This window comes from Perna viridis, chromosome 11 (assembly GCF_037379345.1).
Source record: "Perna viridis isolate PV_CMFRI_1.1 ecotype Kerala chromosome 11, ASM3737934v1, whole genome shotgun sequence".
NCBI lineage: Eukaryota > Metazoa > Mollusca > Bivalvia > Mytilida > Mytilidae > Perna > Perna viridis.
In genome coordinates, this window is record NC_142455.1 from 313,607 (window position 1) to 435,502 (window position 121,896).

The window sequence follows — 121,896 nt, forward strand, 5'->3', positions numbered from 1 at the left end:
ATTGTTAAGTAATGGTACATCCGTCATAACCAGTACGGGGTATAGTAAAATCAATGTAAGTAATGATACAGCCGTCATTAGCAGTACTGGGTACAGTAAAATCATTTGTAAATAATCATACAGCCGCCATAAACAGAAAAGGGTATGGTAAAATTATTGGAAAGTAATGATACAGTCGTCATTACTAGTAAGCTGTTTCATGAAAGTATTGGTAGGTAGTGAAACAGCCGTCATAACCAGCAAGTAATGATAGAGTCACAAATTTACCAGTAAGTTATCCTGTGGTCACAGAATTATTAGCAAGCAACTAGTATAGGGTATAGTTAAATCATTGGTAAGTAATGATACATTTTAATTTCAATTCTATAATGTATATGTTTCTGTCCTAATCCTTGGTAAGCAATCACATTAATGATAGTGTTATGGAATTGCTAATAAATTATTATAGCGTTAGTAAATTTCCAGTAGGTAAGTATTACAATTCGTTATCATAATGTTACTAAAATATCAATACGTAAATGTAACGTTATAGAACAGTCAGTACAGATAGAGTTTCAGTAAAAATAATGGCGTCATGGAAATATCAGAATGTAAAGATAGAGTTTAATTATCAGTATTTATAATATACAATTCAGTCGCTATCACCAGTATGTTTGGTATTTGAAATTTGTTTTAATATTCTTGATTTATTTGTACACTCCCTGAATCAATCAACGCTCCCAATCACACCGAACACGGTGCACGGAACACGGTTTACACTACACGATAAATAGAATGAACACGGTTTACAGTACAAAGTACACCGAACGCACGCGGTACACGGGATGGACATGGTACACGGGAAGCCCAGCTTCGAATTTGATTAGTTGAATATCTTTCACAAAATACTGTGGATGCTTGTCTGTTATTTTATTTAATTAAAAATAGAAGTTCAATGAACGGTACTTACACTTTAACCTTCTCCATATTCTTTAAACGATTTATAGGGAGGATCCAGTCGAAGAGGGTCTTTCAGGCTCTTATTTGCTCATGTTTGCCCTGCCCAAATGTACAAAATTTGCTACAAAAAAGGTGTGTTTCAACCAACGAAAAACCCCTGAATCCGCCACTGATTTACTCACAACATAAAATCTCAAGGCGTGTACCAACGGTGCATGCATTAATATGACACAGTCTGCAGTATTTCATCTATAATTTATTGTAATTTTGAATTATCACCTACTTTTGAGGCTAAATATTTCTGTAAATGTACATATTAAACAAGTGAATCACGTAACAAATACAGGTGTTAATCAAACAAGATGCTATATTTACTTCGTATACCGGAATTACATCCGTTGAACACGATTGGGATTATTACATGTGCATGATGTAGTTGCTACTCATAGTAGCAACCTTTTCTATCTTTACGGGGACAAAATACATGTAATAGTGCAGAGGACGGCTAAGGATTGTTCTAATTTTAATGGGCCTAGATGGTATACGACTATATTATAAATGAACCTTAATGGAAAGATAAATTAATGTAGTTTTTGAATATCATTCTTTTCTAACCGAAAAGTGGTAAAAATTTCCGCTCTTTTACATTAATTAGAGGAGGCGTCAAAGATCAATCGACCCAAATACACTTTGATAAGTAATTTAAATGAAATCGTTCATTGCAGGTTTCGAAAAAACAAGTAACATGTAGAGATCACATGCATAGAATTTCAAAACTGTAAAAAGAAGTCTTTCCCACAAAAGTTGAATTGTATGCAATTAAATGCATTTTCAATGATTAAGAGATGATAAGACACCCTAGCAAAATTATTATGTATATCTTTATATTTTGTTCTGAATAACAAATAAAATAAACACGTTCTCGATTCAATTTGCAACACGAGCTTTGCAAAATAAGTTAGCCGTTGCATAAACTATAATCAGAACTACTCGGCCATTTCCGCTACATTGAAAACAACCTCGGATGCAGAAAAGAGAGTTTCTTTAAAAAAATGCCCGAACTGTATTCATACGCGAGTCGATGTAGTTCTATCCACCAGGTGGCGCTACAAAATTTGAATAGATATCACTAGAAATACAGAACAATAACTTTGTCGAGAATTTTGGCGCGAAGCGTGGAGCTAAGAAAAAAGTAATGGTAAAAATTTAAACCAGTACAACTATAATTTTAGAATAAGATCGGTCGAATTCCGGACAGATACTTCAGCCTAGTGGCTCCGAGGTTTTTTCTTCTGTGTAAATAGAAAGACGGAGGAGTTCGGTTTAATTAAAACTAGTATTTTTACTAAAATTGTACAACGCAGAATCGTTTCCGGACAATTTGTCTAGTTTGCGGGTGGTTTTATTAACAGAGACACATATAAAGTATCGCACCAATCTTACGTTTTGGCTAGAAGACTAACGATTTTGAGATATATTTTTGTACATACAAAAATCATACATATTTTTTTGCATTTGTCTTTATATGCTTGGACTTCAAATACAAGTTAAAGATTTAACTATGAATCAAGGATTCTTTAACAAAAAAAAAATACGACTCAAGAGTTCATAACTAGGCTGGATTTCGTAATAAATTTGGCAATACATAATTTGTGAACTTTGAACTTTGCATGGAAGCATGTGCAAACATGTAGATGTATGTTGTCACAGTATTTATGTCTGATGATTTTAACTGTGCGCCAGGCTGATGGTTGTAATGCAATATCCTCTGCAGGGGCAGATCCGTACTTTGAAAAGGAAAGGTGTCAGCCGGGGTTCCTCAGAAAAAGTGGGTGTTTTAGGACATCATTTACTATTTTTGGGTCAATGAAAATGACAAATTTTCCAATAAAAATGGGGTGCCATTCCCATGCACCCCCTCTGGATCCGCCGGATAAAAAAACAAACTCGATTCCTTGTAAAAATTCCATCGCAAAAATCTGTCGTTAAGGAAGTTCAGACGCATTAGATCTTCTAAGCATTTTTTTACCTCTCAAAAAGACTAGTTTTAGTAGCCGTATGAATAGGACACAATGGTAACATAGTTGTTATAGAATATTATTTCGAAGGAAACATCATTGTTCTGGGTAGGAACGGATCAAGAAGATTTGAAAAGAGAGGGGCTCTGATCAAGACGTATTTAAACAGGGGATATAATTTATCATTTGCTATAAACTTACTTTTTACGGCGTAAACATACATGTTTCAGAGCGGTTGTAGTTAGTGGTGTGTGCATTGAATTGATTGATATAAGAAAGTATCGTTACTTCTGTTGTCATATTGACATGAGAGAAAAAAGTTGTTTTGAACATTTACAAAGTCATAATTTCAATTTTCGGGCAGTCAATCACGTCTGTCTGTTTCGGATAAAGAATGAATACATGGAATAATTAAGCCACTTTATCCTTCACTACTCGAATTCTGATTTGTTTTAAACTAAATACTACCAAAAATTAAACTGAATCTGGGATTATCACACATGTGAAAGCATCTGCGTAAGCCAAGGGTTACGGTCCTGTCCCCTCCCTTCACGCAACGGGAGGGCAGATCTGTAATCCTTGTCTAGCAAAGATTCTGTAAAAAGCTATGAACATGTAAATGTAACTTTTGGAAACTTTTGATCGGTCTTTATGATAGTAAAGGTCGATTTTATTTGAAATAATCTACTTACAATAAATCTTTATAACGTACTTTTTCACGTCAAAAACTGAATTACTTTTAAACAGTACCGGAGTTTCCCTCCATCATTTAAATCCTGAATGACATCGTACCAATTTCCTCAAAACGGACATTGTTGAGCGGTCAATTATTGAATAAGAGAAATAGTATGTCAAACTATTATCTATATGCCTAAAAACGCACTTGAAATATTGATCCTGTAAAGAAAAGTTTCTTTGGATAATATTCATGCTTTTCTGTTTTACCAACAATTCGGACAGAATATGTTGTCCGGGAATTGATTTCCTATTTTATAATTTTAGTATAATTAGTTGTTAAAATATGTGAGTATTTGTAACTTCAAATTCATTTTGCACAGCTCATGCTGCAGATCGAATCGAAAATGTTGTGTTTATTTTATTTGTAACAATTATTCAGTACATATATCTAGATATACATTGTAATATTCTACGATGTCTTATTATCTCTTAATCATTGAAAATGCAGTAAAGTTCAACCATTTTTAGAGGCAATTTTGTTCTGTGATTAAATAGTCAACTTTTGTTGGAAAAGTTCTGTTTTCACATTTTTGAAATTCTATACATACGATCTTTCCATGTAACTTGCGTTTCGATACCTACAATAAACGATTTCACTTAATATTATCAAAGTGTATTAGGGTCGATTGATTTTTGACCCCTCCTCTAATTAATGCAAAATAGCAGAAAAAAATTACCGTTTTTGACTTTTATAAGTACGATTTTCAAAAAATACATTGATTCATCTTTCCATTGACAAATGATATAGCCGTGTACCTTATAGGCCGCCATTAAACTCCAAAACTAAACCACTTTTAATAACTGTCCGCAGGGCTATAAGTGATGTAAGGTATATTTGTCCCCTCGTGTAACTAACATTGTCTATCCCAAGATGATATGTATTACAAGTAATATACTCAGTCAGAATCAGAGCCACAACAAAAAAAAACACATTAATATCAAATAATAGCAGTACAAAATTTATATATCAAGGCATGTTCTTCTAAGACAGAAGAGTTACTAGTAAATTTACCTATTTTCTCCACACGTTATTAATAGACAAATTTTCTTGTGTTGACAGCCAGAAAAATAAACTGAAAGTTCATCTAATTTATTAAGTTCTGACAAGTACTAAAAATATACTGAAAGAGTTCCTTCCTCAAATTATTATAGACTGATCATTCGATTAAGAAATTAGGCTCATCCTCAATGTTAATATTTGTACGATATATTGCCATATGAATGGAACAAGTCGTTTGATTTTTATAGCTTAAAATGTGTACATTTTTTGCAATGCATTAAATATTATACTAAAATATACCTTTTGACATTACACAAGATAGCTTTTTGTCATAATCCCGAATAACCCGCCAGCTTTTAACCCGCAATATAGGTTTAAATGGTATGTGTAAACACCACTCAGAAGATCTCAGAAGATCAGTAGATCTTTATGAAATATTGCATACATACCATACACTAAATGAAAACTGAGATTTCGAGAAGAAATTGTCTTACAGGTTAGGTGTTGGAATGAATATGCTCATTTTAAAGGCGACCCTCATGAAAGTAGCTATGATTTAAGTTGAATCTTTGTATAAGTAATTTAGATGGAGGATAATATTGTGTTTTTCAATTTTCAAAAATTGAAAATAAATTATTTTACGCATATAACAAAATATTTGTCCAAATAAACACTTCCCTTTATTGTATGACAAAGCGAGAGATTGAAGTTACCGGAAATTGACGTTGTTGCTCCGGAAACTGGTTCCGGAAGTATACAACTATGATTAATCTATGTCTGCAAAATACCCTCATTTCATATTTAAAGCATGTTGACGGTTTATGCAGTGCATTGTATCTTTTCAAATGTTTTTTTTTGTAATACATGTAAGTAACATTGAATGAATATTTATATCCATGTTGTTATTTTACAAGTTTATTTATAGAATACCATAAATACATCGATATCGGTGGGGGGGGGGGGGTCACTGACCTTGAAATACCTGTATATCTGTGTCAGCGTTTAAATGTACAAAGCATGATAAGACCACGTGGATAAGACCTCTTCATTTCGTATGTGAATAAGTTTTCAAATCCATTCATGCGGATGACACCATATTTAATAAAACAAAATAAGATAAGCAAGTGCATTGAACCAAAACCACAGGTACAAAGTACGACCAAATACCAAATTACCATTTGCGAAAACATAACCTACAAACACAACTTAAATAAAACAAAAACGTTTAACCATATTTATTTATGACAAATTAAGCACTAAAATTGTATAATAAACATGTTCATAAAAATTGTCATGGCTGAATTAATTGTTCATAAAAGTCACTAAATTCGGCACTATCATTATAAAATAAACATGTTCACAAAATTAATCATGATTTGACATAAAGTTAAATTGTTCAACAAAGTCTAGAACGGACACCTGTTTCTTCTTCAAACATCTCTGCAGAATTGCTGTTTCACTTCTAGAGTTCAAATCTTGTGCTACATCAAGAAAGTTATCGTTCTTTACCACGGCAAATTTCTTCAAACGTTTGCTGGATGCAAGTATTTTGTTCTAATGTTAAATCGGGTTCACTATCGGAAAGTTCATTGGTTTGATCATCATCGGAGTCGCTTGCATCACCGGTCGCTGTTTCGGCTGTGGCTGAGTGTGTTTCGATAAGAGCTTGTTCCCAATCGTCGCTGTCATCTTCAATCGACACATGCTGATCAAATGTGGCTAATGTCTCGGGATCGATTTGCGCGACACTGTTGATTTTAGCGAGTTGGTTTAGTGGGATTTTGTCATCATCGGAATCGCTCTCAGTTGAATTGTCATCTGATGAAACGGGAAATCCACATAAATTATAACACTTGGAAATTGTCTCAACACGAGTTTCTGCTCACGATTTGTTAATCCAGTGTACGGCGTCTAGCACATTAATTTCTTTGCAAAGTTCAGTTACGTTGTTTACTTGATCGATTTTTGCAACAAGTCTTCATCATTCTTTTTCTGTAGCGAGCTTTAAAAGCTTTAATTATGCCTTGATCAAGAGATTGTAAGTGCGACGTCGTATTTGCTGGAAAAAGTTTGAGAGTTACATTATCCAACTTTAAATCTTTAGCATGAGAAGAGGCATTGTCCAAAAACAGAAGAATTTTACGATTTCTCAGGTAAAAGATTTTGTCGGCCGGTTTTAAGAGGGCAATATTGTATGAAAACATATGTTTCGTACCAGAATGTACGGCCAGAATTCGGAATTTAGAAGGGCCGGTATTCAGAGGACTTTTTACTTGAATATATAGGCGTTAATTCCGGACCAAAAATGAATGTACGGTTTCCAAAGGGTCGGTTTATGGGGGTTCCACTGCTATATGCTTAAAACGACACTAAGATAAATTTATGTAAACGTATAGATAGAATTAGATTTTGACAAGTTCAAGATAACTGAAACCGTTCCAAGTGTGGGTGTACGGGCTACTCCATTATCATAATACTCCTGCGTAAGATGGAAAAGCTGTCAGGACCTGACCCGTCCGACATATAGTATATACGATTCATACTCTGAAGAGTCGGTATGGTACATGCAATATCTATGGGGTTGTGTTGAACCCTAGGCAGTCTTGTGTTGAAGTTTTGCAAATATGTATTGAACTCAAACCGAATAAAGACACAAAACTTCAAGACCTAATGGTATTGAACGTTGAAACTTCTCGAAATTGACTCCAATTTCTTTTATAAAAGCTTAGTTAATTATAGTTAAAACATATTTTATTGTTTAAATAGGGACAAATGATAAGACACTAGTTTCATAACTTAATAAATATATATATAAAAAAGAAAAAAAAAAGAAAAAAGAAAGTATCTGAAAAGGGAATGTGTATATTTGTTTCTTTGAATTAAATGGAAACGTACTAGGTATGATGTTTGATACGCCTCGATGTAACTCATATAAATATATATATATATGTCATATAAATATGATATGTCATCATTCCTTGAGCACTTCATTGAAGAAGCTTTCATTCCGGACAAGAGACTCTGGTCAAAAGTCGTAAGTCAAACAATAACTATTTATGAAGAAAACAAATGGAAATTGTTGGTACAACAACGACCCGACCTTTGGCGATATTTCAAAATCCACCGTTCTTTAACCGAACACAGATTGATTAGACTTTGTTCCAAGCACCATTGCAAGCGCAATGAACTTATGGCATTAACTTATCTACGGTCGCTAGTTATTATAAGTGGACAATGCTCTCTTTGTGACCGATTTACTGACGACATAGTCAAACATTCCACACTTCATTGTGAATCGCTTATGTATGATAGAAACTCAATTTTGTAGCCCAATGTCTCAACTTTAAAATGGTACTATGAAACTTGCAGTAACACTTAGAGTTATTGGTTAAAATGGAAAAAATATAACCCAACCCCGCCGAAAAATCGCTTCAATTGACATATTTTCAATGTCAAAACCCCTAGAGTATTAATGCTTCTGTAAAAAATGGCTTATTTGGTATTTTCTGTTTAGTATTACATTGTATTATAATTTATACTTCTGGGATTCTTTTGGTGATTTTTGGCTATTTTCGTAGTCAGAATTGATCAAAAAATGCGAAAAATGGGATTTTCGATTTTTCAGTCAAAAGTCACATAAATTCGACTCCAGAAGTTATTACGCGACTAAAACGTCTCAAATTTGGTATCACTCGATACAAAATTTAATTTTCTACAGAAATAAATAAAAAGTACTTTTCAAGAAAAGATGTTTAATAAAAAATGTTGAAAATATTACCCCTACCCCTAGAAAACTGGTCTTAGTATGACATTGAAAAATATGTCATTTAAGCGATTTACGGCGGATAGGGGTACATATTTAAGCGATTTACGGCGGGATAGGGTACATATTTAAGCGATTTACGGCGGGATAGGGGTACATATTTAAGCGATTTACGGCGGGATAGGGGTACATATTTAAGCGATTTACGGCGGGATAGGGGTACATATTTTTGTCATTTAACCGTGACTTACACCGTTATCTTAAAATTATATGTGCAGTCCTTAATTTAGTACTAAGACAATTGATTCCTCACTTCATGTGCATGATTTTAAAATTGGATAGATTACATGTTTCTACAGGTTAATAATGAAAGACAATAGACTATATGTAACAACAATCAAGTAAGTAACCGAATGTAGGTCAGATCAACCGAAACACTTAAATAAACTTAATTTTATTATTCGAAATGCATCAAAGAATTCTTAATGAAGCTCTAAAAATAATTATTCCCCATCAATTAAGAACGTCTTGAGTCGTTAAAAAACATACTAAATGTAGAACTATTCTAGTGAATTACACATATAACTTTTCATTTGATTTTATCTTCTTCTCTGTATACCTCTTTTCTAGTTCTATTATTATTTATGAAAACAGCTTAAACAATAAGGAGAGGTCAGAATATGAACAAATATATTTTTTGGAGTGAAATTCTGAATAATTCTGCATAGTACAGCGTGTCCATTCTCCGTATTTAATAAGCCACACCCCTTAATTACGGAAGTACTTCAATGGGGTATCCCAATACCTTAAAAACATGCATGTACAATCGATTGACACTGGACAGCATTGATCCGACGCATTACTTTTGCGCCAATTAGTATTCCATTTTCGCCAAAAATAAATCATTTCATGTGCGCCAATTACAGGTGAATTTAATATAATTATTATAGTAATACTTTTTATACATGTATCAGACTTGGTACGGTAAGATACGAATATAAACTCTATTATTTTATCCATGGTTGTCTAAAGAGAGAAACAAGATTCATTAAAAAAATATTTTAATGAAAATTTGTGTACTCAATTAATACATGTACCACACACTTTTTCAAGTCTTTGTGTACTTGTATTATAGTATGTTAAATTCTGTGTCTACTGTATGGTATATACGTTTATTTACTATAAACGCTTGCAATAGTCCAAAACGTCATTAAAATGCATGAATTTTCAAAGAAAACAGCATTGACATCCCCCCTCCGACCCTCTGTCCACTATTGTTGTGCTCTCAATCTACGTGAAAATAAGCTTAATCTTTGGATCTGATTGACTAAGCCCTGAGTCTTTGTGTCAAATTAGCCGTAAGTACAGGAGCCGATTAAACCAAGTGCTGTAATAGTTTCTGAAAAATGGAAGAAATGAACAAACACAATTACATTTTTGACTGAGAATGTCAGCAGATATACATCACCGTATTAATCACTTATTCCCGCCTCACATGCGAATACTCAAAAGCTAACCATGGGCAACCAGTCCCACACCATGGGTAACAGTTGAAAAAAAATAACGGTTGCTAATTGGTCAAGTGGCTGATTTGGCTAAAATGTGGATATCCACATTGGGTACGGGATGGCGGCTCTTAAATTAGGCAAAACCTGAACGATAGAAAAAGAAAAGAAGATAGAAATCTTTTACTTTACTAAGAGGGGAACTTGTGTATCTTCAAGGTTAACAAATTTTATTACATGCATTTAAGTGTGAGATGAATTCAAGGTCTATCTTGTTACTATGCAATACTTGGCATAGATCGCGGAAAAGACGCAATCTGCATCTGGGAATTATTTAGCGGATCTTAATATATCTAGTCATATTAAGTGCTATATTAAAGGCCTCTTATATATGTTTTACAGTACATGTAGAATGCCTATATACATGTATATACGATACAAATGTTAATTATTTTAAAATTAATAAGAATTGCAATACTGCATTAGTATCGTCTGCTTTACAAATACTCATGATTGAACAATGGTATCTCATAACAAATAATTTAGTTTCATATGTACTGTACGACTGTAATTATTTTAGATCGTGTGTACAATAATATATATAATTATATATATATACAATATATAAGTATATACAATAATTAAAAATTATCACACAATGTAAGTACATGTGTCATTCTATAAATAATTATGGGAGACTATTAAACATAAATTAGTTGAATAAGACATAATATAAAACACACATGTAAAAAGTAACTAAGCTTAAAAGATAAAATGTTGTCGTGAGTACAGAAAACTATTTCTTCCATTTAAAATAATAAAACAGGTTTTGGCAACTATATCAAAGCATTCAACACTTTGAAACATAAAAACAAATTTATCATCATCAGATAAATTATCAAGCTCTCTATTTACACCTTTGACTTTATAAAATAATTGTTCTCGCAAATCTACATATAGAGCTAATAACACATGTTTCTCACCCTCAATCTGATCATTACATATAAAACATAGCCGTTTATCGACCTCTTTATGTTCATAACGAGCTGTTTTAATATGTAAGGGGCCTACGCCACACCTAAATTTTGCAAATGCACTTCTATATCTGTGAGTAATAGTTTTATTCAAATATAATTCTGTTTCAAATGTAGTTCTTATTTTTTACCAACACATTGGATAAAATTCTCCGTTGCCATTCAATTCGTATACTTATGAAACATCTCCTCAAATTGAGGGATTAAATTCTTATAGAATATTATTATGTAAATCTATATATAGATCTAAGTCACATTCTCTGAATTTTTCCATAGTTCTAAAACACCAGTTTTTCTCATTACGATAGCATTTCAATGGCACCATATGAAAACTCTGTGATTAATTCTATCCATGGGCATAACATTAACTCTAGCCCAGTGTCTAAAACACAGCTCCATTGTTTAACACTCGGAAGTCTCCACCCCATATCACCATTAATGGCATCATTAGGAGCATATTTACCTCGACCCATAAAATACCTAATAGCTCTGTGCTGGGCAGCGTTTATAGATGAAAAATCTCTGGTGCCCCAGATTGCTGCGCCATAGCTAACTACTGACCAGACTAAGCTATCGTATATTTCGGTGAAAGTTTTATACTGGAAACCTCCGTGTGTTTTACTCTTTGCAATTAATAAACTAAGAGCTCTACTGGCTGACCTTGTAGCAGCTTTTTCCATTTCGTTATAATCAAGGTGCTCAGTCAATAACATACCAAGATAAGTATAGCTATCAACAACACATATTTGTTTGTCACCCTATGAAAAAATTCTACTTGTTCTATTCATAGAAGGAGTTCCAAAATGTTAAAAGTTAGTTTTATCTAAGTTAACATTAAGTAGCTTTTTATTACAGCATGCGTTAAGCACATCTAATAACAACTGAAGATCATTTTCAGACTCAGCAATGAGTAATATATCATCTGTATATAAAAAATGTTAATCTTTTCACCATCAATGTCAATACCTATATCTAATGCCTTTACATCATGCAGTAACAAGACTATTAATATAAATGTTAAACAGTACAGGAGATAACGCACAACCCTGTTTTAAACCTGAATTGACAATAAACTATTCGGTCATATTGCTGTTCATTTTAATCGCACATTCAACAAGCATATGAGAATATGTATTTTTAACAGTATTCAAAACATGTGTACTAATATCCAGTTGATTTAAATCAGTGAATAATAAATTTCTATTAACTGTATCATACGCCTTTTTAAAATCAACAAACACAGTAAATGTAGATAATTTGCTCAGTTTTCTGGTCTCAATAATAAACGTAATTGCACTTAAATGATAAAAAAATATTGTACTTCTACTACTACGGAAACAATTTTGCTCATCATGTAAAATATTTCTTGATTCTAACCAAGATATATATATAAGTCTGTTATTCAGAATACTGCAATATAATTTATATGAACAAGGTGCTACAGTAATTCCTCTGTATGACCGAGGATCTCTCAGGTCTGATGTTGAACAGTTTGGTATAGGTGTTATAATTCCTTTACTCCACATAGTGGGAATTTTATCATATTTTTAACAAACATTAAGTAACCTTTGTAGTATACCGACAAAAACATTATTTTTATACAATTCTACAGGTATCATATCAATCCGTGGTGCTTTAAAGAATTTGGACTGACTTGTTGTTGGTTGCATATCTAGACACCGGTATGATACAGATTACCTATATATATTGACATTTTGAACAGTTTATACAGAAAATTAGACCTTTATGGAACTTTAAAGTTTTCACACGCATACAATTTGAAAGAATAGGACATTTTGAAGAATTTTGACCGAAGTATATTAGTCGCGGTCACCCACATGGTAGTTATATTACAAAATAGCATTTAAGTCAATGATTTTAGACTCTTATGGAAATCAAAAGTGCTCGCACTCATACATTTTGCAAGAATAATATTTTTTAAAAGGATTTTGACTCAAACAAATGTGTCAAAGCCACCCCCATGATAATTATGGTGATAAATTTAGCATTTCATTATTTTTAGACCCCCAAGCAAATTAAATGTGTCCGCACTCATACATTTTGCAAGATAATGATATTTTTAAAGAATTTTGACTCAACATAATATGTCGCAGCCCCTATATGATAGTTATATTGAAAAAAAAACAAATAGCATGTTAGTCAATAATTTTAGACCCTCGTGGAAATTTAAAGTGCTCGCACTCATACATTTTGCAAGATTATGACATTTGTAAAGAATTTTGACTTACTAAAAAATATATTGCCGCCCCCACTGAAAATGACATAAACATTTCCAGTGGAATTCCAGTGAAAGATCATTTTCCGGTGAAATTCCATTGGAATTCATTTATAGAAGAAAATATTCCAGTGGTTTTCAGTGGAGTAAAAGTATATTTCATTGAAATACAAATATTTCAGAGGAATTTTAGAGAAGTCATGTTTTTTTCCAAAGAAATATTTCAGAATGAGTTATAAAATTGTTTCTCCTAATTTAAAAAAAAAATAAATCAAAGTTTGAGATTCATGTCTTATAATTTACAAAAGATATTTAAAAGTAATTATATTTCGTTATGCTCCTTAATAGCAATGCCAGTTTACAATTGCCAGTTATATTAAAAATTTTAGCATTTTAGTCATTAATTTTAGACCCTTATGGAAATTTAAAAGTGTGCGCACTCATACATTTTGCAAGAATATGACATTTTTGAAGAATTTTGAATCAGATTAATTTGTCACTGCCACTATATCATAGTTATATTGATAAATTTAGAATTTTAATCACTAATTTTAGACTCTTATGGAAATTACAAGTTTGGGCACTCATACATTTTGCAAGAATATGACATTTTTAAAGAATTTTGACTGATACAAATGTGTCACAGCAACCCACATGATAATTATAGTGATAGATTTAGCATTTCAGTCATTATTTTTAGACCCTCAAGCAAATTAAAAGTGCTCGCACTCATACATTTTGCAAGATTATGACATTTTTAAAGAATTTTGACTCAAAATAATATGTCGCAGCCCCTATATGATAGTTATATTGAAATGATTTGCATTTTAGTCAACAATCATGATAATTTTATACCCTCAATCAAATTAAAAGTTTGCGCACTCATACATTTTGAAAGAATATGACATTTAAAAAAAAATTGACTCCAAATAATATGTCGCATCCACCATATGATAGTTATATTGAAATAATTTGCATTTTAGTCAACAATCATGATAATTTTATACTCTCAAACAAAATAAAAGTGTGCGCACTCATACATTTTGAAAGAATATGACATTTTAAAAGAATTGTTACTCAAAATAATATGTCGCATCCACCACATGATAGTTATATTGAAAAATTAAGTATTTCAGTCATTGTTTTTAGACCCTCATGGAAATTAAAAGTGCTCGCGCTCAGGCATTTTGCGACATTTTTAAAGAATTTTGACTCAAATAAATGTGTCAGAGCCACTATATGATAGCTATATTGAAAAAAATAGCATTTTAGTCATCAATTTTAGATCCTCACACTTACGTAATAGTTGTATTTAAAAAAAAAACATTTTAGTCAATAGTTTTGGACTCTCATGAAAAAGAAAACTGCTTTCACTCATACATTTTGTAGAATTTTTACTGAAATAATGGTGTCACAGTCACTAATATAAAACTAACATTTTTAGTTTCTACATTTTCTACATATAAGACTATGTAGGGAAATTGGAAGTGTTATCACTCGTATTCGTTTCTAAAAGTGGCATTTTGAAGAATTTTGACCGAAATATTTAGGTATCAGTCACCCATTTAATGCCAAATTGTCAATTTAACATCTTTTAGAATGATTTGTGACCTTATGTTATTAAAAGTAACCTTCACAGAAAAAGTACTTTGTCGATCTTGAACTTCGTGAGAATTAATTACCAAACATCTAAAAGTTATCTGTTACGATTTTACACTTGGAACAGAGACATAGACCTTTAATTTTATAATTAAATAATTTGATTTAATTAATATCACAGGTGTATAACAGAATTCAAATAAAACTATACACGTAAACAAAGATAACTTTTGAACGATGAGTGACTGGACCGTGATCGACGAAAATTGGAACATGAGCAAAGATCGAGTGATTGGTCATTGTTATTATATTTGTTCCAGGCTAAAAACCACTAATTCCACTTTCCATAGGCTTCTATGCTAATTTCACAATATTCAATGGCTTCTCTGGACTTTACCTTAACTTTAACCTGCAGAGGACTATATATCAGCATGATTCTACATATATCAGCTCACAATCCTCAGAATGGCATGTGGGGTTAGCAGACTTGCAGTGCAGTACTGGTCACCGGAAGTGAAGGGTCTATAAATAGCATGGGAAATCCCAGTGTTTTCACAAGATAGGGGTATATTTAAAAATCATTATGGAGATTAGGCGTCACATCATAAGAAGCAAAATGCACCTATAAAATGTACAGAAATGTTTTTCCTTTCAGATACTGTTTAAATTTTTTAAATAAGATGAGAACTTTTTTCACAGCACTATGAGGAACAGGGGTAATTTCTGTGTAGGACTATTTTTGCGTACGTTCCGAATGCTCATTGGTTGAATTGGTGGTCTGTAACCTAAACAGTCACTTTTTGTCTTAGAAAAAATAAATAACTATACAGGTATCTTCCTACACACATACTGAATGCATTTGCAAAGTTTCAGTGAAATGTGACAAGCACTTTTTTAAATATTTGATTTTTAAATATAGGGTAACCAAGTTGCGCGAGCAAAAAAGTGACAATATTCTACCATACTTAAATGCATTAAATATTTGCAAAGAACTTTTTCTGACTTTTCAAATAAAAAATATCAATCACAACTTGTTTTTTAACAATATTAATGAAGAAATAGTTTTAAAAGTAATCATTTTCTGAGAAATTGGTCTATTTTTAAAAAAATATTTCTGACATGCCTCCCCCTTTTTCTTGATCACATGTCAAAAATCCTAAATCTTTAAATTTTCACAAAAGGTGATATATTTGGCTTTAAATTTGTAAATACAGTGTTTTCACATTAAAACATGACCAGTAAAGGGCACCTAAAGCAAAAAAAGGACTCAATAATGGATTTTCCATGTTGCCATAGGGGAATGTTGATATGGCCTTAACCGCAGTAATGAAAGTGAGTTTTTCCTCATTTCTAACCTAATTTTTGCTCAAATCTACACAAAACTTGATTTCAAGTGCTTATTACCACCATATTTAGGTAAATATAGCCCTCAAAGTTTAATATTTGATATTTTTACTAACTTTTCTACACTTTTTACAAGATAGGACATAAAAATCAGCCAAAAAGACCAATTTTCCATAATTTGGACCTATAACTTAAAAAATGCATATTTTGAAGGATTTTTGTAGTGTATTCCTCTCATGGCAAAGTTAACAAGATCTTCAAGTAGTTTAAAGCTATTTCAAGAAACTTTTCATTTTGCCATGGCTTCAGCTTAAGGCTAAAAACCACTAATTCCACTTTCCATAGGCTTCTATGCTAATTTCACAATATTCAATGGCTTCTCTGGACTTTACCTTAACTTTAACCTGCAGAGGACTATATATCAGCATGATTCTACATATGTCAGCTCACAATCCTCAGAATGGCATGTGGGGTTAGCAGACTTGCAGTGCAGTACTGGTCACCGGAAGTGAAGGGTCTATAAATAGCATGGGAAATCCCAGTGTTTTCACAAGATAGGGGTATATTTAAAAATCATTATGGAGATTAGGCTTCACATCATAAGAAGCAAAATGCACCTATAAAATGTACAGAAATGTTTTTCCTTTCAGAAACTGTTTAAATTTTTTAAATAAGATGAGAACTTTTTTCACAGCACTATGAGGAACAGGGGTAATTTCTGTGTAGGACTATTTTTGCGTACGTTCCGAATGCTCATTGGTTGAATTGGTGGTCTGTAACCTAAATCCAGTTCCGTTCTGCTACACACTTTTCGTTCCAGAATTCCGTAAGCCTGTCGGTCCACCACGGTTTCATCATCCTGCGCTTGTTACTCCCGCCGTACACACATTTAACTGTGCGCTTTTAGTTTAGAGTTCATTTTATTATGGATTATCGTCACAAGATCATCGTATTTATTGTCTAATTCCAATTGAATTACTTCAGTCGTGTGACAACCTCAGCATCCGTCATCCTGTCATTTGAGTGTCAAATTTAACGTACGTGTTAACCGGTTCCTTCCTGTGCACATATCTGAATGGTGTTTAGAGACGTCAACGTCAAATGTCCAACATAAAAAAGAGTGGCCTGGGACATGCCTAGGATAAAACTCGCCGACGTTATAGATACCCTCAATCACATGTTGAGCACGAACGACTTCAAAATTGCCAAAAAGTTTTAATTGTTCATATGGTACAATGCAGTAGTCAACAATAGACCTCCCTCTCATTGATATATACGTAAAATCATTATGTAAAGAGTTACAGTTAATATTACTAAACAAATCGCTAAATATTTCACCAAAGCTGTTACGAGTAACGTCAACCACATTACGATCAGGTAATTTCTCAATTCCTACAAAACAGTCTTCTGTATCAGCTACTCGGCTGTTTAGATCACAGCATAAGTAAAACGGAACCATTTGGAATTGTGTAGATGTTTGACGAGAGCGAGTAAAAAAAGTCATGGATATTTACTGAATTTTCAGGCGACTTATTGGGCGTGGTATTGGGCATGGCTTGTGTGTTTGTAAATTTACTATTCAATATAATCATGTAAATAAACACACGTCCATGTAACATTCCAATGTGCATGAACTGCTTTCATTCATTTTAGTAGCGTAAATGAAAATCGAATTCATATACTTTTTCTTTAATAAAATGGTAATTAATTTATAACCCAATACAAAAAACTTATTTTATGTTTTAACGGATGACAGTGTTTAAGACAGTCTATAGACATACCATGTTTTCGGACATTGACCTTTAATTGAGTCATACATGTACGGTCTTCAACTTTTTTCGGTTTATGTTTAGTTGACAAAAAATATGTGCACTTGTATTACTTATGATATATGTAATAGAAACCTGGGGATAAATATGCCTTTTACATATTGTTATTTGTCTTCTGAAAATCTATTAATGAGCGAAAATCACACAGAAAAGACACGGTACACCGAATGGATACAGTACACGGTACACGGAATGCAAGCGGAACACGGTTCACAGACATTTGCACACGGTACAAGGAACACCGAGTACGGTAAACGGTTCACAGAATACTGGAAATGTTGATAGATTCAGGGAGTGTAAGATATTCATGTGTCGTCATAATTCTATAGGTTAAGTTTTATTTTTGAAGTGAAAAGTAATAAACAAGACATAGGAAAGTCACTGTAAATATTTTAAGTTGCGTATCTCACAATGTCAAAATCATGGGCGCTTGGCCTTTCACATACAGAAAATGTTGTAGATATGAATGCTAATACATGGGAATCAATAACAATGTCAAGATTTACAGTATAAAGGGGTCGAACTGCTTACCGTTTTGAATATATATTTTAAACTTGTATTAGCTGAACAATTGTTCATAAAAGGTCAACAATATTCTTCACTAACTATTGATTCAAACATCATGAAAGCATGAGGAAAACAATATTAGTTCAAGTAAGGTTTTCATTCTATTTAGGACAGACACTGTCCAGGATCAGACTGTTACTGCTTTGGTCAACTCTGCTATGACGAACAAACAGTTCTGGAAATGAATAACTGTTGGTTGAGGGTTCCTATTGACAGAGTCAAAAACGATGCTCATGATCTTGAGATTACAGTTTACAACGCAGCCATGTTATCAACGTCACGTATTCTAAAGGTGCGTAAGTTCAGTTACAGTAGTTGAACCACATATCGTAACTCAACAGAAAGAAAAAATATTTTATGTTTGATTGAAAATAAAATAGATTTCTTGAAGAGCAGTTTTATCAAAAAATAATTATCTGCAATGCAGAAAGAGTTTTTATAATGGATGAACCAACTTTTTACAGTTCTTATTATTGTAATGATTTGGTGCGCTACAATTCTAAAGTACAAAATAATACCATACCAGTGTGACTAAATAAAATGTACACCAGTATATTCAAAATGACTATTCGTTTAAATAAATACTACTGATGCAGCCTGATTTTAAATTTTCAGATGAACACAATTAATTCTTAGAATACAAATGTACTGACGGCGTTTGTTTTGTGAAAATATTTACAATAACGTCTTAAATTGTATATCATTTGTCTGAAAGTAGGCAATGATGAAAGAGAACGGTTGCAATATTCGAGTCAAAAGAAAGAACAACCTATATTAACATTAAATAATTATCATAGATTATTATTAAATTGATTGGTTGGTCATTAATTAAGGTTACAGATCACCAGTTCAACCAATGAGCATTTGGAACGTACGCAAAAATAGTCCTACACAGAAATTACCCCTGTTCCTCATAGTGCTGTGAAAAAAGTTCTCATCTTATTTAAAAAATTTAAACAGTTTCTGAAAGGAAAAAAATTCTGTACATTTTATAGGTGCATTTTGCTTCTTGTGATGTGAAGCCTAATCTCCATAATGATTTTTAAATATACCCCTATCTTGTGAAAACACTGGGATTTCCCATGCTATTTATAGACCCTTCACTTCCGGTGACCAGTACTGCACTGCAAGTCTGCTAACCCCACATGCCATTCTGAGGATAGTCCTCTGCAGGTTAAAGTTGAGGTAAAGTCCAGAGAAGCCATTGAATATTGTGAAATTAGCATAGAAGCCTATGGGAAGTGGAATTAGTGGTTTTTAGCCTTAAGCTGAAGCCATGGCAAAATGAAAAGTTTCTTGAAATAGCTTTAAACTACTTGAAGATCTTGTTAACTTTGCCATGAGAGGAATACACTACAAAAATCCATCAAAATATGCATTTTTTGAAGTTATAGGTCCAAATTATGGAAAATTGGTCTTTTTGGCTGATTTTTATGTCCTATCTTGTAAAAAGTGTAGAAACTTTAGTAAAAATATCAAATATTAAACTTTGAGGGCTATATTTACCTAAATATGGTGGTAATAAGCACTTGAAATCAAGTTTTGTGTAGATTTGAGCAAAAATTAGGTTAGAAATGAGGAAAAACTCACTTTCATTACTGCGGTTAAGGCCATATAAGCATTCCCCTATGGCAACATGGAAAATCCATTATTGAGTACTTTTTTTGCTTTAGGTGCCCTTTACTGGTCATGTTTTAATGTGAAAACACTGTATTTACAAATTTAAAGCCAAATATATCACCTTTTGTGAAAATTTAAAGATTTAGGATTTTTGACATGTGATCAAGAAAAAGGGGGAGGCATGTCAGAAATATTTTTTTAAAAATTGACCAATTTCTCAGAAAATGATTACTTTTAAAACTATTTCTTCATTAATATTGTTAAAAAACAAGTTGTGATTGATATTTTTTATTTGAAAAGTCAGAAAAAGTTCTTTGCAAATATTTAATGCATTTAAGTATGGTAGAATATTGTCACTTTTTTGCTCGCGCAACTTGGTTACCCTATATTTAAAAATCAAATATTTAAAAAAGTGCTTGTCACATTTCACTGAAACTTTGCAAATGCATTCAGTATGTGTGTAGGAAGATACCTGTATAGTTATTTATTTTTTCTAAGACAAAAAGTGACTGTTTAGGTTACAGACCACCAATTCAACCAATGAGCATTTGGAACGTACGCAAAAATAGTCCTACGCAGAAATTACCCCTGTTCCTCATAGTGCTGTGAAAAAAGTTCTCATCTTATTTAAAAAATTTAAACAGTTTCTGAAAGGAAAAACATTTTTGTACATTTTATAGGTGCATTTTGCTTCTTGTGATGTGAAGCCTAATCTCCATAATGATTTTTAAATATACCGCTATCTTGTGAAAACACTGGGATTTCCCATGCTATTTATAGACCCTTCACTTCTGGTGACCAGTACTGCACTGCAAGTCTGCTAACCCCACATGCCATTCTGAGGATTGTGAGCTGACATATGTAGAATCATGCTGATATATAGTCCTCTGCAGGTTAAAGTTAAGGTAAAGTCCAGAGAAGCCATTGAATATTGTGAAATTAGCATAGAAGCCTAAGGGAAGTGGAATTAGTGGTTTTTAGCCTTAAGGGCCACCACTTTTACGTGTACCGTATCCGGTTTAATAAAAAAAAATCCCCATTGACATTTTCCTCAGATCCTTGCTTAAATCAAATTTTGACCAATCAGATCTCTAGAATTGAAGATTTGATGAAACCTATGGATTTAAGGAAACCATTGAATTAAACCCAGACCCAGGTATACATTGTCCCTATATAATACAAATCTCGACGTGGCTTGTGGTACTTTAATTGCGCAATGCAAGGCACATTTATGTATGCTAATCTAGTAACGTCTTCGACTCTATGTATTAACTAAATATATCTTATATGAATTTAGCTTGGAACAGTTGATGCTTTTGATGGAATTCAAGAATGTAAGTTTTATCAATTTTAATTTTAAATATGTTCAGGATCCGTATTATTGTTTACTTGCTTAGAGTGTATGAAGTAATTATAGTTACAGGCTATAAGTTGACTTTGTATGGAAAGTATTTAAACTAGGTAGTACATGTAATCCACAGTTTATCTTAAACTTAAATACTGATCCTTATTATGCTTTCAATCAAAATAGATAATCTACCTACAAAGCAAATTGTAAACTTCAAAACTGTAAGAGGAAACAATATGAGATGAAATGGCTCTGTTACGTATTTTTTATACTGGCGTTCGCGTTTTAAATCTCAAGAGCACCGTAAGTACTTTAATTCCATCAACACATCTTATACAAGGGAGAAGATGTAGTAAAAGCATGGAACAAACGAGGACAAATCCATTAACCAGGCAACGCTAGAGATACTACATGTTACAGGACAACAAATAAAGAATAATTCGTACAAAACAAAAGAACTAAAAACAAACCCATAGATTAACTAACCCAATACAAAAAGATGAACATCCTGTTCTTAGTCATGTAAGCTTAAGATACATAACGTGCTGTCTTATAAATATGAAAGAGGAAGATGCATTAACAGTTTGATTTTGCATGTAGTACTGAAAATGCAACCAACATTTAAGTTCATTGGGTCATAGAAACGACCGACCGTACATGTAGAACATTTGCAATGACGTCTTTAATGAATTTGCAATATTACCAGGCCTCACGAGCTGTTGTAGTCCATGAACACCGAAAAAACGCTGTTTTGGTCACAGTTTCTATGACGTTTAAGGTTTTATGAACAAACATAGATGATAATGGGAATACCACGGTCGTTGCGTGTGACTCAGAGTTGAAAGATGTTTTTATTTGCAAATATCGAGATAAAACCAAAGAAAAGAACCAAAAGTGTGTCTGTTGTGATCTCATGGGTTGTGGAGACATACATATTCATCCCCATTGTGCGTCCCTAAAAATGGAAAATGTTTTGTATGAAGCATGCTTCATAAGAGTATAAAAATATTATTTAGTAAATATGACTTGTCGGAATGAATATCGACTTATCCTTCATCCCTTTTATTTTTTTCCTAGGCCTATTCCAAGCTTATTAAGGCACGTACGTCTGTGTTTCAAGTACTTTAAAATGCAGCGTTTAATATTAAATGTGGGTAATGCATTGAACACCATATTAATAAACTAATAATATAGTAATGGTGGAATGAGTTTAAGCATTTCACTATTACATATGCAAGGGTTGATTAAGTGAAGCAGTCTGATCTGGATAATCGAACTTATCATATGACATGCTATTATTATCTTCAGATTACAGTCCATCAAACATCACAGTACATGAAACTACGGACACATCACTAAGTATCAGTTGGATCCAGGCACCTACTTGCTATGAACGTGCTGGAATTTTGATTCGACTCTTTCGACCAGACAACACTTCACAGGACTTTAAGGTTCACAAAGACGCTACATCTTTTGATCTGACAGGACTGTCGGCGACGACTCATTACTGGTTTGAACTATACACGAAGTATGGCAACGATACAAACTTTCTTATGAGTGGTTCACCAGCTATTCTAAAGTTTACAACAACTGAACCATGTAAGTTTAGCTTATCACCATACGAACATGATGTAAACACACATACGTGTACCTGTATCAATACTATTTACAGTTACATGAAATGACGTATAAATCAAAGTACAAACCCAATACAACATGTTGGCAAGGTAGTAATACAAACAATTTTTGTACAAACCAAAAAGGATAAACAAAGTTGAAACTTGACAGGAAGAACAACACTACTTCTATAGAATATAACTCAGGTTGAGATAAAGCACATATAATATATTGTCTATTAATCTAAATGTTTAAATTATACAAATTAATATGGAGTTTTCGAATACAATTGAGAATGAAGATTTATACATCACAGAATAAGGATTCATACATTTACATGTAATATGATGTAGTTTTTCTTGATTTTCGTGAATCAGCAATTTCTGTGGAGACATACATTACAGCACCACAACCGAAGGTATAAACAAGGGAAGATCCTTAGTAACGATATTTTTTTAACACAAAAGAGACAAAAATAAAACAAATTGTATAATACAAAGGGAATTAAAAAAAAACACAAAGTAAAACTAATTGATGGTCATGCAATTCAAAATATTGCGACTTTTCACTCTTATCATATAAAATAAATTCTACAAAATGTCTGCATTCTATCTTGAATAGTGTAAATGTTCTAAGCTCACGAGAGATCGAATTCACCATTCAATGTATTTTTATGTTGTCATCTGGTAATGAAAGGATGGATTATTGAATTTGATTACAAAAATATCAAAATGTGAATGCATGTAACTGATTCTATACTTTATATGTGTCGTTGGTATTGCTGTTTAATCAAAATTGACATTAATTTAAATACAGTGACTAGTGGTTTATCCCCTGGTGGAGTTGGTGGATTATCTGGAGGTAAGTATCTGCTCATTGATAAACTAGCGAAGTCGAAGGAGTTAAGTATAATATATATGCATGAACGTCAAACCAGAAGTGCCAGATCATTTTGCTGATGATGGCCTTTTTACAAACTGAAAAAAAAATAACTATTTTTTTGTGCTGAGAACATTTCTCAAAAAAGGTCTTGCAATTTTCACATTTGATTTTGCTTTGGTGCATTTTGTTTCCCGACGTATTGCTCAGATTTAAGTTTATCAAGTTTCTACAATTACAAACTAAATACCAACATTTAAAATTATATGTTCGATTATTTGTTGAAGAATCGCAAATCATTTCACTGATTTATTCATGCAAGTCAATAACAACTTTAACTTTTACTGTACCGGTACACCCGGTCCATGTTCCCAGTTGTTAGTGGAGTCCGATTTGCTCATTTGCTTTGTTATTTTGTACAAATGTATGTATTATTTTAGTTACTTTATATTCTTTGTGGTGAATGTCTTTTCTCCATGTCTGTTCTTTGTCTCTGGGTTACATTCCTTTGATTAACGCATAACCTTGGTTCCCTTTATTACTCTTGAAAACAAGAAAGCACTTAGTAATCAGTTTTCAATTACAGATTTAGATTTTATTTGCTTTTATTAGTCTGTGTTTGATGTACATGTTTTCAGGTTTTATTAGTCTGTGTTTGATATACATGTTTTCAGGTTTTATTAGTCTGTGTTTGATGTTTTCAGGTTTTATTAGTCTGTGTTTGATGTTTTCAGGTTTTATTAGTCTGTGTTTGATGTTTTCAGGTTTTATTATTATCATCATTGTTGTTGTTATCGTCTTGATTTTGCTTGGAAGAACTGGTCGACTGCAGCCTGCAAAGGCAAGAGTCACACAGGGAATACGTACCATTCGTAACACAGTTCGAGTACGGAATAATGCAGGTCACACCGGAGGTATCAATGTAAATAAAATTGAGTTACAAGAGTTCAAAGATAACCCTTCTATACTGACTGCATTTGTTTTTAAATGAGGAGTTAACAAAGTAAACAGTGTAACAATAAGTAACAAAAGTAAATGAGCTACTCGGACTCCACTAAAAACTGGCAGCATGGACCAGGTGCATCGGTAGGGTAAGCGTCCTCTGCTTTTTTCTAGAAACACTCGTATAATTTACTTATCCTTAACATTTGTATTTTGTTACAAATTTTAGCTAGTAATTGACGTTGCATTTATGCATAACAATGACAGCACTTATCGACAAGCATTTGTGTACATGTTTAATCTTCTCTACATGAACTGAAATTGCAATTAGTTTTTTTTATTATCAAGACTCGAAATATGACTTTCTTAGATGTTGAAATTTTAAGAGTAAAAGATGAACCGTAATATGTTCTTCTATCAGTTTAAATTATTGTTTCAATATTGATTTTGTTCTTGTAGAACCGGGCCTTCACGACTGATATTGACGACGACATATATTTCTATGGACAGATGAATGTTAAATCTGACAACATGATTATTTCAAGGAAGAATATCGCGTTAGAGTGTCAGCTGGCAGAAGGAACTATATACTTAGCTAAATACTATAGTAACCAAAAAGACGTTCAAATTGTGGTCGCTAAAGTTATAAAAGGTGAGGGGAAAATATCAGTTTGTTTCGTCAGCTGAAGATGACAGTCAATAGCACAAAACTATTTTGCAAAATATTACTTTAATAAGGCAGAGCAATACAAAATCTACAATTATCGCATGATTCGGATAATACCACTTAATATATTTGAAATTATCATATAAAGTTTTACATTGTGTCATAATTTTCCTTTCCTCTTTCGTCTACCCCGGACTTGACTTTTTATGAGCAACTCGGCGTGTGTTTCTAGAAAAGCAGAGGACACTTACCCTACTGGTGCACCTGGTCCATGCTACTAGTTTTTAGTGGAGTCCGAGTTGCTCACTTGCTTTTGTTACTGTGTATGTATGATTTAAGTTACTTTATGTTCTTTGTTGTGTATGTCTGTTTTCCATGTCTGGTCTTTGTCTTTACATTATTTGTATTACCGCTATAACCTGGGTGCACTTGATTTCACTTACAAAACAAGAATAATCTGGTTCTATCTGCACCGGTTTGTTTCTTCCCTAGATGACCAGAATGAAGAAAACGTGATGAAGATGAAGGCAAAGATAAATTTTTACACAGACAAAGTTGGTCAACATAAAAATGTTATGACTTTCATTGGCTCAGTACAGGATGATCAAACACGTGAGTTTACTAGTAAACGTTAGATAAGTTAGATATCTAATTTTGTTTTCAAAACCTTAGTCTGATCTGAATATATGTATGCTACACACGACGAAAGAGTTCGGTATACTGCTAGTAGTATATCATGCCGGCAAAATGTAACGGTACCTGGCATTCAAAGACAAAGTTATAGTTTTTCTTTGTAGGTGGTCCATTTATGGTTCTTGAATATTGCGAGAAAGAAGTCTTAAAAGACTTTCTTATCTCTAAGAGGAGTAACGTAACTATGGACTTAGAGGAACGATTATTCAGGATGTGCTTTGGAGTTTGCCTTGGAATGGACTACTTATCTAGCAGAAAAGTATGTAATTTTGGTGTATACTTGAAATAACTTTCGAAGTAAGTGACATGACGTCAGCGATACATGAGGAGAAAACATAAAGTCTGCAGAAATGTGTCGTGTCAACAGTTATCTAGATTGTATTTCTGACAATGATAATTATCTGTTTAAAAGAAAGCACAATTGTTCAATAACTTTTATTAAAGCAAGAATGCATTATATGTATTTACTGACGAAAAATCTTAAAGATGATGTAATCATTGTTGGAGCAAAGATATCTTCAAAATAAACATCTCTGCCAGGTTTTAGGGTAATTGTTTTATTATTTTTCTTTATTTCGAAAACCAAATGAATTTATTACAAAGATTACAAAAGACAAAACTGTTCTTGTTTCGAAAAAAAAGCAACAGTGTTTGGCTGAAGATCCAAGTTGCTATAGAACTAATCATTCTTTTATTTACCAAAATGCAACGACACGGCTGTAATTTATTGTTGTTTATGAGTAAAATGCATCGACATTTGCCAAAAACATGTTTCAAATAAAAAATATCTATTTAATAATTTGATTTGTAAGGTTTATCTCTCTTTTCTTTTTTGTTAGGTTGTACATAGGCGTCTAGCTGCCAGAAACATCCTACTTGACAACTTGTATGAACCTAAAATTGCAGGTTTTGGACCAAATCCAGATCAAGAAGGACAAGGGGAGGTAACTTGTTTACCTGGTTTATCCCTTATTTTCATAAATTGTTTTCGCACGGAATTGTTAGTAATCCAATATTGATGGTAATGATGGTATACTATCATTAAAGACGTTAAGCATGCTTACAAACATATTATCAGACTTGAAAAATAATGCAAATACGTAATATTAACTAAAATACAAAAAATGTTTAACTTTAAAGCTTTCTCATATAGTTTGCAAAGTTTAAAATTTGCAAAATATTGTACTTATGGTTTAAATTTACCAAGTAACAACTATTGATATTGTTTCTGTTCCGAAGGAAAGACTTCCATTAAAGTGGATGGCTCCGGAATGTCAAAGGTCAACAAAGGCTGCGAATGAACGTAGTGATGTCTTCTCATATGGTGTTGTAATGTGGGAAATATTCTCTCTAGGTAGTATATCATGTCATTTTTTAATAAAAAAATATTTAATGATGACCATATTGATTGAAATCATGCGAAATAATTTTTTGTAAGTGCTTTCTGTAATGTTTAAGCTTTGAATTATCATTTTGTTTTAACTATCCAATATGTCGAAATCAATCTTCCAACCATGTATCCGTGTCCATTGGTCATTTTCCGTACTACTTGTTACTAGTAGTTAGTAGTATATAGATTGCTTACGTGCAAATGTACCATCATAGATGTAGCTTAAAGCTGAAAATAAGAACCAGCTTGACATTTATCTCACAAGGTAAATGCATTTTAACGAATCAGCTATTAAAACTTATATTTCCCAATATTTCCCGGCTATGCCTTACTACATTTGTAGTTTACCTTCTGCTTCGACCGCTGGCTAGAAAGTGGTGAAGGGCACACTCCCGTTAAGAGCTCCTTGTAATACGATTTGTTTCTGTTTTTTCGTTTGAGTTTGTTTGTGTGTATTTGTCTTGGGTTGTAGGTTTTATATTTCTGGCCATGTTTGTCTACGGTTCATCCCTCGTTAAAAGCTTTCGAATATCACATTTACTCATACTGAGCCTCAAACTTTTCTCATCCTTGGAATCGTTTTCTTTAAAAAAAGTAACTTCGAGAAAATGTCTCGGTTTATATATAGTTTTGATATATTTCAGGAGAATCCCCTTACCCTGGTATTCAGAGCAGAGATGTGTTTACCAAACAAAAACAGGGTTATAAGATGAAGAAACCAGAATATTGTGATGATGCGTAAGGCTTAGTCTTGTTTTGTGTTGTTTTTATTACTGTTTGCTTAATTTGTCTTGATTTACGAAAACATCGAACATTAAACATGACCTTATTAATTTAAAAAATTGTTTTAACGAATAGTAAACGACGTCAAAAAGTTCAAGATACTAACAGCACACTTTCAATACATTCAGAACATGACAATTTTCGGTGTTTAATATTTCCAATTGTGATATTCTTAAGAAAGAAATACCAACAAATATCTTGATGACGGAATGAGGTACCTATGTAATTAATGTAACCCTATAAAAGAAAACAAAATAATAAAGGCAAAGTAAAAGTGAAACTTAAACAATACAAGAAGATGTATCATACTGTGAATAAAATACGTTTACCAGCAGATAGTAATCAATTTCAGATTACAAAATATGAACTTCACAATGTTTATTCCTTTGATAAAACAATTTAGTGTAAATTCGATTTTAACTTTGCAGATTTTATAAAATCATGCTTAAATGTTGGCATTATGATCCAAACAAACGAAGTGGTTTCTTCCAAATCAAAGACGATCTGAATACAATGTTTACAGAAGCTCCTGGTGATGATTACTACTACAGGTCTAACGAACTGGAACAATGAAATATGGACAAAATAGCGCAAAATGTGGAATGATATTACTTTGCAGTCTATACGTTAACATTGTATAAATGCTGTATTATTGTTTTTATTATTATTTTCTTTCATATATTTTATGTCTATATATTGGTTTGCGATATGATATTGTATAAACAAATTCATGATTTCACGTTAAATCACACAGGTAACTGAACGTTTTTTTCAGAGTCGTTGGCAATTGTTTTACAAGACATTTGATCGATTCTATATGGTAGTTTTACAAGATAAAATGAAACAGGCCTTTGATAATTCCTCTAAATATTCTTTTAGTTCTAAAAAAATTAGGGATCGTCTGTCTTTTTTATATTCATTTTCCCGCAATTTCTTTTTCAGCGGCTGATTCCCATAAAATTTATGTAATTTTGCCATAAATTGTTTTTGTTTTACCTATTTCAATACAAGACGTAGTTTGACATCATAAATTATTCAGTTCTACAGTAAATAAATATGTGAATACAAATTTGCAAATTGTTTTTGAATTCAGTCTTTGAATGATTTTTATAACCATTTTATTGGTTTCGTTTTGTTGTATGTTGTTCTATTATTTTTTTGTGCATGTGTTTACAAAGTTTATTTCTATCATCATTATCGTACTTTCTATTTCTTCATTCACCAAATTATCTTTGTTACACGCTACAGAGAGGGATTAGGGTTAGGGTTAGGGTTGGGTGAATAGCGGGAAAAATATCCGAACGACAAAAATATGATCGTTTTATATTTATTCATTTTATTGATGTTTGTCTTAACAATTCAAATATCAAATTGAGATTTCAAACATTTACCTTAATCGACCTTGTGCAATACGGATAACCTGTGTAATATTGAATTCCTATTTTGAGGATGATTCATTTGAATTATATTTTTAAAACTTTTTGAAACCTTTTAATAGTTATTGAATTATGTGTAGAAGTATGCTTAGTATATCTATCAAATAAAATTTATAGCATTATCATGACTTTACTACACTGAATATTTTAATAGCTTTCTTCAGTAAAACACATCCAATTTTGAACGCATTTTGATATATTCTCCATGTTTCTTTTTTCCAGTTTTTATATATATATATTTTGAAAATATTTCTATACTTTTATAATATCCACAGTTACATGTACAAGTGTTTCTACGGGTAACTACATGTAATAATGAAATCGAAACCCACAATGTGATATGTAATGGTAGAGAAGACACTAAAAACGATTGGACGGGTAAATTGAACAAGCATTGCATAGCCCACTAATGTCTTTATTCCGTGAAAGCGCTGCGATATCTGTAGCCTCTGCTGTAACATTTAAACTAGTGTAATGTTTGATAAATGTATTGACGTCACTATCAATATCGTTTATAAAAACAAGAAACGAAAACGGGCCAAGTATGGATTTCTGCGGAACTCCGGTATTCACTTGTTTCCGTTTAAGACAATGCATTAGAATATTTCAGTTAAATAAATTCTAAACCAGCACAAAAGGCGCCTATTCATACCAAACTGTTGTATTCTTATCAAAAAACCGTCAGACATGATGCAATGCCTTGGAAATGTCAATGAAGACCACGTGAATTTCTTGACCATTGTCCTAAGCTCGGCCAAACCAATTTAAAATATCAATAAATTGATGTACAGCTGAATATTTGAGAGTGAATCCAGACTGGTGCTGAGTTTGAAACTCTATGATCTTTAAAAACAAAACTGTTAATGTGTTTGTAAGCACAATGTTCCATACATTTCGAAAATATAGGGTTAGGTTAAATAAGACGATTTCTCGAGCGTTTCCGGTTTGAATATTGGCGTCTATGAGCTCTTGACAATAGCATGGGAATAGACAACTTCGAAAAAGATAAATTGTAAAGCCTACACGGCGGACTTTACAATATTCGGTTTTCAAGAGTCTTGGGCTAATAGGGTCGGGGCGGAATGCCTTACCAATGTTTCATGAATGGTTCTTGAGTACATTTTCTACTTCGGGTTCTGTAATTGCAAATTGACCGATCTCGTTTCTTCCTACGAAAGGATTAGGCAGATGAGAATTTGAGTCATCTAATTCGGATGGTAAAACAAAGAAGTCGATGATTCGTATCCCTACTTAATGTTTTTTCATGCCAGATATTTGGTTGCTTATGTGCCACCATGATTTCGTCGATGGGCAGTTATCTTGATATACCTGTAAGTTGATTTTGATATCTCTGTTGAGCTTTTCCCACTTAAAAAGTATAATGATTCATACGTTACGCTTTGAAGTACACACGTCTCTTTTTACAAATAAATGTTCTCTGATCATTCGTTAACCAATTCTGGTCCACCTTTAGAACGGTAACCAATTTAATAATAATAATTTTGTCTATGTCGTCAGACACGAACACGTGTTGCCAATCAGGATCCGATAAAAGCTGTCTGTATATGTCGTAATCACCTCTGTCATACAACCATATCTTACGCCTGTCGGAACTATGGGTAAGTTTTTAAGAATTTAATATTCCATTAAGAGGACGGTGATATATGATCAGGTCTAATAAAGGAGGTCCCAACCCATTGAAGGTACGAAAACGACAATAGAATGTATAAAGAACGATTACGTTTCAGTAAAATTTGTCGAACCATTAATCATTTGCTTTTGCCTATAAATGGTACAAATACGTCTAATTTTAGTTTATATTTTCCTGATTACTATTAAAATCACCAGTCAACATAACGTTATCACATGTGACATCATTAACAGCATACTCTGCAGAACGTTTCACTATGCTCCAAGCGTCATTATTACTTTATTAAACAATTTCGGAATGAATCTTTAAATGAACCGATTTACCTTCTAGATCTGGCAGTTCTAAGTCAGAACGCCTAATAGCATTAACATGTCCGAGGTTTTCAACCATGTTTCCGTAAAAGACAATATATCGTAACAACCATATCCACTTTTAATAAGATCGAATTTTGATAATAAGCTTTATATGTTTCAATGGAGGAAAGATATAGAGTTTGTTAGGATCTCACCTAGAATTGGAAACCCTGTTTGACATTCAGAGACAGAACTCTAATCTAGCTTACTTATAAGATACAAACAGAAAAAGTTGAAAACACAAGAACATGATACATGTACATATGATCAGATTGAGTACAAGAATAAGGTGCAATTACATATGTATATTTTTAAAGATGTATTTCTGTTGAATTTCATCAAAACAAGGTAGGTACTTATATTGAGTGTAGAAATCTGAACGATAAATACAAATAAAAACAAATTAAATCCAAAATCGGGTTTGCTTTAACGTGTAAACACAAAAAGCAGTAGATAAGAGTAATCAAGGGAACCAAGGTTATAGCGGTAATCAAAAGAATGCAATCCAGGGACAAAGACCAGACATGGAAAACAGACATACACAACAAAGAACATAAAGTAGCAAAATCATACATACAAAGCAACAAAAGCAAACGAGCAATCCGGACTCCACCAAAAACTGGGAGCACAGACCAGGTGCACCGGTAGGGTAAGCGTCCTCTGCTTTTCTAGAAAAACCCGACGAGTTGCTCATAAAAAGTCAAGTCCGGGGCAGACAATCGAGGAAAGGACAACTTTGTCCCACTGAATAAATCAGTTTTGATGCTTCAGATCGATACACCATAACGATCCACGAGTTCATGATGACGACCATAAAACTTCTGTAGTGATGACTTCAATCTTGTAGCAACATAACCCTGTTCCAGAAGCTTATTTGTTAGAGTTCTAGCGCGATGCAAAATGTCTGCGTAGTTTCGGCAACCTCTGGCATAATATATGAGTTTTGATATGAACACTCCATACGCAGGTGCTGAAGGGATGTTGCCACAGATGAAAGGAAAGTTGACAATTCTGAATGAAAAGTCAGCGCGTTTGTCATAAAGTGTGGTCAATAGTTTACCTTTACCATCGATTTCTAAGTGTAGGTCAAGATATGAGGCTGACCGTACGGTGTCTGTAGTATCCTTTATCTCAAGTTCTTTTTAGTAGATGCGATGTATCAAATTCCCGAAATTAGGATTGTTTAAAGATAATAGTCATCTATATAGCGGAAACTGAGATTGAAGGATCTAGCTAAACGATATTATTTCTTTCTGATCTGATCAGCTATAAAGTCAGCCTCATAAGAGTGAAAGAAAAGGTCAGCAAGTAAAGGAGCACAATTTGTTCCCATTGGAATGCCGACCGTTTGTTGAAAAACACGTCCACCACACTGGACAAATATGTTGTCGATTAAAAATTCCAGCATTTTGTAAACATCTTCCTTTGTATATTTGGGAGATGATTTGGAATTAGTTCTTACAAAGTATGAGGAATCTGTTCCAAAAACTATATATTTGTATTTAGGTGTACCATGTTTTTTGGAAAAACAACGATATATAATGTTTTTAAGTTGTATGCACTACACATATACAAAGAGTTACTGATTTAATCGATCATCAATTAAAAGCTTTTATCTTATTCAAATGAACACAGTGCAAGCTGCGACAAAGCCTCAGCGAGGCAAAATGCTCTACAAAATTCCCGTCTAAGTAAGCATGGTGTAGAACATAAATTCATTGCCTGGAAGCGAAATATCCTTGCGAAAATGTAAAATGACAATAAGTATTCCAAACAGTAATTCTTAAAACTGAAATGATTTTTTGAACATCTAAAAATCTACCTTATACGGTTAAGGAGGATCGGAAGTACGTACATTATTGTCATTTTAAAAATGACACAATCCAATCAAAACCATTTTCAAAAACAATATACAAATGCCAGAATTAAGGGCATTTGAACAAATGAATATGTGGCTCAAAACACATAGTTATATATATTTATATATACATTAATATTTTAACTGTTCATCATATATTTTAACCATAATTTACTTTCAAATAAAGATGGATAGTCATTGACTTCTGCTAAGTACTACTTATATAATGAGAATAGGTGTAGTAAATATGTCAAAGAGACAAATACCAACTTCGATGAAAATATCGGCACAAGGCCACCCATTGGCCTTCAATGGACGACCAGGAAACCTTCACACCACAGGGTCAGACTGCATCTGGTCCTAAAACATCATTAGTCACAAGTACAGCGAAAGAGTTACCACTATATACCCAAAGTAACATAAAAATAAACTAAATGTAAAAATGAAACAAGACATACAGAGGCCAGAAATTCCTGACTTGGGACAGGTATGCATGTACCTGCAACTATATTAGTCACAGTAAAACCTGATGCTAGTCAAAAAGAAATGCTGAGTTCGCTTATAGGCAATGCCTACATTTATTCTATATTGTACTTTTTAGAAAATGAATTATCAATGGTTGTACTCAGACATGTAAGGCATTCTTGAGTTTGCTTTTGTTCAGTTTTGCCTGGGGAAACATCCCTTTTACGCAGATGGCTAACTATTCACATTTTAACTGACTTGTAGTTTTGCCACTTTAATTGTGTTTTTACTAGTATTTCTTCATATATATGCCCTCAGGATATGGGCCCTGACAGTTCTGACTCCGACCATGACGAAAGTGATATATACACTCGAAAATTAAAAAAGAAAAATCAATGGACTCCTAAAGCGAATAAATGCGGCACGCTAGAAAATGTCATTGACAAAATAAAATCAGATGTCAAACACTTATCCAACAACTACATTCCATCTTTCTTCAACATTAAGCCCGATGAGAAGCAATACAGTCGTTGAAAAACCGTGACGATATAGTTATAAAACCAGCAGACAAAGGCAGCGCCATAGTAGTTATGGATAAAAATAACTACATCTCAGAAGCTATGCGTCAACTTTCGGATGAAAGATTTTATAAAAAGCTACCCAGTGACCCTACTAAATCTTTTAGTGAAACAAATCACTTCAGAACTGAACAAAATGTTCAAGGACGGCACCATTACTGAAGAACAGTTTGAATACTTAAAACCAGAGGATTGAAGACCCGGACGTTTTTGACCTTCTACCTAAAATTCACAAAAAAGATATCCCTGGACGACCGAAAAAATTTCTGAACTTGTGGATTACCATCTCCGACCCCTTGTTCAAATGCTCCCGCCATATTTAAAAGACACCACGGACTATCTGAGGAAAATGGAATCAATGAATCCTTTACCTCCCGAAACACTTCTGGTCTCCCTTGATGTCACTTCACTCTATACTAATATCCCACACGATGACGGTATATAAGCCTGCAGAAAAGCTTGGGAATCACGAGATATTTTGGACACCCCTACCCACTGCCTAGTTAATTTACTCATTTTAGTTTTGAAGTGTAACAACTTCACTTTCAACGACAAACAGTACCTCTAAATCAATGGTACAGCTATGGGAACGAAAATGGCTCCTTCGTATGCTAACATCTTTATGGGTAAATCAGAAAATCAAATAATCTCAACATCTTTATCGAAACCCCTCTCTTGGTTTCGATTCATCGATGATGTTGACATGAAATGGACTAAGTCGAAACAAAATTTAGACAATTTTATCACACATGCCAACAATGTTCATCCATCAATCAAATTCACCCATGAAATTTCTGACACTAAAATCACATTTTTGGATACTACTACGTTTGTAGAAGACGGGGAAATGTCCATGGATCTTCACAGCAAACCAACTGATAGTCACCAATACTTATCTCCCAAATAGTTGTCATCCAAAACATTGTACTAAAAGCATACCATACAGTCAGGCACTTCGAATTCGGCGTATTTGTTCTTCTGACGATACCACCAACAAACGTCTAGATGAACTCCATGGTCATTTGTTATCGCGTGGCTATAAATCAACAGATATAAATCGGGGATTTGAACGTGCTAACAAAATCTGCCGTAAAGATCTCCACGAGTACAAATCTAAGAAAAATATGTGCTTACATATCATCCAGCCTTTGGGAAACTCTCGCAGTTACTGCATTCAAATTGTAAAGACATTCAAAAACATCCCAAGCTTTCCAAGCTCTTTCCTGGGGCCCCGGTCCTGGCATTCGTTAGACCTAGGAGCCTGAGAGATGCCCTAGTAAGAGCAGAGATTTCATCTCAGCCCAAACAATATACAACGGGCCATTGTCGACCATGTGGAGATAAGAGATGTAAGACCTGTACCCAGATACCGCACACCCAAACTTTTGAAAGCTACTGCACTGAAAAGGAATTTGCCATTTTTTGCGACGTGACATGCAAAACCGAAAATACCATATACCTTCTCCAGTGCCGATGTGGTATGCAGTACGTTGGCGAAACAGAACAACCTTTCAACAGGCGTATGAATGATCATCGCAGTGACTACAAATGCAAACCAGACCTCCCTCTATTGTTTGTTGGGGTTTAACGTCCGAGCAGCAATATTTCAGCTATATTTAGACGATGAACATGAAATGGACGATGAAACGAACATGAAATGATGATGAAATGAAAAAGGGACGGGACACAAGGACAGTGGGATCGACAAATTTTGATTGCCAGTGGAAATAGGGAGAGGTGGGTAGGGTCGAGCAATTTGGCCTCCTGTGGCGGAGCCCTATGGTTCCTACTCCGAGAGAATACCACCGTAGGGTTCTTTAACGTGCGAGGAACGTGGCATCTTTCCCAACACGGTGCACCACTATGGTTTGCAATCAGATTTTACGTATTATGGCCTGACAACCCCAGCATGTAACACGCCAGGGGTACCCCATCCCACTACCTGGGGCACACATCCAAATTGTTCTGTGGGCAGAGCGCCCTAGCCCCGGCTAGGGTTCTGAGCACTGTTTAGTCGCCTTTTACGACAAGCTTAGCGCTGCTGCAGGCCTATTTTTTTAACATCCGGACCTGCGCCGGGTGACCTCTCTCTAAGTCACCATCTTAGATCCGCCGGACACACCCAGGAGGATCTCCACAACATTGCTGTTACGATCATAGAACATAATAAAAACTGGTCAAAATGTAAAAGAGTATCTCAGGAAAGCTTTTAGATGAAGAAATTGCAAACCACTCCTCCAGATGGAATTAACGAGAAAACATAAGTGATTTTTAGGTCTTGGTCTAAGGCTGGTACAGCACTACGTGCTATACATCAATACGCCGTATTACTATATTTGGACTGTTTATTTTTTTAAATTGTTTTCCACAGTTAATTGTAATTTGATAAAAAGCCCTCTTTGTTATTTTCATTCAGACTCCTTATCAGTTGCTTATGTGAGCCTTTCATAAAGGTATTTCATTATGACGACCATAAAACTTGTGTAGTGATGACCTGAATCTTGTAGCAACATTATCCTGTTCCAGAACCCTATTATTTAGAATTCTAGCGCGATACAAAAAATTCAGCATAGTTTCGGCAAGCTCTTGCATAACGTATGAGGTCTGATACGAACACTCTATACGCCGGTGCTGAAGGGATTTTGCCATAGATGAAAGGAAATTTGATAATTCTGAATGAAAAATCCTCACGTTTGTCGTAAGTTTGGTCAATAGATTTCCTATACCGTCGATCTCTAAGTGTAGGTCAAGATATGAGGCTCACTTCACAGTGTCTGTAGTATCCTTTATCTCATGTTCTTTGGGTAGTGGCGATATATCAAATCCCCAAAATTATGATTGTTTAAAGATAATACGTTATCTATAATAGCGGACACTGAGATTAATGGATCTAACTAAACGATGTTCTTTCTTTCGGATCAGATCAGCTATAAAGTCAGCCTCATAAGAGTGAAGGAATAGGGTAGCAAGTAGAGGAGCACAATTTCAACCCATTGGAGTGCCGACCGTTTGTTGAAAAACGCGTCCACCACACTGGACAAATACGTTGTTATTTAAAAATTCCAGCATTTCGTTAACATCTTCTGTATATTTGAAAGATGATTTGAAATTATTTCTTACAAAGCATGAGGAATCTCTAACAAGAAGATTCTTATTCTTTGGACAGTGTGGTAGCAGTATAGGTCTTATCATTGCTATTATTTTATACGTTTACCTCTTATAACAAACATTTCATGTAAAACGTTTTGCCGACAAAAAAAATGTTGTTTTGGTCATTGTCTGCTGGTACTACAACATATTTGTAATGTATAGTAGACAATGTTTTTGCTACATTGGGGTCTTTGAAAACTAATGTAGCATTGGCACTCACTGACCTACTTAAAACGTTCGTTCGTTTCAAACTTTTGAAACGTCTGACTTTTCTCGTTTTATCTATTTTCTTGCGTAGTCCTCCACGGCATCCATACGAACGTTTAAGTTATAATTCCAATATATGGAACGTGGTTCACGGTACTTGTGACTAAGAAAGGATATTACGCAGAGATACGTTTTCGATGATGGACAAACAAATACAATGAACAATCCAGGATACCATAATTAAATTGGGAAAAAATGATATTCATTATCCAAGATTAAACAATCGACCAAGAAAACAGACAAAGCACCACCTAGAACTTAAGATTACTAGAAAAAATACAGATACGAAATACTAAATTAGCAAATATGAGTTTGGACAAGGTGCGCTGGTAAGCTTCAAACCTTTTGTCATGACAAAATATGCAAAAAAATCGGCATCTGAGTTCTTTAAGAATTTATGTAAATAGAAGAATTCATTTGTACTTCATCAAACGTAATTTATATTTATGTTGATATTTTAAAAACGTAAGTTTAGCAAGTAAACGTTAATTCCCTAAACGTTAAGCAAGTAAACGTTAATTCCCTAAAAGTACATTCAAAGAGATTTCTACAATCGTGAGGGATTACCGCCATTAGAATTCCACAAAAAGCAGATGAAGAATAGTAATATTTATTTGGTTTTGAAAAAAGAAGATAAACTGAAAGAACAAACGACAAAAAGTTCAGTTGCTCAAATTGTTTTTTATTATTATTATTTGTTAATCTTTTCGGTCAAAAGTTACTGGTCAATTTCATAAGCCCCTTCCCATCAAATGATAAAATCATCGAGTCTTTTCTCTCATTTAATTAGTGGTGAGGAATACGGATGATTAAGCGTGATAAGTTTTGGCAGTCTATGTTTTTTTCACTAAAAATCACTTTTTTTGAAAAGTAAAGTGATATTTTGATACTATCTACGTGTCATTCGTTTAAATATATGCTGACTGGCATATTTACGGAAGCTCTCGAGATTTACATCACCTAATTATATCCTGGATAACATTTTTATTGATGGTCAATTACCAGTTTACCAGTGTTTGTCATTCGTATGCATTTAAAAACAATTAAGAATACATACAAATATCACAATTAGAACGATAATATTTAAGTGTTGTTCGAATTAAATCACAAAGTTCGCCGATCGTTTCAATACTGAAAACTAACTATCAACATCCGTAAATGTAGTTTGATACGAAATTCAGTGTTTCAATATTGACTTTTATTTTCGTGTGAAGATGAACGGTAGTAACAAATTAATCAAACTGCTATATTTAGACAATAGTCAAAAGGAATATTTAAGCCCATTATTGTTAACATTCCAACATTTGTCTTCGTTTCAGCAAGCTTTGCATAACGTATGAATTATAATAAAAACAATTTCATTCGCAGATACTGACGGGATTTTGCCACAGATGAAATGAATGAGGAGTCATCGCGTTTGGTCATAATTTTCTTTCCCATCGATATCTAAGTTATGTCAAGATTTAAGGCTGACTTCATAGTGTGTCTTTTTATTAAGTTTTTATTATTTTTTTTTAAATCTGGCATGAAATTGTACAATCTTAAAACTTTAATTTTAGATATATTTTTCCTGTCAAAGTCAAGGTGATGTACCAGAAATACCGATTATTATGTTTCCGTTTCGAAAGACGGCGTCCATACCGAATGGGCATTGTTCTCATACAAGGAATGTCATAGGTATTTTCTAGTATTTGTACGGTTAATATCTTCCTTTTCATAAATTTATTGTGTTGTTGTATGTCTTTTGTTTACAAAACTTTTGACATTTTTTAAGGTAAATTACATACTATGGCGTAGATAAGGTACCAGTATCGTATTGCATATCCGTGGGCGGGTGTACGTCAAAACATGGATGCTATAAAAAATATAGTGCATTTCCTTTTTGCCTCTCTACAAACTAATGTTTTGTCAAAAGATATGAACAATGACTTAAAAATAGAGCAAAGATCACACTGTAAGATGAAGAACTTTTTTAAAAGAAAATCTAACATAATATCACAAAAATGTTCCACTGAAAAGGTTGGTTTGGTGAGTGCAAAACGAAAGTGAAAGTAGGGAAAATGGCTATTTATAGTTGAAGACTACTTTTCTGTCCAATCTTTGTGGACTCACCCTATTTTCTTTGCGGGAAATTATATTTGCACATGTCCTTAGAAATGCTACATAAGTGAAAATTTTATTGAATCAATTTACATATTTTTTTTTTAAAATCTAAAAATATGCACTTCACTATAGAAGGCTATGGGAAAATTAATACGATACTGAGACCATAAGTTTGAATGAAAGTTGAGGTCAATACATCATGTCGACCCAAAAAGTTAAGATTTAAAGCTGACAATATAAGTATATGTTCTTTAATTCTTCAATTGTGAAGTAGCCTATCTCTCCTTTTTTCACAATTGATACAATCATCATTTTAGTGCTTAATATTTTCCCATGCATATTACTAGTTGAATATTTTAATATTTGGTTTTTTTTTTATATTTTGTTAATTTCGAAAGCTTACGCTGTTTGGCAAACACAAATAAAAACCTACAAAAAAGAACATACAAAATTAATATGTTCACAAACATAAATGTTAGTTACAATTGGACGACATCAGAGAACTTCAATCCCCGCTTAACTGAACAATTTGCCCCGTGCAGGTCCGGGTGTTAAAAGAATAGACCTGCAGCAGCGCTAAGCCTGTCGTAAAAGGCGACTAAATAGTGCTCAGAACCCTAGCCGGTGGCTAGGGCGCTCTGCCCATAGAGCAACTGGAATATGTGCCCCAGGTGGTTGAATGGGATACCCCTGGCATGTTACATACTGGGGTTGTCAGGCTATAATACGGAAAACCTGACCGCAAACCATAGTGGTGCACCGTGTTGGGAAAGATGCCACGTTCCTCGCATGTTAAAGAACCCTACTGTGGTATTCTTCCGGAGTAGGAACCGTAGGGCTCCGCCATAGGAGGCTTAATTGCCCGACCCTACCCACCTCTCCCTATTTCCAGTGGCAATCAAAATTTGTCGACCCCATTGTACTTGTGCCCCATCCCTCTTTCATTTCATCATCATTTCATGTTCATTTATCAATTTCATGTTCATCGTCTGAATATAGCTGAAATATTGCTGCTCGGACGTTAAACCCCAACAAACAAAAAAAAACAAACTGAACAATTTAAATGAAAAAGTAAATCAAAACTTTAAACGTGCACACAATATATATGAAGGGTAGATTTAATACTGAATAATAATTTTAACACTGAATCAAATCTGATAAAATGTTTTAAATGGTTCATTAATGGTTGGAATTTAGTGTGTGCAATGAATAAGAAAGATTTACTGCGATCCTTACTTTTGGACTTACGCCAATTTTTTCCACTACTTCCTGGTGTCATCAGATATAAGCAGAGAAAGCATCAGCTATTGAGATTTTAAGACGGCGTGAAGACAACAAAACTTGTTTATAATTGCTACATGACAGACATTTGAAAAGTGTAAATACTAATGGTAAAATAGACAATGAAGTTTTTTTTATTAGGATTTTCTGTTATAGTGTTGGCGTTTGTGATGCAACCAGTTCAGTCCTGGTCGGGGTAAGTTGTTTGGTTTGTTTAGTTTTGATATTTTGACTTTCGGTTTTGTGTTTCTCGTTTGCTTTTATTTTTTCATTGTGTTTGTCTTTGTTTGTCTATTAGTTTATGTGTCTATTACCGATATTTTACAGTGAATAATTTTTCAAGTTTTTTATTTAGCGACAACTGAATAATTCTAAAGCAAGAAGTGTAGTTTGGAAATTTATCATTACAGATAATCATCAAATTTTATAGAATCGAGATTTTCTAAGACAAACATTTCTGCTATCCAAGAAGCCGATACATGTCGTACTTAAATTAACGACCTTGACCCTTAATTACCAAAATCAATTGAAAACGCAACCAATTTTCTATTGATACACACAATGAAGAATGTACTTTACAATATTAGAAAACATCACACTTTCCTGTACCTGTTTTTTTTTTTCATAACAATAAACAAACATTTTTTTATTTCTGTTTTTTTTTTTTTTTTGGTTAAATATATAGTTGATATTATCGAAAATCTTAATTTAATTTTCGTATTCTACTACAAAGATTTTCTTTTATTGCAATTATAAATAAACTGTTTTCCTATTTAAAATCTGAACAACCATGAATATCATAATAAATGCTGGGACATACAATAAGAGACAAAACAATTTATATTTCATATATCTGTTGGCTTATTGGTCTATTCGTTGGATTTATATCTATCGAAACGGATTTTGAACTTTCGCATAAAATCTATGATAAATGTTTACATTTTCATCTTAAACATTTTTTTTTCCATTGATAAAGGTAGTAAGAGGAAAGATATCTTGCCGTAGAGATCTTTTTAAGATAACATATCGCATTTTACAGTCTAAAAGGCGAATGAATTTTCACACACAATACTTCTTGATTAGCGATAAGCTGTTGCATAATCATGGTCCTATTGAATATCATTGTTCCTTTTGAATGTTCAATATTACAAACGAAGTAAACAAGGACATAAAAAGTGACCGCCGCCAGTTACAGATGTTTGTGCAGATGTTTGTGCAGTTTATCTTGATGAGATGTGATACAAATTTTAACCATTTGAAACTACATGTATTTGTAACTTGAAATATTTTTCTTCTCAAACAATTTTCCCAGACTGTCATTTCCTATACAGCATTGATCAAAATCAATCTATATTTGAATAGGTAATTATTAATGTCAAATTTAACATTTAAGATACATTGCCTGAATAACATTCGTCATGCGTCGAAAAAAAGATTAAACACTTTAATTGTCGATAAGTTGCTTATTTAATGGATATCAAATGCTGTTTAGATCATGCATACATAATATTTTAGGTAATAGTATGAGTTTAAATGTACAAGTAAAACTTGAGTATGTACTTTCTAAACATATGTAAATTCTGTGTAACATGAAAGTTAAAATTCGTTCAGTCGGAAGTGACATATTCCGGTATTGATGCATGCAGTTAGTATTATTGCCTGAACTTTTAAAGCTGATACTCGAGGAAATTATGCATATTTTCTTTGATCGAGACATTAGAATATAACAAAGAGCTACATTTTCAACAAGGTCTAATTAATTTAGCTCTGTATATCATAGGCAAAACATAAAACCATTACAAATTAAAAGCCTGCAGAGAAATAAAGAAGATATTCGACGGATATTTAATAATGAAATGATTTACACAACGAATATTCCATACAGTGAAATGTGACGATAATACCGTATCTTTTAATTCTAACAATTCGTATACGAAATAATATACACCGATGTCATAAAAAAATCAGGATACGTTTGACTGTTCTATAGACAGTTAGGTCATCAAATCTTGGAATGTCGTACGCGGATATGCATACAGTCTTTGTTTTAATTTGAGTATCGTCGATATCTGTTATTGCTTTATAAGTAAAGCATTTACTATAATGGTATCAACTGCAAATTTTACTACAAGCATAACTGCATAAAATTCTCTGACATCACCAAACAAGATTGTGGCATATTTAAAGAAAATGGAAGCTAAACTATTTCTACATGTACTCATATTTGACTCTTTCTTGGTATAGTAGTCTTTTATTTCATAAATGAGATTAACCATAAAGCATTTCCCATTCTTCATATCCCCACACGTATTGTCCGATACAAATCAGTTTGAATTAAGGAATACATATTATACCTACTAATCTTATTGCTTCCCTGTTGTATACGATATTAGACTTATGCAGCTTTAGACGAATTTCCCTTATTGTCAAATAAACTATACCTTGTTTAAAATGAATTGAAAAATATACAGGTAAAGCCTATCAAACTATGAGATGAATTATGGGAGCCAACATGTTAATACTTTATTACTAACAAATGGTCTGTGTTTGTCTGTTCTATAATTAAATCAAATCACATTTTTAAAAAATTCTATCATCAAGTTAGAAATAGAGGTATTTACATGTTATGCATTCTATCAAAACCTTTGACGTACAATTTTGCAAAAATATAAAGTCTTTTGTACGATGGGCAAATGTTTCTTAAATGGTGATATGTATAAGCATTATTATATTTGTGACAATATGAAGCCTTGGAAGGAAAGTTGTGTACAAGTTTATCAGGTTTATATATTCAGAACTTCGTCTTTGTAAATGTTTGATGTTAGTTTTATTTAACATTCAAATAAACTAAGCAACAGTCACTTGTAAATTTGTTTACCGTTAGCAATATTTTAAAGATATATTATTTGGTTAATTTAAATGTAAATGACACAACACTAACTATATGTTATTATAAGTGTAAGGTAATAATCTACTTCGCTTACAACCATTGGGAAAAAGAGGTATGTTACTAAATACTGACTACAATACATAACTGCCAATCCATTTACTATCTTCAATGGCAAAAGAATTGTTTTCAGAGGGTTTCTTGATCCCGAATATCGCTGACACGTTAAATTTTTCTTAACTCCTTTCCATTGCCATGGCGGCCGAGTACGCGCAAAGTTCTTGGCTGTTATGTTTTAACCACAGAAGCCAAGTTACTCACAATTCCAGGTGGGTTCAAAATAAAGAGAATTGTCACTAATCTACAGTTTATTACGATTATACATTAAATACATGTTACAGGATGAAAAGTTATTTTGACATCAGTAAATTACGCAAACTCACATATACGGTGTGCTCAATCAAGTTATCATATAAAAGTTCTCAAATTCCTTAATACGGATTGGATTCACATGGCACAAGAGAACAACACAACAGACGTCAACAATCGAGGAATTCTCCATATAGCGATAACTTCCTGTTAAGGCAAGTTACACTGTCGTCAACACATACAATCCTCGACCTTGGACTATCGTCCGGCACCTCGGACCATTGTCCGGAACACGATAACTTCCTGTTAAGGCAAGTTATTCTAACGTCAATAATTCACAATAACCTTGGACCATTGTCCGGAACCTCGGAACATATTGTCCGGAATACAAATACTTCCTGTTAAGGCAAGTATACGTCAAAACGTCAAACAAACATCATCAACATTAACGAGTTAACTTCCAGTTACGGCAAGTTACAACTCTCAAAAATAATATTCCTCTTGCATCACCTGTCTCCAAAAACACATCCCTTAACCACATAAAATAATCAAATCTCTTATTCAGTCTGCAACCGTATATTCCTAAACATAAAAGTCTGCAATCTTCCTCTCTCTCTCTTCTTTTTTTTTTTCTTTTTTAAACTGAAAATCAAAGCCCTTATATACTGTTCAACACCAATTTTTCACCAACAATGCACCAACTATTTTAATTATCATAACTTACAAAACTGATCAAAATCAAGCACCAATTCTACACCAACGTAGCACCAATTTCCAATAAATCAAAAACTTTGACAACTACTTAAAACACCATCCTAAATGGGTAAGAAGATAATGTACTTCATCACCTTTCCTGTAGAAAACCACTTAAAATCAAAATAAAGATAAACTTCTTAAAAGAGAAAAACGGTACAATAACTAAATCAAAATATGCTTATCTAGACAAGCAACTAATTACCATGAATATACACCTCTACAATTCCTTCCCCTCCAAGTATTACTGCCCTCAGTCATAAATCAAAAGGTCATTTTCAAACGTTTCATTAAACAATTGTTCAGGAAAAGTTTTCTCAAAGTTTATATTATTTCAGTTGTTTTACTTACATGAGAGGTAGCAATATGAAATATACAAACGAGGGGTAAATCCTGTGCCACGACAAGGGGCCATAAACGTGAAACAAATAGCACAATACAAATAACGTAAAATTACGAACAGAAAAAGAACAACACATAACCTAGGGAAAAGAAAATCGACGTTAATTCAAATACTCCCGCGGGGAATTTTACATAAAAGTCGACAAGGGTATTTCATATAATTATTATCAGTTAAGGAGATATCGTTTGGCAATTAATGAGGAAAACAAGTTGATTTCCTAATTCGTAAACTGAAAATCTCTTTAACTGTAAATTAAAGAATCAAGTATAATTATGATTGTAAATAATTTTAGTCACGAATTCAAATGTCTTATTAAATGAACTTAAATCGCCCTATTTACTACCCAGTAAATATATTAACTTTAGTTTACAGTGAATAAAAACGAATCGTCAAAGCGAAATAAAGGAATTGTTGTAAGTAAATGTCATTGTATAAAGGATTTTGTTGATAGGTACAACCGTGGCATTACGACAGTCTCTTGGTGTCAAGTAACGATGAAGTGTAAAGGATACATGACACAAACAGTTCCTTTTTTAAACATTTAGATACGAGTATAACAAACGTTTTCTTTTCAGATTAGCGCTAATTAAAGAATGAATTATTGTGTAATCACGACGACCTAATTAATATGCATAAATGAAAACTGGAAGTAACACCCACTTACCATATATGGAAGGGCAACATCTTTGGTTCTCAATCTCCATTTGGGTGCATTAAAAATGTATACACGTGCCAGAAAAAAAATCATTAAATCTTCAAAAATAGCTTGTATATATAATGTAGAGCGGTTCAATGATGTGTATGAGTCCGATAATCATATTTAGATTGTACGAAGACTAAAGTTCTTTTCATTTTCTGTTATTTTTTTAAATTTTTGTTAGGCATACATCTCCACGTCGCAAAAACACAACTACTTTGCACACTATTTTTAGGACTTGTTCGAGTGGGTGTAAATAAAATAGTGACACCCTGTGTATTGTTCTTTCTTTGCCACAGGGTTATATCTGTGAATTGAATGTCCTTTATGTAAAAAGTTCAATAGAACATGACAGAACATAATGACATTTTTTTATGTAATCTCGTCTCTCTGTTGAGTCTAGTCTTCACACATGTAAAAGTTAAATATTACTGTCATTGTTTATTATTTTTTCTCGAACTTGTTTAAATTGATACAACTGTAAGTATATGTTCGCTGGCAAACCAAAACTTTCAATATTTGTAGAAATGACGTAAAATGTGCAGAAACCCCACGCATTTCAACCACTGGATCTATGATTTGAGAACCAATGACATAGCATGGTCATGTGACCACATGGCTAATTAAAATTTGTATGACTTGGGTCATTGTCGATTTCGAATCAATTTATTTTCAATTAAAGGACGTAAGTGACTGCAAGGGGCGTTTTTATGATATATATTAGGTGTAATAAAAATCAAATAAACCAAGAACTGAACAAAAATATTTTTTTATGTCATGTCCTCTTTAAAGTATTGTCGAGTTGTGATACACGTTTTTGTCCCAATAAATTGATGTAAAATAATTGTATTAATTTATCTAATATTGTACGTCCGCAAAAATCAAATCAAATTGGAATAATATATTCATCACCTGCAAAGCCAAGCACATTTTTTACTAATTCATATAAAATCCCCAACGTCACATATAGTTGACATCATGTTCCAGATGTCAATAAAACTGAATTTCCCACATATTAGCTCTTCCGAAGTCATATATACACTGTAATTATTGCCCCTTTGATTTCTTTTTCTCTGTATTTTCACTCGAGCAGTAAAAGAAAACTTTTGATAAGTTTTATTTCTTGCATGTATTTTTTCCCTGCCCACAACCTCATTTAAATGAAACAGTGTCTTTTCAAACTTGAATTTACTACGTATTTATCTTTCATGCTGCTAATGGGAGGTTACTCCTTGACGCAAGTGTATAGCATCCCGTTGTTTGCAAAAAAATATTTGATTTCTTCTTTGTATTTATGATACAAAGTTACGCCTTGAACCTGAATGAATTATATGAGAGTACTTAAAATCAAGTAATCAAAGGATAAAGACAAGACAGTGAATATTGACAAAAACAAAAAAAGAGAAACGTGATTTTCTTGTTTTACCTATCAGTTACAATCTGCTTAATTAAGAAATACCGTCCTCGCCTTTACTGTATAATTACGAGCGTTATGTATGTAATTTACGCCGAATAACAACTGAAATATACAATTTGTAATCCCTCTTTTTTGTGTGTATCAAATCCAAATCCATAGTAAGCGAATAGCATCTAACATTTAGTTCAAATGTTTTTGAATAGGTTAGTACATATTATTTTCCAGCGCTACTGATGAGAGATTACTCATTGAAACACGTTTATATCAGATCGACATTTTCAATACCTATAAGAAATCAAATCTGATGTTAAGTGGTACACAATGTTCTGAATGTTGATAAGTTGTATGTGATGTATTAACTTGCTCAAGCTTCAGATACCTTTTGATTCTGCTAAACCTCTAACATGGAATTTCGAATAGCATTATCAAGATTCATATGACTACGGTTATTTTATGAATATTTCGTAAGTTATAATCATGATATAAAATGTGCATTCAAACATGGCGTCATAAATTTCTTCTTTGGATTTTCACTTCTCTATAATTTCAGACAAAGGCTTTTATGTAGATCTTGTACATATTTCTTCTTCTTTTTACTCTTCAGCGGAAAAAGTCGTTGCTTAAATCTTCTTAAATTATTTTCAAACGTTAAACAAGATCTCTTTCACTATTTTCCAGAATTCTGTGTGTTATTTGAACAGCTCAAAATAGTTACATTCAAAATACGTTCTTTTATGATTAGTTTGTAAAAGTAAGTACGCAATCCATTGTTCCTGCGTTTCTTGAAACCATTGTTCTCGATAATTGTCCCAAAAATTTGTAAAAGTTTAGTTTTTTTTACTTGCATGATATGTAGATATATGATATATACACACAAGAGGTAAATCCTTTGCCACGGAAAAGGGAAAAGTGCACAAAATAGCACAAAACAAACGACACTAAAAAAAAGAAAAAGAAAACGACACATAACCCCACAAATAAATCATATAATCCTTCAAGGAATCTTTTATAAAAATCAAAGTCGACGAGGGCATTCTATATAATCATTATAAGATGAGCAGGCGGTTTTTTTATTTGACGATAATTAAAATACATTTTGATGTCCTCATTTTTAAACTTAAAATCTCTTTTTATATGTAGTTTAATAATTCAAATACAATTATAGTAGTTTTAGTCACGACGTTAGATATCATATCAAATTAATCATCATGTAAAACCCCCTTTACCACCCAGTGTATGTATAAAGTTTTATTTTAAACTTTGATTTGCCACGTATACGAAAGAATTGCCCATGCGAAGTTTTCTATTCAAATAAAAAGAATACATTTTGTAAAAGGTGAATTTCATTGAATAAAGAATTTTCGAACTTCCTTGTACCCTTATATACATATTACATACTTAGTTTGTAAGTACAATTACGACATCGCCACGGTGTCGAATAGTGATACCGATATAATAAGTTGTCGTGTCCATAATTTGATGTTGAATAAATGTAATAGGTTAAGTATATCTTTATATAAAAAAGTCAATATCAATAGAAATAATATTGACGGAACGTCAGCCACTTCTGTTATATGTAGAATTGTTAGACCTGAACTATGATTCTTTTTTCCAAAATAGGAATTGCCAAAACAGTCTAAAGCATAGCGTTAAGGAGTTTACGGAATTGACGAAAATATCCATAGTATTTGTTACATAAAAATTACGAAACGATACAGAAACAAAAAAAGAATCGAATAGAAACAAAAGGGAAAAAAAACGAATTAAAATAATGATGATAATAATAAAAGAGACAGCCAAATCTAAATCGAATGAAATTAAGGAAATAAAACAAATCTTTAAAAGACTTTTTCACATATGTGCTTCACAAGTGTTCATATCACAACTAATACGTTATGCCAGAGCTTGCCGAAACTACGCAGACTTTTTGTATCGCGCTAGAACTCTAACAAATAGGCTTCTGGAACTGGGTTATGTTGCTACAAAATTGAAGTCATCACTACAGAAGTTTTATGGTCGTCATCATGAACTCACTCGTGGATCGTTATGGTGTATGCATCTGCACCATGAAAACTGATTTATTCAACGGGTCATTGTTTTTCTTTCCTCGTTTGTCTACCCCGGACTTGACTTTTATGAGCAACTCGGCGGGTGTTTCTAGAAAAGCAGAGGACGCTTACCCTACCGGTACACCTGGTCCGTGCTCCCAGGTTTTAGTGGAGTCCGAGTTGTTCATTTGCTTTTGTTACTTTGTTTGTATGATTTTAGTTACTTTATGTTCTGGATTGCATTCTATTGATTACTGCTATAACCTTGGTTCCCTTGATTATTCTTTCAGTAGTTTATAGTTACCACGATTTTGTATATATGCCGGATGTTTGACCAAATGATATTTCGGACCATAAAAATTAGGAACATGTATTATAACATTTCAATTCTTCAGAATAATAAAACAGGGATGACAAAATGAAAGTTTGCATGAATTAATATTTCATCGTTTAATCTGTTTTCCTTTTTTTTTATTTCTAAAGTATTGGCTGTGAAGAAACTTTCCGCCATGTAAGCTCTTCAGATGTCGTATGTGTGACTTATTTCAACATTACGTTATGTAACGGGACAAGTATTGCGTTAAGAAAAAATCCTGATCGGACTTTTTCAGCCTATACATGAAATACATGTATAAAAATATTTTTGACACATATATCAAATGCCTAGGGGAATTCGTCATTACAACTTTGGATGACACTTTTTGTATTTCGATAAAACAAAAATAAAAATACACATCTGAACAACAATACTGAACGATGTCCCGACTCAAACCTTTTGAAATAATTCTTATATATATTCCAGTTTAGCAAAGAAATGCTCAAACAATTTTCTATCATATTTCATATCCCTCGTTTTCATAATAAAATTGTAGTCGTCAAAATCGCAACATTCTTTGGCATGACATACAAATGATTTTGAGGTAGTACAGACAGTTTTATGAAAGCCCATGCCCTGATAATATCATCTTAAAGTGTACATTTAATGAAATGACGGTAAAACTCCATTAATTACAAGGCTATTTTTAAGTCGTTTTACGTATTCATTTTCTTAATGTGTTCATATCACAACTCATACGTTATCGCGATAACTGAAAGAGTTCAAGAGTCCTAGTTTTCCTTTCCTCTTTTGTCTACCACGGACTTTACTTTTTGTATGAGCAACTCGGCGGGTGTTTACAGAAAAACAGGACGCTTACCCTACAGGTGCACCTGGTCCTTGCTCCCAATTTTTCGTGGAGTCCGAGTTGCTCATTTGCTTTTGTTACTTTGTATGTATTAGTTAAGTAGTTTTATGTTCTTTGTTGTGTATGTCTGTTATCGATGTTTCGTCTTTATCCCTGTATTACATTCCTTTGATTACTGCTATAACCTTTGTAACCTTGTTTACTCTTAATACTTCGAAATTTGCCATATAGGTATTTTAGTATTTTATTTATATATAAATTGATACATCTATTAAAACCCATTTTTGAACTAAAACATATTGCACTCTGAACCTTAAACGAGATATTTTTACACATCAAGTGAAAAATGCAAATAGTGATCAAGTAAACCAAAGCTGTCTAAGTTAACAAAAACATCATATTTTTGGCTATATATCTTCCTGGCCATGTTCAAACAACGAAAAGAAAAAAACAAAACACACAGACACACACAAAGACACACTGATAGCAAGGACAAAAAGTAACCTAACTACATTAATCAAAACTGTTTCGAATAAAATATACGTATTAAAATAATATCTATACGTTAAGTCTTCCTGCCTCAATTTTCAAATATTTTGGAAAATTTGGCAAATCTACTCCTTTTGTAGTTTTCTTAAGACATTTTTTGTGAAAGAAGTCGATGTTGCCATAAAATGACGGAACAGCAATATAATATGATCAGTATATTTTTAATATCATTAAAACATCCATTAAAGCTACATCAGTTTTCAAAGACCCCGATGTAGCAAAAACATTGTCTACTATACATGACAAATATGTTGTCGTACCAGTAGACAAAGCCCAAAACAACATTGTTTTTGTCTGCAAAACGTTTATATCCAATGTTTATTATCAGAGGTAGACGTAGAAAATAATAGCAGTAATAAGACCTACACTGCTACCACTCTTTCCAAAGAAGAGATTGTGGAAAACCATAAATCTGTGCTATCCTCTTTTGGCCTCTCTGCCAGGGACGATGATTGTGATTTACCGTCTATGTACTGGATTCCTAAACTTCACAAGAATCCATACAAACAACGTTTCATAGCTGGATCTGCAAAATGTACCATCAAACCTCTTTCAAAACTTTTAACTTCTATACTCACAACTGTCAAAGAGGGTCTACAGTCCTACCACAACACTTGTTACTCCCGTAGTGGTATTAATTCAATGTGGATCCTGAAAAATTCAAAAGATCTTTTGGAGACCATCAGTTCAAGACTATTATCTGAATATAATAGCATTAAAACCTATGATTTTTCAACACTGTATACTTCCATTCCCCATAATCAGTTAAAATCCCGACTTAAAAACATTATACATCGTTGTTTTCCAAAAAAGATGGTACACCTAGATACAAATACATAGTTCTTGGTAGAGATTCCTCATACTTTGTAAGAAATAATTCCAAATCATCTTCCAAATATACAGAGGAAAATGTCTACAAAATGCTGGAATTTTTAATCGACAACATATTTGTCCAGTGTGGTGGACGTGTTTTTCAACAAACGGTCGGCATTCCAATGGGAACAAATTGTGCTCCTTTACTTGCTGACCTATTCCTTCACTCTTATGAGGCTGACTTTATAGCTGATCTGATCAGAAAGAAATATTATTGTTTGGCTAGATCCTTCAATCTCAGTTTCCGCTATATAGATGACGTGTTATCTTTAAACAATCCTAATTTCGAGGATTTGATACATCGCATCTACCCAAAAGAACTTGAGATAAAAGATACTACAGACAATGTGAAGTCAGCCTCATATCTTGACCTACACTTATAAATCGGCGGTAAAGGAAAACTATTGATCAAACTTTACGACGTGATGACTTTTCATTCAGAATTGTCAAATTTCCTTTCATCTGTGGCAACATCTTTTCAGCAGCTGCGTGTGGAGTTTTCATATCAAAACAATACGTTATGCCAGAGCTTGCCGAAACTACGCAGACTTTTTGAATCGCGTCCGACTTCTTACAACTAGGATTCTGGCACAGGGTTATGTTGCTACAGATTTGTCATCACTACAGAGGTTTTATGGACGTCATCATGAACTCGTGGACGGTGTATCCATCTGCACCATGAAAACTGATTTGGTCAACGTGTCATAGTTTTCTTTTTTTCTCTTTCGTCTAACCCGGACTTGATTTTGTTTGAGCAACTCAGTGGATGTTTCTATCACAAGCAGAGGACGCTTATACTACCGGTGCACCTGGTCCATGATCCCGCTTTTTAGTGGAGTTCGAGTTGGTCATTTTCTTTTGTTACTTTGTATGTATTATTTTAGTTTCTGTATGTTCTTTGCTGTGTTTGTCTCTTCTTAATGTATGGTCTTTGTCACTGGATTATATTCTTTTGATTTTCACTAGAATCTTGGTTTCTTTGATTACTTTTCTACTCACATATTGTTTGGACCCAAAAAGCTGTACAATGTTTTGATACATTATACATATGTTCCATACTATTATATAGATATCAGTATGATTTGTAAAAGGGACTTTTAAATATTGTTCAATATATAACAATTGTCTTTAAAGTTATGAAACTTTCATAACTGTTGGTCATCCTGTTTACACATAATCATGTAAATTTTGTTAAATGGTAACAAACATATTTGATTATTTAAAAGTGTTGTGTAATGTGTATTTTCCCGACATTTCAAACTAAAAACATTTTGGTACTTGAAACAGGTATATTTCATGTACTTCCTTATTCGTCTATTTCTGTGCTGAAGTAATTTTCGACATTTAACCTAAATAAAATAATGCAATCAGGACGAGGAAGAAAGTATAAGCTATTGTATTGTTAAATATCCAATACTTTAGTTTGCTAGTAATACGTCTTTACATTTCTCATATACCCAAATGTAAATGATTAGTTCCCTTATGAATGTCGCATGCTACATAAAACCAAATTCCACATAACATTATCAGCTTTTGTGTAGACGACAAAAGTCGTAAAACATTGTCTAGCAAAAATTTCTGCAATAACATCATGTATTAATGACATATGTTATGACAGTTTATAACAGAAAATAAGGGAACAACAAAATTACCGAACAATAATCCAATTTATAATCAAGCGAAGTCCAAAACAAATCTTGCTTAATAAATATTACACCATCGGTACAGCTGACACTGCAATGGTTCTGACTTGGTACAGGCATTTAAAATAAATTGTTTGGTTAAATCTAGGTTTAGAGCGCACCAACCAATCCTCCTCCATTGCGGCGTGAATAAATATGGTTGCGAATTACAAACTAAAAACTCCAACGAGGGTACTTAATAAATATCATTCGACTGTTTTAGAGATCGGTTAATTGTATGTTATTCCGGAATCCAAGTTAATACAGCATGTTTGATGGTGCTTAACCTCTAACGAGTAAACTTAAACTTTAATAGTAGCATTAGGTAACTGGGATTATAACATAAGTATTTCTACAACCATATCATGTTATACATATATAACATGGCATAATAATTTTCCTCCTGTGGAATTTCATTAATGCATTATACCAAATTAGACAAAAAAATTTTGTTTATAACCAGGGGTCATGTGTACCTCCCCTATAGGATTTTCTTCCTTATGTTAAACGTTGTTTATCATTTCTGTGGTAAAAATCTTCTTTACTTAATGTCATACGATGTTTGCTTTTTTTAAATCGGCTTCATGTATATATTTCGTGCTTGAGAATTTTTGTCAATTGTTAGACCAACGACAAATTTAACTATATGTTCGTGCCATTTACGTAAGTTCTTTTATGAGCAGTTTATAAAAATAAACAATGAAGTATCGAGTCTATTTCAGCGTATCTCTATATCATGGTTTCGAGGTAATGTCCCAATGTTCGCATCATGCTGTATTTTTCTGTATGTGAGGTTGCTAAATAAAATTTACTAACATGGTATTAATACATTACCGCGTCAAGTGCCAATTCATGTACGAAAAACAAATCACACAAAAACTTAAAACTACACACAAAAAGTACAGCACAAAACCTCACTAAAAACTGAGTTTATCATGTAATCCTGAAGTAGATATCAGTTCCCCAATTCATACATAGAACTAGGTGCAATGAGGGAATATCATACATGTATATACTCATCTTATGAAAAGTAGACATTTTTAGCAATTATTGGGGAATACTGTTTGGTTTCCTCATTCTAAAACTCAAAACCTCTTAAACTGTAGCTAAACTGGTCGAAAGTCCTTCTAAATAAGGACATTGCATACTTGTACACCTAAAGTGGACGGCCCGGAATGACCAATCGATCAAGTCAATGAGATACTTTTGTACCTAAATATGTCATTATTGTATGTTTACTATAAGTTGTTTTCACGTGTTATAATATAATTTGTAGGTACATTTTCAATCCGACTGACGACTTCCATTATTTCGACATAGAATATTAGACGTATTGCAAAAAGTAGTATTTTTATGAACCGATTTACTGACAGCACATTTTTTGGTAAATAACAGGACTTTGGAGGTACCATGCGCTTCCCTAAAAATACGATATCGAGTAATTACTTGCAAGTAAAATCTTATGGCCAGATCAACTTTACGTATTTTATTCTTATGTGAGCACGGCCTCGACAGGATATCATATAGGTCTCAGTATCGTTTTAATTTTCCCATAGACTTCTCTAGTGAAGTGCATATTTTTAGGATTTAAAAAAAAATATGTAAATTGATTCAATAAAACTTTTACTTATGTAGCATTTTTAAGGACATATGAAAAAACAATTTCCCGCAAAAAATACTCCCCAAAGATCGTACAGAAAAATAGTCTTGAACTATAAATAGCCATTTTCTCTACTTTTACTTTCGTTTTGTACACATCATACCAACCTTTTCAGTGGAACATTTTTATGTTATTATGTTAGATTTTCTTTTAAAAAAGTTTGTCATCTTATGGTGTGATGTTTGCTCTATTTTATAAGTCATTGTTTATAAATGTTGACAAAACATTAGTTTGTAGAGAGGCACAAAGGAAATGCACTATATTTTTATAGCATCCATGTTTTGATGTACACCCGCTCAGGGATATGCAATGCGATACTGGTACCTATAAACCCAATATGCATTTGAAATAAAATGGAATATTTAATGCAAATAAGTTTTAAGTTTAAATTTATGGTTTTTTTTATTGCATACACAAAAAAGTTGCATAGATTTACGAATTGTATTTTAGGAAGCTTTTGAAGGACACGATTGTCTGTGGAATCTATCGTGTGATTTTGTATGCTTGTTTTGATGGAATTCGGTTCATGTTCCGAGTGTAGTGTTTGCTCGAAATTGGAAACGTTACAAGTTACAAGATAAGAACTTTGAACCAAAGATAAAGTTGTATTCAATTATGTTTTAATTATTTTATAATGGTATACCAGCATGATTGTTCTACTTTAGGAATACTTGTACTAGAGTGTACAGATATTTCAGGAGTTATAGCTACTGCCGATGCTGGGGATGGTGGGGGTATGTATAATATGTAAATTTCGGTGAATCAGAAAACAATTCATCTTTTGGTATAGGAAGTCTAATATATATGCACATGTTCATTACATAGATTGACAATCGCCTTCACATAAGTGACAAAATAAGTATAAAAACAGTTTACCCATAAGTAGGACAAGAACAGAAAAACGTTATACTATAAATAACATATACATAATAAAACAATACACAAACGAGTTAGCAATAAATGAACTTATCAGAATCAACTACATGCTTAGGGTATAAAGCAGTCGCGTTAGTAGACTTAGCGTAATAGTCTGTCCGTGGAACATCAGCGGATATGATAATACGGATTTAAACGCCTGACTAGGTTTCTTAAATGTTTTTAATTACCTGTCCGATTTCGCACGAACTCCGATTTCATACAATATAACTCATTGAATACATATGTTGTCATGATAATATTAGTGCCATTATAACTATAAAAAATGTAATATTGACTATTAAACTTTCTTTTGTCAAAGATTGTCTTTAGCCAATGTAATCTGGTTTAAATTGTAAATTTGTAAGAATTTGAACAAAATTCCGTGTAGCTATGGCATCCAATGGCACTATGTGTAAGGTTTCTTTAATTACCTCAATACTGGTTAAAGGAACTGTTTCAATGCATTTCCTAATGGACCACATGGCATAGAGAGTGTTTGTCAGCACAAGAGCGGTGTTATTCACTAGTTATTTATCGAAATTCACAGAAGAGCAAAATTCGAAATCGTTTTAATCTCCAAGACTTGCAGATTCTTTTAGTGATGGTTTCACTTCTTATTTCGATACTTTTTGTTTTGAGTACTTCTTGTACACATTTTTGTATTTAGAATTCCTAGTTCTAGTAAAGCTGAAACGAGATTAAACCTTGAAACACTTGTACACTTACCGAAACTTTCAAAATGTTTATAATTGATATTCTTTTGAAATTAGAACTATTCGTGAAAAACCATATTTCAAAAATTGTAATAATGATATTGGCAGAAGAACTAACTCATTGCTATCGACAAATTTCGTTTTAATAAAACTTGCATTATTTGCTGTATGTATACATGACATGCTTGAACTGGTAAAATCTTAATTATATGAGCCATAATTTCAGCTGTTTGTACTGGGGATACGTCAGAAGATGTTACTATGCAATAGAAACTTTCTGTTGTCCTGGATGGAGACATAATGGAAACCGAGTGTGTAATATCCGTATGTATAATGTCATACATGTGTTTATAAATGTAATATATAGCTACCTAAGTATTAAAGGATTGAGTACAATTTGATTTAATAGCATAATAGATAAAGCTGTAGAACTCAGTCCATCTGAAATAAACCTCTGTTTCTCCAAAATAAGATATATATGTAACCAAAGACCCATATCTTATATTAACAAATTTGAATATATATATATATATACACACAAACGTCTCAGAATATGACGAGTCTATTCTCTACACTGCTCCATCGGATCAAATTGATAGAGAGAAGATATGTAAACGTATAGAAAGGTCTAAGAAATTCCCAACGATGTTAGAAATGTCAAATTTGCGATGCAAATTTTTGGTCGTTCCCTCCGCGGGACTCGAACTCGCAACACTGCCTGCACAAAGTCCAGCGCCCTAGACCACTCGGTCAGCTAGGCTATATATATGCATCGCAAATTTATATATATATTAAGTCGTTGAGGCAAAAGGCAACAAATTTCTGTCGATCAATTCTTCAAGCTTCTACTCAGTTTATCAACATTCTTTTATATTATTGCGGAGCTATATGTTTTAACGTTTCTTATGGTACTGTTTCTGCCGTGTTAACGGATTTTTTCTTTAAAAAAAGATAAGTAAATAGCAGTGCATTAACTGACATTTTTATCACCGTCGAAAACTCTAGTCTAAGATATTAAAGTGTAAGTAAACTTCTTAAATGCAGCTAAAACCAGGAATTTAGGTTTTTGACCAAAACGAATGTATTTTCCCCAACACATTCAACACGTACATTTAAACGTGCAAGTGTATAATAATTCGATAAATCCTCCTTTCCTACGCACCATAAAACATTAACATAACATTGTGTATTGTTATTGTGGTAATTAAAGTAATTATAAGAATGAAAATAGCGATTTGAATATTTTTACAGCAATATGTAGCCCAAACTGCCAAAATAATGGGATTTGTACAAGACCTAATACTTGTGAATGTCCAGACGGCTATACGGGTGATATTTGTTCAGGAAGTATGTATTCAAGCATTCTGGCTCTTTCAATTTGTTACATATTCAGAGCTAATTCTCGTTCGAGTTAGTTACTTGATCAATACATATATATGATAGGAAACATTTATAAAACCGATAGATGAGAAAAAAAGACGACAAATGTATTGGCGTCCTTTTAAAAACTTCTACAAAAAGAAAGCAATCATCTAGTAATATCTAGATATGAACAATTATTTAGAAACTCATTTATCCTAACACAGAGACATATTGCACTGCAATGATGCATGTATGTCTTAATGTAAACCTTATTCCATTTTACATTCAAGTTAACAGATGGATGTGACAATTAACTCTTCTCGAATGCAGTAATTGTATAAATTAACTTTTTATATGTTTTTTTTTAATAATCAACAATCATTGATCTTATAGAATTGACCATAAGCTGCAAATGTAGACGACTTATTGTATATATTAAACATAATTGTACCGAAACCCTGATAAGCCATAGCATATATTCTTATGTAATAATGATTTTCGTATTTATTAAATAGTTGCTGCCTGTTCCTATCTTCAACCATGTTATCCAGGACGTTGCTATGGCAATAATCTGTGTATGTGTTCGGAGGGATTCGAGGGAACTACATGTGACAAGTGTGAGTGTTTTTATCACATTGGAATAATGCCTGATGAACATATATTTATGTAGAAACTTGCATAAAGTTCACAGGTTGGCTCTTTGTCTCATTGAATATTTCGCTTATGTGAAATTGTCCGACCTTTCCTCGAAATTCAAAATTAAAAGCGATTTTCTGGACGACTAAATTTCATTTCATGGAAAAAAGATATTTGAAGCAGTGTTAAGGTTAGTTAATAAATATTCAACATTTGGTGGTTCATATTTAAATCTGAGAAATATCTTTTTTTTCTTAAGTAAAGCCTGTTCAAGTAACTGTTATCACAATAACAAACAAAGACAGTAGGCACTATAATAAAAAAATAACAAATCATGCTCATTTTCTCAAATAAACAAATACATTTACATTTTAAAAAAAGAACCGTAATAGATGGAAGTAATTTTTAAAGTTACATTTTTAAGTCCCCGACAGTTAAACTAGAAAAGACATATTGAATCGTCAAAGAAGTTTGATTGCAATGTAAATAGAATCATTGGCTGTATCATGATATGAACTATTCATCACACCAATTTTTCACACACAATGGTATCATCATAAACACTATCAAAATGCAGGTTCGATACAAAAACCTGAATAAGAGCAATTAAAAAATGCTGAATGTGCATCTTAAAAAACTTTATATGAATTAACTTTAGTCAGTAAAAAATGACATTTTCAGTGCAAAGTGATGAATACAGACCGTTGATAGAAAAAGGTAATGCTACATTTGCCAAGTATTTATATACACAAGGGAACAGAATGCTTTACCTTTATATGACGGACGCGACTAACTCGACAAACAACGACTTTGTATGGACAAACCAAGCCGAGTTTAACGATATGAAGTTTGATATAGATGCCTCTATAGACGCCAGATATGTGTTTGACCATTTGCCTCAGCTGCCGCCATACATAAGAAAGCAGAAATTTGGAATTGTTGCAGCGAAAATCAGGGTACAACACTATAAACTTAATAGAGGTAGGATAGGTTTATGTTTACACACATTTCTTTTTATTGGTTTTGATTGATTTTATATATGTTATAATCTGTACTAAAGGAGGCTCAAAAACGCGACCAAATGCGCATAATATCATAATTCCGAACGTGTTTTCGTAAAATTATTTCTTTGAGCAGATTTCCCAAAATATCATATTTCAATTTGTATACAAGCTAATTCAGTTGACATTTCTACAATAACAAAAAAATAATTCGATAGATATCTTGAAAATAATCTGCAACTGTTAAAGGTACAACTTTTAACGACATCTTTGAATCACAACGAGTTAAGCGAAATAAATGACGCAATTTATTTCAACACATGTTTGAAGCTTTAAAACCTAATATTTTTGTGTTATTCAGTGCCATGATTTTACTTTTTTGTAGAGAATAGAAGCAAAAATGTTAAGATTTTCTTTTCTTTATTTAAGTAATCATACTGGTATAAATAGAATATCAAACTCTGGGACACATACATTAGTTGCATTTTAAAATCAAAATTGAAATTAAGCGGTAAGAAAAAGTACTGATCCCTCAATTAATTAGATAGTTACAATAATTTATATATGCATGTATATTCACTGTAAACACATCACAGTGTCTCTACAGGTTCTACTTTATAAGTACTCCATGAGTCTCAGCAGTTTGCAACACAGTATTTTACAGTGTCGACACTGTTTTACTGATTTTGGATTGTCATTGCGCATTTTCTATCTGTAAAAAATCGACACATGGTTTATTTAATCTTGATGACTCTTGACCAGTTTTATCCTTATTACGTCATGGACAGTTCAGTACTGCCCAAAGCATGACAATGCAAGTTACATGTATAAAATATACTTATGTAACGGGAGAGCATTATTTGACACACAAAATTAAACTTTGCCATCAAGAATCGAACCCTAGAGACCGCTTGATTACAAGCAAGCGGCAAATGAATTAATCCTTTAGCCAAGTCAATTAACTGGCTTATTATATCTCACTGCTAACTACAACGCAGGTAGGCCATCCTGCACATTCACCCCACCTTAAGAGTCTTCGTACAATGAAAGACCCTAACACTAGCGTATTAGCTAACCAAACTCCGTGAATTTTTAGTTTGGCACCAAACCTAAGGGGAGACAATAATTTCACTCACAAAAATATTTTTGCCACCCTAGACCGTTCGTTGACAAGCCAGAGACAAATCAATGCGGCTAAAGAATTAATCCTTTAGTCAAATCATTTAACTGCTTATTAAAATATCACTACGTACTGCAAGCAGGTAGGCCGTCCTACCACACTTACATTGATCTGTGAACATTTATAGCGTTTTTTTTTAATTAGCATGTTGGATTTTAGACAGAAATGAAACATTGAAATTGAATATACATACTTATGATACACGTATTCATGAGGTCAATAAAGTTTACAAAATAGGTAGTTATTATTATGAAAGGAATATGCTAGGCACGTAATATATGAAATTATGAATTGTGGTATGCACCTAAGGCCAAATAAGACTATGTCTACGGATATATAAATGAACAGTATTGCATTTAAATGTATATGTCATTGTATAAAATCAAGCGAGCGATAAAACCTCTATCAATTCTGAGGGAGTTTTCTTATTAATTGCTTTGCCGTAATTTTCGATGCAATTCAATAGGAATTTTTATACAATACTACCTGTAACAATCTTTCAACATATTTATGAAGTACTTGCGTACTTGTTTTTTATTTACTTTTTTATTCATTTGTTCATTACTGGACTTTAAACGATAATAGCTTGTACAACGTACCCTATTTGATTTTTCAAATGAAGAAGACCTGAAATGAAGCATGAAAAGAAATGCTCCAACCGCCCCTACCACACTGACAATCTGATCCTTCTTCAGCATATAAATGACCCAATTGTCCCTACCACGCCAGGTTTTCTGATTTTTTTTTTGCACAGATGAATCTCCAAGCGCCCCTACAACGTCGATTATTCAGAACGTCAATATGCAGAAAATCATTTAAGACAGCCAGGGGGACATTGCTACAGTTAATATCATTATTACTTATCTTTGAGCCAGAGATCGTCTTTCCAATCGAAAAATTAAAAGAAAAACCGGAAACGAATAGTGCTTTGAATGTTGCATCTCATTTTTCTCAAACCTTGAGCCCTTCATTTTTGTGTTTCTTTTTTTTTTAATATATTAAACAGTGCCCCGTTATATGATAACATTAAGACATATCACTTTCGTTTTAATATTAAAAGTATGATACCTTTACTTTATACTAAAAATGTATTTTACTATGTAGCCAGCATTACATTGGTTAAAAACTTATGTTAGAACTTTACAACAAACTTCCCATAGCTTATTTTGACTTCTGTCTGTCATGGGAGTAAAGTTCTAATGTTATCAAGAATACATTTTAAAACTCTATGAGTGTTTAATATAACGCTAAAGAAATAGCGAAGTTCTAAACAAGAGACGAATATAGCAAAATTTTTTTTTTTTTTTTTTTTTTTAATTTATATATATATATATATAAAGCAAATAGAGTCGTCACATTCTGAGACGTTGTATAATATTGATTTGTTGTGACATGAACTGTCCTGTACCACCATACATCGTGTACTAAGTTACAGCCCTAGATTAATCCTACGAGGAGGAATGACCCGGCCAGCGAAAGCTATATTTTATATATAGCCAAGCTGGCCGAGTGGTCTAGGGCGCTGGACTTTGTGCAGGCGGTATTACCATAGATGTCACAGCAGTACGAGTTCGAGTCCCGCGGAGGGGACGACCAAAAACTTACATCGCAAATTTGACAGTTCTAACATCGTTGGGAATTTTTCAGACCTTTCTATACGTTTATATATCTTCCCTGTATCAATTTGATCCGATGGAGCAGTGTAGCAAATAGATTCGTCACATTCTGAGACGTTGTATATATATATATATATATATATATGCACACACATATGCTTAGTATTTGCCGATAATACCAGTTGTTATTTTAAGGAAAGTCTGTACAAGGGAAAATGCCAGAGAGAGTGTCGCTAAATATATACTTGTTTTTATCACAAAAAAAATTAAAGCACGAATCAGTTTGGAGTTAACTTTGGGATTTCTTTTTCTCCAAAAACATTTCATCAAACTGTAGAACATTTATAAGCAGCTCTGTGATGTGCAAGTCTTTAGAAGTTTGCCAATGCCGACAAATCTAGCCAAACATTTATCGTATCTATAATCATGCATCTTTTTTTAGACTTGTTAAACTTTTCAAAACATTAAAAACAGCACTTAGATTATTTACAGATATATCCTATTATTTAGATCTAGCCGGAAGAGGTCACCGACAACTCTAAAGAGTTAAACGTCGTCTTTCTCACGTTGTTTTAAATCTACAAAAATAGATAGTTTAGGCAGCATATTTTTTTCTGGATATCTTTTAAGAAAAAATGCAAGTAAATCTGAATGCGACATGATACGGGAACAACACATATTAACAATGAATAAAACGAACTGTACGACTCAAACGTAAGTTCCTGCCATTTTTGTTAGAGGCAAAAATTTACGAAATCCTTGATCGCAATAATTTGACCGATAGTAATTCATTGAAAGCTTTATAAATGATGTTTGCATATTCGTCGTATGTAAAATATAAACTTATATGATCACCAAGTTAAAGAAAATGATATTCGGCAATCAAATAACAAAAATGAAAATGCGCGCTGTTTGATCTTTTGGATAGGCTGTGTACTTGTTATAACATAAATTCCCAATCTCGACAGGAATCAACTGAAGATATTTTTTTCCGACGCAGTTAGTATAGTTTCGTTTTTTACCTTTTGATCTTAAAGACGCTCTTCCATGGCAACGCAAGTCACCTGGTCAAAATTCTGTTTCCAGATTGGCCAAAAACTGATAACATAGTAGGATTCGAAAAAGGAAATTGAAAATGCGTGCCATGCGTTATTTCCTGATGCAAATTATAAGTAAAAAAGCAAATTTAACCGCGTCGGCTATCTATTTTAAAGATAGTACTTGTTTTATAATACTCTTTCAATTTTTTTCCTTTTAGAAAACAAATGTTTGAATTTTATTTTCGGAAGTAAAAATGAAGAAACCAGGTTATAACAGGGAAGAGGCCTTTAAAATTTCTTTGTCAACTTCATTAAAGGACCAAATAACCATTGGGGCCGACTTTCCACAATAGTTACGATTACAATTTAATACCAATGTGTAGGAAAATGAGAGCAGAATTGGAGAGAACCTGTTGAATATTTTAAGCTAATTTAAGATCGTTTAGGTTAAATGCATTCTACCACTTGGTCCATGCTTTTTATGACACTATAATGAATATTTTGATTTTCCTTATAACTAGTAAATATAATCGCAGACGAGCTAAGTTAGATACTGTTTTAAAACTTTTCGATGTGGGTAAAATGAGTATTATGCATTCCAAAAAATATTCAACGGAGCGCTGTAGTGTCTGTAACGGCAAAATGACGTTTACTGATCTTCTGCAGTTTGAAATTGGCATCTTAGATTAACTTTATAATAACGACTAAAGTAGATTAATGATCGCTGCATGTTACATGGATAACTAATTTGATTCACAAAAGAGGTCTTAATGTAAAAACTTTTAGGTCTAAATTTTAAATCTACGAGTTTCTAGCCCTGTGCAGGTCCGGGTGTCAAAAGAATAGGCCTGCAGCAGCGCTAAGCTTGTGGTAAAAGGCGACTAAATAGTGCTCAGAAACCTAGCCGGGGGGCTAGGCGCTCTGCCCACAGAGCAACTGGGATGTGTACTCAGGAGGTGGAATGGGGTACCCCTGGCGTGTTACAAGCTGGGGTTGTCAGGCTATAATACGGAAAACCTGACGGCAAACCATAGTGGTGCACCGTGTAAGGAAAGATGCCACGTTCCTCGCACATTAAAGAACCCTACTGTGGTATTCTCCCGGAGAAGAAACCATAGGGCTCCGCCACAGGAGGCTATATTGCCCGACCCTACTCACCTCTCCCTGTTTCCAGTGGCATTCAAAATTTGTCGACCCCATTGTCCTTGTGTCCCATCCCTTTTTCATCTCATCATCATTTCATGTTCATTTGATCATCAATTTCATGTTCATCGTCTGAATATAGCTGAAAAATGCTGCTCGGACGTTAAACCCCAACAAATAAACAAACAAACAAACGAGTTTCTAGTTTTGTTTGATAAGCTTTTTCAATTACGTGCATTACTGGTACAACTGAGAGTTTGTGTGTATAATTGCTACATTATCCGTCACCGAGAGCAACATATCTCAATATCATTATATCTGGCAATAACCAGTCCAGTAGTTAGACTTGTTTGAACTGAACATTTTCACTGATTTGCCTAGTTTCATTTTGTGACACATTTTGTTACAAGATTGAAGTCATCACTACAGCGGTTTTATGGTCTTCATCATGAACATATGGATCGTTATGGTGAATCCAACTGAATTATGTGAACCGATTTATTAAAGGCGTCTTAGTTTTCCTTGCCTCTTTCATTTACATCGGTCTTGACTTTTAATGAGCAGGTCGGCGGGTGTTTCTAGAAAAAATTGGACGTTTTCCAACCGGTACATGCCTCCAGTTTTAAGATGAGTCCGAATTATTCATTTACTTGTGTTGCTTTGTACGAATTGTTTTTTTTTATATTCTTTGTTGTCTGTGTCTGTTTTCTATGTTATGTCTTTTCCCTTGATTTCCTTTGATGTCCGGTATAATCTGGGTTCTCTTGACAAGAATTGAAGTGATGTTTTACGATTTTAAGCAAAAATAGAGACATTTCCACGAATGTGGCTAAATCATCCGCTTTAACACGATCCGGTAAACTGGAGATTGTTGTTTCTCCTGAAATATCGTTATAGAGTTCCGATACACCTATGTACATGTATTAACGAATAAGGGTAACAACAAAATTACTGAATCCGATTCATAATCGTCCACAATAAATCTTGCAAAATTGATATTGCACCATCGAAGCAGCTGTTCACGCAATGATTCTGATTTGGTATATGCACTTCAACCAAAGTGGTGGGTTAAATCTAGGTTTTGACCATGCCAGTGGTGATTAAAAAGCTTGTGCATGCTACTGTCATAATCAGCAAAACAACGGTCACATGAGCACAAATAACAATTTACAAAAAACAATCACTACTAATTGTTTTTGGAAGAAACTTAGTATATTTCAACCAAGGACTGACATCTAAAAGAATTTGGTAAGAGATCTTTTTAGACATTTCCTCATACTCGTGATGCAGGAGTCTGTTGTGCTAATATTTATGGAAGGAAATCAGAGTAGTTAATACTTGCTCTAGCGTAACGAAACAATTTTGAAATATAAACACCAAATGCAGGAAAAAGAGGTATATCGCTGTACAGGTAAGAGGCATTTATGATTTAAAATCAAAGTCGTCTCTTTTATCCTAATCATAATGCTGAGATGACCACTGTTGTCGAATTTGAGATGCAGAACAGGCTGTTTCTGTAGTCTCCCTTTGTCTAGAGCTCTTATGGATTATTGACAGTAACCATTTTCCAACAGAAGGGTTGTTGTTTAGCGATACACCACCAGTATATCTGTTTCTAAAGTTAAAGGATTTATCATCTTTTAACTTGATATCCTTTATGAATATCGGAAGAAATTCAGTGTCGTAAGAATATAGAAACGAATCAACTAGGAGATGGGCACAGTTAGTGCCCACTGGAATGCCAACTTGTTGTTGAAATATAGCTCCTCCAAATCTAAGTAAGGGAAATGCAATTAAAATAATTTCACTCATTTTAAGAATACATTGATTGATTACGAGGTTACGAGTTACCATAAAAAAACTAAACCTTAAAATGTCAGAATTGAACAAATTATACTCTTATCGTATCCAATGCGAAACTCATTTTTATAATCCTATTTTACCGGGAATAAGCACAAAGCTTAACCTATTGATCATAAGCTGAAGTAAATAAATACTGTTATGTAAACCTATAACTCATTGTTCTTACTTTCATCGACTAGTAGTGTTTATTTTGTTCTTTGAATTATACTACGATAACGTCGACTAAGTTTCCAGGAATCTCGTTGAATTCATACACGCATTGCAATATGCACAGAAACAACAGTAGGATTTGTTTTTCAGGGCGCGAATAACTGAAAATCATACGTGTATGCCTTTCTTAAAGTGAAAAAGCAATGTACTTTATTAGACGTTTGCATAATTCATGGCCTCCGATGTCTCTAAATGAGTTCATGTGTTTTGTTCCGAGCCCCTTTCTTTTAATTACACTGGATCTTTAATATTATTCTAGACATAATCTAAAAGTTAAATTTCATATTACCTCTAACGATACATGGCTTATGCTATGGGTCTTTTTTTATTTTTTTTAAACGATCACTGTCTTAATCAAGGTAAAATAATACGAATATAGAAAAAAATAATACTTCAAATCAACTGAGAAAATTGGTAACGTCTGTAACACTCATCATTTATATTTTAAATTTTGCGCTTTAGATTGGCCACTCACGAAATAGAAACTGCTCTATATTAAACTTTTAAAAAATAGCATAAATACGTGACAGCTGAAGATATAAAGAGGGCATAAGACTGGTTAGCATATGTAAAGAAATGATCACATGTTTTTGCATTTTAAAAGAAGTTTTCTGCTACTTTCAAATATAAAATCAACAGCTTCAAACGAAAAAAAAAATAGACATACAAACAAACAAAAAAACAAAAAACAAAGAACAAACCATCTTGCGAAATATTTAGTATTTGTTTAGTTTTAATCCATACGTTACGTATCATTTCCATTATAAGGAATGTATCTTATTTAGATTCCATTTTTTTCGTTATCATTTTTTACAATTACTTAATGATTTAATGTGAAAAAAAAAAACACATCGATGAAATAGACACTAAGGTTTTTTAAGCAGTAGCATTATATACGAATGTTGAATAATTTATTTCCATCAAATAAGTAAATTTTTATGGTAGAGAAAATAATTTTATTTGTAAAAGCTGTTAAGCATAACATTAGTGATATTTTATTTTCAATACCAGACACTCAGGAACAACTTATAAATGAGGAAACATTCACCTGTGACGGGCCAAGTGACACATCACCTATTGCTGACATGACTTATGAATGTCGACTTACCAATGGAACAAATCTTTTTCAAGTTGATTCGGGAGATCGGTAAGTGTTCACATGAATGGTTAACGCGACTACATAATACAATCCTTTATTTTAACAAATCATGAGGCAGATTTAATTGAAATATACATTTGAGATAGGTTGAAATAACCAAAACGACAAATAAAGAAAAATCAGTATAAAGTATCATAAAAGCTGAAAATAAGAGACTCAAAACATCAAAGAGATATCTTTTATTATGAACTCCCACAAAAAGACAGGATATCAATATGATACCAATCAGATTGGCTAAAATTAAGGATTGATTGGAGGAAAACTCAAGCATTTAAGGAGACTCTGGTTTTTACTACATCCCTATGCTGTTTAATTTGATTTGTATATATGCGTTGTTGAAAAAAAATCACAAACTTACTCGTCCCGTACATGACTCATTTAAGACACCTGTATACCTTTAATGCACATTTCTAACCTACCCATACAAAACACCTTCAAAGTTGTATCTTATGTTTGATGACCAAGTTCATTGTTCTTTGCTGTGTATGTGTTTTCCAGGTCTTTGTCCCTGGATCACATTCTTTTGATTACTGCTATAACCTTTGTTCCCTTGATTACTCTTTAAAAAAACAAGAGATGTATGTTCAACAAGTCTTTTACGTTAAATACTGATTACTTTTTAAGTTTTAAATTAGGTAAAACAAGTATTGCACGTTTGGAAATGCAACAGTGTTAAAATTGCATATAGCCATTGGCAAATTTATTACCACTTGGGTGTACCGACTTATGGGTTGAGTACGTTGCAAAAGTCCTGTTTTTAGTATACTTTGAAAAATAAATGTAAAGTTGTTACATTGTGTGCTTCAGATATGTTTTAACGTATACCGTGACAACTGGAGGCTACAGAGAACTGATTAACACAAACAACAATAACCTGTATGATACACAGAAGTATGAAGGTGTAAGTTCAGAAAGCATAATGGAGTTCAAGTTTGACCGAGATGTACCTATTCATTGTAGTGAAACAAATACTTGTGTTGGAATAACGTCACCATTCCAACTAGAAAAGGACATAACAAAGGTAAGCATCTCATGCAACTGTTGTTTATTTTATTTTTGTACTCAAAACTTAATTGTACACTTCACCCTAGCATTATTTGTGTAAATATATGCTAGCAGGGAATTATCATAGATTTCACTCGAACAAAATATATTGATAATAAAATTTTTCTCCTCAAATTATTTAAATAATGAGCTTCGATTACATCAAATTAATTACTTTTTTAATTTATCTATGTTGACTTGTATTTGGAAATAAAAGTTATTTTGTATGATTAACATCTTACTAAAAAGTCAGCAAATTTCTCTTCTGATATTCATGACAAACTGATAAAACAAAAAAACAAACTTAAACAAATTAAATTAAACTAAGATATTAAGTTTGTCATTCTTTTCATACTTAATATACAAATGATGTTATCAACGTTTACCCTTTATATTCAATGTATGGTGATAATTTGTAACCTGTCATTATGTTCAAATGAAACCGTTTCAAGTACAAAATGTTGACCTAATCTAAAGTTCACATTTATCTTTCAACTCTGTATCTACCGAACCAACACTGAATCTATATAGTTTCATTTTAGGAACCACTTAAACCAAGATGGGGAGGTTGGACAGACTACTTGTCTGGTATCGCTCGTTATTCCTTTGAAGTATGGAAGATGGAGTACAGCCTTGACTATAAAGTATTGAGGGAGCCGGAAATTAGGCTTAATGTCAACCCTGTCCCAGAATTTATTACAAGTCAGGATGCAGAAAACTCTACTCGCCCGGTGTTTGAACCTAAGCTGCCTGGGGTCTACTCAACTATCTTAGAGGTTGTTGATATGGCCAATAACTCTCGATATGCTAGAAGGATCGCTATCTTTGATAAAACGTCCCAAGTCACAACACGACCCGAATTTCCTCTGTATGTCATTTCTGCTAATAATGAATCAAACTATAAGTGGCAGACCACACCTAATTTCGGAAGTAATCCAAGCGCTACAATCACATTAGAAGTATCCTGGAAAGATCATTTCATCAATCAAATACACGAAGACGGGCACTTTTTAGCGAAGATTCAGAATTACCAGCCGAGATTAAGTGACAAAATCGATAGGGTTAATTATAAGAAAATTGATCCTGGGTTTGATGACAACGACGGAGTCAGAAAAACTGCAGCTATTCCTAATGTCAACTCAATTGTGAAATTTGAGTTTCGGCATGGACCAGTTATGTCATCGCTTCCAACATCTGGATGGGAAGAAATATCCGAACAGCTTCAAAATAAAACATTAAAATTGACAGAAGAAATATCGGACGGCCACTTCCGCCAGATATGGGTTAAAGCTCATGACATTATGGGGAATACAAAAGTAGATTCGGTTGTCATTGGGTTTGATAACTCCCCACCGACAGTTTACGACATTTCTAATGCCGTAGAAAAAAATGTCAAAGATGGAAATTACCCCTTTTCAAGCAGGTGAGTAAGAAAAATTAAAAAGTACTTTGTAATTTGAATTAAGATTCCTTATAAATGCGTTATCAGTTTTTAAAAGAAATAACAGAAATGTACAATAATAGGGATAGGAAGGAACAAATGTTACGTCGAATTTGATTTCTTTATTCTGGAACCCAAGTAAACGTGTATACACGGAAACATATCTTATGACACTAAAAGTGTAGTAGCTGTACTAAAGTCATATATTTATATATTTTACTTCTTGTTCTTCTTTAGAGTAACGGTAAGTGGCGAGGATCGACACAGTGGAATAAGAAAAGTATCCTTCAAATTTATTGAAACGAACACCGGAGAAATAAGGTCACAACAGGACTTTATGATAGAGCCAAAATCAAAGGTAAGTAAATCATCATGCAGCATCCACACAATAAGACAATGTTAAAAATCATTATACTGAAATTAATATTTGCTAGTTAATTTCCATTAAAACATATACCCTTGTGTTGGCAGGTAATCTATAAAACTGATTTTTGTTTTCAGACAGTAATCGATACGTTCCGAGTATGACTCTTATTATGTAAGAAATGATATTTTTTATATTTGTCGGTGCAGTAGCAGGTTATTTTCAAGTGTACACCAATGGTACTGAGGTTATTTCAAATAGACCAAAGAGATATAACAGCCATTCCTTCTTATCAAATTTTAAAGCCAATTTTAGATCCTCTAAAAAGGTTGATAACGTCAAGGAAAAATTAGAAAATTTGGTTTATGAAAGAGTAATCATGGTATCAAGATTCTAGCGGAAATCAAAAGAAGGTAATCCAGGAACAAAGACCAGATAGGGGAAACAGAAGTCAACAGCAGAGAACATAAAATAACCTCGTACTCTACTTAAAACTGGGAGCCTGGACCCTGTTTTCCAATATGGTAAGGGTCCACTGCGTTTCTAGAAATAAGCACCGAGTTGCTTATCAAATGTCAAGTTGGGGGTAACCAAAAGAGGGCAGGATAACTAATACACGTTGAACAAAGCGTTTTTTCCGATGCAGATAGTTACACTAGCTCTCTATGACGACCACAAAATTTCTGTAGTGATGACTTCAGTCTTTAGCAACACAACCCTGTTCCAGAGGCCTAATTGTATAAAGTCAAAGGGCTGCGTAGTTTAAAAACTACTATCTCATTTAAAGTGTTGTGGTTGGGCTAATTGAATTAGGAATAATGGAGCCATAATATTCTAAAAGGCTATAGTACACAAGGTGACATTTTTACAAAACGTCCTTTGTTGTGGTCGTGCTGAAAAGTGATAAATATTAGACAAAACAGTTTCCGTTAGAGGTTTTTATACCTTTTATGTGTCAAAATACAAAAACCATTCATGAAATATGAAAGCATCAAATTGGGCTTAAAGATGGGGTAAAATGGATACCTCATTTCTATTTTAGCTTAACTGGAATACCCAAATAAATACTAAGATGAAAAAACGGTAATAGCCTAACTAAAACGACGATAGAAAACATTTTTCCTTCACAAAATGTGAATATATATATCTTAGATTTGTTGTTACATATACAAATCCCTTGTTTCGTTTTTATATATGTACTGTTTGCAACTGAAGACTGTTAACCTACATGTATGAACAATACTTATATGTTATTTTGAACTGTAAAAGGAGACTTCAGTACATATTGCATATGAAATGATGGATATTTGATTTTAAACAGTATTATAGAGTAATCAAAGGAACTTAGATTCTAGCGAAAATCAAAAGAATGTAATCCAGGGAAAAGACCAGACATGGAAAACAGACTAACACAACAAAGAACATAAAGTAACTAAAATCATACATACAAAGTAACAAAAGTAAATGAGCAACTTGGACTCCACTAAAAACTGGGGGCATGTACCAGGCGTACCCATAGGGTAAGTGTCCTCTGCTTTTCAAGACACATCCGCAGACTTGTTTATAAAAACTAAAGTCCGGGGTAAAGAATAAAATATTCCGACGCCAACGAAATTCAAATTACCAGCTTTTTCGTTCCATTTATCTTATTAAGGATACACTTTGTGAACAACGACCAGACTGTTACTGCGTTCATCAGGATTGTTACGAACAGAAAACTGTTCTGGAAATGAACAACTGTTGGCTAAGGGTTCCTATTGATAGAGTTAAAGACGATATTTACAAAATGGAGATCATATTATATAACTCAGCTATGTTGTCAAATTCAAGAACTGTTGAGGTATGTTTTTCTCCATACTCCAAGATTTTACAAACAGTTTGTATTTACATGATTTTGTTAAATCTAGACTGTGTCGATTGCAAGTTTTCTTGAATGAAATGAGAGTGTTCATTATTTTTCATGAAACATAATTGAAATTGAATAGAAAGTAGTGAGTTTACAAAACGTGACATTCTTTAAGAACAAAACAAAAACCCCAGTTAATGCTAATAATCATTGTTGATATAAACTCTACTACATGTATATAAACAAATTAAAACGCCATCTTGTTATTTTAGCTAGGAATGGTCGGTGCATTCCATGGAATCCAAGATTGTAAGTACACTCACATTACTTATGGCCAAAATGAATAACAATACCACCTCATAGTAGACAATAAATTATTACATCATTTAACATCTTCCTTAGAGAACGCATTATGGATAGCTTACAGTATTATTTATAGCATGACTGGTCAAAACACACACGTTAAATCCATAGAAAAACAGATTTCGTAATGGGTTGACAAATGGTTAAATCGGGTTTATCCAATATTGTAATATACCATTTAAATAAAGAAGAAGAAATCACAATTTCGGAAACCTGTGTCAGTAGACATACTAGTTTTAATGAATTATGGTAAGACCATCTCATGTTATCAATGAGATTCCAGTTATGAATGTCGACTTGCCATTTAAATATTGAGTAGCAATTTCGCTAAGAATTATGAAAAATGTGATTCATGAAGAGAAAGCCTACATAGTTTTATTTTTTTATATTTTGTATAAAAGGTCATTATATACAACAACTAATACGTGGCTTTTAATACATTCCTTGTTCTTGGAAAACTAATATTTTTTATAGAATGAACAGTAGAATTCAAAATTAAGGGAGATAAATCTGTAAATGACACTAAAATACAATAGAAACTGTTGAATTTTAAATGTGGATTATCACCTAGGAGCAGTCAGATTTGGATGAACGATTGTATATTTCATTATACAGACCTAAAAAGCAATTTATTAACAAAAATAAAAATGTGTAACCTTTTTGGGGTGTATCACCTATTACAGAATTTGCATGATTCTTGCAGAGAGTGCTACTTCTAAACGTTGACATGTTGTAAAACATGTGATTTTATCAAAACAGAGATGCATGCCCTTTATCAAATGAATAGGTATTTCTGTTATTTCTGCCACAGAGGTATTTTTATAATCAACTGAGGAATTTGAAATTTGAAGCCAAATTTTGCTTCGTCGATTGATTCACCCAGAATTTTTATTTTTTTTATTAAATCCATGATAGGTTTCGTAATGATAGAAATCTAATCACCGGTATATATCATGTATATCTCTGGCTTAAAATGGTCTTAAACAGATTTTAAGTAAGTTTGAATAAAGTCACTGTCATTTCTGTTACCATGTGGTCTCAATCAATTTTTTTTTTCATAGATTACAGCCCATCCAACATTACCATTCACAAAACAACAGATACGTCATTAAGTATCAGTTGGGTCCAGGCACCCACGTGCTATGAACGTGCTGGGATTCTAATTCGACTCTTTCGGCCTGACAACACGTCACTGGATTTTAAGGTTCACAAGGACGCTACGACATTTGATCTGACAGGACTGACGGCGACGACACATTACTGGTTTGAGTTGTACACAAAATATGGTAACGATACACACTTTGAAATGAGTGGTTCGCCAGCTATTCTGAGGTTTTTGACGGCAGAGCCAAGTGAGTTTTACTTAAGTAGCTTTTTTTAATCACGAAACAGAAAAATTATATCTTAACACTTATTTTAATAACACAGATGTGTACAGCATCAGAAGATGAGTATTATAAGTTAAATATACCTGAAAATATAGTTCACCAATTTATTACGAAAAAGATGAAGAAAACATGACGATACAAAGAATGTATGGTTAAAGAAAATATCGTTGGAGTTCTTCAGACAATACAAAATACAACGATAAAAATAATCATCCTATAACGTTTCATTTGCTAATGTAGCATCAACATTAATGATAGATTGCCTGCATAAAAAATGTCTTAAAAGAAAGAAGTAAACATGTCATACGATTTTGTATTTCACCATTACTTATGCAAGTACTTATGCTTTAAATACAAGTGTCTGGTGGTTTCCCTCCTGGTGGTGTCGGCGGATTAGTTGCAGGTAAGTGGTAATATTTTACCTTTGAACCGCTACACTTTATTGACGGATAAGAACTCTGTGACTTCATGATGTCGCCAATTGACAAAAGAGGTAAATAAATACATATTTTGGATGAATTTTGAATAATTTCAAAACCAAAGGCATTTCCCCGTTAAAGTAAAATGCATCTAAAAAGTTATTATTCGTCCAGAAAAATCGGATTCCAATATTCAGGTGCCTAATATTTCTAAAGTATGTTTGTCCCAAAGAAGTCCCGTGCAGGTCCGTTGTCAAAAGAATATGCCTGCATCAGCGCTAAGGTTGTCGTAAAAGGCGACTAAATAGTGCCCGGAAACCTAGCAGGGGCAACTGGGATGTATGCCCCAGATGGTGGAATGGGCACCATGTTGGGTTACACGCTATGGTTGTCAAGCTATAATACGGAAAACCTGACTGCAAACCATAGTGATGCAACCTTGTTGTGATATTCGATAGGAGTAGGAACCTTTGTGCTCCGCCACGGGAGGCTAAATTGCCCGACCTTACCCATACCCTTTTACCTAGTGGCAATTAAAATTTGTCGACCCTATTATCCTTGTGTCCCATCCTTTTTTTAATTTCATCATCATCATTTCATTTTATCATCCCTTTCATGTTTATTGCCTGAATATAACTGAAAGTATGCTGCTCGGTTTTTAAACTCCAACAATCAATCAATCAAACATGTGCCAAAGAGAAACTCAAAGGAGCCTTATATGTGTACTTATCATATGATATGTATTTTACGTCGGTTATCAATTTATCAATTTATTTTTATTTTATTTTGTATTTGTATTTCGAAATTACGCGCAAAATTACATAAACCAACCAATCTGGTTAAAATCGTGTTATAAATTTTCTGCGATTAAAAAATCAGTATTGAGTGCTCGTGTTTTATACAAAAGCACTATAAAGATAAAGATGTATCTTATAGATAATCTTACTCGCACAGATTGTATTTTTTACTGAAATATTCAGGTTCGCCAAGGGTATTTGCAAAAGGATGTCGAGGAATAATAATTAATCCAACTCATATCAGGAAATTTGTTTTAAAAAAAATTAAAATGGGGAAAACAATTCTCAACTGTTAAATTTTAGGTTTTATTCTCATCATCATTATTGTTGTGGTTGTATTGGTTTTCTTGGGACGGACTGGTCGCCTTCAACCGGCAAAAGCCAGAGTAAACCAGGGGATACGGACCATTCGTAATACAGTCCGTGTCAGAGGAAACACAAACAGATCATTGGGAGGATTTAACGTAAGTCATGTGGGTGACACATCTGTCATTGGAAGGATTTTCTGCAAGTTGTGTCAGATGAAATACAAATCGGTCCACCAGAGATTTCAATGTAAATTTATGGGAAAGGATAGTGCATAATTTGTAATGTAGCAATGGTTTTATTACCTCTATATTTACGGTATTTTGCTGCTTTACTCTTTTATTACAAAGCAGTATGCGATACTCTTATAGAGTTATGATTACTTTTCGTTTTATATTTTAATAGGACAATTTTCAATCTAAATGCACGCCGTATAACTGTTTACTAGATAGTAGCAAAAACTGCAGTGGAAAAATAATATTGGAATAGAAAAGAACCGATATGGTAAAACGTAACAAAATGTAAAAACTGTATACGAATCTAGGGACTCAATTCATACAGCTTTCTATTATAAAGCTATATTTAACTAAACTTGATTTCTTTTAGAATATGTTTGAATATGTACAATTTTTAGTGACTATAATTTATAGCGTTACATCGTTAATTTCCACAGAACCGAGCGTACAGCACGAAATTCGATGACGACATATATTTCTACGGACAAATGGACGTTAAATCTGACAACATGATTATATCAAGGAAGGATGTTGCATTAGAAAATCAGCTGGCAGAAGGAAGGTTTGCCACGATATATTTAGCTAAATACTATGGTAACCAACGGGAAGTTCAAAATGTGGTCGCTAAGGTGATGAAAGGTGAGTAAGAAAATTATGATGTATATTTTTTTTCAGTTTCCTTTATTTTGTGAATGGCACTTATCAATTAAGGCTGTATGTAATTAAAAATATTTCTTTTAGGCAAAACAGTGTTGTAAAAGCTTAAAATGAAGTATCAGAGCTCAATTACCGATTTGTTTACCTTTTGAAATTGTATGTTAAAAATGCACTGTTTATTTGTACAAGCAATTACTTATGTATACCTTTTTTTTTTGTCTGTGTATTTTTTTTAGATGACCAAAATGAGAAAAGTGTGATGAAAATGAAGGCAAAAATTAATTTCTACGTCGACAAAGTTGGGCAACATAAAAACGTAATGGCCTTCATAGGATCTGTTCAAGATGATCAATCCCGTGAGTAATACATTTTGACAAAATAACAAGCTTATTTACATAATTTCTGTTTATCATTAGTTGTTTGTTCTTTTATATCAGTATTTAAAATAATACATCATGCTACAAATAATATTAATTAACAATGCATAACGACGGTGAAGAGAATTCGAAAAAAGACATTTTTACTGAATGTTTAAAAATACAAAAAAAAAAGTTTCATTGTATTAAACATTACAATGAATTAGACAATGTCTGAAATACACAAACCGTATACATTGTTTAAGAACCTTTTATATAGTACTGATTGTTAGAAAGTACACTAGATTATCAAGTGCGTTATCATGTACACTACATTACTATATCTCTGAGATGTCTTTCTCTATATAAAGGTGGTCCGTTTATGGTTCTCGAATATTGTGAGAAAGGAGTCTTAAAAGACTTTCTGGTGTCAAAGAAGAGTAGTGTCAATATGGATTTAGAGGAGAGACTTTTTAGAATGTGTTTTGGAGTTTGTCTTGGAATGGATTACCTATCTGGCAGGAAGGTAATTAAATCCGTTTAAAACATTACTCTAATGCATCATTAACTGAAATATTTTTTATTGTCTGCTATGTGAAAATATACCTCTGAAGGAGACAAAAAGTAACCGAGGTACAAAACAAATCAATTTAAAGCTAGTTTATTTTCAAATACCCAATTGAGTATTATTTTATATTGAAATCATTAACTTACAACATAACTTCCATTTGAAGGTTGTACACAGACGTTTGGCTGCCAGGAACATCTTACTTGACCACATGTATGAGCCTAAAATCACTGGATTTGGACCGGATCCAGACCAAGAGGAACAAGGGGAGGTAACGGACTGAACTTTTGATTATGCATTACAATCACGATTTTAATTAAAACAATGTAATGCATGTTATTTTCTATCTATGTCCTCGTGATAGCTGACTGACCTTGAGTACGGAGATTACGGGTTAAATCTTTTTTATATTTTAAATGAGCCGAGTCATCCAGTTTTGGATATATCAGGTACAGATATTCACTGATCAGTTAAGTTTACCAGATGTGATATTTGCCGTTATTTGTACCCGTTAATCTGTATATGTAACAAAAGCAAATGAGCGACTCGGACTCCACTAAAAACTTGGAGCATGGACCAGGTGCACCGGTAGGGTTAGCGTCCTCTGCTTTTCTAGAAACACCAGCCGAGTTGCTCATAAAAAGTCAAGTCCGGGCTAGACAAACGAGGAAAGGAAAACTATGACCCGTTGAATAAATCAGTTTTCATGGTGAATATGGATACACCATAACGACCCACGAGTTCATGATGACGACCATGAAACTTCTGTAGTGATGACTTCAATCTTGTAGCAATATAATCCTGTTCCAGAAGCCTATATGTTAGAGTTCTAGCGCGATACAAAAAGGCTGCGTAGTTTCGGGAAGCTCTGGCAAAACGTATGAGTTATGATATGAATACTCCATACGCCGGAGCCGAAGGGATGTTGCCACAGATGAAAGGAAAGTTGACAATTCTGAATGAAAAGTCATGACGTTTGTCGTAAAGTTTGGACAATAGTTTTCCTTTACCATCGATTTCTAATTGTAGGTCAAAATCTGGCGAAATGAAAATACCTGTCTATTCACTGGAACAATATTGTTATTTTTGTGGTGTTTTTGTTGTATTTAAGGAACGAATTCCGTTGAAGTGGATGGCGCCAGAGTGTCAAAGGTCAACTAAAGGTGCTAACGAGCTAAGTGATGTTTTTTCCTATGGTGTAGTTATGTGGGAAATATTCACATTAGGTAATGATATATGTTGTATTGCTTTATATTCAGGTTTCTGTCTTTTTGTTGATTTTTTCCTGAATGTACAGCATCGTATTATGAGTCTGCACACCAATTCCCCAACTTCCAGAGTAACCATGATTGCTTCAATGATAGCTTTTTATTGTGCAAACAATAATGAAAATGGACAGAACATACAAAGCTTATTTTAAACGTTTTATAATTGATAGCATATCTTTATCATTATTTCTTTATCGATATATTTTAGGCGAGACGCCATACCCTGGAGTTCAGAGCAGAGAAGTGTTCACCAAACAAAAACAGGGATATAAGATGAAGAAGCCAGAATACTGCGATGATTCGTAAGTCTTCATTCTTTAGTAAGGAGGCCAGACGACATATCGTTAAATCAAATTATTTATCGGTTTATTTTAAGTTCTATACCTTGATGACGAAGTTTTACTTCAAGTAGGAATTTTTGTTTTCATATCTTTATGAATATTTTTGTTGGAATTTAATAAACCATTTTTTTTATGAAAGATACATGATTGATTGATTATTGTTTAGCGCCCGAGCAGCAATAGTTCAGCTATATCCAGGCGATGAACATGAAATTGATGATAAAATGAACATGAAATGATTATAAAATGAACATGAAATGATGATGTAATGAAAATAAGGAATGATAATAATGAAATGGAAAAAGGGATGGCACACAAGGATCATAGGGTCGAGAAATTTAGATTGCCTCTAGAAAAAGGTAGGAGTGGATAGGGTCGGGCTTATTAGCCTCCTGTGGCGGAGCGCAAAGGTTCCTAATCCCATCGAATACCAAAGCAAAATTCTTTAACATGCGAGGAACGTGGCATCTTTTCCAACACGGTACACCACTATGGTTTGCCGTCAGATTTTCCGTATTATAGCCTGAAAACCCCAGCATGTAACACGCCAGGGGTACCCCATTCCACCATCATCACACATCTGTGGACAGAGCGCTTAGCCCCCGGCTAGGTTTCTGAGCACTATTTAGTCGCTTTTTACGACAAGCTTAGCCTGAATTCTGGTGAATTCGATTTAATTACCAGTATGAGTAGGTCATATTTGCTAATGTATTTATTGTCAAAATATGCCATTGAGGTTCTTTTTTTCCTATTATGACAGTTGAGTTTTAGAAATCAGTTGAACTTCCATCATTGATATCAATTGGATACACGGTATTGTCAAAGTCATTTTGTTTCATCTATTGGCCGGTATATTTTGTTTTTGCTAGATATCTATTTTAAAAGTTAATTCCGGTGAACATCCGGAATTTATCAAGTTTGGGCGCCAGAGGTTGTTATTCAATATTAAATTATCTGTTTAGATAGGAAAATAACTTAACAACTAACACTTTTGTCATTTTACTCTCATATCAGGTTTTATAAGATAATGTTAAAGTGTTGGCACTACGACCCAAACAAACGAAGTGGATTCTCCCAACTCAAAGATGAGTTAAAAACAATGTTTACAGAGGCTCCTGGTGATGATTACTACTACAGGTCTAATGAACTGGAACCATGATACACTGATCCATTTACGAAATGTTATGATATACATTACTGTATATTTCTTCTCTAATTTGTTATTGTTATTTTAAAATTTATTTTATTTTTGTAGTTGTCAATACTTATTATGTTTCCAAAGTGATTTCCATGAACACATATATTGATTACAAGATTTAACTGATTTTGAAATGGTTTTTATTTTTATGTTGTTTTGGATAAGAGTTGTTTAAAAGATGTTTGTTTTATTTACATGTAACAATAAATTATCTATTACGGTAAATAATCAAGTACACAATTAAATCATTTTCAAATATGCCACTGTGGTACTTCATTTTATGACATATTTGTGAACATTTAATACATTTGTTTAAAAATATTCTTGCTAAACTGTCAATCTTTTGGTCATACATTTTACTATCAGCCTACAATCAGTTCCAGTATACATTAATCATCAAGTTGATACTGCAACATAAGGTTGTATTACCATAATATAATGTGGAGTGACTATGAGTTAAAATAGCCATAAATATTTGTATTCATGTTTGTAAGTTGTGTAAAGTAATAGTTTCGGGAATGAGTTTTGCGGTGGTCCAAATTTACACTATTTAACTGTTTCCTCAATTGTTCAAAAGCTACTTTGCTGTTCAAGTATACATCTTTCATGTACATTTTACCTAAACTGCGCGCCTTTCATTTGGACGATTTTTCGTGATTTTGGGGAGGTATGATTAACAGCTAACATAAAGTTCGTTGTTATTATTTTAAACGCATACAGGCTGTCGTTATCAATTTCCGTTAAAGTTTGATAAAAGAATTACTGTTTTATAAAACGATGTGTATCAAAGGTGTTTCAAATAGTGCTATCGATGTGTGTATAAGACAACTGCTAGCAGTTTACTCAATAAATTCTGGCACAAAGTTTTTGTACGAAGAATGTTTGCAAAAACAATGTCCTAAAATCGATCGACCTTTATGAATTCTGTTTTACATGATATGCTGTTAATACATTAGGACAATATTTCTATAGGAACCTCTAGCAAACCTTTTATCTGGAACCACAATATCCTTCTGACGACAATCAACTAAAACTTTACAGCTTTGTTTTAAGATAGTTATAATTTCCCAGGTCATATTACAATGTATTGTAATTGCAATTTCAAGACCAGGTGAATCAAACAATAAATATTACATACAAATTCAAATATGTGATAATTTAATGCATTTAACACTTGCTAGATATATTACTGTATGATATACTTTCTTAATTGTTAACAAGTTAATTGTCCAAAATTTTAGCTTTACGTGTAATCTAAATATAGTTCCATTTCTAGAAAACATGTAAATGTTTAAACTGCCTGCTTTCATTTGTTCATGATATTTTACAATAAAAACCATGTAACTGCAAAGTTTTTGTTTTTAAGACTTGTTTTAAATCCTGTTTTACACTCCACTCATAACTTACAGTACAGAATAAAATTCTATACTTCTTTTTCTAAACGTTTTGTTTAATTGTGGTATTGTGTCATTTCGAGCTGTGGTAGATTAAAAGCAAACTGAACTAATAAATAATAATTAAAGACCTTACAACAATTTATAGAAAATTCAATGTTTCAACATTTACGCATCAGACCTCTAAAACTATACGCACGGTTAGACGGCTCTCTGATGGCGTGTTTTTCTCGTTCCATTAGTTGTTAGTTATTAGTTTAATGCTTTATACATGTAAGTCTGTTTTTCCTGTCTTGTCTTTATCCTTGGAATATATTCGTTCGATTTTCGCTAGAATGTTGGTTCCCTTGATTATTCAAACTTTTGTTACCTATTATTTTAATTTGTGTCTTACACATAAAATCCGACATGTCCTAATCAATACAACATGGTTAATCAGTAGAAAGGTTCACGTAAATTATTTAAATGTTCTGTAAAGCTATGTAATATGTTTTACTTATTTTGATATTAAAAAAAAACAAAACCAAATCCACAGATACCCAAAGTATCTACTTTTCCGTGCCGAGACTGTTTAAAAACAATTGAGATATAAACGCCTGTCCTGTGAGAGATAATCGGATAACTAACTTAACGAACGGACGTAGTGTGAAAAGGAACACACCAGTATTATATCGGTTGTCAAATAAACATTGTCATTGGTGCATATTTGTTTTTAAAATACCAACCTATATATCGTAAATTTCGATTTGCTATACATGTGTTGAGCAGCATTAAACCCAAATGTATAGGAAGATCTAAATCCAAATATCAATTGTATTTAAAAAAAAAACCCACAAAACCAAAACCGATGAACTAGGAACCCAAATCCATCACCGAGAAGTTCTACCAAGTGCATTACAAGGAATGAAGCCTCAGTATTTTAAGTGTTATAAAATTTGTAATACTGCAAATTTTGATAAATAAGATCAATGAATTGTGATAAAATTCGGGGTCAGATTAATCTGACCACTGGGTAGGTGAATACCCTCGGATACGTCGGGTGCACCAGCAGTGGCATTGACCAGTGGTTATTGAATTGAAAAAAAACCTCAAACATATATATTGCATATTTAGATATGTTACTCACTAGTTTTATTACTAAATACTTTGTTTGTTTGTTTGTTTGTTTGTTGGGGTTTAACGTCCGAGCAGCAATATTTCAGGTATATTCAGACGATGAACAGGAAATGGATGATAAAATGAACATGAAATGATGATCAAATGAAAACAAAGGACGAGACACAAGGATAATACGGTCGACAAATTTTGATTGCCTCTTGAAAAAAAGGGATGGGTAAGGTCGGGCAATTTAGCCTCCTGTGGCGGAGCAAAAAAAGTTCCTACTCCTATCGAATACCACAGCATGATTCTTTAACGTGCGAGGAACGTGACATCTTTCCCAACACGGTGCACCACTATTGTTTGCGGTCAGGTTTTTGTCCGTATTATAGCCTAACAACCCCAGCATTTAACATGCCAGGGGTACCCCATTCCACCACCTGGGGCACACATCCCAGTTGCTCTGTGGGCAGAGCGCCTAGCCCACGGCTTGGTTTCTGAGCACTATTTAGTCGCTTTTTACGACAAGCATAGCGCTGCTGTTTGTCTATTCTTTTAATACCCGGTCCTGCACAGGGCCAAAATACTTAGTAAGATCAAGCTCCAAATATCATATCTAAAACAGGAAGTACTCCAAATCGTCGCAAAGATATATTTGTAGTAATTATATTTAAGTGAACTGCACGTAAACTTACTACAAACTGACTAGGTCTCCGCTTATCATCTGAAAATAAAACATAGCATAGGAATAGATATGCATGCACCAAGAGTTTTCACTCTTAACTAAATATAATTCACAAAATATTATATTTATAGTACACCGTGAATGAAATGATTCTTCATTATAATTTTATTTAATACTTAAACCCTATATTTATTTGGTTCTAATGCTACTCATAACATGTTATTAGTTGAAACATGAAACAATCAAAATTTACAATATTTATTTGATTGGTACTTTTTGAATGGCACTGCTTGTTGACCAAATTTCTGCAAGTATATTCACCAACCACGGAAATATTTTTCTGATCCAATTTTTTGTATCATACAATAATTATAGATATGCCATAGCACAAAATTTGAAAAACTGAAAAACTGAGACATCGTTTCTTGTATAAAAATAGTAGTCTTTATAAAATCAGACAAGATGTTATTTATACATGTCAAAAAGTAATCAAGGGAACCAAGGTTATGGCGCTAATCAAATCAATGTAATCCAAGGACAAAGACCAAACGTGAAATACAGACATACTAAATAAAGAACTTGAGATAAAGAATACTATAGACACAGTGAAGTCAGCCTTATATATGGATCTACACTTAGAAATCGATCGTAAAGGTAAACTATTGACCAAACTTTACGACCTTTCCTTTCCTCGTTTGTCTACCCCGGACTTGACTTTTTATGAGCAAATCGGCGGGTGTTTCTAGAAAAGCAGAGGACGCTTACCCTATCGATGCACCTGGTCCATGCTCCCACTTGTAAGTGGAGTCCGAGTCGCTCATTTGCTTTTGTTACTTTGTATGTATGATTTTTGTTTCTGTTTTCCATGTCTGGTCCTTGTCCCTTGATTACATTCTTTTGATTACCCCTATAACCTTGGTTCCCTTGATTACTCTTATATTGTTATGAATCAATATTTATTCAAAATTTTGTAAAATATAAAAAGTTTAAAGAGCTTTTATTTCAATATCGATGTATTAATAATGTTTTCTTCAGTACAAACTATCAATTTAGACAACAGTTTTAATTCATTTTTTTTACAAATAATAGTCTTTATTTTTGGCTACGCGTCTTCAAAGTAACATCGCCTGCGCAAGTTTGACTGTAATGGCCCTCTGGTATCTGGTACAAATGATTTTTGTCCACTTACCAGTTATGTTGCTTTGCTCTGTCGTTATTTTGGTGTCCCATTTAAAATATTCATTTAAAACCAATTTTGTTGATTCTTGTGATTCCCGCTATAACCTTGGTTCCCTTGATTACTCTTTGTGCCAATCTCATTCGTTCTAGTAGAGAATCGTAAAACATTCCAGCATACTGTAAACGTACTTATTTTCGCGGGTACTTATATTCGCGATTTTACAATTTCAAACAAGTTCGCGGGTATTTAATTTCGCGTTTTTCTAGTTTTAACTTTTACTATTTTCGCGGAATATAACTCTGTCTCTTTTTAACATCGTGTAAAAGACAAAGTTTATTCCATGATTAAAAATCAATGATTGTCAAAGGATTGAGCCTACGAAAAAGAAAGTGTAATGTAGATAAAAAAAAATATCGATCTTTCCCCCTGGGTAGATTTTAATGCGTGAGTTCTGTTTTAAACTTCAGTATTTGATAAGATTTTTTGGCACTGTTTATTTGAAAATTGAAATGTTGAAACGTTGGTTGACACAGCAAAAGGATCTGCCTCCACAGCAGCCCTATTTGCCCGATCCAAGAAAGGCTGAAACACCAGAAAAGGCGGAAAGAATTGTTTCGGCGAATGAAAGTGTTGAAAAAGAAATAATGCCATCGTCAAGTAAAAAACGTAAACGTGGAGACTATAACCATTATGACACCGACCAAACGTTGAAAATGGCTAAGTATGCACGTGAGCACGGAGTATCTAAAGCAGTGATGGATCGTACACGCATTTCAGAACGTTAAGACTGAGACACTGAAAAGGGGGTGGGCTAAGACAGGTATAGCTGACGTGTGCAAGAATGTGTAACTTTATACCAAATAATGACAGTATATAATTGATTTAATTTTATTTTGAATACCTGTAAATATGTTATTAAATATAAAATGTGACGGATCGATTATTTAACTGTCCCTTTCATAATAAATAAAGATCAAAGCGTACACAGGTCATTATGGTCACTATGGATTATTCGGATCAATGAAAACATTCACAATAAAAGTGTCAATCTTATAAATACAGGTAGCGTGGGCTGCTCTCACCTGATATTGTTTTCACAACAATTTAAAGGTCAGCTTGGGTCGTTCTGGTTATAAAATTGTTTACATAGCAATTTGTCTTTGATCGACGGGTATGTGTTGTCTAGGGTAATAAAGTTTCTTCTAAATTTTGTGATATGGGTATTTATGTTCGCGGGTATTTATTTTCGCGGAAAATGGTCAACCGCGAAATCCGCGAAAATAAATACCACGCGCAAATAGGTACGTTTACAGTATAATTCTCAAATGTCTAATCCAATATATATTGCCTTTAGGTGGACGAAATAAGATGCAGTAAAAAAAGTTTCGAAATTACACATTTTTTTCTTTACTGAAAAAAAGCTCTTCTTTTCACAGTTCTCTGTTCGAAGTTGTCCTGTTGGTAACGTTATTACCAGTAGTTAAAATATAATCGAACACAACGTTCCTGGAGTCGATGAATAGACCATTTGTACATTTTCGGCGTCCTGTTGAATATTCGAATTTTGACGTTACATATTTAGTTCAATCTTTAATAAAACACCATTTTTTACACGGGAATGAGGTTGAAGTCACGTCTTGGTTATTCACTTCAATAATCTATCGAATGTTTTAAAATTTACATCTACCTTAACTGTATTCCGATATATAAACTGTAACCACACACTTCCAAGACTCCTCTAATACATAACATTTATAAATTTGAAAAATCTTTAGTGAGTCCCAGATTCCCACATAGGAAAATCCCCTCCCAAATTGTAGTGCACTTGAGGAATATGAAAATTCGATAAATTTATAGAATAGAAAAAAAATAAACCTCGCCAAGCGCAGAATACGACCGCAGCCAGTTGGACAAACTAATAGGTTTTGACACATGAAACATTAAGACTTGCAGTTTATTGTGGATACAACAATTCATTTGGACAAAATATTGGATTTTTTGCTATGAAATGAAAGGATAACATTATTAATATTCACAATGACTATTGTAAGTACAAAAATGTACATGTAACCCAGGACAATAAACTATGATAAGTACCAAAATGTACATGTAACCCAGGACAATTATTGGTTGTTAATGAATAAAAATTAAACTAACATGTGTTGGTGTACATGTAAATTAAATATTTTGCATCTCAGAATATTTCCCTCAATCCTACAACTTCCTTATCTGTACATTACAACATCAAGCTTCAACTTGGTAATAAAGCATCAAGATATTCCACTTAAACCTGAAACAGCAATTGAAAAGAAAACAAAATGGTTTATTAACCTTTTTGGCTAACATACTACATCTACAAATATAAAGCATTTGGATTACTCATCTACAAGAACAGTGTAATATGAATAAAATACAAACTCTAACACAAAGTATATAATTATAACTTTTGTTTTCTGTTATATTCTTTTTTCAAGTTATTTTATTGCTACTAAATACCTTTAAAAACACGTACATCTTTGAATGTTTTCCTTACTATTAGTTAAAAAAGTTTTTTTTATTAGTAATTGTTCATAGGTGGGGCATTTTTTTATTTTTTTTTTATTTTATTTATTATTATTATTATTATTATTATTATTATTACTTATTTATTCATTTATTTTATTTTATTTTTTTTTTTGGTTTATTGTTTTCAGTGATACATTGCAGGACAAAGAAGTTAACTTAATTACAACACCTTAAGTTTAAATGGTATATTTTACCCCCTTCCCTATATTGTTTGGGTATATATCGTAATATAAGTGTTCACCTTTCCATATACTATTCCTTTCTTCCGTTTCCCAGAGTGATATTTATCTCTCATCTGTTACATTTCCTACACCGCTGTCACATTTCAATACTTGGATGATTTTTTTACAGAATTTCCATAGCATACTTTCTATATTGAAGGTCTAAAGGTTTACTAAATAAAATCGGGGTATCAAGTTAGCAAGGATTATTCAAAGTATTTCTGCCCCGATCAGGTCAATTTATGTCAAAAGAATAGGCCTGAATCAGCGCTAAGCTTGTCGACTAAATAGTGCTCAGTAATCTAGCCGCGGCTAGGCGCTCTGCTCACATAGCAACTGGGTTGTGTGCCTCATATGGTGGGATGGGGTTCACCTGGAGTGTTACATGCTGGGAATAATACGGAAAACCTGACCGCAAACCGTATTGGTGCATCGTGTTGGGAAATATGCCACGTTCCTCGAATGTTAAAGAACCTTGCTGTGGTATTCGATAGGAGTAGGAACCTTTGTGCTCCGTAACAGGAGGCTAACTTGCCCGATCTTAACCATCCCTCCCTTTTTCTAGTGGCAATCAAAATTTGTCGACCCTATTATCCTTGTGTCTCATCCCTAATTTTCATTACATCATCATTTCATGTTCATTTTATTATCTATTTCATGTTCATCGTCTGAATATAGCTGAAATACTGCTGATCGAACGTTAAACCCCAACAATCAATCAATCAATCCAAGTTTTTCCTAGTTTGTATGTGTATTCTAGTACATAGTTCACACAACAAAAGCAGTCTTAATTAAATGTCTATTCTATAAAAAAAGATATAGAATATCTCTTTAATTTTTATTTTTGAAGAAATCCTTTTTCAACACCACTGAAATTAGAAAAGCATCTTTTCTACAAAACTAAATGAAGCCAAAGTGCAAAAAAAACTGACATGCATGGTCAGAATTAAACAGTCAAATTTTCAAAAAGGTGCAGAAAATCAGTTATTTTTATGTTATTGCGTATTCTAAAGAACATGATAAGGTTAACAAGATTAAGGACAGAGATATGTATGTCTCAGTCGTCTGTCTACTTTTCCCGGTTCAAAATTGGAGGGTCAAACAACTAAAATCGAATCCCATATTCCTCGTCAAATGGCCTGTCTGCAACATGCAACTATTCCAAACGAGGCATATAGTAAGGCTACATATCAGATAAGTCATAGAGTCGATAACCTTTCCGAACAGTAGTTCTTGGCATTTTTCTGTGGAAAATTTTCATTAAAATTTCTTCTTGATAAAAAATATTTTACCACTTCACGGACCTCTTGTGCAAGTAAACTGGCTTTTGAGACGATGAAGACTAAACGGATTTCAACCCATAATCTAAAAGGTTTAAGTTGCCGCTTTCATTTGTTGAATCCATCCATTTTTCAAGAGTAAACGAAAAACGAATCGCTGAATTTTGAAGTCGTCTGCCATGTTGGACCTAATGCAGTATGCCTGGTTACTCAGTGTTTCATTGTTACCGAACTACCGCATTTCCGGTTCGTCCAAATTTATAGCAGTATCTTCGAAATATACAAATAAACTATTGGAATTTTGATTGATTAAATATTCAAATAAAACTCAGCCAGATAATCAGGATGACGAGTTTCACACCATTATTGTTGAGCAAAATCTAGAAGGTCATTGATTCATAAACGAATCAGTCTTCTCCAAAGAGCTAAAAATCAACAACAATAAAACAATCCACCATACGTGGAAAACATGTTGATTCCCATGCAGAAAGCTTTTAAAGCATTGTAAAAACATTATAACATTATATTGAATATAAAGTTCAAGACTTGTCGGCTGTGGTTCATTTTTCAAATTTACTGCAATAGAATTGGCATGTCAATTAACTTCTAAAAGTCCTTTCTGTGCATATGTGTAACGGTTAGTCATATTCTTTATTTCTTTATTTAAGAAGGGACCCTGACTTTTTTGCTGTTTAATTGTGTAATATATGTTTCTTTACTGGCCTTATTCAAACCAAGTGAGGGTTGTGATCACCCAAAAGGACTACAACCATCCTCGTCAATAACTGAAGACGTGACATTGAGCTATCATTCCGTTGATTTTTGGTGCCTCTTTGACATTTTCATCGTATTAATTTTTGTTATATTACAAATACAGCTTCATTGGTTTCAGTGGAAAAATCGAACAAAAATCAGACACTAGTTAGTGATAAACAAAATCAGACATTAGTTAGTGATAAAGAAGATTTTCCTTCCTTGTATTGGATTATTAGAGTGCCTATCCTATCATAGTTGTACATGCTAGCTCCTCCAAGTGTAACACTGAACCCTTTCTAATACGTTATCTTCGGTCCTGACAGATATGACTTTGGTCCTAAAAGTTATTATCACACTTGCTATGCTAGAAACTGAAATATTTAAATTTGGATTTTCGAATGAAAGAAAAAAAAATGAAGAAAATCTAAAATTTAGATCTCTTGCTAAATGCCACATCATTTAAACATGTTGCTTTTTTCAAATCTCCAGAAATAAGTTTTTCTATAAGTAATCTATAAACATACAACAGATTTCAATTCCACACTGCCTTTCCAAAAAATACTTTGTTCGTGTAAAGATAAGACATATATCCAAAATCCCTCAAAATTTTAGTCCAACAATACCGATGACGAATAATTTGTTAAATTATATGACAGACGATCGGAATACCGATTGGTACAAATAATGCATCTCTCCTTGGCGGTCTGACTCGTTATTTCTATAGCTAAGATGCCAACCTCATCAAGATTTTGACTGAAATAAAACGAACGCATGTTAGAAGAGTTTTTAGTTAAGATTTTGCTATATAAATTGAGTTCTTTCACCGGATAATCATCAATTTGGTGATTTCTTCATTTCATTTATTTTTATTTTTTATATTAAAACCACAAATACCATACACTAATGTCTTTCTCGTTTCGAAAGAGACAAGAAAGGAATGTTAACGACAAACTTTACGACAAATGTGACGACCTTGGCTGTCCCACTTCTTTGTAGTAACAGTATAGCGCTGCATCCTATGGAGATTTTATCTCACATCTCACGTTTTATCATGAATATTAGTCACTAGTGCATAGCGGCTTACACAGACTTATATTTTCAAAAGACAGAAGTCACATATCCTAAATTCTTTGTTCGCTACAAAGCTCTAGTTTATATTATGGCGTATTTATTTACAGAATTATCAAGTGTGCGAGATTACCAAGATCCCGCCTACCTTTTTATAGTGGGGTTCATTCTTACTGTCTCTTCTCTCTTTTTGTAAGGATACCCTGAACATATAAATACACTTAAAAAAATTGAACATATATATTGTTGTTTTTTTTTTTTTTAGGGGGGGGGGTTGTATTTGTTTCTTTTAAAATATTTTCAGCTATGTTTCAGTACCATATAACATTAACATATCATCAAATTAACATTGCAGGAATCACCAGTTGCCAAACACCGAAATTATGGAAGGACATAAATTTCAGCAGTGGCTGAACTTCACAGTCTTGTAAATTCCCCAGGTGGGGGATCACTGTTTCCGTATGTAGTCTATGGACTAGAACTTTTTGTTTTTGGAATCGGGAAAAGATCTTCTCACTGTCTGATGTCATCAGATATAATCAGAGGTTTTAGTGAGTTTTAGGCATCAGGTTTGGATTGAACAATATCCCATCACTTCTTCAACTATTGTTCATAGTTCTTGAAAAATAGTTGAAAGTGTTTGTACTGTGTGTTAAAAATACTTACAGCCGAAAGAATGAAGGTATTCTCTATTGTAATGATGTTTAATATGGGACCCGCTCAATCTTTGTCAGGGTAAGATGGTAATTTTTTTTTTTTTTTTTTTCAGATTTGTAGATATGACTTCTGCTGCTGTGATTTCTCATTAGGTCTATCTAAACTGTTTTTTTTTTTTTTTTTGACATTGTTGTGTTCCGATTAATGTGATATTAAAAAGTGCCATGTTGAAGTATTCACTATTTACAAATACCACTGAAAATTGTAATTATTTGTTAAGTATTTATAGATACAAATCACCGAAGTATACACCTTGAATTGGGTAGTGCAAGTTTCTGATAAAAAGAAAAGAAAAGTGCATATATAATGAAACATCAATATTCCTTGTATTTTCGTATGTTTTTCGCCATCATTAATACATGTAGTTACTAATTTTGTTGAGAAACGGTCAGTCTATTTCAATCTTAATATATCTGCTTAAAGAAAAAAATATTATTATATTTACATTTATGTTTACTATTTACTCCTTCTTATTTAATCATGAATTGCCCAAGATATCTTAACCATTCAGGAATATGTTCACCATTGCAAAATTTATAAGAATAGAGTATTAGTTATGTTCTATCGATGTAAATAGTCTGAAACATGCATGGCCCAACATCGTTCTGTTGCATGGTAGTGATGCATTTCGGAAATGACATATGCGGTTGGGAAGTGATTGTTTGAACATTTACTGCATATGCATGTCGTGTATTATTGGAAGCACAGACATTCGCGTTGTTCCAAACATATGCGATATAAAAACATAGCCATTCAATGTTAAGTTAATAGTTATGTAGTAGAAATATTCCAATCCCTGATATGCAAAGCTCGAAAGTATTAATATTCATTTTTAATTTTTAATTATGAAAAGCAAACAGTGATTATTGTAATTTACTACTTGACACGAGTCTAGAGCCATTGACTTTTCGATTAACTATTTAAACGTTTTGTTTTTTGTTTTTTTTTTTTGTTTCTTTTTTTGTGATATTATACCAAAATTATTTTTGTAAGACATCGTTGTTTCTTTCGACTTTTAACAGGATAATTACTATCAATGTATATATTCTCGCCATTTTCGCTGAGGGTGAAAAAGCGCGAAAAATAGTACACAGAAAATGCTTTGAAATGCTATTAAACTATTTTCATTTTTTTAATCACGAAACATATATCCGAAAAATATGTACCGTACTGGCTGCAGTATCCTTGAAATCCTAGCAAAAACATTGTCTACTATACATGACAAATATGTAGTCGTACCAGCAGACAAAGCCCAAAACAAAATTGTTTTTGTCTGCAAAACGTTATACATCCAATGTTTATTATCAGAGGTAGACGTAGTAAATGATAGCAGTAATAAGACCTATATTGCTACCACACTCTCCAAAGAAGAGATTGTGGAAAACCATAAATCTGTGCTATCCTCTTTTGGTGTCTTTACCAAGGACGATGATTGTGATTTACCGTCTATGTACTGGATTCCTAAACTCCACAAGAATCCATACAAACAACGTTTTATAGCTGGATCTGAAATGTACCACCAAACTTCTTTCAAAACTTTTAACTTCTACACTCACAACTGTCAAAGAGGGTCTGCAGTCCTACCAAAACACTTGTTACTCCTGTAGTGGTATGAATTCAATGTGGATCCTGAAAAATTCGAAAGATCTTTTGGAGACAATTAGTTCAAGACTAATATCTGAATATTAAGCATTAATATCTGAGCATTAAAACCTATGATTTTTCAACATTGTATACTTCTATTCCCCATACTCAGTTAAAATCCCGACTTAAAAACATTATACATCGTTTTTTTTTTCAAAAAAAGATAGTACACCTAGATACAAATATATAGTTCTTGGTAGAGATTACTCATACTTTGTAAGAAATAATTCCAAATCATCTTCCAAATATACAGAGGAAGATGTTTACAAAATGCTGGAATTTTTAATCGACAACATATTTGTCCAGTGTGGTGGACGTGTTTTTCAACAAATGGTCGGCATACCAATGGGAACAAATTGTGCTCCTTTACTTGCTGACCTATTCCTTCCCTCTTATGAGGCTGACTTTATAGCTGATCTGATCAAAAAGAAAGTATATCGTTTGGCTAGATCCTTCAATCTCAGTTTCCGCTATATAGATGACGTATTATCTTTAAACAATCCTAATTTCGGGGATTTGATACATCGCATCTACCCAAAAGAACTTGAGATAAAGGATACTACAGGCACAGTGAAGTCAGCCTCATATCTTGATCTACACTTAGGAATCGATGGTAAAGGAAAACTATTGACCAAACTTTACGACAAACGTAATGACTTTTCATTCAGAATTGTCAACTTTCCTTTCATCTGTGACAACATTCCTTCAGCACCTGCGTATGGAGTGTTCATATCACAACTCATATGTTATGCCAGAGCTTGTCGAAACTACGCAAACTTTTAGTGTCGCGCTATAACTCTAACAAATAGACTTCTGGAACAGGGTTATGTTGCTACAAGAATGAAGTCATCACTACAAGTTTTATGGTCGTAATCATGAACTCGTGGATCGTTATGGTGTATCCATTTGCACCATGAAAACTGATTTATTCAACTCGGACGCCACTTAAAACTTGGAGCATGGACCAGGTGCACCGGTAGGGTTAGTGTCCTCTGTTTTTCTAGAAACACCCGCCGAGTTGCTCATAAAAAGTCAAGTCCAGGGTAGACAAACGAGGAAAGGAAAACTATGACCGGTTGAATAAATCAGTTTTCACGGTGCAGATGGATACACCATAACGATTCACGAGTTCATGATAATTATTTAATTATCCGATTCGATATTAATTTTTCGTACGTTTTGGTCAATTGAAATGATCAGATTACACCCCGATATGGTAAATAATTTGGCATCAATCATTGAAAAATGATTTGAAGGAAATTTTATCCTATGAGAAAAATGTTAGCAATCATGAAAACAAATTTCGTGATGCGCTAAAAAAAAGTTAAACACCCTCACTAAAACAGAACACCTACAAACCTACAAGCACTACAAGCAAAAAAGGACCACCCCCTCCCCCGGGAAATCATATTGTGAAATCGAATAAAGTGAATCTTTCCTATTTGGTTTTATATCTGTAATATAGATGTATGTTGATATTTCCGAATACATGTACTCGTTTCAGAATTTTATATAGTATATTGCTAAACATTTTGAGAAAACGAAACCTTGGCAAATCTCCCTCTTTGAGAAAATTTGAGAGCTAAATCTCCCGTTTTTATTATACGACAAAAAAACTGCAGTCGTATAATGTTATGGCGCAGTCGTCGTCCATGTCGTCGTGGTCTGGGGACACTTCGTTTCCGTGCGATAACTTTAGTTGTGGTTAACGAATAGTTCTGAAATATTGATATGATTTTACCAACAACTAAGAAGATTCCTACTTAATTTGGACTTTGTTGCCCCGTCGCTTTAGAAAAAGGGGCCAAAAAGGGTAAAAATACGTATTTCATTAAAACCCATGGAGGTTTTGTTTTTAATTTTAATTATTCTATTTTAATGTGTTCTTTATTTAATTAAACCAATGTACAGCAGATTTTGTAGTTTAGGACCGTTTTCAAGTTATAGGGGGTCAAATTGGGCAATGCCTAAAAACATTTTCGTAACTTTTTTTGTCCGATTTCGAAATGTTTTATTTCATTGGATTCTTTATTGGATTCCTCATTAATAATCCTGCCTGCATTTTTCAATCCGATTTCGGATATCTCTTACGGTTTCCGATTTATAAGGGGTCAAAAAGGCCACACCAAAATAAATCACTTTTTTTTTATTATATATTATAACTAAAATAATTGTCAAGAGGTAATTAGATGATCATGAAATACGTTGATTTTACAATATTTCACTAGCGAATGTGCAAGCGCGTGTCTACACATTTCAAAATACTTTGATACAGGCAAGCTGATCCCGATTTCACTAGGACATCATTGCATATGAACAGACAGGGGTGCACGCAAAAAGGGGGGATGGGGGAATTTCATTATTTTATCAGATTCGCTTAAATCGTATTTTTTCTATTCATTACGTCCATGTGCAGTCATAATAATTTAATCTAGTATCGTAAGTTTTCAATACTTTTTATTGTGTTTTTTTTTAACTTGACGTTAAAAGAGTTTTTACGTCACAGAACAGAACGTTACTTTGGAAACGTCAAAAATGCGCTTTGTGGCATTTTTGTTAGACACGGTTTTACATATATATATAACCCATTTGTTAAGCCAAAGAAAAAAAAATAAATGATAAAACCATAGAGGAGGATGAATACATTTTTAAGTATATGAAGAAATTGACTCAACACTTTGCCTTTTTCAATATTTCGTTCGAATTTCGCATGGTGTACGCGTGAATAAATAAAATATACAAATTTTATATGTTGTGACATTTTGGTTAGACACAGACAAAATGCTGCACTTAGATACATGTTCAACCAAGTATCATAATTTTTGTAATATACTATCTACAACATATATACATGTAAAATTCAAAATTTCATAGTTATTAGTTCACTCAAAGCTGACGAAAAAAGCTTTTGATAAAGACTGGAAAGCACGCAACATGTGGAAAACGTCGGGAAAACGACAACGTGACGTCACAACATACGTGCGTATTTATCTACTATTAGACAATAGAACTCATTATTTTTTAGAATAAACATGATATTCTGAATATTTATACAGCCCTTTAAGCGTGAATAAACTTTGGTAAAAATACTATTAGTTGTTATATTTTACAACCGTAAGGAAGAATGTAGCCAATGGCCAACGTCGAAAAAATTAAGGTTTGTGACATAATTGAAATACGGACAAAAAGGCTTTTAACAAAAAGACTGAGTGTAGCGAATAGAGTCGTCACATTCTGAGACGTTGTATAATATTGATTTGTTGTGACATGCATCATTAATTTGATCCTCTATCCTACATAATAACACCTAGATGAACTGTCCCGTACTACCATACATCGTGTACTAAGTTACAGCCCTAGATTAATCCTACGAGGAGGAATGACCCGGCCAGCGAAAGCTATATTTTTATATAGCCTAGCTGGCCGAGTGGTCTAGGGCGCTGGACTTTGTGCAGGCGGTGTTGCCATAGATTACACAGCGGTACGAGTTCGTTGGGAATTTTGCAGACCTATATATATACACTTTACACATATCTGTTTGAAAATGGTCCCTAACGTACTTGACTAGTTTCATGTACTATGTACTCATGACCATATACATGTATAAATAATGGAGACATCTTCATTATGAAAGTCTTCAAGCGATAATCTGCAAACAATATAAAAGAACCTACTAATGGCTGATTGAAATACATCTGGCTTACATATGACACCAGGCCCTGGTGCAACAAAAGTTAACAGTTTGAAATCTTTGTTTTTTTCGTCCCTCGGTTAGTGACTGGAAAACTTCTTCAAACATGTCAAACATATTTAGTTGGAAGTGCCTTTTTGTTATGCGCACTGCTAAAATATGCCGATAAGTTTTGTAACAAACCCAATTCTTTTGGTAAAAAGTATCGAACAAATTTGGTAATTGTAACAACAGAAGTTATTTTCTTCTTCCACAATTCCTTGTGAATATGAACATTGATCACGTTTAAACACCACAGAAAACCATTCCAAATATCAACATATTCATATTATAGCAACGAACCGAACACATCGTGATGCATGCAACTGTATAGAGTTTATTTTTTTTATTGTTTTTGATAGCCTTTATACCAAACCTTACACCCATTATATTTATACAATAGTGATGATTATAGAGTAATCAAGGGTACCAAAGAGTAATCAATAGACATACCTGTCTCCATATTATTGCTCAACCCCAATTAAAATATAAGCGTAATACTGAATGTGAGAAAATGTCACTTACCAATATGCAAAAAATACACGAACGTAACACATTCTCAATGATTCGTGCAGGCACTTCATGATTAAAATGTTCGTACAGTGAACGCATTCACACGCCGATGAAACATCAGAATTGAAACATTCAATTCTTTAATATGTTTCTATTATTTCATTTACATTTATTTTAGATAAACGTAAAATAGGCAATACACGGTGATAAAAAGCAGTCCCTTAATATTTGGCGTGACATATATAAATAGCCCTATGATTTTTCAACACTGTATATTTCTATTCCACATACTCAGTAAAAATCCCGGCTAACAAATATGATGGTAAGATGGTACACTTAGATACAAATATATAGTTCTAGGTAGAGGTTCCTCATACTTTGTAAGAAATAATTCCAAATCATCTTCCAAATATACAGAGGAAGGTGTTTACAACATGCTGGAATTTTTAATCAACAACTTATTTGTCCAGTCTGGTGGACGCGTTTTTCAACAAACGGTCGGCATTCCAATGGGAACAAATTGTGCTCTACTACTTGCTGACCTATTTCTTTACTTTTATTTGGCTGACTTAATAGTTAACCTGATCCGAAAGAAAGAATATCATTTAGGTAGATCCTTTAATCTCAGTTTCCGCTATATAGATGACGTATTATCTTTAAACAATCCTAATTTTTGGGATTTGATACATCGCATCTAACCCCCATAGAACTTGAGACTACCCCGAACTAAACTTTTTATGAGCAACTCGGCGGAAGTTTCTAGAAAAGTAGAGGACGCTTACCCTACCGGTGCATCTGGTCCATGCTACCAGATTTTAGTGGAGTCCGAGTTGCTCACTCATGCTTTTGTTACTTTGTATGTATGATTTTAGTTACTTTATGTTCTTTGTTGTGTATGTCTGTTTTCCATGTCTGGTCTTTGTCCCTGGATTATATTCTTTTAATTACCGCTGTAACCTTGGTTCCCTTGATTATTCTCTCAAAAATGTGTTTCATCGATTCATGAAACAGCACGAATAAAGCTGATTATTCTATGAGATAAGCACATTTTCATGAAATGCACAGTAAATGCAATTTGTTGAATATATTTTTATTTTAGTCAAAAGGGAATATACAAAATTAGAAATTAAATGTGTAATGGTTTAACGGAAATCCCACACCTTTTCAAGTTTTCTATTGCAGAGCATCTTAAAAATGAAACTTTTTTCTCAATATCTCAGAATCCCGAGTCGGACGACAGGAGAGAGGCCTGGCTATGTTTACACTTGTTTTTTTTTTTTTTTTTTGGTTTTTTTTTTTTTTCATTTTTGGCAAAACTTTAATGTATGATATGCAGTAACAACAAAAATTATTGACTGCCCCTGACTTTCAATTTTGACTGACATTTATTTGTATTTGCTACCAGTATGATCAAGAGTACTTAAGTAGACAATTCTAAACATTTTATACAAAAATTTTAGACCTTTATGAAACAAAAGTGTTCACACTCGTACATCTTACAAGAAAATTACATTTTTTGAAAGAATTTTTACTGTAATATATGTGTCACCCACAAAACAGTTATATTGAAAAATTAAGCATTTTAGTCAATAATTTCAGATCCTTATTGAAATTAGGAATGACCTGTAATTCCGAAATGGATGGCACCAGAATGTCAAAGGTAAGTAAAAATGCAAGGTGTTGTTATGTATGAAATATTCACATTGGATAATGATATTCGTTCTTGTTTCTGTATTTGTGTTGTACCTTGGTAATGATATACAATCTTGTTTCCGTCTTTGTGTTGTACCCTCCTTTTTTTCTTTACTTGTATCTGAACCATGCAGAGGTTCCACTCGTTGTGTTTCATTACATTATGTACATGTATGATGTAATTTTATCGAACGAAAAACTGAAATTACATTTTTAATTTATTTCTTAATTTTATCGTATGATTTTATCAATTCTATTTCATACACAGTGTAGCAATGTTAATTTTACTAGTTTTTGTGGAGAAAGTGAACAAAAGAATCCGTGCACTAGTGAGCTTATCAATTTTAACTCTTCTGGCTAAAAACTGGTTTGAATTACAGAGAACTTACTGAAGTACTAAGCATGAAGTTTTTGCAAATTTCGGTATGAAGTATACGTGTTTCAAAGCGTAACGTCTCATTAACAGCATTTAAACTTAATACTTAGTAAGGTAAAGACTCCACAATAAGTTGTATACTTAGCAGTACTCAAACCAACAAATATCGAGATAAATAGCCAATTCAAGTAATAATAACTTCTAACAGAATATGTCATTATTATAGCCCCATATTTAATTCAAGGATTAAAGCTTCAGTGTTTTGTAGAGGTTTGTTAGTGATAACGCTATGAAACCTGAAGTCCACCTGTAGTAGCATCGACCCAGTGGTTTCTGAATACAAAAATACCAATTATATAATTATTGCATATTTGAGTGTTGTGTTTCATAAGGTAACCTATCATCAGCAGCATTACAACCTACATGTAATACTGAGGAAAAAATACTTCTACAAACTGGAGATTATATCTAACAAAATGAAAGGGAACCCGTCTATAGCAGGTTTAAAGCCTCTTACATTTGGAACATAATATCAGTTTTACCATTAAAACCGACGTTTTTAAATATGTTATAGTAAATTATAGCATGTTTATATGCTGGAGTGAGAGGAAGTTCTCAAATATGCTGATTTTTGATCATGTAAAATGCGACGCCATGAAAGTTTCCTTAGTTTAAATTGGTATTTTAGCTCCATATATAGTGTCAAATTAAAAAAAAAAGATTTCTTTCCTTTTATACATAAGTTAGTCAACCGAACTATCATTTAATGCTCAATTTATAAATATCAAGCCGCAAAGAAATCGAGAATCAGTCTTTCAGTATACAGTCTAATGGTTATGACAAAATCTAGGACTTTTCTTATTTTAGCCTTAAATGCTACATTTCAGGTACAAAATCTAGCTGTTAGGCTACAATTCAACAAAAATAAAACTCAAAAGTGATCAACTGATACCATGGCTACAGATTGTTATGACAAAATATAAAAGAACATCTTTCTTTTTCGTGGATCTCCATAATGTTATGTTTTGAAATATATATAATTTTTCAGGAAATAATTGTTGGATTGGGTTATTGAAGTATCTCAATAAAGCTTTTTTCTACATATTGTCATAGAGTTATCTGCAGTGACCTATATTTAGCGTGGAACGTAATGTTCCTAGTTTATGTGACGGTTCGTGGCCACAGAGGTTTCTTTTAGATAAAAAGAACTCTTTCGGAATCGCGTACAGGGAATTTCCGGATCATTTCCAGAAAATATGAGTTTTGTATGTAGACATTTCCCTAATCTGTAAGACAGTAGTTCGACAGAACCTTCCTATCATTCATTTAATCATGTTTTACTTTGGGAACATGACAGGATTTGTTTTCGTTGTTTTCTTACCACACAAAATCGAACCTGTCTGGGTGGTGTGAGCGTTTGACTGATGAAGATCCACTTAATATAATTAACAGTTGGAATGTCTCCCTTAAAAAACCAAATTGTCAACAACTTATTTATGACATTGCTTTCGTATGTATGAAATAAGTTTCAGCAAATGTAAACATAACCGAGAAAAGGACATTTCAACATTAATGCACGGGATTCTTTGAGATTTACCTAGTTGTTAAGGTTGTAGTCGACGGATCCAAATATTAACAAAATAAATAGGTATGGTGGTTCCGATAACGGAAGTTGTCCCACTCTATTATTTGCTCTTTTCAGCTAAATTCTACATAAATTATAAACAAAAAGGTGACCCAATATCCACAAAAGTGAACTGAAACAACAAACAAACATACCACAAAATTCATTCAATAAAACATCCAATTTTCTCCAAGAAATACCTCAGTATAAACAAGTTTTAAGTTGTGCTTCCAAGCAAGTCACATACAAGTCCCCTGACGTTCTGCAAATGATCACAGAATTCACAAATTTGAATTCAGTGTAAAATTGCAAGCCTATATACCAAGTTTCATAAAATTTGGATGAAATTTACACTGTTTTCCAGGGGGGGGGCAAATTATTTTAGATGGCAGCCATCTACAATAATCCAAAATATGATACTTATTCACACTTAAATGGTTTCATATATCCTTTAAGTTTGGTGAAGATATCTCAAATATTTTTTCCTACATAGAAGAAAAGCATTTTAAAATCACAAAAATCAACCAAATTTTTCATTTTGTTCGTTACCATGCCAACACATGAAATATCAGTTCGCTACTTTGGGATAATATTATAGAGATTATCAAACACTACCACAACACCAATTTTCAAGTTGATAGCTACTTAGATTTAAAAGATATCACTATGTCCTATATTACGACCTATATCCCTTTTCGACCAAAGCATCCCTCCTTTTAATTTTTTTTATTTTTTGCGAAGTGATGATCTATAGGTTAACATTCCCGAAATGTTGAATTTAGCACACAATTTCAAGCCTAAATATCAAGTTTCATAAAATTCTAATGCCATTTACACAATTTTCCAACGGGGCACCTTATTTTGGATGGCGGCCATTTTAAAATGGTGGCTATCTAAAATAATCCGAAATATGCAATCAATCACATTTAGATTGTTTTATATAGCCCTTACATTTGGTGAAGATATCTCAAGACATTCTTCCTACATAAAAATATTCTAAAAGATCACAAAAAACGGCAACATTTTTCGTGTTTTTTTTTTTTACCATGGCAACACAAAATATATTGATTCACTTTTTTTGCATAATATTGTAGAGCTTATCAAACTCTACCACCGCACCAATTTTCAAGTTCCTGGCCACCTAGGTTTCTGAGATATCGCAAAGTCCTAAATTATGACCTATCCTCCTTTTCTGCCAAAGCCCCCCCTCCTTTCATTTTTTTTTTTTTTTGGTGGCGTGCACATCTGTTGGGCAAGGCCAAACTTCTGAGAAAGTTTGCGAGAAAACGTGTGGACATGTTCATTAGTAAATATTTATTACTAGGGCTAATTTTGAAGCTAAGACACTATATTAATGTACTGTATTACACAAAAGCTTGATAGAACTACGGTATTCTGAAAAAGGGAAATAATGGTGTGAAATTCTGAATTTCTTCTGAATAATCCCCTTTTTACGATTTTATAGTAATTATTACCCCAAAGAGGGAATCTAAACGCCGTAATTGATCAGATATATTGGGAACATCATTATCTTAATTATGAATACCTAAAATATGAGTTTTACGGTGTCGGTATGCTCTGAATGAGAATTCTGTTTGATACTGAGAGCAGTTTTCTTGGGATAGGGGTAATATTTTTAACATTTTTTTTAAAATCCTTTCCTGAAAATTAGTGTTTTGTGGTTTATTTATGTAGAAAATGAAATTGTCTATCGAATAGTGCCAAATTTGAGACAGTTTAGTGGAGCAGTAACTTGTAAAGTCGAATTTATGTGACTTTTGACCGAAAAATCGAAAAATCCCATTTTTCGCTTTTTTTTTTATAAATTCTGACTACGGAAATCGCCACAAATCATTGAAAGAGCCCCCAAAAGTATAAATTGTGATTATGATAATACTAAACAGAAAATACCAAATAAGCTATTTTCGCTGTAGCATAAATAGTCTAGGGGTTTTGACATTGAAAAATGTGTCAATTTAAGCAATTTTTCGGTGAGATATGTGTACATTTTTTTTCCATTTTACCGCAACACCCTAAGTGTTACCGCATCTTTCTTGGTACCATTGTAAAGCTGAGACATTGGGCTACATGTACATGATGATATATACATACGTCAGTTTATTTCGTTCTGTAGAAAGTAGAGGTTCATAGAAGCAAAAAACTTTAAATAAGATTTTGCCTCAACAAGGTATAAAAAGTAGCAAAAAAATTACAAAAATTCTTCAGTTTATTTTTGGCGACAAAAGATTCGTAAATGGGAGGTACAAGGGTACCTGAAAATCATATTTTGGTTGATGAGTGGGGGGGGGTTTCACGGGGTGTTATCTTAGCCCACGTACTAAATTCCAGTGGGCTGAATTTATAGTAGTAACGTAAAGGCAAGATTTCATGTAGTGCAATACTCAAATATGATTAGTGATATATTTAGGGGTCGAATATGACGAGTATATATACGAGTACTATTATTGTTAGCCATAGTAAGTTTTTGTTTGGGTAGATATCTTGAACATATAGTTTTCAAAGTTTATTTACGCCCAAATCAAATCATCAATGTATCTAAAAGTATTATTGAATTCATGCAACAGATCATGTCTTGAAAAATATTTAAAGTGTTTAGTCATTAACTGAAATTCATATCAGTAGAGAAACAAATCGGCTATAAGAGGAGCACAATTAATCCCATTGATATATCAACAACCTATCTGTATAGAGTATTACAAAACTGAATGAAAACATTGTCAATTAAAAGACAAAGTATTGGCCAAATCGATGTATGCCCAATTAATGCATTTTTCCTGTCTTCAATCACTGAAAAATGCATTGTAGTCATTATAAGAAATGAATTGAGAACCAGATACGTTGGTACGATTTATGTGATAACAGAGCCGAATCAACGTGTACAAGGCGACTGGCTAGTGTTCCTTTCGTTAGACCTTTTTGTTGAAATCATATTCTAAGACTATGTGCCTAGAAACTAAGCGTTCTTACAGGAACAGACAAACCTGTCTAAAGTGACCTTTCAAGATTGATAAACAGAATCGTAGACCTGTAATTGAATTTTATTATTTAATTATATAATTACAGGTCTATGATTCTGTTCTATGTGTAAAGATGGTAACCGATAGATGTTCGGTAATTCTCACAAAGTTCAATATTGACAAAGTAATTTTAGTGAAAGTACTTACATGTATAAATAACATTAGGGTTTCAAATCATTCTAAAAAAAGTTAAAATTGACAGTTTAAGCATTAAATGGCTGACTATTACCTGTATATTTCGGCAAAACTTCTTTCAAATGTCATATTTAGCAAAATTATTTATTTTAAGCACTTCAAATTTATCTATATGGTCTTAAATCAATGCAGAAAATGTAGAAATTGTAAATATTAGTTTCCTATTAGTGGCTAAAATTGGCAAAATATATGAGTGCAAGCACTTTTAATTTCCATAAGGGTCTAAAATTATTGTCTAAAATGCTATTATAATTTTTTTTTCAATATAATCATGGGGGTGACTGCGACACATATATTTCAGTCAAAATTCTTCAAAAATGTCATTTTCTTGCAAGATTTACGAGTGTGAACACTTGAGCTTCATAAAGGTCTAAAATGTTTGTATAAAATGTTTGACATTGTCAATTTAAGTACTCTTCATCATACTGGTGACAAAAACAAATAAAAGACAGTCCAAATCCAAAGTCGGGATCAGTAAGTTTTTTGTTGGTACTGCATACCATACATAAAAGTTGTGCCAAAAATAAAAAAACAAGTGTAAACATAGCAAGGCTTCTTTCACGTCTTACGACTCGCGATTCTGGTGCTACGCCTTTTTTCTGAATCACGTACATGTACTGTATGTAATTCAGTTGTAGAGTATTTTTCTAGACAATGAATATCAGAATCTGTCAGAAACTCTTCTAATCCAAGTCACAGTTTCACGTGGAACAGTTCCTGACAGGAGAGTGTCACGACCCATGACAGATTATGACAAAGCTGACAGATCCTGACAATGTGTGTCGTGGGTTAGAACAATTTCTGGCAGTTTAGAACTGTTTTATGACAGCCAATCCTGACAGAATCGAAGAGAGGTTAGGTTGGAAGTGATCGAAACTGTAAGACAGGAGACTCATTTTTACATAGAATACACTACAAAGAAAATTCGTTTTATCAGTCTTTAAAACAGGTTATTGCGGAATACAGGTGCTTGTTAATACAGGTTAGACTGTACATAGATGACCATGCAACAATTGATAACAACAAAGGTGACACTAATTATGATTGATTTGACAACTAGTGCGACTGGAAAATTTAGAAAGTGAAAAAGGCCCTTGAGCTGTAGTTTGTGGTTCAATTAATTAGGATATTGGCGAGTTCTGTGTTCATTCATTTATATGTTCCATGTAAACCGACAACAAACCTGCATATTACGCAAAATGGCGCTTTGTTACAATGCAACATCATTTTAAAGACGCATTGTCTATTAAATTGTCGAAAACGTCTTTACCGCAGGTGGAAATTTCATATTGTATGTTAATAAATATGTAATTTCATATTGGCCCTGTTTTAGGTTTGAGGTTTGTCATATTGGTCGAGGCGGTCGTATTTATCCCCAGGCATCGCCGAGGGCTAATACGGCTGCCGAGGCCGATATGATTGACCGAATTCCAGATTCTGGATTTCTCGGGTAAACGAAGTAAGTAAGTTTCAAGACCAAAGTTTTGCTTAAATAACTCATAGAAAGATCCTCTTTAGGAGTTATCAATGTCACTATACCATTTTTGAACGAATTGATCTTGCTATATCTGCTTAATTAGTTGTTTGTATAAAGAAAAATCTATAAATTGTTGATCGGTGAATATATAGCTTAATCCACATGAATCAAATATTGACTTCAGGAACGAGATCCACTTAAAATTACAAATATTATCAAAATGTAAATTAAACATAAGTTTAAATACAATACAACCTAGTTTATTTTCGTTTTTGAGGAGGCGAGAGTAAAATGACACCATCCTCAGTTTTATATCTATGTCTAAAGGGAATCGGCCAAGTTCTCCATACACCATGAAGTTCGGCGTACTTTTTCCAACATTAAGAATTCGCTTGCAAAATTTCAAGTGAACCTTTTCTATGGAATTTGTATTTTCAAATCCCCAAATTTCAGATCCATATAATAAAATAGGAGCAATCATAAAATCAAAAAGCTTTAATTGAATGTCGATAGGTAAATTCAAGTTTCGAATTTTAGTGTAAACGGCAAATAATGCCTTTTCAGCTTGTTCAACCAATTTACTTTGGGCATCAGTGAATGAGCCGTTATACTTAAGCAATAATCCTAAATAATTATAACTGCCGACAATTTCAAATGATGCATCATTAAGTTTAAACTCTGGCAGTCGCCGTGGTTTGCGTTTGCAAAATATCATAACTTTAGTCTTGTTAGTATTAACCGATAATTTCCATGTATCACAATATGCCGAAAATATGTCTAACGATTCCTGCATGTTGTCGCTCGCATCATTTCATCTATACCGGGCGCTTTGTTATTTTTAAGATGTCAGATTGCTCTCAAGACTTCGTTTTCACAGATCGGAGCAATGAATGAAGTGTATCATTTATTCGGGCTTACAAGTACATAATCAATCAAACTAATATTTTTACATGAAGTTTTTCCAATATCTCTATCTTCGGAAACTACCATTTGCTATATACAAAGATAAACGTTTACACATTTCTATCAATTTATGACCATAATTGTTACACCGACCAACATCTTGAGAGATATATTATTCTCTTGTAGTATTTTATATGAATACATATTAGCAATGATATTATCATCAAATTCATTAAGTAAATTAAGGTTTTGAAAAAGCGCATCATCAGGAATTAATTCTGATTCTAATTCCTCAAATGCAGAATCTCATGCATATTTTGAGTTTTCAGACGATATATACACACAACCGTATAACAATTTTTGTAGAAGACCTGTGTAATTTGGCAAAATTTCAAACCACTGTACTAGTTCAGATTCTGTTTTTATAAAATTCTTTTTTATACATAACAATAATACCACCAGACTTTCGTTTGACATTTTTCCTATTTTTAGTAACGTATTCGTAACCTTGTGGTACATCAAGAACATCAAATTTATCTAGTTTTGTTTCTAAAAAACATATAATATCATACTCTTGAATTAGTTCAATAAAGTCAACATTTAGAAGCTTTGATTTTAATCCGCAAACATTAACGAATGTCACTCTCAATTTGTTTACCTGTCGTTGTGTATTGGGTCGTGATCGTTCATGTGTGTCTGATGTGATGTCCTAGTTCATACCTGGAATGTGAGGTGTTTCACGGGGTGCGTATAAATTGAGCGACATTGTCTTTTCAGCGACTATCTTTTGAGCGACGCTTTTTGAGTAATTGCGTATATCATTTGAGCGACATCAAATCAATACAAAATATAAAAACGGCATATAAATTCAGCGACATATTTTTTAATTGATTAAATACAGATGTACATAAAATTCACATAAACGGTCCACCAGTTCGCACTGGTCAAAACTAGCCCTTTCTCGAATGTATTAGTTCAACTTCAGTGAATCGACCAGTACTTTTTCCCTTCTGAATATCACTCAAAAGATTAAACGACAATAAATAAAGACAAAAATATATTAGTGAAATACATTTAAAATGGAGATTGAGAAGTACACAACGAATCGACAGAAAGAAGGTATAGTTGTTGATGGATTTAAGTATAGGCTTGACAAATCATATATTGCCACACATCTTTGGAGATGTATAAAAGCCAAATGCAAAGCCCGATGCAAGACAGATTTAACGGATTTGATGATATTGGATGGACGTAATGAGCATAACCATGAAAAGGAGGAAGAAAGAAAGATACAGAGACACAACATCAGACAAGCTTGCAAGAGAAAAGCTGAAGACAGCATAACAGAACGGCCACACAAGCTAATAGTACATGAAGTTGGGAAAAAAGAGAACGCTAGTTTAGTCCCAGAAGATGTTGGCCTGATAAGACAAGCTGTTTATAGAGTAAGGTATGTTCAATAAAAGTATTATAATATGATCATGATTACTAAAAATGAAGAAAACAACAAAAGTGTTGTTCCATTGCTTATCTTATTATTAAACATATATAATGATTTTGTGTCATGTAAATTTATTCCATATCCTATGAGTTCCTAATATTATTTATTTGTTTATATTTTCAGGAGAAAGACAACGCCAAAGCTACCAAAATCAAGAGAGGAAACCCACGAAAATCTTAAGGACTACGATTTGATGTCTACAAATTTAGAGAAAATGATGTACGCCAATGATGCTGAGACGGGTATTATTATGCTGACTACAAAAAGCAATATGGAATATTTTTGTGAGCCCATTGTGGAAATTTTTGGTGACGGGACATTCAGATATTGTCCAAAGTTTTTTCTACCAACTTTACACATTGCTTGGATATAAATGTGACGCCGGTTTTGGGTGTGTGTGTTTGGTGTTGCTTTAGTGCTTGTGCTGCTTCAACCTTTGTTTACTGCCATTGTTTGCTGGCTGATCTATAATGGTTAAATAAAACAAAGATGGCTGTTGAACTTTATTAGTTGACATCAAGGGCGCAAGTCATTTATAATAATACAAACAATAAAACACAAAATACAATTTAAAACACAATAGTAAACATAAAATCATTTGACTAGAGCATCACAACTGACAAGCATATCTAGTCTATAAAAATACATCAATATCTTACTCTTTGTGTTCTTGTATACATGTATCTCTCTTTTGTTATTATTCAATAAAACTAAATTAAACTTTTTCTTAAATGACTCTATTTTTATTTTTGTTATGAATTGAATACTTTTATGTTTGAGGAAGCTCTAATTGTAAAAGCTTCTGCTTCAAAGATCTATCTCAACATACCTAGTTTGACTTTTAAAATTTGCATAAACTACAACTTAAAAATATAATTAATATGCATTCAAGCTCACATATCTGGGTGTAAAATCTAATTCCAAATAACAGTTTGACCCGCCAAATTCATTTATTTACAATTGGGTTATCTGCCCTTTGGCAAAATATTTATAAAACAACTCCGGAACAATAACGATATATTCCGTAAACATAGCTATTACATTTTCTATAAAAACCCAAATATGTTCGCTTTCTTCAACAAGCCAATTTTTACTTTTTTTTCTTTAACATATTTACATAAATCTTTATAAAAGCATTGTCGCTATTTTAAGTATCTATTATTTACATTCTACAAATCTATATTTTTCATTTATCCTAATTTGAAATCTTAATATTCATTTCTTTAAAATAAAGCATAATTTATCAAATTGAAATTAAAAGTTATTAATGAATTTCAAAACTTATCACTTGAAAAACAATGAATAATCAGAATAGTGAATCATAAAGAACTTACCTATAATGGTTAAATAAAACAGATGGCTGTTGAACTTTATTAGTTGACATCAAGGGCGCAAGTGATTTCTTAAATTTCTCAAACCTTAAAGTTGAGACCACGTGCGATTTCCCAAGACATTCAACAAGCCAATCAAAACTATTCTGACCTTGAATTAAAGACCTCCCCCTTTTGACCATTGGTCAGGCAATCAGTAATTCTTACGTTTTATCAAAAATCCCTAATAAATCTAGAGTAACCTTAATTACGCAATATATCAATTAGTATGTCTTGACCTTATCCAGTCAAGAACGCAATTAACAAAGACAAAGTTTACTTAAAGTATTTTCTAAATTGCTTTGGCATTTACTAAAACAACATAGCGATAAGAGGATTATGTAAAACTTATCAAGACTCTTTTTGTGAAGCTTAAAACTCTTTATTTTTATCACTTAAAGTTTAACATGCTATATCTTATCTAATATTATGTAAAACCTTATTTCTTTATGAAAAACCTTATTTCTTTTTCTTTATTTCAAATATATATTTTCTTGTTAAAATAGAATTCTTTAATACCAATATTTATTAATAAAATGTATTTATTATCTTTTTATAAAATTGATGCACTTTTGTGCATCACATATACACGGACGACAAATATATACTGATGTTATGTACGTATCAAATTTAAAACATGTACATCTAATTTCAGGTTGTCATTTCCATTTGTCCCAAGCTTGGTGGCGTAAAATACAAAGTCTTGGACTTGCTCAGGAATACAAATGTTCAGAGTCCGTTATAGGGAGATGGTTGAAAGTATTTTTCGGTCTCAGTTTTCTTTCACATGTTGAAATTGAGGAGTGCATGGCCTTAGATATTTGCTCAAATACACCTGAAGACCCACGTGCTACAAAATTTGCAGATTATATTGTGCATAACTATACAGAGGCAACCTCACAATATCCTCCAATGATTTGGTCAGAACCAAGACTTGATGTTAAACGGACAACAAACGGATGCGAGTCTTTTCACAAACAGTTTAGTGAAATGTTTTATAGCCATCATCCGAACATTTATGATTTTTTGGAGAAGGTCAAACTTATCCAGACATACAACAGTCTTAAGATAAGAGCTTCTATGCGACCAATGCTTTTGACTATTAACGAAAAGTCAAATGTGCAGCAGATGCGTGAATTCCAGGAACAGTACAGAGCAGGCGATATCTCAAGACTTGAGTTCGTTAAACTTACGGCATACAAGTCTCAGCCGGTCATCAATTTATAACGATTGTGTACATAGAAGTTTTTAATAGTACATTATTTTTAACAATTGTAAAGTATTTTATATAAACTATGTGGTTTCAGTGAACAATAAACAAACACTATATCCTGCTCAAAATCCTACTTCCACCTCCCCGTGGTGAGCAGGGGACACTGACTAACGGAAGAGGTAATAAGTATTTTCTCAGGTAAATGTCGCTGAATTTAAAAAATAAAAAGTCGCTCAATTTATATGTGTTTTGTCGCTGAAAAGATCATGTCGCTCAAATTAAAAATATGCAAAATGTCGCTCAATTCATCATCTCCCGTTTCACGGGGGTTCGGAACGTACGGCTGACCGTCTACAATAAGGGTATCATACACTATTTTTGCATTTCGCTTGAGCCTTTGAAATTCTTTTAGTTTAGGTATCAGTGCTTTCCGATGCTCGCTAATCTCAACTGGATACTGTTGGAAAACAGAATATCTTGGGCTATTTTTAAGTTTTTCATTTGCTTCTCCAAGAACTTTCTGGTGATCATCATATTTTGTAAATCTTGCAATTATACTACGATGCTTTCCGTCACGCCGTGGCTTTAATCTATGAACGTTTTGGAATTCAATTGTGTTTGCACCTTCAATTTTCAGTTCTTGATTAATAAATTCTTTTATTAAATTTTCTGTTTCTTCTCTAGTTTCATCTGTATTTTCAGGTAAGCCAGTAAAAATTAGATTGTACTTCATAGAATGGGTTTGAAGTTTCAGATATTGTTCATGTAATTCTCTATTTTGATTTTCCAGTACCCTATTTTGTTCCTCAAGATATTTCATTCTATCCTCTATAACATAATGATGCCTTTCCTCATTTGTCAAGGTTCTTGAATGCTGGTCTTGAAGTGTTTTTATATCATAGATTTCTTTTTTCATTGAGTTTATATTAATTCAACAGTTTGTAGTTTAGTATTTATTTCTTCCAGCATATCAAGTTGAAGTTTATTTTGAATCATATTGTTGGTTGTGTTTACATTTTCAAGTCTATTATTCATAATATTCCTGTTTTGTATGATGACCTGTAGTGCCATATCTGTGTTTGATGTAACTATAGGTTCTGTGTTTGACATACAGGGATTGCCTTGGATGTTGGATACTATGGGTTGTTGTACTGGTGTACTAGACTGTGGCTGGGTAGGGTACATGGGTGGTGGTGGGAGTGGAGACCTGAATCCAATTTGTGAAGTATTTTGTGGAATTTGCATTATAGATGGCTCTATGTATGAACGTTGAGGGCTATTCGTACCATATATACTCTGATTTGCTTGTGTTATGACTTGGAATAAGTTCATATTGGGTAACCTTGGTATCGTTGTGGTCGCCGCCATGTTTTCGTTTTTGTTTACAATTTTCTCGGGTGGGGTAAGTCCTGATTTAGACGAGTTACTCCTATTTCTTTTCTTTTTACCCATTTAATGTTTTAGCGAATTGTCCATGAAACATCTTCAACAACACGGAGTCACTTAAACCTTGTGCCACCAGGTATAATTACACTTTTTCGTAGAGCTATCGTGAGTACGTCTTGTCTACCCCGCCATTTTTCCAATTTTTATTAATTGGTCAGTTTTTGACCTATTTAAACATATTTTGGGTAGTTGGTTGATAACATGCTTTATTAACCCAAAATACGATTATTATTGTTTTTTCATATCCGTGCATCATTGGACAGGTGTGATGGAATATGTGATCTTTAATCAAATTAACGGAATTAAATGATTAAGTATTACTAGTATTACTAGTTTGTTCATGTATCACCCAGGTGATAATAGAACATTTCCGGAGGGAGCGTATGAAGGTAATTTTAACTTCTCAAAACGAATTCATGCATTGTTTGTCGATACATTTAGGCGACACGCCGTACCCTGGCATTCCGAACAGAGAACAGCTATTTCCTCCATGGTCATGAACTGGAGCATATAACAACTGCGAAATATCTAGGTGTTTCTATAACATCAGATATGAAGTGGAACCAGCACATATCAAACATCTGCAAGAAAGCAAACAACACCTTGAGCTTCTTGAGACGAAATCTTAACATCAGAAATGCCAACATTAAGGAGAAAGCTTACCAGTCATTAGTTAGACCAACCACGGAATACGCATGCACAACATGGGACCCATACTTGAAAGAGGACACACACCGGATTGAAATGGTCCAGCGTAGAGCGGCCAGATATGTATCGAACAGATACCACAACACTTCTTCAGTTACCAACATGCTAGAAGATCTAAAATGGCCAACACTAGAAGAACGTAGGAGGAGAGCTAGACTTGTACTAATGTACAAACTGGCAAATGGTCTGGTGAAAATCGACGCGACCAACAGATTGAGCAGTCCAGCAAACCTCAGTCGAAATATGGGCCTACACTCCTACCAATTACCATCATGCAACACAGTACTGAGGAAAGAGTCATTCTACCCAAGAACCATCCGGGACTGGAATGCTCTGCCCACTGACATTGCCTCTGCCAAGAGTCTTGAATCTTTCAAGGCTCATTTACTTGATTAAATTAATCAAGTTGTTTTTACTTGCACAGTTAATTGTACAACACACTTTGTTAATTTTTCTTTTAATGGCTACTAAAAGTAAAATAGGGCATTGCGCACTAAACGTGACAGTGACAGTATCATCAGTAATTGATGGCGGTCGCGAACTGGTAGAAGAAGAGAAGTGTTCACCAAACAAAAACAATGATATAAGATGAAGAAACCGAAACAATGCGATGAAGCGTAAGTTTTTATTCTTCGGTTGGAAGGAAATAAAGTTCATTCCATGTAAAAATTTCGAGCCCAGTAGATCAATTAGAATTAATCGTGTAACTCCAGCATTATGTCAGAACACACCAAGGAGGTTCTATTCATTTTTGAGAAATCAGTCAAAAATCTTCCTTGAAGAGAATAATCAAATTGAATGTAACTTTTAAATTCGTTTTGTATCAGCCGTTTCTCCGATCGAAGGGGTTTGAAATTCAAGTAATGTCCGTGAGCAATTTATCCGTTTATTTGCCAGATTAATCTATAGAACGCCTAAACTGTCTGATGAGATACACGTTTACTTATGTGTTGTCAGTTTTATATTACTTGCTGTGGTTAAATAATTACATGTGGTCATTTTGTATTTACGTTATGTATGAACATCATTACATTATGTTGTTTTGTCTTTACATTCTGCCATTTCGTCTTTACGTTCAGTCATTTCGTCTGTATGTTCTGTCGTTATGTCAACATATATTTACGTTATGTGGATTTATCTTTACGAGCAGTGTTTTTATTATTGTTATTACGTGAGGTCGTTTCGTCTTTACGTTATGTCGATCTCTAAATACTTTATGTGCATCTTTCTTTTCTTTACGTGCAGTGATTTCTTCTTTACGTGATGTGGACAAAAATGTCATGATGACGTGTCACCCCGGAACTTTTCGATCGTGTAAACTTCAAATCAAACCGTAAAAGGCTACATAGACGCCACAACGCCGATTAAAAAGTGCTGGACGAAATTAATTTGGGTAGTCTATCCATTAACTTAATTATACAAAATGAAAGAGTAATTCATCGAGAAAAAAAATGCAAAGAAAATTGGCCATTAACTACTTCTAATGCTTTGAACACGCCAAAGTAATTTGAAGTTTTAGTGGTGAAAAGTGAAAAAAATAAAGAAAAATCTAATATATACTTACGATTTCATTTTATTTTTTCACCAGTTAAACGGCAAATTACTGTGATCAAACGCTTCTGTTTTACACGGGTTTCGAAAGGGAGTACATAGAATTACAAAGTATCAACATGCAGCAATATTCCAACAACCAAAACTACAAAGGAAAGTGAGTCAAGATCAACACACTCAAACATCATAGCCATCCATACTCGGTTCAAAAAATAATCACAAAAACAGAAGTGGTGCCAGGTGTTCCTGAATGGTATACAAATAGTATGTTGGCTGAGATAACAATCGCCCCTCCCCCCCCCCCACTCATCAACCGTAATATGATTTTCAGCTTCCCTAATGCCACCCATTTACGAATCATTTTGTCGCAAAAAAAAAAAAACGCAAGCATTTTTGTATTTTTTGGCTACAGTCCATCGTACACATGTTCTGTCTTCTCTGTAGTAAATATTTTACTTCCTGTTGATTGTGCATATGAACTCCCGTCTCTTTTGCTCGAAATTTAATCACTCTGTATTAATGTATGATTACTATAATACATGTATCTATGTTATTTTGTGGAGACATCTTACAGAAAATCAATTATTTTGAAGCATTTCATTTTTCAAAGGAAAGTTTGCATTTTCGTTTGGGATTTGAAATCATTGTGTGTTCGAATCATGAAAACCATGTTAGTTTGTACCTTACAAAAACTACATATTCCACACTATAATACTAGCAACTGTAATCTATTTAAGATTATCAATGAACACTAGTGTGTCAGTATCGATTTAGTGTAGATGTTAGATTTATAAAAAAACCCTAAGCAACAGATACATGTATATGGAATACATAACCACTTAATCTATATGATTGCATGTTTAACTCCTTCGGACTAGTTGTATTGTTGTTTTTTATATATATATATATATATATATATATATATATATATATATATATATATTTCTCACATATCCAATGCATTACACTGGTACAGAGACAACATAGAAATACAAACAAGACTATTTACAATATATACAAACAAATAACACAAAAAGGATGAGAGAGGTTCTGCAGATACCTAGCTAGGAGGGTAAACACACGAGTTTATACATCTAATCAATTTACAAAGCTTCAACAGGACTGGTTTTTGTTTGTTTGTAAAAAGTGAACAAAATTTAGGTATATTTGGTCTGTTAGTTAAAACTGTTTTAAAACTGTCAGCTTTATTACGCTTAAACATTACCCTATATACATGCTCATAATAAAACAATGCATTAATTACAATGTTAGTTAAAACTGTTTTAAAACTGTCAGCTTTATTACGCTTAAACATTACCCTTTATACATGTTCATAATAAAATAATGCATTAATTACAATCATATTCTATAAACTTCATTCCTGATTATATCCCAGTTAAAGGGGTGTTATGTTTTAACTTGTTTGTTAGCCTGTAGCGTTTTCGGTGTGTTTGAATACTAATCATAATTAAAATATCGAATTTAAACCGCCGTTCGTATCTGTTTTCACAGACTCTGAGGTGCTATTATATTTATGATATGCATATTAAGACTTGATTGTTCTATATAAACCGAACTACCAACTACAAGTAAACTTGAAGCCTAAACAACAATGTATATACAAGTCAAATCAACAACTTAACGTTAACCCTGGAGCACATAGGACATCTAGTTCCCGAACACACTGTTTCAAACAAGTCCACATGTAATTACAAGCCACCGTTTCCAGGGACTGCGATCATTCACTAGCTAAAGAAAATAGAGTTGCGGAACAACACGATAGCTTGCAACTATCCTCCTTGGAACTGCTTGCTTTTAAAACAACAAGCTTCTGAATAGGAAGTTCTATGCTATAGTTTGCTGCTTTTTATACCAAGAGCACGGACCTCGTCGAAAGCGTCCATATATTACAACTGCAAGTATAAAGTGATTTTCAATGATTTCTATTATACAAATTGCATTTTTGTCACAAGCTGTCCGGCCGTTGGTACTTTATTTTTTTTGTTTGTCATCGCAACTCTGAACTGAAATTCACACATTTGGAATGTAGTATGGGTAAACATTTGTAGTTGTGTATATTACCTGGACATTTTTATATTTGGTTTCTTGAAATGCACTTCTGACAAATTATTCTGTAAAACTCCTCAAATTCCATCATACTGTCAAAGGTGGCCAAATTGTTCGTATGCGCAATTTCAATTCATGAAAACCTCCACCCTGAAACCGACATGCACTTTCTTCAGTGTGTGGACATGTGTACGTTAGCGTGCTCCACAAGTTCTTTCCTTAACAAATTGCTCCTCGCTTACGAACGTTTAGCAGTATCTTTTTAGTACAAATTCCAGAAGCTGAGGACACCTATCAATATTATAAAAATGATATCTAACTATCCGTGTATAAACCTAAATGAGGTAAGCCAATGAGACTATTTTCCTGCGGTAGTGTACTATTATCATTATCGCCAATATTTTATTAAAATAATAAATTTCATCTTTGTTTTAATAAAACAAAACAGAAAATCTGTTTATGTTTACAAAAAAAAAACATTAAATATTCCGCCTGTATATAAAACAATAACACCTTTGTTACATGTTTCACATTATTTTATTAAATACAGGTGTGATATACAGGTCTGTTTTCGGCAAATAAACTGTAGATTGTTCTAATCTAAGAAAATATCCACTTTCAACCAATTGTAACGCATCGTTAACCAATCACAAGAAGTTGTAATTTTACGATTCATTTACGAAATGAATGCTTACAAGTAGAAAACACGTTCGTTACTTTATGTTCTTTGTGCTGTTTTCCATGTCTGGTCGTTGTCCCTGGGTTACATTCTTTTGATTAACGCTATAACCTTGGTTCCCTTGATTACTCTTTCTTAACCAGTCCTGATATTATTAATCAAATTGTGCCTATTTTGTCTAAAAAATAGGTGAGAAAATAGCAGAAATGATTGAGTCACAAGTCAAAGTTTATCTAGAAATTGAGATTCGACCCTGAAAGAGACAATTTCTCAACAAGAAATAATCGACTCTCATCCCCAGAAAATATGCAGCCAATTCCTCAAAATTCAATCCCTTGAGTCTACAACCAACAAACACAATGACATTATCAATGAGCACGATGCTGAGCTTAATTTTCAGCATAAAAAGATATGTGAACTGGAAAGCAGGATAGAAAATCCGGAACAATATCTCGTAGAACTAGCCTACGATTCCACAGTATTCCAGTGCTTGTGGACTATAGGGGAAGAGTAGTGCACTCTGTTGACACAGATCAGCTTGTGCTCGATGTATGTAACAACAAACTAGGACTCAGCACAACAAATAACATTGGGAGGACCCATGTAATTGGAAAACCTTTCAATGGCAAGTCCCAAGTTATTGTTAGGTTCATTTCATATAGAGTCCGAAACCAGGTTTATTCCAAAAAATACTGAAAAATGATCCAAATAGTACGTTTATCACTGAAAACCTCAACCCAACACAGAACCAATTTGACCAAAAAGTTGAACTCAGATACAATAAACTTATTAATGTCTAGTGGACAATCGACGCTAGAATATATGTAAAAACAATGGCAACCGTATTGTCAATAACTTCGATGAGATTGCGGTAATAGAAAGGAGGATGCGACTGCATCAAGATCTGGGGTTAAGACCAATACTCAAATGGTTTCTCTAACAGTAATGAACAAAACATAGAACTAACATCCGAAAAAAAGTGACCTCCAAGTTTCATAATTCCAAAAATGTAAATCCGAACCTTATGACAAAACTTGCATAATCTCAAATAGTTTTTTTTTTTTTTTTTTTTTTTATTTTTTATTATTATTATTTTTTTTTTTTTGTATTTAATATAATTGCTTATTTTTATTATAGATCCGAAATTATTATGTGATGCTCTTTTTGATAAACTCTGCAGTATTTAAAAAAAAACTTGCAAGTCTAAATCCTATCACATCCATACGATTGTTTGTAAATACATGTAAAACCACCTCTTAAAAAAAATGACCGCTTTTGTTTACATTTAAAACACCATTGAACTCTCAGGATATGCAAATTCACTTTGATTATCCTTTTTTATGTAATTTGTGTTCTAATGACTGTAGGAACTCGGCAAAGATCGACTGTGTTAATTTACATTCTAAATTTGCCATTTTTATGAAGTCCATATCTTAAGGAGTTAGACCTAAGGTAAGGGACATAACTCTTACAAATCATTGCAACGTTTGTATTCACCATTTTATAACAATCTCATGTAAGCATCACAGTAACTAAGACTTTTTGCATTCTATTTCAAAGGACAGGTTGAAAGGCTACGGTGAATACGATACAAATATATCAGTGATTTTAAGTGTTCTTTCCCTCATCCTAGGTGTACCTCCTTCAGAGATGCATGTAAACAATACATGTGCGACAATTTATTTTGAAATGTGTACTACTTTTTCTTTCTACTCTTTGTTTATGTGTGATGTGAGTGCACTGATATATTCTGACAAACAGAAATGTTGCTGCCCGATATTGCTTACATGTACTATTTATCCCAACCAATGGGTACATGTAATAGTGTTGAAGAATACAGGGCAGCAATAGGACATCAGCAGGGGGAGTCTTAAACAAAGTACTTTAATACACAGTAACCTTTCTCCGTCGTTCGTTACGATATTACTTACCAATGTTAGGTGTTCACTACTGAGACTCGTGGTCTCACTTTCTGTCTTACAATGTTCTACACCTAATATCAATGTATTATTTCTACTATACTTACTGCACTTTATACGTCTCATAGGAAATGTCGAGCAAAATCCAGGTCCTCCGAATCATGACAGTATCCATATTGTTGAAAATTCGTTATCTATTTGCAACATAAATATTCGTAGTGTTCGAAATGAATTATAATTTTTTGGAAAATTTTGCAGATGAATTTGATAATATTCTGATAGTCACCAAGTCAAAATGTGACAATAACGGAAATGATAAAGATTTTGAACTTGAAGCTTTTCAAAAAATGTGGTCCGTAAAGACCGGAATAGAGCTGGAGGTGGAATATTAATCTACTCCAAAAACGAAGTAAGTATATCCAGATTAAATCACTTAGAAAATCAAGTAGATGAAATTATATGGGTAGTTAAATCACGTGGTCTACATTGTTCTTTGTTTGCCACTTATCGACCGGAGTGGACAGATGAAGGCTATCGGTCACAAAACATGCTATTGAATTGGCGTACCGATGTAATCAAAATATTATCATTACCGGTGACTTAAACTCTGACCTCCTTGTCAAAACTAATGATAAGCTAATTGATACAACATTTTAAATCTAAGTAATGTAAAGATAAACCTACTAGGGTAACTGACCATAGACAGACGTTGTTAGACTCCATCATAATATCTGACTCCTTAAATTCTTTATAGTCGGTCGTATTAGATGTTAAAAGAAACATCAGTGACCACGATGCTGTAATAGCACTAGTTGTATGTCCTAGACCGACTTTTCGATCTTTTAACCGGAAAATCTGGCTATATGATCATGCAGATGTCAATAATTTTTCCGAGATGATGCGCGATACAGACTCATTTTGGTTTGATTTGTTTAACGGAAAATCTGCTGACGAAACTTGCGAAATATTTACCAAAAGATTTCAGGAAATTGCTGTTGACAGTATATCATGAAAACACGTTACCATCCGCAGTCGTGACAAGCCATGGTTTAATAACCAAATTCGTAAAGAAATCCGTATAACAGATTGACTACAAAAAAAGGGCAAAAGTTTGGACGCGATTCAGATTTGTACGGTATAAAAACAAAGGAATAAAGTTAACAATTTTAAACAATCACTGAAAGAAAAAAAATGAAAATAATTTAGATAATATTATCGAATCCTAAGGCATATTGGAAAATAATGTAAATATTAATCAAATCAAACAAAGGTTCCAATGAATTGTCACCCTTACAAAACATTATCAATGACCGCAGTGTAGAAGCAAACGCTTATAGAGACGAAGATAAATGTAACCTATTAAACAAGTATTTCTCATCAATATCAAGAATTGATGATGATAACATAAATCTTCCTGGTTTCCCAATTAAAACTATGCTAGACTTGATATACCAACAGCAACTTTACAGGACATTGTCGACGTCATTCAAACTCACAGGCTAAATAAGGCATCAAGGCCAGACCTGATTAATCATAGGATGTTAAAAATATATACCCCGAATTGCTAAGCCACTAAAATTGATATTCAATTAATTATCACAGCATGGTATTTTTCCCTCGCAGTGGAAACTTTCAAACGTGATTCCAATTTTCAAGAAGGGTTATACTTCATTGCCCT

At 33.1% G+C, this 121,896-nt stretch overlaps 4 protein-coding genes across 4 annotated transcripts; all 4 read left to right on the top strand.

Annotated features, from left to right (window-relative positions):
* The first annotated feature begins 18,280 nt into the window (after positions 1-18,280).
* LOC148602228 (uncharacterized) lies at positions 18,281-29,084 on the top strand. Its single transcript, XM_088553257.1, has 12 exons — positions 18,281-18,301; positions 18,682-18,864; positions 21,490-21,526; positions 22,849-23,143; positions 24,751-24,958; positions 25,438-25,630; positions 26,138-26,257; positions 26,443-26,597; positions 27,178-27,282; positions 27,578-27,692; positions 28,373-28,466; positions 28,940-29,084. Exons 1-12 carry the CDS (start codon positions 18,281-18,283, stop codon positions 29,082-29,084), a joined length of 1,671 nt encoding a protein of 556 aa, XP_088409383.1.
* A 12,559-nt stretch (positions 29,085-41,643) lies between these two features.
* On the top strand, positions 41,644-82,959 carry LOC148602229 (uncharacterized). Its single transcript, XM_088552995.1, has 22 exons — positions 41,644-41,849; positions 56,841-56,909; positions 58,033-58,130; positions 59,058-59,153; positions 59,684-59,785; positions 60,486-60,785; positions 68,869-69,004; positions 69,824-70,037; positions 70,603-71,483; positions 71,739-71,859; positions 73,520-73,705; positions 73,984-74,020; positions 75,136-75,426; positions 75,821-75,865; positions 76,982-77,142; positions 77,658-77,859; positions 78,114-78,233; positions 78,605-78,759; positions 78,968-79,072; positions 79,913-80,027; positions 80,278-80,371; positions 81,425-82,959. Exons 1-22 carry the CDS (start codon positions 41,776-41,778, stop codon positions 81,567-81,569), a joined length of 3,747 nt encoding a protein of 1,248 aa, XP_088409121.1. The 5' UTR covers positions 41,644-41,775; the 3' UTR covers positions 81,570-82,959.
* A 25,560-nt stretch (positions 82,960-108,519) lies between these two features.
* LOC148602230 (uncharacterized) lies at positions 108,520-109,832 on the top strand. Its single transcript, XM_088552546.1, has 2 exons — positions 108,520-109,214; positions 109,389-109,832. Exons 1-2 carry the CDS (start codon positions 108,844-108,846, stop codon positions 109,636-109,638), a joined length of 621 nt encoding a protein of 206 aa, XP_088408672.1. The 5' UTR covers positions 108,520-108,843; the 3' UTR covers positions 109,639-109,832.
* Positions 109,833-113,846: 4,014 nt separating this feature from the next.
* Positions 113,847-114,398, top strand: LOC148602231 (uncharacterized). The gene has a single exon (XM_088553261.1). It carries the CDS (start codon positions 113,847-113,849, stop codon positions 114,396-114,398), a length of 552 nt encoding a protein of 183 aa, XP_088409387.1.
* Positions 114,399-121,896: the final 7,498 nt, after the last annotated feature.

Coding starts and splice junctions, on each gene's coding strand:
- LOC148602228 (XM_088553257.1), top strand. CDS start 18,281: ATGTTGATAGATTCAGGGAGT. Junction 25,631..26,137: donor GGTCGCTAAAGTTATAAAAG/GTGAGGGGAAAA, acceptor TTTCTTCCCTAG/ATGACCAGAATGAAGAAAAC. Junction 28,467..28,939: donor CCAGAATATTGTGATGATGC/GTAAGGCTTAGT, acceptor TTAACTTTGCAG/ATTTTATAAAATCATGCTTA.
- LOC148602229 (XM_088552995.1), top strand. CDS start 41,776: ATGAAGTTTTTTTTATTAGGATTTTCTGTTATAGTGTTGGCGTTTGTG. Junction 56,910..58,032: donor CGATGCTGGGGATGGTGGGG/GTATGTATAATA, acceptor CCATAATTTCAG/CTGTTTGTACTGGGGATACG. Junction 59,154..59,683: donor GGGTGATATTTGTTCAGGAA/GTATGTATTCAA, acceptor TTTATTAAATAG/TTGCTGCCTGTTCCTATCTT.
- LOC148602230 (XM_088552546.1), top strand. CDS start 108,844: ATGGAGATTGAGAAGTACACAACGAATCGACAGAAAGAAGGTATAGTT. Junction 109,215..109,388: donor CAAGCTGTTTATAGAGTAAG/GTATGTTCAATA, acceptor TTATATTTTCAG/GAGAAAGACAACGCCAAAGC.
- LOC148602231 (XM_088553261.1), top strand. CDS start 113,847: ATGAAGTGGAACCAGCACATATCAAACATCTGCAAGAAAGCAAACAAC.